We start from the raw sequence: 144,179 nt of genomic DNA on the forward strand, positions 1-144,179 counted from the left end.
CAGTAATATTTCGTCGCAGGCTAGATTGCAAACAATCCTGAACATAGGGATTTATCTTTGTGTTTCCATGTCAGCCTAAGTCGTAGCAACATAAGTTCCGCGACTATCCGCCAAATCCTTCATAGAGACGTGTACCCACCGTTTCAGCTTGTCGATATTACTTTGCAACCCATCCTGGTCGCGCGTGTCATTTACGTTCAGAGACACGCGTGTCACAGCGGTCCGACAAGGAACGCGGCCAGTACCCGGACCAATAAGTGTATCAATACTGAATAAAGTGCAGTGTCCTGTAACTCGTTTACTAATCATTTACAAGGCGTCCTGGGTGGCCTGAACAGCCCAGGTAGGTTCCGAACCACGACGCGCTCCTGCCTGCAGCCACGAGGACGAATCCCCGTTAAAACCCCTGAGATCCTTTCCAACGCTAATATTTAATTAAAAACTTAAACAGGCAGCGGGAGTGACGTCATATGGCGCGCAACTAGTGTGGCTTTTAAAAAACGAACTTCTGAACGTATTTTAAACTGCAAAGTACATCAAAATTAATTTAGCACGAATGAGTTCTAAGGCCGGCAAGTGGCATTCAGTTTTGTGACTTTTATATTATTTCGGGACTATTCAATAAGGAACATTTGTATTTCAAAACATTTTAATTTTATTTTCATAACTCCAACGCAAAACAGTCTCACGCCAAGGCGGCAGCGAAAGCCGGTGCGCCAGGTCACGGGATACGGCGCCGCGAGATAGCGACGGGAGACGGCGCGGCGAGATAGCGATGGGAGACAAGAGGATCGGTTGCACCGCGATGCGATAATGTTGGCACCGCGAGATACGGCCGGGATCGGTTACACAGCGTCTCACCGCGATCGGTTACGACTCGGTACCGAGGGAACGGCGTGCCGCAACCGCGGGACAGCTGCTCGGCGCAGAGTGACGTCACAGAGAGACAGCCGTGCACAGCCGTGCACAGCCGCGCACAGCCGCGCACAGCCGCGCACGACTCACCGGGCTTCCGCAGGACAGGACGCATGTGAGCATGGGACACTGACTCGGGGTTGAGGTGTGGCGGTCCTCCCTACCTGCTCACGCCCTGCCATCGACGTCCTGATCCGTCGTCCGGACAATCTGCCGCGAACGCGTGACAGGTCACACGTCAACATGAACGGGGACGACCCATGGGAGACGTGCATACGGGCGGTAAAGCACACCGCGGAAACAGACGCCGCAGGACGTCCCGGGGACGATAGTGACCGGACTGCAAAACAGGAGCCGCAGAAAACGAACTTGCGAGTAGGCGAGTGCGGGGCCACACAGTGCCGCTGACAGCCTGCCGAGTTAGCCAACTGCTATCAGTGTGGCACGCTACGCCACCGAACCTGTACCGTTGCGTGGGAATTCCTGGTTTTTCATAACGGACTCTTTAGGTGCCAGGCGTGTTAGAGTAAGCCGACCGCGCAGACACACGTAGTGGTCATGGCCGGCCCAGCCCGCGCAGGAGCCGGAATTAGGCTCCCCGAGTTCGCCGGACAGGAACACGAGGACCCACGAACGTTCGGCCGTCACTTCAGCGACCTTTTGGCCCATCACGGCGTTCCACTCAAAGAGTGGACGGAGCGAGTGAGTGACCAGCTCAGAGGAGCCGCCCGTGACTGGTGGGACATGGTCGGGGAAGGCGAAATGGCATTGGACGACTTAACCTCTCGGCTGGAGAGCCGGTTCGACGACGCGCGGGCACGGGCGCAGTGCCAGCGCTCCCTCTGGTGTACCCCGCAAGGTGACGACGAGGACGTCGAGTCATTCATACGAGCCAAAGTCCGACTTCATCGCCGTCTTACCACTGGAAACCTAATCGAGGCTCTTGTACTGGTGGTCGAATTGATGAGGTGGGAGCTGCGCACACATCTGAGGGGCGCCACCGGACATGACCTGGAGGACTTCGTGCAACTGGCCAAGGAAATTGAGCGGGACGTGCAGCCGCTACCGCAGCCGCTCACCACAAGAGCTCAGCAACAGGGGACGACGCGACAACAGCACATAGCACCAGAAGACAGGCGGGTGGTGGTGCCTTATAGAGTTCCGGCACATCGAAGCACTACACTGGAGGGGGAGGTGCGGGGACGCACTCCCTTGACAGCAACAGCATGCCTGTCTGAACGTGTGATTCCACAGAACCGGCACGTAGGACACCGAGCACCACCGCCACCTGTCACATCAGGCGTGTGTGCCATGCACCACGTGTCGCCGCCCCGCCCCGGGTCGCCGCCGCACCACGCTGACTCGTCAGCGCACTCGGCGACTCTGGCACCATCTGCGGGGTGCGAACACGCACCACCGCCACCTGTCACGTCAGGCGGTCGTGCCACGCACCACGGGTTGCCGCCCCGCCCCGGGTCGCCGCCGCACCACGCTGACTCGTCAGCGCACTCGGCGACTCCGGCACCACCTGCGGGGCGCGACCATGCACCACCGCCACCTGTCACATCAGGCGGTGGTGCCACGCACCACGTGTCGCTGCCCCGCCCCGGGTCGCCGCTGCACCACGCTGACTCGTCAGCACACTCGGCGACTTCGGCACCACCTGCGGGGCGCGACCATGCACCACCGCCACCTGTCACCTCAGGTGGTGGCGCCACGCACCATGTGTCGCCGCCCCGCCCCGGGTATCCGCCGCACCACGCTGACACGTCGGCGCACTCGGCGTCCCCGGCAGCGCGGACGGCAGCACCAAACCGGCTGGGACGAGCAGGTGACAACGCGGGGGGCCTGATCCGTGTGCCTGTCCTGGTCAACGGGCGACCTGTCCACGCCCTGGTGGACACCGCGGCGAGCCACTCCTACATCGCCACCCACCTGGTACCTGAGGCGGAGCTGGAGTCGGGGGAGGAGGATTTCCTCCTGGCCACTCATGGGACCCGCGCGCTCACGTCTGGGCGCGCCCAGGTAACAATCACCATAAGAGATATGATCAGTCAGACCACCGCCCTGGTGCTGCGGGAGTTGAGGGACACCTCATCCTGGGGAGACCGTGGCTCGTCCAGGAGGACGCGTCCATCGACGTAAGAGACGGTAAGGTACACGTGGGACGTGCGAGTCGCAGGACGGTGTACAGCATCAGCGGGGCAGGCCACTAGTGATCGCGCCAGCCATCACCGTAGGGGAATTGCGCAATGAGGTACCTGCATAACACGTGGACCGGTTCAACGAGGTTCTAGCACAGCACCCCCAGATGTTCGCGGCCGCGGATATGTTACGCCGCACCACGGTGACGCAGCACACAATCCTACCTGTCCTCATAAACCTGAATTTGTAAAACCTTTTAGTTTCGGACCCAAAGAACGTGAGGTCATACAGGTACAAATAGCAGAAATGTTACGTGATGGGGTAATTGAGCCGAGCGAGTCGCCCTACAACTGTCTAGTGGTGATGGCGAAGAAAAAGGATGGCTCGCTCAGGTTTTGCATCAACTTCAAACCCATCAATTCTGTCACCAGACCAGCACCCCCACCTCTCAATAATATAACGGATGCTCTGGCAGGACTGGGGGACGCCCGCGTCTTCTCATCATTAGACCTTAAGTCAGGATATTGGCAAGTCCCAGTATGCCCGGAGAACAGACCCAAGACAGCCTTCACCGCTCCCGATGGCCGCAGGTTTCAGTTCTGCGCCATGCCGTTCGGGCTGATGGACGCCCCCGCGACCTTCCAGACCATGATGGTCCGCATCCTGGATGGGTTCGTGGGCAAGTTTGCCACGGCTTACCTGGACGACGTGATTGTCTGATCGCAGACGTGGGAGGAGCATGCGCAGCATCTTACCATGGTCCTCGAACGGCTGGCCAGACATAGGCTGACCTGCGCGCCCCACAAATGTCACGTCTGCGCTACGGAACTAGAGTACCTGGGTCACATTGTAAGCGCGGACGGATGCCGACCCCTACCAGCGCAACTTGACCTGATTGAATCTAAGACCGCACCACGTACCCGCAAACAATTACAGCAACTCATAGGCCTACTCAATTGGCTGAGGGGCTTCATCCCCCACTTCGCCACTGTCACGGCGCCGATGACAGCCCTTCTCTCCCCCAAGAACAGGTTCAGGTGGACAGACGAGGCGGACCGCGCGCTGGCTGACGTGAAGCGCTTGTTCCGGGAGTGCCACACCCTCACCCGCCTCCGCCCTGAGGAGCACGTGTTCCTGCAGACGGACGCCAGTCAGGAGGGGGTGGGGGCGGTGCTGTACCAAGTAGGTCCGGAGGGGGAACGGCGCGTAGTGGAATACGTGAGCGCCAAGTTCAGCCCAGCGGCGCGCCGCTATCACGTCAATGAGCAGGAGTGCCTCGCGGTCGTGTGGGCGGTAGGGCGCTACAGACACCACCTGTAGGGTAGGCCATTTACCCTGCGTACTGATAGCTAGTGTCTCAAGTGGCTCGACTCAGTACAGGGCCGGAATTCGAAATTCACGCGATGGGCCCTGACACTCCAAAGCTTTGACTTCCACGTCGAACACGTTCCAGGGCGCGAAAATCAACTGGCTGACGAACTATCACGACACCCCGATCCTAACACCGAGTATCACGACGAGGGCAGCTGGGAGGAGCTGCTACCACATGTAGGACACCCCGCGCACACTCCGGAGACAGGCGAACCCGCAGTTCTGTAGGCCACCGTTTCCAACACAGATCCAGACACGTCTCTCCCAGACACGCTCACGGCCCTACATCGTGTCATGCTGGAAGCGCAGCACGACGACGAGTCATTAAAGGGGTGGGTGGCCAGGTGCGGGGAACAGGTGCAGCCGTACCTCAGATGTGTGGACGGGAAGCTGCTGACACGGGTACCAGGGAACATGGAGGCCTGGAGAACGTACGTACCCGCGGCTGCCCGTTCAGCTGTCCTAAACTTCTACCACGATCACGACCTGGCCGGCCACCCGGGCGCGGAGCAAATGCGAGGGGCGCTAAGTCGGGAATTCCACTGGCCTGGTGTTGCCAGGGACGTCCGCGACTACGTGCGGAGGTGCCAGCTGTGTTAGCAGCGCAAGTCGCGGCGGGCCGACGGGGTAGAGCAGCAGCAGCCTCGCAGACCAAATGAACCCTTTCACACACTAGCCTTAGACATCATGATACCATACCCCCGCACGTCACGCGGGAAAAGATTTTTAGTTGTCATTACCGATCTTTTTACCCGCTGGGTCAAAGCCTTCCCGGTCTCCAACGTCAGGTCAGGCACCATCTTGTCCCTCCTAGAAACGGAAGTTTACCCACGATGCGGCTTCCCGAAGGTACTGCTAACAAACAATGGATGCCAGTTCACTGGGGGGCACTGGCGAGCCGGATGCCGCCGATGGGGGATTTTCCACCATACCACTCCTACATACCACCCTCAGGCGAATCCCATGGAGCGGAGGAACCAGGAGATAAAGGTTCAGCTCCGCCTCCATCTCGGGGAGGACCATTCAAAGTGGGACATACACCTGCCCAAATTATTGTATTGTCTGCGCCGACGCACTAATGTGGTCACGGGCCACTCTCCAGCCGAACTACTCCTGGGGCAGAACCTGGCCCTCCCTGGAAAGTGTCGGGTGGCCGCGGCGGCTACCGAGGACCTATGGGGGGAGGAAATCGCAGCCATGAGGGAGCAGGCATGCGTAAAACTGACACAGTTCCTGGCTCAAAATACACTGCAGTCCACCCACCCTCCGGCACAGCTTGAACCCGGTCAGTGGGTGTATGTGCGGCAACACCATTTGTCTTCTGTAAAGAATAACTTCTGCGCGGGGCTGGCCCCCAAGTGGTCTGAACCCTGCCAAATTCTGTGGCGAACCGGGCTATCTACATACACCGTGCGCACCCCCAGCAGGCGACCAGCCAAGGTGCCCTGAGACGACTTGCATCTCGCAGTAAACGACCCGGCCCCAACAGGGGCGGGACCCCCGAATGATAGGCCACCAGACACACCTTCGAGCCCGACTCCGGGCTCGCCCGAACCGGACGTAGCTAGCCCGCACAGACGCCACGACGGCCACGCAACCTCCACTGCACCTACACAAGTGTCAGATGCGAGGAGTTCCGCACCAGGGACTCCAGCCGAGTCCACAAACATCATGGAGTCTCCAGTTCCCAACTGCCCCCCACCCAACATCCTTCCTCTTGCGGCGGACAATATCTTGCCAATGACCAACCTAGCCCCGACCTGTCTGGATGAGGAGGAGACGACTCACCTTGTCTGGCAACCGGACGATGGGGACGCAACAATGTGGAGGACGAAGTCGACGAGCCCTGGTGGCCGCTGGACGTCAGCTTGAGCGAGTCCACGTTTACCATGTCCATTGAGGAGCCTACGTCAGAGGGGGAGGGGGAAACAGTGCAGAGGCGGTATCCGCAGAGGCGACGGCGGTTGATTACCCGCATGTGCTGCTCACAACCGCAACCGACAGTTGGAGGCTCGACAAGCTCTGGGAACGGGTGCACAGCTGTTAACAGGATCAGGGGAGAGGGGGAGAGCCAGACAATTTTAGATATTAATGTTAGTGAAAACACCATCCCTTCCAGGCGGGCACGACGTCCTCCGGTCCATCTGCAGGATTACGTCACCAGAAACATCCAGAATCAGGGAAATTCAAGCGTCCAGGTGGTGACTAGCGCACACCAGGGAGGGCGACAGGAACAGGCAACACCAATATTACTTCCTATCAGAGTATCACACCATGTTCCACAGGTACCAACACACTTAAGGGACTACTTCCTGGGTCAGATCATGGGGGCGGAATCCCGAGGGATAACAGGGCCGTCTCCAACTCCGGCAAGGGAGGACCCACACCCATTTTTCGACCCGTTAATAGGCTCGCAATCACATACAAATAAAACCCCCAGGGCTCGCGATTCACACCCCCCAGATGGATCATTCCAGAACCACCATTAATTCAATTATAAACAGATTCACTAGGTATGCCATGCCCAGGTTCCCACATTGCCTGACCTCCTGAGTGCATTGAACCGGTGCACCACTTCCATGCGTGTGAGGAGCAGTGTTGTTGAGCATAATGGCCTCGTTTGGGGGGGGGGGGGGGGCATTTGACGCCAACCGCCGGTGCTCCCTCTGGTCCGCAAAGGTCGTTATGCCACAACAACACTTGCTCCTAAGTGCATCGAACACGCCCGAGCGTGATGACGGCGGAGTGTGTGAAAGTGCGCCGCGACGAACACCAAAGCGACGTCAGCGCCTGGCCGAGTGTGGCAATGCGCCTAATTATATTGTATAATTATTTTGTCAAATTAAAACAACTAAATTAATAACAATTTAAAAGAGGATTCATGTAAGGGAAATTATGTCTAATTGTTTTATAAGCATATATTGTGTGACTTGTCTTTAAGTCCAGAACTGGCCGTGTTGGTTTTTCCGCATTCCACGTGGTTAGGCGCGAGGCCGCAGGGCGGTCTCGCGCTCAGTTACTGTCGGGAGCTCGAAGGGGTCGGGCGCTCCGCGAACGTCGGGCCATCAACTTTCGCGCTTCATCTCCATATCAGCAATAGTGTAAGTCTTTTAAAATCCTTTAACTAGCTCGGCGCCGACCCCACCCCAGTCGCACGATATTTCGTGCGACTCGTAACTTATTAATTTTTATCCCAACAGGGAATTTAAACATATTTTACGTAATTCCATGTCCAGTTTAAGGACAGTGTATAGTGTTATGCAGTTTCGGCTTTATAGCCAGCTAATTGTTAATACCTTAGGCTCTTTGTAACGAGTGTTGAATGCTACTGACTAACTTTCACCTTTTAATTTTCACCATCTTAAACATGTAATTTGTAACGTGTGATTTAACTGAATAACTTTCAATTCCAAGAGACTTTTACGTGTACGTCTCCAGCTGGCGTATCTACGTAATTTTAGAGACAGTAATATTTCGTCGCAGGCTAGATTGCAAACAATCCTGAACATAGGGATTTATCTTTGTGTTTCCGTGTCAGCCTAAGTCGTAGCAACATAAGTTCCGCGACTATCCGCCAAATCCTTCATAGAGACGTGTACCCACCGTTTCAGCTTGTCGATATTACTTTGCAACCTATCCTGATCGCGCGTGTCATTTACGTTCAGAGATACGCGTGTCACAGCGGTCCGACAAGGAACGCGGCCAGTACCGGGACCAATAAGTGTATCAATACTGAATAAAGTGCAGTGTTGTGTAACTCGTTTACTAATCATTTACAAGGCGTCCTGGGTGGCCTGAACAGCCCAGGTATGTTCCGAACCACAATGCGCTCCTGCCTGCAGCCACGAGGCCGAATCCCCATTAAAACCCCTGAGATCCTTTTCAACGCTAATATTTAATTAAAAACTTAAACAGGCAGCGAGTGTGGCGTCAATATGTCAGACAGTATACCATGCATGCTGCCATAAACATTTACAATAATAAATAAAATATAATTAAAAAAGTAATTTAATATTATCACTCTACAAAGAAATTTTACTCTATCACACACGACACATAGCGAGAGTGACGTATATATACGGCATGTGAAGACAATGTGGTACAATGTGCCAACCGCAACTTTGAGAGCGTAACCTATATGGCACGTGCAGGCAACGTGCTGCGATGTGCCACCCGCAATGTTGCAAGCGCAACCTTTACAGCACGTGCAGGCAACGTGCTGAAAGGTGCCACCAGCAACGTTGCAAGCGTAACCTATATGGCACGTGCAGGCAATGTGCTGCATTGTGCCACCCGCAACGTTGCAGGCGTAACCTATATGGCACGTGCAGGCAACGTGCTGAAACGTGCCACCCGCAACGTTGCAGGCGTAACCTATATGGCACGTGCAGGCAACGTGCTGACAGGTGCCACCAGCAATGTTGCAAGCATAACTTATATGGCACGTGTAGGCAACGTGCTGAAAGGTGCCACCGGCAACGTTGCAAGCGTAACATACATGGCACGTGCAGGCAACGTGCTGCCATGTTTCAACTGTAACGTTGCCAATAGCACGTTGCCTGCACGTGCAGGCAACGTGCTGTAAATTCTGTGACCAACATAGCACATGGCAACGTTTCAGCAACGTTGCTGGCACCAGCTGTACTGTGTGGATCATTCGCGCGTCTTTTCGTGCGACTCGTTAATTAATCATTTCATCCCAATATGGAGTTTTGCATTTAATACGTAATTTCATGTCCAGAGTTTAAGGACAGCGTAAATGAGTTACGCTGTTTTCCGGCTTTGAAGCCAAGTAATCGTTATCGTCGAAGACTCTTAGCCACGTGTGTCGAGTTCTTACTCGTTAATTTACATATCTAATTTTCATCTTATTTAAATGTGTAACTTCCAACGTATAATCTAACCACGTAATAACTTTTTAATAAGTGACTGTAACTTGTATGTTTTTATCTAACCGGGTCTATGTACTTTTCGGGACTTTAATATTTGCAACCGGCTAGATTGCAAATAACTTTAGAACATTCATTTGTATGTGTCGTTTTACATAATAATGCTAATCTCTGCATAAGCTGTTGCAGCATAGCAACTCCGTGACAATCCGCCGCATCTTTCACGCTGATAACGACCACGGTATAAGTTCGCATATACTGTTTTGCCGTCTATCCTGGTCGCGCGCATCGTCTACGCACAGAGACTCGCGTGCCGCGACGGTCAGACAACAAACGCAGCCAGTACTTGGACCAGTTTGTGTAACGGTTCTTAATAAAGTGCAGTGTCGTGTCAATCAGTTTACCATTTATTTATAAGGCATCCTGGGTGGCCTGAACAGCCTGGGCAGATTCCATACCGCGACACGCTCCTGCCTGCAGCCACGAGGCCGAACCCCCGTTAATGCCCCTGAGATCACTTTTCAAATTAACACTTACCTACGTATAAAACTTAGACAGGCAGCGGGAGTGGCACTTTAGGTGATTACGGGTCAGCTGTAGGGCTGCCACGAAGCCTGAAAGAAACGATTTGGAAATTTACTCTATTGCTGCTACATTCTGGTAGAAGACAAATGTTGAAGTACACTGCGGCACGACACGCAGCTTGCTCTGTCGGGTGATGGTGAACTAACCTAACATGAAGCTGTAGTTTCCATGTGCGACCGCAGGTCCGATTGCCACGGAAACGTTCTGTAAGCAAAGAATTTCCCAAGCCATTTTTTCCATGTTGTTGTGTCTACTTGTTGCTGATTACAAGTAGACACAACAACATGGAAAAAATGGCTTGGGATATTCTTTGCTTACAGAACGTTTCCGTGGCAATCGGACCTGTAGTCGCACATTGAAACTACAGCTTCATGTTAGGTTAGTTCACCATCACCCGACAGAGCAAGCTGCGTGTCGTGCCACAGTGTACTTCAACATTTGTCTTCTACCAGAATGTAGCAGCAATAGAGTAAATTTCCAAATCGTTTCTTTCAGGCTTCGTGGCAGCCCTACAGCTGACCCGTAATCACCTAAAGTGCAAACTTATAATGTGTGCCCTCTCCAGGGACTATACAATGTTCTACACGATTCGGTAACTTAATTAGTCTGGTTTGCATTTCGGGTCTCTCGTTTGAACTTACACTGTACAGGTGTCTTCCGTTTCGCCTGCACCAGGCCTCCATGATAGGGGATAAAGGCATAAACTTGCGTTTGCATTCAAAATGGACTGAGGACGTTCGGAACCCCCATTTTCTGGCCCATGTGGCATTAATACTAATTTAGATCCGCACGACATTATTATAGTCATGTGTTTCAACTTTAAGTTAATTAGGGTGTTTGTTTTGTATGTGGTGTGTTACCAAGGCTGCTGCCATCGCGTTAATAGTATTCGTAGTGTAACATAAATGGACTGGCAAACTGTGTATAGATACATATTTGCATAACGACATAAGGATGTATACACTTCCAAGTCAAGGCAGGATGTTGCAGATGTCTATACTACTAAAATTTGACCAAAGGTCAGAGGCTCCTCAAGAGTCAACATTGCAGTCATTTGCTGCTGGTCTTTTATGTAAGTGTAACTCCAACCATATGCCATGTCAAGCCCCAGAATCAGGCATAAACAAGCTTTGCCCTATGTGGCACCATGTACAGCGACCCCATATCAATAAAAGCTGTCATACCAGAAACAGCTTTATAGTGATTTTGTAAGTAGTGTTGCCATCACCCGCGGTCTTGTGATCGAGACCCGGGGCGGTCCTAGTAGTTTTCAGTGGCTCTTAATGAAATCTCCGGCGGGCGCCATGTTAATTCGAGGATTAACCGAGGTGGGCGTGTTCCACTAGGATCGGCGGCTGTTGATGGTGGGAGGGAGTCCCTGCTATTAATACGCACTGGCCCTAAACAGTGTATAGGACTGTTTCCTACTGGTTCGGGAGGCGTCTACGAAATAAAGAAAACTGTATTTAGTTGTTGGTTTTAATTCCGCATCTCACAGAGTGTGGATGGGCACAAGTTACACAATTACACTTGACAAAATACGCTGGCACTATACACACTCGCACTGAATAATCAATTACGTGTTACGTTGCGGCACTTGCAAATAAGATCCCTACATGGGTGTGAGGGTCGTCGAAGAGTTTGAGTGGATTAACGGCCACTCCCGTGATGAACTGGAACTAGCTTCGTGCCAGGGCTCACCTGTGTGAGTCGCGGGCCCACGAAGGTAATATTAAGAGACAAGTCTTTAAGTTTGTAGTCGGCAGGCATATGCTCGACGAATTATATTAAGTTCTGTTCGCGGGAGTCGGCCCGGACCGTAAAGTGTCTGCGTCGCGAACCGTTGTTGCGCGACGAGCATAAATTAACGCGGCCGGGTTAAGCCCTGCACCGGAAAAGGGCACGGGGGCACGCGGGGAGAGGAAAAAGAGGTTTTAATGAGTTATGATATTTACCAGTATGAAGAAGTCAGGAGCACAAAAGTTGAAGTCTCCCCGCGGGATCACACGTCCGCCCCGGCCCGTGAGTAAAACTCTACTGCCACTTTGTGCTGGCTTGGGAAGGGGGGGGGGGGGGAGCGCCATGACGCACCGACTTTCTAATGTGCCGTTATTCCAAATTTATAATTATAATTAGACATTATTATTTCTAGAACCCTCGTAACTTAATGACATCTGTCTTAATTAGTTGGCGGAAGGCCTATAATAATAATACATAATAAAATTGAGATTAATATTATTTGAAAATAATAAGTCAAGCTGGAGACTGTCTGCCACTTGTTGAATACTCCAGTGGCTATTTGTAAGTAAAAACAGGGAGGTGAATTAGGTTGATTTATGCTGTGGTTAATTATTGGCGGAAGGCCGCAAGGGATGTTCCGGACGTTTATTAATTGCGGTTTCCCACGGGGAAAACAGCTGCACCCCGACGCACTTTCACTCTTAAGGGTTTTTTGTTAAATAAAAATCACTTAATTAGTCACAGTAATTAATGATGTATAAGAACTGTTTGGTGGAGTTGTCATATGGGCGTAATATGTGAAAACACTCACCGACGTCGACGGCTCGCTTGACTCACGTAACCTGGGCTAGGGTTGCGTTCCGTTAACGGGGTTTAATACTGGCGGGTGGAGGCCGGGCTTTATGGCCTTCGGACGGACGACGACAGTGTATAAAACCTTAAATGAGCTTATCCTGTTGCTGCAACAGCTGGAGGGATATCCATCGATTAACCCTGCTCCCTGTCAGTCACGTGATGACATCACACTCTGAGTCAAGTCTCAGCGCTACTTGCGAACTGGTCCGCAGAGCTCATAAGTTAGGCTAGATGGCTCCCTCAGCCACCATCCGAAACTCTAACATCATAGGAGACTTTGTTGGTACGACAACTGTTTTACATAATAACTAGTGTAATGTGATTAGTTTCAGAGTAAGTGTAATTTGTCAGTGACAACTATTCAATTATCGCCAATTCCACGAATGAATTAAATCTATGTTCTCGAACTGCTTAGTCTTATTTCGTAGTTTGCATTATAACTAGTCAGGAATCAGTAACATTTGCTATGTATTGACTGTGCATCACGTTCATAGTTAGATATTTTCCCCCAACACCAAGCAGCTGCCTGAAAGTCTAGTGGACCATACTAGGGCTAACAACCCACGCAACAGCAGTGGTTAGTTTACAAACTAGCCTGGCATCCTTCTGGATAAATTTCAACAGTTTCAACACCTAAAAACGACTAGGCTCAACCCATGTCAGAGCCACAAGACCGCGGGTGATGGCAGTGCTGAGTGTTGATTTTCTATAGTGGTTTCAAAGGTAAAGAGGGCAATGAAGTTGTACATCATGAACATTATTATTTCAAAACTTGACTCTTGTGTAATTAAGGCATTGCTGGAGTCAAAATATTACCCAGCCGGTAAGCATACATGCAGGCTAGAAGCAGTGGGGTCAACAATTTGCCAAGCATTTGTGATGACCTGGCCGAATGTTCCATGCAACCTGAGATCTCTTCAAACTGCTCTAGGTACCAACACCAGAGTTGGTTTCCCAAGTTAAACTAAAAACACATTAACTAGGAAAAAAAAATACATTCTACTTTTAAACAAGGGTCAGTACAGGCACTGTTCGCTACTTTTATTTGAAACGAAAACAAATGTTGATGTTGGTTTCAAAGGTAATAAAGTCGCACATCATTCCTTTGATTTACACAATTGAACGTAAATAATTTTTCCCCACAAAAAAAAAGTTTCTTGTAAAGTTATGTTATTTATTAACCGAGAAAAATGTAATTCTACTAAATATAATTATTTCATAGTAGACCTGTCAACACATAAAGTCAATTCTTATTTATATAAACGTATTCTTCAAGCGTTCATTTTGAAAAGAGTTCTATGCGTTTAACTTTGTTAATTGCGACGGCACCTTTTTTTATATCCTGAAATCTTGTTATCTGTGAAGCTTGTGAAAAATGGCTGCAGCACGGAAGTCAGCTGGCATGCTAGGTAATAAAACTTATAGAGTATCTCATTCATAGTTCCCGACTCTCTTTTAGGTATAGAGTTATTCACCGATGAGTTATAAATACACTGAAGGTCCATTATATTTATTTTGCTTTTGTATTAACCCCCAAATTACGAATGTTAATTTCTCGATCTATTAGGATCGGGGCACAAGTTATATGTACTGTAGGAAACGTTTGAATAGTCGATTATGTTAGGTCAGCTACGTTAATTACATATTAATTATTTATTGAATATGTTTTATTAATGTACCTGTCCTATCCCAACAAACAGTTATTGTCTTGTTAGAATAAGTAACTCGAATGGGAATCTAACCTCAGAAACAGTGGCATAGCCAGGATTTGTGTAGGGGGGGGGGGGGGGGGGGGGTGTTAAGAAGCATGGTCGTCCCCTCTAAAAAATTTGGATTTTAAATTTTAATGTGTAAAATAGTGCTATTTTAGCATTTTTCGGTACCTAACTTTAAATATTGTAATGGTAAAAATATTATTAATTTTTTAATAAAAAAATAGTTTGAGTGATGAAGTAAGAAATTAATTAAAGATATTTTTATCAATCCAAGTGCCTTGTTTACGTCCACTCAAAATCATAAATCATGCTCGAAGCTCGACAATACAAAAAAAAAAAAGGAATAAAAAGGGTTGGGTTTCGGCAGAACTGATCTATTCCTGGAAACAATTAGCTTTAGCTTGAAGAGTTACATGACACCATGTCGTTTCAATACTATACACACACAGCGATCCTTACACTTTTGGGTAAATATGTAGTTGAGCGGTATTTGTGAAAAAAAATGTTAAAAATCTGAAAATACTTATATATGTGCTCTTTAAATTCCCCTTTTCATTAAAGCCGGCGGAGGTAAGAAATTCCAAATACTTTAGGGTAAATATGTAGTTGGGCGGTATTTCCGAAAAAAATGTTAAAAATCCGAAAATACCTTTATTGTGTGCTCTTCAACTTCCTCTTTTCATTAAAAGCGGCGGAGGTAAGAAATTCCAAATACTTTAGGAGATATCGAATTTTAAAATTTCATCATATGTAGTTGAGCGGTATTTGCGAAAAAAAATGTTAAAAATCCGAAAATACCTTTATTATATGCTCTCCAACTTCCTCTTTTCATTAAAAGCGGCGGAGATAAGAAATTCCAAATACTTTAGGAGATATCGAATTTTTAAATTTCATCACAATACCAGTGCATTGATGTGGCGATTATCATTGTTTCTTGTTTACGTACGAGTATCTACTTTTTTTATTGGATAATGATGTCACGTGATAGTTCGTGATAGGCCAGAATTCAAACGAACCAATACGTGATTATTTAGTTTATTTATTGTTTAAAACAGTGTTTAATTACCGCCTCCAACTTAGGTGAGTTTTTAACGTTTCTAATTTTAAAGTCTTATTTGTTATTTTGATATTGTTGCGCAAGTAATAAGTAACAAAAAAAATTTATGTGAGTTGTTACTGTGCATCCTTTGTTACGGGTTTGTTAGGTAAGGTCAGTTACATTATAAATAATTTAAAACTGAAGAATAATTAAAATTAATTCACATTATTTTTAATGTCGGCTTAGTTTGAAAGTATTAATAATGTAACTGACCTGACCTAATCAACCATTTTATTAATTACGCATTGACGATTCACGTATTCACGAACACACGGCAAAATAACAAAAATGGAGTCGCTCGAATGGTTCCACAGGTCTTGTATTGCAAAATTAAAAAATTCGATATCTCCTAAAGTATTTGGAATTTCTTATCTCCGCCGCTTTTAATAAAAAGAGGAAGTTGAAGAGTATATAATAAAGGTATTTTCGGATTTTTAACATTTTTTTTCGCAAATACCGCTCAACTACATATGATGAAATTTAAAAATTCGATATCTCCTAAATTATTTGGAATTTCTTACCGCCGCCACTTTTAAAGAAAAGAGGACGTGGAAGAGCATAAAATAAAGGTATTTTCGGATTTTTAACATTTTTTTTCGCAAATACCGCCCAACTACATATTTACCTACTTTAGGAGATATGGCCGTTCGTGTTTCGCAATACAAGACCTGTGTTTATCATTCGACCGCCGCCATTTTTTTATTTTGCTGTGTGTTCATGAATGCCTAATTAATTAAAATGGTCGATTAGGTCAGGTTAGCTACATTATAACTACTTTCAAACTAAGCGGACATTAAAAATAATGTGAATTAATTTTAATGGTTGTTTAGTTTGAAAGTATTTATAATGTAACTGACCTGACCTAATCGACCATTTTAATTAATTAGGCATTCACGAACACACGTCAAAATAAATAATTTCGACGGTCGAATGATAGCACAGGTCTTGTATTGCAAAATAAGAACGGCAATATCTCCTAAAGTATTTGGAATTTCTTATCTCCGCCGGGTTTAATGAAAAGAGGAAGTTAAAGAGCATAGAATAAAAGTATTTTCTGATTTTTAAAATTTTTTTTCGAAAATACCGCTACACTACATATTTACCAAATTTTTTTTACAGCATATGTATTAAGAATTTTTTGCTCATAGCTAATGAAATGCCTCAGTAGTGATGGACTGGTACAAATATTGAATAATAATTTATTTTTAGAATTTATATAGGCTATATATTTTTTTAATTTTAGAATGTTTACAACTGTACTAATACTGTCATAACAAACTATTTTAAATTCTTGGAAAAATCAACAGTAAAATTAAAAAAAATTATAATTTTTTTAATAATTAATAGTATTAAAAATAAGAAAATTTTTATGTTAACAAGCGACAATGGGCAACACATTTGTTCTCTACTGGGACAGACTACATCACTTCTTCTCTAATTTCTGGGAATAGTTAACTTTACTTCTGCACAAATAACCACAACAGTGTCGAGAGTCTTCATTTTATTTTGCTGATTTGGCTTTCGATGGGTCATTTCAATCCAATAAGAAGTAGCGACATGAAATTTTGGTTTTATGACTAAAGGTGTTACATAACAAACAAAAATATTGTTTCTTTCCAAGAAAAATGTTGATGGGTGTTCACTTAATAGTTTTTCCATCTGCTGTAGATATTTTAATGCTGATGTAATGTGGGAAATGCTTTTGCAACATAAAATAATATTGCTGTAAATTTTTCCAAAAAAAAAAAAAATTCTGCATATAGTAATGTCTTTTGGGAAATAAACAGAACGATTACTAAAGTTTAAGGTCAGTTAGGTTAGGTCAAATAATTTATAATACTTAAAGTCTCAAAATATTTCAATGTCTTAAAAAATGCCTTTTGATCCTCATTTTCACTTTTACACCTTAATAGATGTGAAGTGTATAGAATATTGTTTTATCAGATAGTCATTTTGAGATCACTTTTTATGTTGATTTATTCTAATGCCTTGATAAACTTTTTTTTTATAGCGCCTTTGAAGAAATGGGCGTACAATCTCTCAGGCTTCAATAAATATGGTAAGTTTTGTCTTTAGTAAACTTTTTTTGGCCTAAGCCACATTTTATTTTGCGATTTGAAATAGTAGCTTTGAGCTTTTATATATACAAATTGACTATATTTGAGCATAATTTGAACCTTTTAAAGTGTACAATGGTCTTAAGTTTGGTTGGTAACTTATAAAGAGAACAATTTTTCCAGGTAAACTATATATACATAGTTATTCTGAAAAGGGTATTTTTGAGTAGGCTACTATTAATTGTGCTGTGAAGGGGCATTGCGATATTGCAAAATGTTATCTTATAAACATGTTATTTGTGAGTATTTTATTTAATTAATGGCACATTCAGCATGGAAAATGATTTTAACGTGTCATTTGTGTTGTGGGAACTTGGAAAAAAATTGTTGCGGGTTAGAAAAAAATTATTCATATAATATGAATTAATATAATGTGCTCATTAATCATTATTACATGTTTATTAGCTTATGTGTTTTTAGGTTTGATATTAAGTGTTTTAAATATTTGTATATATTGTTTATTTCATGTAGTTTTTTGTTTTCTTTATTTGATATGTGTTGATGAATATGATATCATCAGAACCATTATATGTAGTGTAGGTCGTCAAAGTGATATCGTTAAACCTATTTAAATATTCTTTTTAGTATTTTGATGGTTGTGAGAGAGGTTATGGGAATTTTATATGGCATATTTTATTTAATATTTCTTAAATGAATGGTGCAATACATATTTTTATTTTTGATGCATTTCAGTGTCTGCAAGAACACTACTAACTAATGATAGTGACCGAAAAAAATAAATTTTTTATGTTTTGTGTATTTTTACTATACATTACATTGTTAAATGTAGGGTTAGTTTTCAGTTAAGGGATGGTTTTGTGCTGATATATTAAAATCCTTGTGAAAATTCTCTTATTTTTTTGAAAGGATGGTATTTGCTTTTTGAAGTTTGCCAAAATAAATACATGAAATATATAAAAGTAGGCAGAACTATTACTGATGATTTAAGACTTTTTAATGGTTAATACTAGTGAGTGGTAAGTAGGCCAATGGTAATTAACATTTGATTCATAAAATTATTTTCTACATAATTATGATCACAATGAATGTGTAATTTAAAGTGCCCTCATTCATTTCTGTTGGCAACATTAAAGTGCATCCCTACTCTTCCCACCAGTTTCCACCCTCACACTTGTTGACAAGGTTAGCTACATTCGCTGACAGCCGTAGATTTGTGGAACATTAGTCCCGGAGTTTAGCAATTACCATTACACTTTACCTTATTAACTCAGGCATGCCTGTTGTAATTATGTATGTGATAATAGATTCCATTTAAGTTGTCGATGTGTTCTAGGACTGCATCGTGATGACGTTTTGTACGAGGACGCTGATGTGACGGAAGCGCTGAGGCGACTGCCGGAACGTCTCATCGACGAGCGGAACTTTCGTATCATGCGAGCCTTGCAGCTCTCGGCCCAGAAAACAATCCTGCCGAAAGACCAGTGGACTAAGTTTGAAGAGGTAATTTACTGCATAGCTAGTACTTAATTTCAGTATAGAATATTAAACAAACTTTACCTGACCTTGGTAGGTTTTAATACAAGACTTGTTAGAATGTTGTAAGCTGGAACTTGTTTATTTTCAAAATTTTGCTTGAATATTAGTTTATTTGTGTGTTGGCCTCACGTTTTGTCAACAGAAAATTCTTTAGCAATGGAGAGACACAACCTAATGCAAGGATGTTGGAAGGAATTGGCCAGGGCCTATGGTAACGAACCAACCCAGCATTAGAATGCAATTATTATGGGAAAGTATGGAAAGCCAAACAAAGTGTGTGTGGTATATTGGTAAGGTTTATATACACTTGCGTGATCTTGTCGTCAAGTTGTTAACTTCAAGTGATCTTGTTAAGTTGTTAACCTAAAGTGCCATATGGAACTGGTGCTAAAATCACACTGAAATAATTGTGAAATGAAAGCGTTATAATTTATATGGTAATTTTTTTAGTTTTGGGCCATTCTGCAATACGCTCTGGTTTTAAATGTTCAATGATTATCTAATCAGGTCCTCCAAATAAGATAGTGCTTTTTTTCAAGTGCATATGTTTTAAATAGGTTGTTTATCACTCTTGCAAAATTTGCAGTTCTTGCAAATCATCTTCTTTTGACTTGCTCCAATGAAAGTCCTATAAAACTCCTGCTTTTTGTTCAAAGTTCCTGTTTTTGCAGTTGATTGTAATAAATAATGTTATTGAGTTTACTTAAGTTAACATGTTGAAGCAAGGACAAAGTAAAGCAAATAAGCTGATTTTTAAAATTAAACTTTGAGATACTGATTTACGTGCTCTGCTGTTAGCAGTTATTTGTGAAACAATGTAACTTAAAATCCCCAATTTTGCATATGTCTGGAGAAATGTATACTTATTTTTACACAATTAGAAAGTACAGCAGTTTGTATAGTATGATTTTGTTTTGGACACTTATGTATATTTTCTATTTTGATTAAAATTAAGGTGAAACTTTTGCTTGTCTTGTGAAATGTATTCTTTAATTAGTAAACATTTTTTGTTTTATAGTTAAATAAATATTAAGTTTTAAGTGTAGGGTGTATTTGGAGGTGACGATACCAATGGGGATTTAAATTTATAGCATAACACCTCTATGTGAGTTTTAAAAGGTAATGTCTCAATGGTATCCTCCTTGTGAATGAAATCTTCAAGTAGTGGAGGTTAGTGGGCAAAGCGCCCAAGGAGTGAAAGCAAGATGTACTGAATGTTTGTTAAGATTAATACAGTAGTAAGTAAATTGTGAGCGATTGTTTGTAAAAGTTATAGATAATTCATTTTCTTATTGTCATTTTTTAATCACCTGCGAATTCGAACTGTCATCCACCCATCCATTCTTTGTACAATAATCAGTAATTGACAAGGCTGTTTTATCGCATAATCGTCTCATGATGTTTTTGGTCCCGCTATTAGATTCCGAGCGCTTCGTGTAGGTAGCTTTTCCGTATAAGCAACGTATTTTAAAGTAGAAATGTAAAATTTATTCGGACATTACCACCACTTACTTATTTAATTAACGGAAATACGAAGTTGTCTGATGTGTAAATTTTCTTTTAAAGACTTTTTAAACGTTATAACCTTTATCTGTTCGTCTGCGTCGCTGCGGTGTATCGCTTATAAAAATGTAGCCAGAACTAGTTGGCATCATTCATGTTTGGTTATGTTGCTGCAGTATAGAGCACACACAAATAATTGAAAATCAATATCTCGCTGATTCATGCAATGCGCGCTGTCGAGTGCTGAGTTAACGACATTTGTAGCCCGCACCCTTTCGTGGTGTGTACTATGACGATAGTTACGTGTTAGTTCATGTAGTTACGTGTTAGTTCATGTCACAGATTCAAGTGGCTTGCGTTCAGGTTACAAATTTTGTTTTTCTATTTAAAGTTAACAAAAGGTTTTTGTGGCATGACTTATTAATATAAATTGTTTGGCGTGCTCTTGTACACTGCACTTTTTTTTTATTAAATAAACTTACTTTCCATGAATGGGTTTTTGTTTTTATGAATTTTACCATACAAAAATTTTTTTTCCCGCATAAATGCTGCACCCCTACTTTTCAAACTTGATTTTAGTATAAAATGTGCAACAATTATGCGATAAAAAAATGGTACAAGAAATAAAACGATATGCGTTAAGTTCTATATTATGGAAATTTATGTGGACCACCTGAATTTTTAAGAGGTAACCTTTTTCAAAAAAAAAGAGTAAACCATTAGGCTTCACGCCTCATTGATATTGTAGTCATTAGACACTAACTACTAAGGTTGATAAGATGAAAAGGGAGCACTGACAATGAATGGGTGGGAGGGAATGGTAGTACTCTGAGAAAACCCACTGGCTCACTGCAACATCAGCCATGTTTCCCAATCTAGAAAAGTCTTGTGTTCCCACCTGCTGGAAATCTAACCTAGATGGTCTTAGTGGGAGGCAAGTGATGTGACCTTTTGACCACCCTGTTACAAGTTATATCATGGAATTAAGAAGCATTTTGCTAAAACTTAATTCAGATCAGAAAAAAAATCTAATCTTTTAATGTTTGATATTCAAGGAATGTCATTTCCGGACAACATTTTGTGTGAAAGTACATGGGTCAGAAAAAATATTTAATTTTTCTCGTGCATCTCTTATTGAATCACTTTTAGACCACAAATGCTAGCTAATTTTATTTTTATTGTTCGGAATGCATCTTAGAGCAATTTATTACAAATTATTTTATTGTAAAAATGTAGCATATAAATTTTACTGCCATTTTGGTTAAGTATTCAAAACAGCTTTTGTAAAAATAAAAACATTAACACTGAAATCTTCTGTTTTAAAAATGAAATTGCACCAAAAATAAAACCATAAAATCTTTTCTGTTATTATATATAGAAAAATGACCTAGTGTTGTAAAAAAAATGGTGCAAGAAAATTTTATTAAAAGATCCTGAAAATGGTCTTGAAATGGGTTCACCAGGTATATGTAATGCAAAAATGTTCCTGCAATTGTTTTTTAATGTCCTGTAAAACTGCTGCTTTTATTTGGCTAAAGTCTGGTAAACTGATCAAATTACTGTATGCGGTATTGCATAGTCAGATAATTTAATAGTATAGCTGGCACAAGTAAATATATTTAACATAAATAATTTCTTAATGCACCATTTAATGTATTCCGTTACATATTTATTTTGCAATATTAGTGGTTTAGTGGTCTGTTAAACACAGACAAAATATATTTTAAAGATTTACTTGTACACACACATCACCTTCCACAAAGACATACTAATTGTAGCGATACACAGGATAGAGAGCGAGAGAGAGAAAAAAAAATGTATTTTGTGTTTTATCAAGTGTAATGTTTTATTTTTTCAGGATTCCAAATACCTTACACCCTACATTGAAGAAGTCAAGCGAGAACGGAAAGAACGAGAAGAGTGGCTCAAGAACCATTGAACATGCCTGTTTGTGAGGCAGTAGTGCAACATTGTGGTTTGTTTTGGTACTACAATCCTGTAGTGGTGATTGCCTGTAAATATTTGAAATATTGTTCATATGTTTTAGTGTGAATCCTGCAGATAAGCTACTAATAAAGTTTCTTCTATGTTAAAATTTTTTTTATGTGATGGGTAGACACATGTACACTTATCACATTTGCGATAACGTAAATGTTAATGCAAATTTAAGTGGTATAAACTTATAATTTTTAGATAATACTAAGAACGTTCTCCCAAAAGCTTAGAATACTGTGAATTTGACATTTAAAAATGAGTTAACATTGATTATATGATTGTTGGGATTCGAGAATTGCAAGGAAACATTGGTAAATTCCCAACTTGATTTTTTAGCTTTCCATTACTTGGGTTTTTAAAAACAGACATAGTGAAAAATTCATCATTTAAAGAGAGTACACACAGAATATTCCTAGTAAGTTTTCAGTAATTTCTTATAGGTTGGGTTCAACTTCAAGTTAGGGGAAAGGTATAAATTAGAAACCAAAAGATGCCATCTTCAATTTACCAAAATTTTGGTAGTATTTTGTTATTGAAATTAGTCCTCTTAAGGCATTCTCTTAAGCTGTGTGTTGTTCTCAACAAAGCTTAATTTTCAGTAATAAAGTATGAAAAAAATATTATGGCCTAAAAACTCTTTCAGTTCCTATCTCCCACTGAAAGAATTCTAACTAGTAGAATGGCTTGATCTTCTGTCATTTGTGTGTCACCATGAATCATGTTAATAGTTCATAATGTGTAAGATAGATTTTTCAGTGTGTGTGGTGAATTTTGAGAAATGTTATAGTTGTTTGTTCCGTTTGTACAAAATATTTTATAGCTTCAAGTTTTTAGATTGTACATCTAGTGAGTTTATTTTACATATTCAAAAATTTTGTTACAAAACAACTTGTACTCAAGCATACTATTCTTTTTATATTAGTGATTCATGAACAAATATTATAATTCAACCATTTCCATATTATAATTTTTTACATCAAGTACTAACTCATTAAGAGACTAAACCATTTTAAACATCTTCAAATTTTATTCTGCTAACATTACGAGACATAAATTATAGGTAAATATAAGTAAAACAAGTTCTTGTTTTCTTGTTTGTACCAATGCTTGCACATGTCAATGAAACTTACACAGTTCAACAAATTTTGATCATGGTTTGAACTGAAATCAGGGAGGCGGAGTTAAATCGCCAGTTTCCAGTGGTATTTCGCCTCTCAGCAACCGCTTCTTCTCTGCGTAAATACGATATGCCACCTGAGAAACAGAAACCACCTTGGTGTTCTGTCCTGATGCCAGGATTCGTACGCCTCCTTAATATACTTAGAGTCCTTAACTTGTCTAATTTTATAAGGCCCCGTAAACATCCTTAAATTTCATGAAGAATCCTTAAAAACTCCTTAATAAAGACTGATTGCAAGTAATGGATAGAGACAAGATTATATGGTGAATTGCGATAACACCGGAAAGCATGTCGAAACACTGCAAATGAAAGTAATACACCACCATATAGCACCAAAATGCAAGCTATATCATGGAAATCAATATCATTTCTCCAAAACTTAATTCAAATCATAACAATAGTAACCTTTTGTTTGAAATTCAAGGAATGTGTTTCTGGACAAATGATTGTACCAAATTGAATTGATCAGAAAAATTTATTAAAATTTTTTTTATTGTGCCTCTCTTATTCAATCACTTTTATACCACAAATGCTCATTATTTTTGTTGTTCTGAATGTATCCAAGACCATTTTATTACAAATTATTTTATTGCAAAAATACAGCATATAAATTTTACAACAATTTTGGTGGAGTAAGTTTTACAAAACAGCTTTAATAGAATAAACACAGTAACACCAAATTATTCTGTTTTAAAAACAAAATTGGGCTAAAAACAAAGCCATAAAATCTTGTCTCTAGTAAAGGATAAATGTGTGCATTTTAATGTTCTTTTTTCTCCAACTTGTCAGCAAACAACGTTTGCACATGCACAGTACAGTTGGCAAATTTCGGGCCACGTGATTAGAAGTTATATGTAAAAAAAAATGTTTTGAATTCATTTTGCCTGTTTGATCTTACCTTTGAATTAAAAATGTGTATCTATATTGCCTTACTTTGAACTTATAACTTAAGTGTAATTAGTGATCAAATAAAATGTTGGGGCTGCAAATTTCAAATATTTTCAGAGATGATTTTGGACCATAGTGACTTATCTGTAAGAATTGAACTAACCAACAAAATGGTTTTTTACTTTTTTGTGCATGGTGTAGTCAACATTGTTATTTTCATTATAGATTTTGTTATTTACAAATAGTTTTCTACCTCTTGATGGTGGTGAAAGCGGTGAAATAAAATGGCCCGTAAAAAGCCTAATTTTTGATTGAATACTTGCTACTTTTAGGATAAATTATTAAATTGGTAACCAACTTCGGTTGAAATACAGCAGTAACATGTTAAAATACTAGTTTAAGACAACTGTTCATGGTGATCAACTGTTTATTTAAGTGGGTGGCACACCTGTCCCTCCATTCATTGATAAAATTATGATTTCATGTTAGTTTCATATAAAATTAATACATATGTACAAAAACTTTATTTGAAAATATTTTTATGTACTTAAGTCTAGAATTTTAAATGAGTTAAATACTACTGTTCATAAATTAGTTCAATTAGTCAATTATGAAGCTATTTTCAGAAGTAAAGATGTTATTTTGAGAAGGCTGGGAAGTTTTATTAGGTAATAAGATTTTAATGGCTCAGTTAATTTTGAGGGAAAAAAGAGCTGCAGTCACAATAATTATGTGCCCCTTCCTTGAGAGGGTCCTAATAATCCATGGACTGTGATGGTCATGTCAGTTTTGAAAATAGGTTACAGTGGGAATTTTAGCTTGGATTGTATAGCTTGCGAAATGAGGCATGTCATTAAGAATTAATGTATTGAGTAACTTAATTGTGAAAATAAATATTTTTAGAAGGAATTTTTTGTTCAAAGAAGCAAATTCATATTAAATATTTGGAACTGAAGATGTCAAACGAGTTATCTTGGCAGTGTAAATATTTTTTCATAAATGTTCACCACCAGCATTCTTTCAGACTTATATGAACAGTTAGATTTTGTATGGTAGCAACATTTAAATTTTTTATCAGTTAACAGTTTTGCCTTGCTTGATGCATGCCGTCACGTTACTAGTCTCGTGACGATGGTATTAGCTGCATGGCGAAAGAATATTGAAAAGCAGGGCTTTGATAAATGTTAATTTAGGTGTGACCCAGCAATTGGTCTTTAATTTGTCTTTAATTGAATAAGGGCCCCTTAAAGTTCTTAAATTCCACTAATAATAATTCAAAAATTCTTTAATAAAGATAGTGTGAAAGTAATAGATAAATGCAGGTTTTTTTTAATGTTCTTTTGTTTCTGACTTGACAGTAACCAATGCTTTGCACGTGCACATAGAATTCACAAATTTTAGGCCACTAGATTAAGCTTTATTTATAAAAAAATCTTTTGAATTCCTTTTTCGTATTTTTATCTTACCTTCAAACTAAAAAGCTGTATTTTACTTTGGACTTAGAGTAAATGTAATTTAAGATTGACACTATTCTTGGGTTAGATGTGTGTTGCACCGATAATTCTGGACAATGGAGATTTAGCTGTAAGAATTGAACTAGTAACAAAAATTTTTTTTCATTCATTTACTGTTTACCATTGTTATTTTGTTGAGGGTTTTAATAATATTACAAATAGTTTTCTACCTCTTGATAGTGGTGAAGGCAATGGAGTAAATGGGTCCTTAAGAACTTATTTAATTTTTGATTGCACAAGAGGGTAAGAACCATGAAAAATGTGCATTGTGTATTTTCACGGAAGCTCTCATGTTCCTTCTGCATTTGTGCTTGTGACCTCTGGTGTGGAAGCTTAAGGATGAGAGAAAGCATTTTTATCAGTTCTTCTCTCCTCTCGACACACCCTTATCCACCCATTCTTTCATCATTCAATGGACCTAGTTATTTAACCACAGAGAATGCACCTAGTAGTACTAAGTTTCATGGGATAGACTTTTTTTTTCAAGTCTGTTTTCTGACATCTTTTTTCTTAAGCTCTTTTATAATTGTATTTATGTTACACTGAATACCAGATTTTGATATTCCACTTTCATTTTAACTCTTGCAAAACTATGAAATAGGCACCACCAACTAGTGTAAATTATAAGAGAAAATATGGTGAATACCTACTGAACATCTACCTATTAAGTACTTAAACAAGCACCCATTTCAATTAAGACTAAAAATAAATATGTGATCACAAAGAAGATGATATCAATTTCATGATAGTGGTAGATAGTCATTGAGTATGAGCACATGAATTTACCTGAATCCTGGTGGCCATTACATCAGCAGTAGCTTCGTCTATACCAAAGAACTTTATTAGGTCGTGCCCTGTGAACAGAAATGTATTTGCTTACAATACAGAACAGCTATGAAATTTCGTTTTTCATAAGGCATTAAATTTAATTGTGTACTTACTGCACTGCATGGAGAAATATTTTCGAGAGAGGTACTCTCTGAAAGCAGTCTGAAACAAAGTTAGTCATTCTTATCAGGACATTAATAATTATAAATAAAAAGGTTCATTTTCATGTATAAAATTTTACTAGGGTGGTAGTCGATTAGGCAGACAATTAGGTAGTTCACGTATAAAACTATTTTAATGATTTTTTTTTATGGAACAGAGTTAAGAGAAAAAACTGTCATTGATCTGTTATCAGGATTAAACTAACAACCTTCTGAGTAGGTCAGTGACATATTATAATCAATAATTCACCAGGAAAAGGGCCTGCGGTACACCGAGTGCAGATGATTAGCGGTGTAGCGGTGGTGTGAACAAACACCACGACACAAAATCACCATGAACTTGATGTATGATGAAGGAAAAACAATGTAAAGATTTGTGAAGAGTCTGTGAACGGATCAGATATTGTGGCTGCCGAGAGAGATAATATTATAAATACAAAAAAAAGATTATCTATATCATATCATATAAATTTGTATATAAATAATGGTACATGTACATTGATTTAAAGTACCATTCCACCTTTCGGGGACTGACAGTGCATCAATACAAAATTCCCCTCAGGTTGTATCCAATGGGAGGGGCAAAAATCCCTCTCCCGAACTTCCAGTAGAAGGCGACCCAAGAAGTCGCCAAGGGATATTTGGACCAAAAGATTGTGGCTTCAAACACCCTTTTCTTGCAAATGAAAAAAAAAAGAAAGAAAAGTGGTCTGTCTGAGAATAGTAAAGCATATGATAGTTAAAAAAAACCATAATTTGTTTCATAAGATTCTAAAATTTATGGCACACATACCATAATTTCCAAAAATATGTACTGAAATCATGGTATTCAGTCAGTGAATTTTTAATACTGACATTTGGGCTTATGGAAGTACGAAAAACATAGATTTTCTCTATACTATGCAAAATCAGGGGCTATAATTCCATGACCATGACCCCTTCCCCTCCCTCACTTTTGAGGGTGATGTATTTTGACGTCAAAAAGTGGAAAGGTGGTGTGAGGAAGGGTGGATGGGTAGATGTGTTGAAAGCCTGGAGATTACCACTGGTACAGCCTTTTTGTTTAGCCAGTCCCTGAAAGTTAGGCTTGTGTCAAAAACGATGAGTAAGATTCTAAAGTGTAATTTTAGTCATACCAAAAGATATGCTGTAAAAAGGAATAGATCAGGGGCAAGTTATACCTAGCTCCACAGTTCAAATAGTGCCGAAACTGCAGCTTATAACTTCTAATGTCAAGCATACCCCTTTGGTTACGCTATCTCCTTGGAGGTGGTCGGGAGGGGGGGGGGAGTGTTTATGTAAACCAAAAGAGTGTGGCTTTAAAAAAAAATGGTTTATCAGGCAATGGAAAAGCATACAATAATAAAAAGAAACTTTAGTATATGTGTGATAAAATTCTAAAATTTATGTTTCACAGAACGTAATATCATAAGAGTTTTACTGAAATTATGGTAGATGGACTTGAAAAAATCTAACATTATTATGTTACACTTGTACTTATGGCCTGGGCTTACGGAAGTAGGAAATAAATAGGTATTCCTTATAGCGCAGCCATTTGGGTTTGCCAGCCCCTGAAAGTGTGACTTTTTGTCTTAAAATTATGTTCTTGATTAATGAATTAATTGGACAAATGATTTAATTAAATCATTACTTCATTCATACATCTACTGTTGTGTTCTGGGTTACCAAGCAGGATTATCTGCATGCTAGACTGCTTGATGGGTTGACGAGACACTGGACTTAATTGATGGAGGTCTGAGATTCAAATACCAGCCTGGTCATTTTGATTTCATTTTTAAAAGTTTTCCCAGTTGCAAGGTTAGTTTATTGTAATGCATACTGGGAGGAAAAAAAAAAAAGTGAGTCTTTCATTATTTGCCAGTGATATGTAAACATCTAACCTAAGTAGTGGTATAGTTTTCTTACCCGTTATGTCAACTATTGAATCATTTGATTTGCAGAGAGAAAAGTTAAACTATTTAATGAAATGGCTCCGATAAAAGCGAAAAATACTTGAAAAAATACTTAACCCTGGCTTTGGAACTGATTTTCGACTCATTTTGTTAAAATTCATGAAACAGTTAATACTATAATGTTTCCCTCTGTATAACCTGTGGTTCGCACCATCACTACAGATGGCAGCACCACGGTTAAACACTTCCGTTCCATGCCTTTTTCCATTCCATATGATTTCCGTTCCATTCACAAAATTACTCCTACCGAATGCCATGTACTGAGAGCTAAGATGTTTACAAATATAAAAGTTCAGTGTTGTGTCTTAATAAATAATACTACGCAACAGTGTTTTTCACTTGGTTGGAGTTTGTTACGTCACCGAACTGTGTTTTGAAAGTACAAAGCTTCAATTCACTTATGAGTAGGAATGATGTCTCTTTGGAACTACAATTCGAGACATATATTTCAGTCGTTACATGACTGTAATCACTCATTACTTGCTGCTTTTTGATCAGGTTGTGTTGAGTGAGTGAAAAATATGAATACAGATGTATAAATATTAAGTTTACCTGAATCCTGGTTGCCATCTGTTCAGCGATAGCTTCATCCATATTAGATTTCCGAGTAACGTATCCTCTGTAAGCAGCCTGAAACAATATACATATAATCACTAGTAGTGTTGAGTTATTAAAAACTTAAAAATTCTCATTCTTATTTATTTAAATACTGGTTAGGATCTAAAAGTATGTAGTGATGAGATATTAGGAAGCCACTTATTTGACAGTGGACCAAAATTACATTTTGTGCTGTCAGTCAGCATTGAATATATCTCTAAATTTGTGAGCTGAGTCAACTATTTGTATTTGAAGTACCTAGTTAGTTTCTTTAGGCTATGAGTAGCATCTGAGAAATAAAAGATTAAACTACAGTTTTGATGAAGAATGAATGCTAATGTTTTGTGTGATGCATAATTGCTTAAAAGTGGTTTGTGATATTTAAAACGAAATGCTCTATCAGGAGTGCATTAATAGTCAGCCATTAATTATTTTATTGAAAATCCTCATTTCTGAGGTCATCCTAACTAGTGTTATATAATATGTTACACAGCACAGCATTTATGAAAAAAAAAAAAAAAAAAAAACAGCGAAGGTAGTATGGCTATAGGAAGCCATGGTAGATATGTCGTTCACCAAGTTTATCTGGATTTGATTCTCAACAGGGTCCAAACTAGATTTTTTTAATGGATGTTGCATTGGTTAGGGGATTTTATCTGGGTACTCCAGTTACTCCTGCACCCATTCTTTTCATAAATACTCTGTTGGCATCTCACACTTTTCATTGTGTCATGACATTAATATCTATCAATGAGACTTAGACTCAGTCCATTTCCATCATTAAGTATGGGCGTGTATTTAGAGAAAAACCCTTATGTTAGGTTTAGTGTTGCTTATTCAAAACAAAATTTTGGTAAAAGAAATATTTTTATATTTAATAAAAATTAAGTACATAAGGTGCATTGCTCAAATTCATCATTAAAATTGATGTAGGTCGAAAATTTAAACACAGATTAACCATGAAATATTTTATGTGTACGTGACTAAAACATTTGGAAGCCTACAACATTAGAAAACACTGTTACCAGTTGAAATTGTAGCAGATTATTCAAACTTGTGTATTGTTTTTCTGCAATAATGACAGATACAGAAAGGAAGAAATTTTTAGAATTGTTAGTCGGGAGTATTTTAAAATCTGAAATAAATTCATACCTGAAATTAAAAACATTACTAACATTTGTACCTTATCAAGGATTAAAACCCAGAACTTCTCATACTGTAAGTTGGAAGACATTTCATCTGTGGCTCAGAATAAAATAACCTGCCTTTCTCAAGAAACTGCTGCATAGGTTCGTTATCAGTGCAGTTATCTTCGCTTCACCCTATCCATGTTATTGGATTCTTATAGCTCAATTATGGAGCAAGGCAAGTTCTGGGTAAAGCCAGATGGAAGTCACTTGGCACTGAAACCATGGAAGGGTGATTCTGTAATGATTTGCCGTTATCTTTTCCAGTGTGAATTTGAAAGGACACTAATACTACTTGTCCTTAACTCAAAAAGGGCATTTTTTTATAAGTGAAAAATTACCCAATACAGCTGAGAATCAAAGCTAGTTCCTTTGGTTTAACCAGTCCAGAAGTCTGACAAATGTTTTTTTTTTTTTTTAAATATTTGCAGCGGTCAGGTCCCGCTACTTTCAAACAGCGCGCCGGGGCGTCAACGGCCTCTCCCACCCTCCTTTTCCCTTCCCCGCTCTTGTGATGTTCCTTGCTTCTAGCCTCCCCTCCCGGGGTTGGCGCATGCGCGGTGGACCGCGCAGAGCCTTTATGAGAGGTTGCTCAGCTCTTTGATGGTCTTATTAAAATTTATTGTTCATTTAGGGCACTTTGTTGATTGGCCGAGGGAGCGATCTCCGGGGAAAAATAATGTAAGTTCAAGTTATAGGCGGTGGCCCTACTCATAATGTAGTTTGCGAACTTTAAATTTATTTTGTTTTTTCTACATTTTCTTTCGGCCGCCACCTCAAAAATTACGTCTGGATGCAATGTTTAGTGCGTAGGATGTAAACGTTTCTTTTTGGAAATTCATTATTTTGGCTATTCTGCCCCGCGTGGTCGACTCGTTTGCAATTGTTCTAGTCTAGGTATTATTCTCTTTTGGAATCAATAAGCCATTGTACGCTTATTATTTACTAGCTGCAGTACCCAGCGTTGCCCGGGTTGAACACAGGGTGAAGGGGAACCGTTTAGAGATCAGATGTAGTTAGTAATTGTCTTCTTAATTTGAATGTCAAGTGTGCAAAATAATTTATATCACTTTCAGATCCCAACAGATGTGGTTCTGCTAGTTTATAGTTATTTACCTGGTCTGTATGTAATATAGACTCTATAAAGCAATAAAGAAAAAAAAAACTGAAAAATAAGGGATTACTAATATTGAAAAGATTCCATTATCTAGCTAATGCTCGGAATGCATTGCAATGCCTCATTCACTTTTGTTTTGTAATATGTTTGAAGTAGTTACACATATACAAATAATCTATCCATGTCTCTAAATATTTATTTATCTCTATCTACATCTATAGTCTTATATATCGATGTATCTCTCTATCTGTATTTTTCTCTTTATATCTACATATATACCTCACACTATCTCTATGTATTCTATATGAGGGTACTGATTGCTTCGTTGTTAATATCACACAGGTGTTTTTTACTTGTATGGGAAAATTAAGAATGATAAGGCATCTAGTGCGTGGCAACTTCTAGCGCCTGCGGCATTGTCAACACACACTTCGTACGTGTACTGCATGTTGTATCTAACCCCCTCCAACGCATTTGATTCTAAATTGAACTTTTAGTAAGGATCCCTAATGTTATTGATAATATAATATAGCCTATAGCCTTCCTCGATAATTGTACTATCCAACACTGAAAGAATTTTTCAAATCGGACCAGTGGTTCCTGAGATTAGCGCGTTCAAACAAACAAACAAACTCTTCAGCTTTATAATATTAGTATAGATTTGTAACCGTTCCTACGTTATCTATTAAGTATGGTATCAATATTCACGTTTACTGTTTATTTTTCAGCATAGTTATGGGCCTAGTCCCATTTAATTGAGCGTGATAGGGCTTGATTTCCTGTCGTACTGCTTGCACTTGAATGTATATTTATGGGGATTACTACATTAGCGTAACGGGATATGTTACCCTTTCACAGTTAGTTTAAATGTTTTATTATTTCCGTGTTGCTGTATTTAAAGGTACTCCTTTGTTTTTGTACGCAAACGTACGGTAATAATTAAGTGAAGCATCTTTGTTAATCTGTAATGTGTAGGAAAGTGTAATTTGTACTTGTTATTAGGGATTTCTGCGCCCCTATTCGGTTGTCCCGCGTGCATACACACGCGTGCAAGTGTTGTAAAGAGTTGTTTTTTCTCTAGGGCTGTTTGCAAGTCTATAAGTATTTGTTATTGAGAAGTGCATTGATTAAATGTATACTTATATCATTTATTTATTTGAATCTCAGGTTTCTTGTGTGTTCACCTTTAAATGGACCTAAAATACACGATCCGTGCTGAATATTTAAATTCAGCCCCTCCCCGTTACCCCTTGATATCTTATCCAGGCAGTTGAAAGCCATGTCCAGGAACCGCTTAGTTAGGGCTTTGTAAAGGCTTTCAACTAATCGTTCCCTCGGCCTATCAACAAAGTGCCCTAAATGAACAACAAAATTTAATAAGACCATCAAAGAGCTGAGCAACCTCTCATAAAGGCTCTGCGCGGTCCACCGCGCATGCGCCAACCCCGGGAGGGGAGGCTAGAAGCAAGGAACATCACAAGAGCGGGGAAGGGAAAAGGAGGGTGGGAGAGGCCGTTGACGCCCCGGCGCGCTGTTTGAAAGTAGCGGGACCTGACCGCTGCATATTTATTCATATAAAATATTAAATGAAGGTAACCATCAAGAGTGCTTGGTTACCGAAACCATTATGGTGTGATCAAATATTTTGACTGATTTTTGGTTGGGTGCTGCTAAGTGAACTATGTAATGTGCAGTGGCAGTTACAGGTATTTTTTTTAAGGGGGGGGGGGGTTAGGAATAAAAAAATAATTGAAATTTGTGTATTCAAAACCTTACATCAACAAGGGGTTGGCATTGTTACATTATCAGTCTCAACTTGAGTCACTTCCTGTAGCTTGTTCCACGCGTAGTGACAGCTCACCCTGCATCACCATAAATTAAAACAACCTCCTTCAATGAAATATCAAAAAGGGTGATTTACCCATCCCTCCTTGCATCTGCCACTGGTGATGTGAACGACATGGATTGCAAACTTTTACCTGAATCCTGGTTGCCATCCTGTGAGCAGTTTCTTCGTCTATGCCAAATAAGTGCCTTAAGTCGTGCTCTGTAAACAAGAAACATGTTTGCTTAGATACAACAGTAGGGATTTCTGTTAAAGTCGAACTTAGTAATTTATTTGTTTACTCACTGATTTGCGTGGCGAAATGTTTCCGGGAAACGTATCCTCTGTAAGCAGACTGTAACAAAATTTTATCAATGTTGGTAATGTTATGAAAGCACAATTAACAACATGCCCTTTTTATTTTCACGCACACAGAATTGCCCATGTCTTAAAGTTTGTGTTAGTGAATGATTACTATACAACTATTGTACAATTAAACCAGGAATTTTCTGAACTAGCTGGAAAAAATTATCCTCTGTCTTCTCAATTATGATCAAATAACAACATGAGAAATTAGTGTTGAGAGGGTGTATTTTTACAATGTGTTTCACTGTATTGCTATGAAATGAACTTAGTTACTCTGGCTTTTTATTGTTTTGATGGGTTGTAACTTGAGACTGAAATGTGAGTTCACTGTCAATTTACCTGAATCTTGGTTGCCATCTGGTCAGCAATATCTTCATCTAAATTTAATGCTTTCAGAAGTTCTTTTCCTGTGAACAGAAAGTAAAATGTTACAGTGTTCTGCCTTGATAATTAATCTAATACAGTTGTATTATTTGATTAGTACTTACTAATTTTATTGGAGATATATCTTCGAGATGCATAACCTCTGTAAGCGGCCTGGAACAAAATTTCATAACTTATGGTGATGTCGATACAAATTGTAGGAATTAAATATCTTAATAATTATTGTGTTTATGCATCATGCTTTATTAATATTAACTTAGTTGAGAATTAAAAGGGAATTTATTAAGGAACAAGGTAATATTTTTGTTTACAATATATTTGGATAAACCCATACTAGCCATGCTTCTCACATTGATAAAATTCTGCCAAAATCTTTCAAACTTGAATTAGGTGTGCTACTATGTGTATGAAACTACAGTATGTCTATTAAAGAATGTCACAGTTATAAATTTAATAGTATCAACTGTAAGTGTTGTGGAGTTTTGGTTCAAGGTCACAAAGAGTTAACTCAGTTTTAGATAAGCGCATGCGCGAGAACTGCTTTGTTGTTTTCTCGCTTGCAGCGCCACCTACGCAAAATGGCGACTCCTGAGCGTAAAGCGTTTTGTGTTTTACAAATTGTTGAGAGTGAATTGGTAATTTCATCCCTCCCCATTGGAATCTCTTTGCACAAGAGTGGTTGACTGTCGAAGACCCTGACTGTTAGATTAGTCACAATGGTTGAGACCACAGAGCTCTTTTCCGCTGGCCTCCACGTTCACATGACAGAACTCTATGCAATTTGTTTTTCCTCTGGGGCTTCATAAAAGATTTGTCTGCGTTCCGCCGCTACCTATTGATTTTCCAGAGTTGAGTTACAGAATTGACGAGGCTATTGCTTCCATTACTTCGGACGTGTGTTAACCAAAGTGTGGGAAGAATTAGACTTTGGGTTGGATGTGTGGCATACAACTAAAAGTACACTTATTGGAAATTTTAAATAAAAAATATGCTAGTTTACCTTCAATTTTATATGTTGTAAATAATCTAAATTAAGTAAATTGAATTGTTTTAATGTACGATTGATACGGTGACATTATTTTATAGACAGCTTGTATTATACACATTGGAGTATTCTAAAATTCTAAAATTTTATAATGTTTGATTTTATTCTGAAGCTAAACCTAATGTTCTGTTGATTCCCTTCTCTCATGCTGCTAGTGGCGGTGCAATGGGATATAATAACCTGTAGAGACAAGAACAAATTGAAGCTTTGATGATTAATTTTAAAGATGTGAGGAACGAGTAAAAACAAGCCCTTTAATGGCTATTTTTTTACCACTCAAATTCCTCCACTGGTTCGCCCTTCCCAAGACTGGAAGCTTGGGCTTGGTCTGCCCTTGCGTACTACGGACTGTGTATATCACGCAGCGGTGGCTCCAGGGCAGGGTTAGTCGGGTAACTTCCCAGGGCCTTGCAACGTGCTTTTCATATTTATAACCGACTCCAAAAAAAGGAAGAGGTTCTCATTGTGTGTGTGTGTGTGTGTGTGTGTGTGTGTGTGTGTGTATATATATATATATATATGTATTGGGAATAAATTCTTTGTTTGTCAACCGATTTTAGAGATTCTTTTTGCGTTGGGTAGGTAGCTCCAAGGTGGTCCAAATTTTAATTTAATTGTTATTGGACCTTGTAGTTCGAAGATACATTAGGGAACTCCTCAAAATCAAATATGAAATGTACAGTGATTGAGGTAATGTTAGGTTTGTGACAATCCCAAAACAAGGTGGGTACCTAACTATGGTCAAGGACGTGCTGGACTGGACTTTGACTACGAAGATTAGCGACAAACAGCACGAATGTGTAGAATTGAGTTATTATGAATATTATGTCAAGATAAATTAGCAAAACCATCCTCAAAATTTACGCTCCAGGTTGGGTTGAAAAAATGTTTTGAAAGAGTAAAATTAAAAAAAAAAAAATTCAGGGGGAGGGCCCCCATGAAATGATGAAAGGCCGGCAAAGTGCATGCGCGCTACAGAGACCAGTTACGCCCTTGCCTGGATGCTGGTGGCCGCCTCCATCGCCTCCTCCAGGCCGAGGCCCATCTTCCTCAGGTGGACGATGAGGAGGGCTCTCTCCTCGATCATCTTGTACGCAGCCAAGGCCTCTGGGGACAAGCCAAGTGGGCGCGGGTGGTCGTGATCACGTGTGCTTGCAAGCATACAGAAGCAAGCCGCAGCTTCTGCTAGAGTGGTTCTGCTGCTGCCGCCTTGGGGATCGTCCATTAATCACGCGAGGCTCGAAAAAGGGGAGGGGGGTTGGGGGTCGGGAAAAATCACGAAATATCACAAGGGGGGAGGGGGGTGTAGAGAGATATCACGTGTATTTATTTTTTCGCCCGATTTCTACTAAAGCGAAAAGCGACGCGTGACCTTGACTCGCCGTAGCCAGGCAACAATATCCCCGCCCGCCGCAACATGAACCACCCAGCTCGGCTTGCCAGTCGCCAGTAAGACTGTGATTTTGGCGCCAAATACATGCGTAAATCACATATAAGCCTTTCCTTTATTATTTTTATGCCAGTGAGAATAAACCTGTAACCTTAATGTGTGTCTGAACATTTTTATCACTGTGCTTAATTTTCCAGAGTTAAATTTGATTATACCTATATTTAAAGATAATATTCTGAAATTTTTAAAAATATTTTGTACCAAAAAAATACACGTGATTTATGGGGGGGGGGGGGAAGTCTAAAACCTCACCACAAATCACTAGGGGGGAGGGGGGGGGGGGTTAAAAGATTGCTAAAACACATCACGTGATTAATGGACGACCCCTTGCCACCGTTTTACTTTCTCAGGCGCCAATTGCAATCCATAATTTAATTTATTTTTATTTCAGGACTTGTGATGCAAGTGAGATCATTACCAAGTAAAAGGCAAACCTAAAATAATAAAAAAAAAATATATTTTTTTTATTAGGCTATATCCATACCAGTATAATCACAACTTCGGACTTTTATATATTTACAAATCGGAAGGTAAAACAAGCATCCTAATGTTACCATTCCGTACTCCTGTTTAGGCATAAAGACATTTGAGCTACCATTCCAAGCTTTATAATTCAGTCTCAAGATTACTATTTTTCGTTGTTGTTGTTTGAATGCGTACCAGGGCTAGAGTAACCAGTCTACAATTATTGCAATTCGTTATTGGCTATTGAAAAACATTGTTTATTTTTCCGTAGAACTCTTACTGTGAAAATTAATGGTGTGGTAGCCTATGGAGCAGTATTGTTGTTACGTTGTGTAATCCGTAATAAAGGGACCCATAAAGGGAGAAATAATTTAGCTCACAGTGGTTTTTATCTTCCTGGGATTGGGAGTTCCGAGGTTTACACTGATCGTCAATACTTTGACAGTTACCTACTTTATTTAGTTCACATCCTGAGAGGTGTATCTTCGTAATTTTGAGCAACAGTGTATAGGATGAATAAGCATTGAGGAGAATAACTGAAAAATAAAGAATTATTAGCCACATTTTTTTTACACTTGTGGATGTTGAAGTGAGGATTTAGGATTGGTGTGGTAGAACACTGTTTCTCACCCCAAAGTTCTCTTACCCTTTTTCGATAGGGATGGCACAGAAGTGACCCTTGAATATCAACAGCTTTGTTATTCAAAATTGTGCAAGACTATACTGGTAGGAGTTGGAAATGGTGCCCTTGCATCTATGAACCAACAAGCTAAGAACAATTAAGTTTGTTTCCATCTTCATTCCTATAGTAAATAAATTGGCCAATATCACTAAAATTATTGTTATTATTCTTGGCCTTCTGTAAAACTGGTACACACATATGATAAATTCATTTTAAATTAAACTTGTGAAAATAATTTTAGCTTTCGGTCTTTTTTTAGACCATTTTTAATACTGGATGCTTTTTATTTCCTGGGCATTAACAAATCAAAAAATGTAGATGGGTTGATTAAGGCTTAATTTTTTGAACAGGTTTACTGCCTGAATAATATTAAATTTGTCCCACCGAAACTATTGGTTAGTGTTTTGATCCGTGTGCAAGTATTTGTTGCAAGCTTGCTTCATATTCTGATATCGCACACTAATGTATATTATGTCAAGATAAATAGGTTTTATCTAAAAATCGGTCGAGCACTAATTTGAAGAAATATATTGCAGTTGACTGATTGTTTAATTTGTTTAAACAATCAAAGAAGTGCTTGTGTTTGCCACAAACTACAGTGCTTTCAGAATTTTGTTTATCACTGCAGAAAATATTTTTACTATGAAAAATACATTGGGAAAATTATGAATGTATAAACATTTGTATTTTTTTTAAATAGCAATGTAAAAATGGGTTTAACCTTTTCAGTCTATTCGTCAACTGAAGTGAACAATTTATACCTCAATGATACATGAATTAACTAAACTTTGAATGTGTGGGTTATGGTGTAGACTAAATTTGGGTGAACATTCTTTAGGGATATAAAAATAAATGTTTATTAAGTTATATTTAATCATATAAAATTAATTACATATTAATATGTATTATAATTAGAGCTTAAGATTATTACTACATAAAATATAAAAAAATAGGCGAGTTAAAATACAAAAAAATTAAAATTTTATCTTAGGACGTGACAAAGTGTGACTGAAAGTGTTATTGTTTATTTAAAACTTCAGATTGTGGGTTTGAACTTATACATTATTTTTATTGCTGGAAGTTTGGATCTAAGTTTGCATTCAAGGTACTCTTGGTGAATAAAATTATAAATTTGGATTTGATAGAGAATGGGATCTAACCCATCACTTTTTTTTACTGAAATATTATTCTACTGTTAATTATGACTAAAATTATCATCACTCTCTAGTGCTCGACTTACCCTTAGCACTCTCTCTGACCTTGAGCTGGGTGCCCAAGTAGTTGGAGATGAAAGAGCACAAGTTCATCGGTTGATGACGCAGGACCTGTTGGGGCAGTCAGTGCATGCCTCAACGTTTGCGACCTGCAGTGCATCCCAGACTTAGTTAATGAAATGACGTATCTTAAGGAGCGTGATGTTTTAGTTGAATAACATACAAATTAAAACTTTTTCCTTGGTCACTTTGGGAGTTATAGTTATTTATAATAATTTCTACATGTTTTGTGTTTAAAACTGCACACTTCTAAGGAAATTCACATTAGCTCACACGTGGAATATGTTTACGTAGTGTCTGCGGCCGAACGCTAACGGTTGGCTCTCTTCCGTGGATATCACATATGAAAATCAGCACAAAATTTGCTTCCAACCAATCTGCAGCTTCTCTTCTCATGTAAAATAACATGTTAAAATCAATTCTTATCGAAAATCTCATTAATGACATCGTTAAAAAATCCATAAAGTTTTACATCTAAAACGTTATATAATAATATATGTAGATAGCTGTACAGTGTGCAGAAGTACTTTGTGCAGAAGATTAAATATTAAGCATCTTATCGTCTAAAATAACAGGGAATCCCATAATAATTGCCAAGAAAGGTTATCTTGAACACTGTGTGATAATAATGTGAGTTTGAAGCCGGGCGTAGCAATGGTGGAGGTAGATGTTCCTACAGCTGCGAATTGACCTTGTACAGGAGGTCATGTTGCGTACCATTAGGCAACCAAATAAGTAATTCTTCCTAGCGCGGTGCAGCACAGTTAGGCAGGGCCTTGTTAATAAGTTACCGAGTCAGATAAGTTCTGCGCCCTTTAATGAGACGATGCAGTAATTTTTTTTTTGCCAGCTAAATAAAGCTTTTTAAAGATTCTTTATGAAATTACAACTAGAAAAATCAATACGTTCTTTAATTTATTCATGCAAAGGGGAATTTTTGATATAGCACAATTTCTCGGACATACGCCATTGCAGCAGCTGTTTTGTCGTAGGGAACCTACTGTGTTCATCGGTGATTTCATCGTTGTGTTGTCCATAAAACCTGTTTAACTTCATCGTTGTGTTCGTATATTTGCTGCGTTGTCCATGTTTTGTTGTCTGCCTGCATTTACTGTTATTGTTAGAACTCTCACGTTGTTGTTAGCCTACTGCGTTTGTCTGTTCGTCTGTGCTGTTATTATTTTTTATGACCATATTCCTTCCACGGAATTCTTGTGCTGTCTGATATAAGTTTGAATGTGTTCGTCTGTGTTGTCGTCGATGTGCTGTCCATAATGCTTGTTTAGGCACATGTTGGGATAATCTTTTTGACATAGCTAATTTAAGCTTGTTCTCAATTTTTTATAGTAGTTACAAGTTGTTAACTTAAAGAGTAACTATGCGTAATATTTTACCCGAAGAGCAAGCAGTCTAGGACGTTATACATATTCGTGCTTAAGTAAGGTGATTGGAGGCGTTTGAGACATAAATTATTGCCCTTGGGTATTACTGCACGAGGAACTTCCAACTCTTTTCCTTCTAGTTTCTCTTATCTTATTGGATGTTAATGTTGCCACCTTTGAAAGATTTTTATTCTAGAATTTTAATTCTTCTATCACCCTTCAAACTCAACATATATCACGACTCTTGATTGCGAGACTTTTTCAGTGGCAAGATACATTCGTATGATTCTTCAAAATTTTACTGTATTCCCTCTTATTCATTGTCGGTTTGTTGGAGATCCACAAACATTTATACGAAGAAGCAGGATTCCTGAAAACGTTTTCAGTAAACTTGTGTCCTGGAAAACTCTAACCGGTAACAATACATTAATTAATTATCATTGTCACGATAATCTGAATTTTTTATTTACTATCTGACAACGTTCCACGGTGCATCATCTAAGTAAATTACAATGTAGTAAACTGCCTTGTCACACAGCAGAAAGAAAAAACTGCATGTAAATCATTATAGAGACCAGAAAGCCCAACACAATCTGCTACCTGAATGAGTGGAAAGTATGTACTTATATTTCCTTGCTACTCTGTATCTTTTAAAATTACGAAGTTGAAAACATATTCCAAACCATGCAAAATATTAAGAAACAATGAATGATTGTTCAGGCATGAATACTTCATGTCTCAGAGTTATATTTCTATGGCGACGGCGGTAGTTTATCGATCGGATAAATCCACCTCTTTTTCCACACCAAGACATATTGGTTTAGATTTGTGGGCGATGTCAAACCGGGAGTCTTTCAGCCGAAATAGGATAACGGACGTTTATTTTTGAGCTTGTGTGTTTTCTCGGAGTGCTCCTGTTTTCCTCGCACCAATGCATTCCGTCGTCGCTGCTCCATTCCACATCGTGACGACGGCGACACGTGATTGTGCTGGCGGCGTTATCGAAACTAAAAAAAATGTTTCGATAACGCCGCCAGCACAATCACGTGACGCCGTCGTCACCATGTGGAATGTTTCGGTAACGCCGCCAGCACAATCGCGTGACGCCGTCGTCACGATGTGGAATGTTTCGGTAACGCCGCCAGCACAATCACGTGACGCCGTCGTACGATGTGGAATGTTTCGGTAACGCCGCCAGCACAATCGCGTGACGCTGTCGACACGATGTGGAATGTTTCGGTAACGCCGCCAGCACAATCGCGTGACACCGTCGTCACGATGTGGAATGTTTCGGTAACGCCGCCAGCACAACCGCGTGACGCTGTCGTCACGATGTGGAATGTTACGGTAACACCGCCAGCACAATCGCGTGACGCCGTCGTCACCATGTGGAATGTTTCGGTAACGTCGCCAGCACAATCGCGTGACGCCGTCGTCACGATGTGGAATGTTTCGGTAGCGCCGCCAGCACAATCGCGTGACGCTGTCGTCACGATGTGGAATGTTACGGTAGCACCGCCAGCACGATCGCGTGACGCCGTCGTCACCATGTGGAATGTTTCGGTAATGCCGCCAGCACAATCGCGTGACGCTGTCGACACGATGTGGAATGTTTCGGTATCGCCGCCAGCACAATCGCGTGACGCCGTCGTCACGATGTGGAATGTTTCGGTAACGCCGCCAGCACAATCGCGTGACGCCGTCGTCACGATGTGGAATGTTTCGGTAACGCCGCCAGCACAATCGCGTGACGCCGTCGTCACGATGTGGAATGTTTCGGTAACGCCGCCAGCACAATCGCGTGACGCCGTCGTCACGATGTGGAATGTTTCGGTATCGCCGCCAGCACAATCGCGTGACGCCGTCGTCACGATGTGGAATGTTTCGGTAACGCCGCCAGCACAATCGCGTGACGCCGTCGTCACGATGTGGAATGTTTCGGTAACGCCGCCAGCACAATCGCGTGACGCCGTCGTCACGATGTGGAATGTTTCGGTAACGCCGCCAGCACAATCGCGTGACGCCGTCGTCACGATGTGGAATGTTTCGGTATCGCCGCCAGCACAATCGCGTGACGCCGTCGTCACGATGTGGAATGTTTCGGTAACGCCGCCAGCACAATCGCGTGACGCCGTCGTCACGATGTGGAATGTTTCGGTAACGCCGCCAGCACAATCGCGTGACGCCGTCGTCACGATGTGGAATGTTTCGGTAACGCCGCCAGCACAATCGCGCGACGCCGTCGTCACGATGTGGAATGTTTCGGTAACGCCGCCAGCACAATCGCGCGACGCCGTCGTCACGATGTGGAACGGAGCAGCGACGACGGAATGCACTGGCGCGAGGAAAACAGGAGCACTCCGAGAAAACCCACAAGCTCAGAGAAACGTCCGTTATCCTACTTCCTGAAAGACTGCCGGTTTGCAGTTCAGTTGTTGTAACTCACTTCTCTGGAGATGTCCGTGACGAGGTCCCGCAGCCCGGGAGGGTACAGGCTGACCTGCTTGGCCCCGTGCAGCTGCAGCATGGGGTTCATGGTCGCCCTGCGGAGCACGGCACGCAGCTCTGGGTCCGCGCGGCGCACACGAACAGCTTCAGACAGGGGGATGTTCGGCTCGAGTGGCGCCGTTGAGGAAAAAAAAAAAGGTACGTTTTTATTAGCTGATATTATTTGCCTTTGAAGTATAATTATTTTTCTCTTAGTATTTTATTGTTAAATTCGCATTAAAAAAAAATTTGGTAAACCAATTTTCAATAATTTTTTTTTTGTTGAGAACCCCCGGAGCACCTGGTTGGATACTATCTGGTTTTTATTTTTTTTGGGAGGGGGTCAGATTGTTAGTTTAAGGTGATTGGGGGGGGGGGGGGGTGATGGGCACCTATGGATTCAGTGTTGTGAGACGTGGTTCTGCAGAACAGAACAGGAGCAAGGAGGAGCGAAGCCGCGCACGGTCGCTCAGGATGTCTGCTCGACGAAGCAGACCCCATCGCAGCCGTGGTGGACCCTGAGGGCGGCACGCCGGTGCCAGACCCGGGGCCGTCGAACCCCGGAGCCCGCCGGGAGGACCACGTGTCGGACGGCCGCCCACGACCTTCCAGTTTTGAAGATGCCCTGGAGCAGCCCCCCTTGGGAAGAGGCCTCTCGCGACTGGCCGCCTGGAGGAGACCCCGTGTAGGGCTGGCAGCCGGGTGGGGAAACGACGAAAGTCGCCCCCTCAATAATACCAGCACCGCCCAAACAACATTGTGGACGGCAATGTCCCAAGTTCCCGCCCCTTGCCTAGTAGTATCTTTCCTACCCGACCAACCCTCCTTTCTTCCCGGACAATCCTCCTTGCTTGCTTAACGCGTGATTTTGAGCCCAGTGTTTTCCCTGAGTCCGTGCAGGTTTTACCTGGCCCCAAATTAACTAATTTTTATTCTTAGAGTTAAGACCGCAAGGGAGTTAATCGTGGTACCAATCGCTGCCATCGCTGGCACATTCAGGGTTGAGAGAAATCAACTGAAAGCGAGAATTTTTTTGTGCCTAGCTAATAACTAGGCAGGGAAGACTAAATGCGTCTCTGGCCGAAGCCTATTTATTTTTAGTTTTAAATCAATACGTTATGCAACTAGATACTACATTTTTTTAAAAGACAAAGGCTCATATTCCTTTTTCTTAATGAAATTTAATAAATGGTTTGCGTTTTTATGTGGCTGTTATAACTATGATTACATATAAAATGGCGTCTGTTGAATGATTACATAGGGCTTGTATTGCAAAATAAGAACGGCGATATCTCCAAAATTAATTGGAATTTTTAATCTCCGCAGGCGGTTTTGAAAAGAGGACGTAAAAGAGTATATAATGAAAGTTATTTCATATTTGTACGATTTTTTTTGGCGCTAATCCGTACAATACAGATTTACCAATATATATTTTCCCGTCCTTCAAACGTTTTCATCCTATATTTTTCGAACCTCAAATTCTCCCGCCACTCAAATACTGGCGCTCTGGGCGAATGTCCTTTTGGCCCGTTTGTATATCGGGGTCTGTATACAGGGACACAGAGATAACTACTTTCTGCACTAGCTTTATTTATTTTTATTTTGTGTTTCCCACAGTGTGGCGTGGTTCTGGTTTATACGAGCCCCCTCCCACTTTTATTTAGTGATCCGTAATCAAAATTAAATTCCAGTCGAAAGCTTTGTTAGGTATCACACAGAATTCACAAAAATTAAATATATTTTTTTCCCCATTAGAAATATCTCAGATAATAATGTGCATCTACTACAGAAACAGACGTTCGACAGTCGATGAAATATATCAATAACAACTATCATTAAGTTATTGTGTGCAATAAATAACTCTGAATCGAAGTGATCAGACAAAATAAACCCTGAAACGGGTGCTCTGAAACATTTAGAGAACCGTATAAATGCCATAACTCTAAATCTGAAACCACGAAATGATTTGAAACGTTATCTAGATAAATTATATACATACCTTAAGAGATTTCAAGTATCGAAATGTAGCCTGAAATTTATATACCCCTGTCGCTATGGTAGATTTAAGGAAAACCTTTTGGTTGTCAACTGGATGTTTTTTTATATAGTTTTCTCATATCTACACGGAATGCAAAACAACCTCTTTGGCGGTATAAACCCACTCATAGAACATAAATATGGAAAACTACCTACATGGAGGTAGGAAGTAAGGGACATATATGACTGTGGTAAGTGATTTGGTGTGTACAATCTTTGTCATGTTAATACTTGAAGTCAAAATGAGAAAAAATCCCCCCCCCCCAATTACTATGTGCATAGCAAAACAAGTTTTGGTTATAATAAAGTTGATCGCTAATTTCTTGCAGATGTGTGGTTATTTACTACATGATGGCATATTTACATTTATTTCCAAAGAGTTACTTTCAAGTGATTAAATAAATTTATACGATTTTAGCCTTTAGAATGAGACGTCTCGTCGGGGTGCAATGAAATAATTCAGAGCCCGAGCGTATGTTCCACAGACACTAGGCACCCCTAAATTATTGAAAATTACGATGGAAGAAAAATGAACTTTAACAACTCTTACTGCCATACATATATACAGATAGCTACATACAGTCTGCGGGATACTGTTAGTTTTGTATTGGGTGTGCACCAAACTATTTCTAAACTATAATTAGGTATGAAAGTTAATAATAAGTTGCAGCGTGAAATAGCAAACAGTTTACAATGAACAGCATGTTAAGTAATCGTATTACTGAGTATTAAACTAGTTACAATTTTACTAAACATGTCTCAAAAAGGTATACAATATAAGAATAAAATAAAATAAATATATGCCGCCTAATGTCCAAAGGCCTATTATTTGAATTAGGAACCGGTCAATATTTAACGCCGCACAAAGAACCATATTGAAAAAAAAGGCAAAAAATATTTAGAAAAAGGTCTCTTCTAGTGATTAAAATTTAAAATAAATCAAAATTTTCACCTACAATGAGAAAGCAGATGCATCGACTTCTCGGAGTAATGCAGCGTTAATGGTGTGTTCAGTAATTTGTTAATATGAAAAGTTTTGTTAACATATCTCATAAAAAGCTTCACCATAAGTTTAATGCAAGGCAAGAACCACGTGAGACCTCACTGCTCGCGGTCCGCCGACCTACACATAGTCTCTTCCACATTAACGTTCACGTAATCAGTGATAAAAATCTTGTTTTCAACAGCTTAAACATGTCTGCTGCTAAACATACGCAGGAATAACATAGATCTTACAGGTCCTGTATAAAGCGAAGTTTGTCAGGCACTACGTACTCCACTAGGTACCAGCTTGCGTGGAGCCTGGTTCGTTAGCACAGCTAAATGCACCAGAGTCTTGGCAGATTAACAAATAAAGACTCAACCATTAAGTTTATTAGTTTAGAAGCAAATTGATGCATAATGTGTAGCGACTATAAGTTCACGCAATTCAGTCCTCCGGAACGATACAGCATGACAGGAAGTCGCAAATAAAAAAAAACTACTATCGTGCTGCTTAAAGTTAATGGTCTGATCGTCACACGGATCCACTAAAAACGGCATCAGATCCAGACCATATTTTTTTAGGTCATCTACCTTACTTGTTTGCTCTGGACTGCCACGTAGTAGGTTTGCCACGTCTCCCCCATGACAAAACTCGTTCAGGCGTAGTAGCTGCTCCAGCCAATGCCGCAGCTAGACCGAGTGTCTCAGGCGGCTACCGCAGTTTCTTCCTCGAAGACTGAAGACCCAGTGACGCGGTCGCGACGTTCGCTTGCTCGCAGATCGGCTCGCAGCGCCGATCACCACGCCTCGCAGCGGCCAGGGAACACAACAACCAGACCGCGTCATAGCTGCGGTAGACACGAGTACCAACCCCTCCTACCTAACGTTACCAAACTAGACGCAGAGTCTAACACTAAGTGCCATAAAAAATTACAAAAGCAAAAAAAAATCTTAATTACAAAATAAACAATAAACAATTTGAGGCGGGACTACACGCCTCAATACGTCTACGATTAGTTTCGCTATCCAGTTTCAGAACATGCACCCTCTACACAGACTAATAAGTACCTCCGTGCTCTATAGAGATTACTAGATATATAGAGACTATTCAATTATGTATGCATATGTGTGTGTGTAAACAGAGGATTCGGAAATTTCGGGGCTTGGTATTAATGTGTTGCGGTGGAATAACAAAACAAGCATTTCCGTTTTTTTCTTAGGAACATATGTCCAAAAAGACAACCCTGTGAAGTTACAGGCGCGAGCGATAGGGTGCAAATTTGAATTTGGTGGGCTTCAGGACTCTCTACTCCAGTGGCTGAGATGACGCGCGATCGCAGCGCTGTCACGTCCAAGCACCCCGCGGGAAACAGGGAACTAACCACCCGGGCGCAGACGTGTAGAGTCGGCCACACTTGCTAACAGCCGGCAGACTGGTGTGAATCGTTGTTCGTGTTAAAATGCACTTTAAGCCGCATGGAGGTCTTCATGTTCGGCGCATTTCTCTTGTGGAAGCGCTCTTGGTAAATGCGCACTGCTTCTGATGCAACTTATTTTTCGCCTGCCCGTACATCATCAACACATTTCGAATATCTCTGCGAATGTGAGAATTTCCGTACTATTGCTTTTTGTCAAATCTGTAATCGCGGCATCGTATTCACTGAAAGCGGTTTTGCAACATTGAAATATTTTCTTTCCCGTATTTACTTCTGTCAAAAATTTCAATCTCAAACTTTTAAATTTTGTTAGCTATTATTATGTGAAGCAGTGGGTGAGGTCAATTCTACTACACTTAGGAATAATTAATGTCATAAGCTTTACACTTGATAGCAGTAGAGTTCGACGAGGCAATACATTTTTTTTTGTTTTTAAGGAAATAAATACGCTTACGAGAATTTTCAAAAATAATATTCAACCAACTTACAGTAAACAAGTATTTTTTTTTAAATAAATGGACAACCATTAAATTTGGTTTGTAATGAATTATTTACGTCTTTTAAGCCACTGGAGTGACGCCTATATGCGCGCGCGAAATTAAAATTTGCGCACTGCTGTTCGTACCTTTAGCGTGGCAGGGTTGCGTTCCCGAGCGTTTGTTCCTTCACAAAAACCGATATTTTTTTTGGCATTACGTACCACCCATTAAATGTGAGTTCAGCATTATCCGAAAATCCTATATAGTTAATATATGTAAGTATAAAAGTATATACATATAAGCCCTATTGGTTTTAGCAGATAAAACCAAGATACAATTCAAACCATCATTAATTTCTGTAATTTTCCAAACCTAATTGAATACCATAGACAAAAAAATCTCTTGCTACCAAATTGTTTAGTACAACTTAATCATAGGAATTAAATAAATTTGAATTATCTATTAATTTACTCACTTGTTTTCAGATAATTTTTCAGCAACAGTTGCCATGCTGCGCCGAAAAAATAAAACTTTGTCCTTGAGATAATTTAAACTGCGGGTGCAAACATTAACTAAAGGCTACAGCCACAATCACTTTAAGCTATTCACAAGCACAACATAGCTTCGTACATAAATGTTGCATTCCTTTGGAAACCAGTTGCCAAGAAATAGTTTGTGCTACTACAAGAAAGATATTGAAACTTTGTACAACACATGGCTGTGATTATTTTTGCACATACGAATTACGTTTTCCTAGTGTTTATTACGATAATTGACGCATATTTTTCTATTTTAATTAATGTTTCATTCAAGTATAATTAAAAAAATGAAAAAAAATAATCGAATAATCAATAATTGGACTTTAGTTTGTTGTATCATGCCTTATTAATGTGCGCATTTAATACTGTAAAGCTATTCAGAGAACGGTTTACAAAAAAACTTTAACTATTGGAGGCACTGGGACAACACAAAGTATAAATGCCTGGGTGAGAATCCGATCCCAGTATTACTGCAAACACTGTTTTGTAATGATACAGTTGTTTTCAAGTAAATGTAAAAAAAATTTCAATATCTGTGATTTTAGATGAATATTTCTCTTCCATTTACAAATAAAATATTATGTATGTATCCGGGTATTTGTAGAATAAATTGAATCGTCAAAGACAGTTTATTACCGCGCAAGGCGCGAACGCAAAACGTCTAGACAATAACATCGCAGGTATATCTAGTTTCTTCCCGAGATATCCAGGAACTTGGGCGGTGTTGTAGTGGCATCACGACAGCGCTTCTGACGCGACGTGACGAACGCGACGCGAATAAAATTGTTTCCTAGCTAATCACGCCCGACACATCTGCGCTGTCAGTGCGACGCAATTCGCACGCGTGATTTTCCCATCGCGTTGCGGGCTTGACGTTTCTGAAATGCGTGTCAGAATTTTTATTTTGGAATGGTGGTTAGAATGGTGCCCAGGTAATGTCAGTATTCTTATGTTTTACTAAAATTATCCCTGAATGCTTTGAAATGTGTTTCCGTACAGTAACGATTCCGAACGAACGTTAAATATGGTTTGAAAATATTTCTCTCGATTAAAAAAACTGTATATAATAGTTGATGTCATTTTGGAGAAATCGGTCAAACCTAAATAAAGTTAGAGTTTGCTTGTCTTTTTGTTCCTAGACACGTAGAAAGCGAAGAGTTCACCGTTGGCTGAATTAAAATAATACACGGGAGCGAGTGTTTTCAGTTTTTTTTAGGAGGAGCACAATTAATAAGAGAATAACGTTTTTATTACAAAATATTTTTATTACATTTTTATGCTACAAACACTAAAGTGATATTTTTTTTTTTTTTGGAAATTGTAGTATTTTGTGTAACTGTACACATATAGAAATTAAAAAGTAAATAGGAATCAAATGTGCTGAGATGTACAAGTATCGAACTAACAAGACTTGCCTAACACAATAATTTGATCTGTCAATGCCAGAATTACATGCAAAAAATACTGTAGAGATTTTTTGAATATAAATTTTCGTATGTACTAAAAAAAAAAAAACCACTTGGAATGATTGTAGACATACAATTTAAATGGATCACATTTTGATAGAAAGACTTGTTGCATCGCGAAGGAAATATATATTTTTTTCCTAAAATAAGTTTTACAAATATATTACGATGGTTTCTCTGATAGCAATAAATTTGTTTCTATTTCTTGTTGAATATTTTAGGGGAAATACAAACAGTTTCTCCCAGTTCTATGTGCACCGTCGACCTTTTAAAGTCATTATGTCATTATTAGCTTTTTAAAGTAACGCATAGTTTCAAAAACTCATTTTATCAATGTGAAATAAAACATTTCGATACAAATTTATTTTTCAATGCATAAATCTTAAGTTAAATTAATGATATTATTATTGCCGGTAAAATTTTCTTTTGAAGTGTTTGATTTATTTGGATATCAATATTTATTTAAGGTTACAATATTTTGGCTTGTTACATACACGTTTATTTATAGTACATACTGACTTCGTCTTTGAGAAAGCTCTTGCAATTAGTTTAAAAGTACAATGCAAGCTTGCTCTTACTGTAAAGTTACATATGAAATAAACATTTTGTTTGGTAGGCCTAGCAATTTATCTTTGCAGGGACTCATATTCAAACAAATTTGTGTTTATAAAGATTTACAAAGCCCTGTAACTTATACTACACTGTTTGATGTATTATATTACAACTTAGATAAGAACATTGTTTTTGAAAGCAAGAAGTGGTTTTGGTACCACAGATTTGCTTAGTTTCGAGCAGCAGTATTTTCCATGACCCAGACACTGCACTTTGATCACACTAGTAAAAAGCTTTCATAAAATAATTTACGTTTAAAAACGTCCTCTCCTTATTATGGATTTTCAATTCCATGTTTGGAAGCTGTAAGTTAGGGTTTTGGGGGATGCAGTCTTGTTTTCAAAAGGCTGAGAATTAAGGAATGCTTGATTGTGATCCGATCTAGTGTTAGTTTTCAAGGACCGCAATTGGGTGGGCAACTACTGACGTTTTCGCCAAGTGGCGTATATACTTGATTACAAAAAAAAAGAAGTCCGGCACCACTCAAAGTTTCATCTAGTTCTGAACGGCTGAGCTGTACCTGCTTGAATTTAGGGTTATTCAGAAATAATGAGGTAGGTACTTTGACATCATTCACAATTCACCTCTCGCCACCCTCAGTCATTTATTCAAACCACTTTCTGTCTGATGCAATCAGACACTAGACGAGAGCACACGTCTACAGAATAATCCATCATCCATCATGAAAAGCAATTTGCAGTTGATGGTCGTATTCCCGAGAATTGTGATATTGAGACTACTTTTGGAGGTTTGGAGAGTAGGGGTTTGAAATAAATAACAAGCTTGGTCCAAGACTATCATGCGCTGAACAGCTTGGAACACTGTTAGAAATTTTTTAAAATTATATTTACGGATTTTTACAACGAAGAATTTACCTAAAATAGCTGGATCTTCGCATAAACTACGCAGGTTCCGTCTTAGAGTCAAGTGTTTCATTGCAAACAAGGTAAACAAAAGCGTGGGAAGAACAACGTAAGGTGTTTGCTGTATATTCAACATTATACTGAATGTTTTGTTAATATAATAAGTTTATAATTGTTGATTCATGTTCCAAAAACGTTAACTCAGTGCCATAAAATTTCGAAGATAAGCAGTAAATTCACTAAGGCACCTTGATCATTTGTAACCAGCGTTCTTCGTAATTATAAGGTGGAGATTTTCAAACAGTGAATCTTTCTTCCGATGGCTCTGAAGAGGAAGACATCTTTCCACACCATGCTTGTTTCAAAGAAGTTGCCAAAAACATCTCGTCTCTCCCCTTCAGCGCGCGAGTAAAAGAATCAACTCAAGAGGAAGATTCCAGGTGTAGCTGTAAAGGTGAAGTATCACGTCACGCGTTTGTGCACAGGGGCTTAAAGGGCGATACTTCAAAGATCACAGTAGACATCAGACCGCTTGGGCACCAACTCAAAGCTTGGTCCCACTCGCCGTGTTGATTATAGCATTTTCTTGTCATTGCAATTATTATACAAGGGCTTTTATTGTTAAATTATTTCTACAAATTATTTCTTATTCTTTTACAAAAGTTTCCTTTTGAAAGAAGTTGCCAGGAAAAGGTTTGTCATACTACAAAAAGTATATTGTAAATTTGTACACTATGGTTATTTGTGCATATATGACATACATTATTCCGAATTAATACTGAATATTTCTTACGAAAATTGACGCATAATTTTATATTGAATTTCATGTTTCATTCAAGCATTATTATTTTTTAAACATGGTAAAGATAATCAAATATTCAACAGTTTGACTTTATCATGTGTAATTCTGGAAAGCTATTCAGGAAAAGGTTTACAAATAACTTTAACTATTGGAGCTATTGGAAAAACCCAGGTAAGAATCCGAACCCAGAATTATTGCAAACACTATTGTGTAATGATGCAGTTGTATGTAAATGTACAAATTTACAAATATATGTAATTTTACTCGAATATTTCTGTTCCATTTACAAACAAAAATTACAGTGTTTAGTTCTCTTGCATTTTATGTTAGGTCTCAATTTTTCTTCAAGAAAATTTTAATACATATTATGTAATAGCGGTAAAAATCATTATAATTATGATTACTTGTGTGAGCTTTTGCATTTATAAAATAAAGTTTATTAAATATATAGTGAGAGAAGTCGTGACCAAACATAAAATGCAAGAGATCTATAGTGATAACTTTACAGGGAAATGCCCTAAAAAGAAAAGAACATAAAATAATCTACGTTCTAGACTGAGCCTCAAATGCTCGTGACTAGGGGCCATGTCGGTTTGTTGGGATCGAACTAACCACCTTCACCTTATGAGCGCGTTGACGCTTAGAGCTATCGGACAACTATCACAAAGGTGTATCAGTACTCACAAGCTCTCTACACATGACTTACTTGCAGATAAATTTATTCAGGGGGTCTGGTTTTTCCAGAGTTGAAGTTGTCCAAACAAGTTGTGCTTTTATCATTCGTGCTTTTTCAGTCAGTGAAGTGATTCATCTCGCGAGGTTAGAGAAACGAATTCATAAATATGAAACGGTTAAGGGGAGTTATGACCCGTCATCTCGGATTTCTCTAAATTTTTTCCATAATTATTATTTTGAACTATTCGTCTCAATTTTGGCCATGTAAATACACAAATAATATCTCCCATACCATCTATACCTTGCTGCAACCACGTATTTACTAACAGGTTCTAGTCTGTGAGCGCTGCGAGGAAATTAATTATTATTTCACGCGGGCGACCGCAACTGTCGTAATAATCACACCAGTTCACAAGTGTTGACTTCAACAAGTAGCCAAAGCCAACACTTATGCCATGCAAAGCGAAAAAAAATTAGCACGGAAGCTTTATAACAAGCGGTATGAAAATACTTGCAATTGCACGAGGGTGAGGCCTAGCTCCCCCATTAAGTACCTAAACTAGTACATTTTAGTTCTGCATTATTTGAAAATTAAAAATGAGACAATATTTAAAGCCTACAAAAGTGTTTTAAAACCACGATGGCGTCTTTTTGTTCCTGTCTCCCTCCCCTTCCTCTGCCATTGAGTTAACACAGTAGAAATATACATAATCATAAAAACATTTTGTTCTGTATACTTTTTATATTTTAATATCAACATTGCTGCGTTTTTCACTTACTAACAGTTTTACTGGTGGTCAGGCAGAAAGTGCAGCATGAAATCAACAAGATTGTAAAATAAGAGGCTATTAAATATATATATCCAGTATATGCTTCTTGCCTTAAATATTCAATAAATTACTTCATTTACCATCGGAATAACATTGCTCTTTTGAGTAGTTAAATACACTATTCAGAAAATAGGCAGGAATTTTAATAAGGTTACTTGGAAAATATTTTGTAAGAAATGTATGTACAAAAAAAAAGTTTTTTTATTTTGAAATTTCTGTTCCATAACTAAAATCAAATACACCTATCTCTGAAACGTGATCTGGATTTGGCAAACATAATTTATCTCTGTTTCTTTGTTTGACATAGAGTTGGGTACATTTATTGGGTTCAATACTTAAAATAAATACACTTTATTTCGTTAACAATATTTATTTAACAACAAATAGGTTTGATTGGAAGCTCTAATGTCTATATACTTACATATTCACAATAGCTTACATAGTCTTTAGTTTTCACCAGTGCTTACATAAATTTGTTACACTTGATACATTTAATTTGTACACATTCATTTTATTTTCTTTCCATTAATGTTAAAGCGAGTACGGTTTATTTACTGTAAGGAAAACAGCATAATCATTATTAGTTTGTTCTTAGGTAAATTAAAAAAAGAATATAAATAGTTTAGAATTGAGTGTTCCTATATAAATTAATTTATGTGATCTCATTATATAATCCATTCAGATTCTCGAATGATTTTATTCCTGCCCGTACGATATACACTGCGTACAGCCACCACTTGTCTTTTGAGTGAGCATTATTTTGTCTTCGTTTGCATCTCATATCGTCAATTGTCTCTGCGCATCGACTGATTTTTTTTTCTCGGGATACTTTAAATGCCACTGAAAACGACAGAGGACTGAGTACCCTAATGCCAAGCGTACCAATAACTGTGTGTATTATTTAGAAACTGTGCTATGATACCAAAGTCCTTCAAGTTACTTAGATGAGTAATTTGAATCACATACGTATCGAGCTAAATTCTAGACTTAAGTCTTGAAAAACCGATCTGAAGACGCCGTTTCTCTTGACAAACTCTTGTTTCCTTTCCACTGTGGCAATGACTTCAGCGAAGCTCGCTAAATGGGGCTTGGTCTCGGCCTTGCAATAAATACTTTCACCTCGCGTAGACAGCGCACCGCTGCTTCTCACCCACCTGCAACAAAATAAAACCAGGCTATTAACTTCTGGTTAAAAATTAGTAAGCAAATATTAAAACAATGTTCACACCATTCACTACAGAATTTGCAGTAACCAACTGCATACCAACAATAAAAGCATTTCGGGTTGGCTGCTTCCCAAAATATTTGGATGACAATTCTGGAACGAGTAGAATTTATTCAAGCATAATTATATAGAAAACCACCAACCCCCCCAAAAAGTGTCTGCTATTAATACAACCACAAATATTTAGTGTTTCTCATGCAGTTAAAATTTAAAACCACCTTAATGAGGAAAGGTTCAACAGTTTGTAAGATGTTGCAGGGGAATAATTAGTAACATATAAAACAATCTGCATATTTATGAGTTTTTTTTAACTGCAACGCATTATCTTTGCACATTATTTCTGTTTATTTTTTTTATGGAACTGGGCTGGACTCAATACAATTGCACACAGTTGCACATATTATACATTAAACACGTGTTTAACGACAACCAGGGTGGACGAAAATCCTCACAGGCACACTGGCCGCTGACTTGTGAGACGTCTCAACTCGGTAGCCTGTGTTTCGATTTTTCACTGACTCAGGAGTCCTTCATGTATACTCCGACCCGATCGTGGAAGTAAAATAAAGGATAACGTATTTAAATTCTATCCTGTCACGAAAATAATCATTGGATTTCACCACATTTTACCTTGTAATCTGGTTTGACAAGTTTACATCGTAAATAGTTCTAGACCTCCAAGCGGGTCAGGGTGTTTGATCAATTAGGTCAATCCACATTCGAAAAAAAATTCCACTAACCAACTTCCTGTTTTTCCTGTTAGATCCGAGTTATATGTAAATAAAGTTATGATATATCATATCGAAAATGTCTCTTTGGCACTTTGGTAGCTCGTCAGAGTAGGTGCTATTTACTTTACGTTCATTTACTTAGCTCTTTTTAGAATTTACATTGTTAAAGCGTTGAAAGTTCACACCATCAATAAAAAAAATGCTTATAATGGATCTGAGGTTAGCGGCTGACTCCTGGTAAAATCAGAGATGAAACATACTTTCCCTTCTGTCATCCATTTGGTTGATTCTTAACTATCGATATTATGAGTGAAATTTAATATATAGTTCGGTCTAAAAAGTGCAAGGTTACGGTGAATTTAGAACTGAGGGTTGGTTGAAAAATGTGTAAAAGAAGTCTTATATTTATTACATTTATTAACTTATTGAAAAAAACTTAAAAATGAGAATTATTCAATGAAACATCATTTAAAATTGAAATATATGCGCCAATTTACGCTATGAAATACTCAGTATTATCTCGAAAAAAGTATTTATTTAGTGAATAAATATCCATAGCCATGTGTTGTACATAGTTACAATATATTTCTTGTAGTATTACGAACTATTTCTTGGCAACTGTTTTCCAAAATGAATCTTTTGTGAAAGTGCGTAAAACAAATTTCTGTTTGTATAGGCCTATTGCCTTTACTCCACGAGGTCATTTACTTCCTTTGATCTGGGTAAGAGGTTATCCACTTGACATTTATGTCTCTCTACAACGCATTCTCTTACTTCTGGGCGGGCTGATGTATTCAGAAAAGCAGTCTCTCGATCTGATAAGCCTTGTCGCACAAAATACGAGCTGTCTTTCGTTTGTTGCTTGGTTCTGATAACTTAGGTGTTTGACACTTATCATTAGCTTCACCTTTTAACGAAGTGGCTTCACCATTTGCTATACGGGTGTCTTGACATCGCGCAAACGTATAGGATTCTGACATAACTATTCTTTTATACTGCAAATGATTTTTCAAGTGTCAATGGACAGACAACGTTATCTGACAATGAAAAATTGATTGTTTTATAAAGTCACCAATCCAGCTTTGGCTGTTATAGTGGATGAAATATCTAACTGCATAAATACGATCGGAGATAGTTCTTCGTTGAGTATTTTACAATGCTAGGAAAATCGTATTCAATTTAAGTATTTTATGGATATTATGGGTTTTTAGGAAATTTATTCGCTCGAGTGAATTTGAAGATAATGCTAATATTTTATTTTAACAATGCAAAACAATCTTTAGAAAACTTAATATGCGCGGTATTAAAATCAAACGAACCAGATATATACCTTTCATGTATATCTTGAGCATTCGATCAGCCAAAGAATATAAAAGTAATATATTTCCTGTTTTAATGCATTCAGATACACGCTTAACTTTCGAAAATCTAAAATTACATTCTTATTTCTATTTTATTGGGGGAATTTGAATACTTCTACAACACGTGTTTTTTTACATTGTGTTTTTTTGTGTGATTTAACGTTGAATAATACGTTCAGAGATGCACCGAACTATGATTATAAAAACACGGTAATTGACGTAATTTTTCTCAAATTACTTCCAGACTGATAGATAAAATATAGCGATGGAAATACTCAGTCGATTTCGGCAATGGGAAAAACCGAACCGATTGGGGTAAAAAATGTAAATGAATTTCGGAAAAGTTAAAAAAATAAATATAACTACCTTAATATAAAAAATAATATCCCATCAGTTTATAGTTATTATACCTCCTAAGAGTAGTACAAAACAATTTTATCTAAAACAGTTTTTAATACGATCAACAATTTCTGCAAGCATTGGGAAAATTATGGGTTGAAGGACAAAAAAAATAATGCATTGCTTACTTCCTTCGTAAGCGCATTATTAAATACGTTTAAAGTTATTTTAAAAATTATAAATTATCTAAAACGTATGCCTGATGTACTTTTTTATCACAAAAAATTGTTATACTTATTAAATAAGGTTTATTCGTTCCGAGCGAAGGACAGTCAATCGACTTTAGTGAACATCAACTCCTTTCTAGTCATGTTCACGCCAGTTGGGAAGACAAACAAATTTTACATGTTTCCCAGTGGTTTGGGACGAATATAACTCTTGGGAACTTTACTGTGCGGACAGCACAGCCCATAAATCATGAGCTATGTCAGAGATGGAGCATGAGCCGTTCCTAATCGAGAATCCTTCTAGATTAGAAGACATCATTTCCAAGTTGCGGTGAATTCCGTAGTTTTCCGTAACGGGATCATCTTCGGGCAATGGAACGAGAATCAATCTGCACTGAAGCGTGTGTAAGCCTTCCGAGTGGTATCAGCTCCGATGACCTCCTTTTAGACTTCCTGGGCGTCCGTGACGTATCTAGAACGCACTGCAAGGCAACCAGTTACACTGTTAAGAATTACAGCGAATCCATGGACTTTTCAAAGCAGAATGCACCTCTATAATAAATGAGGATTCTTACTATATCTGCAGAGCCAGACATCCAAATTATGCTTTCCGTTGTTATCATCGTTAACAGGACGAAACAGTAGTTTTATTTTTTTTTTCTGCAGACTTAAATTTTTTTGACTGTTTTCTTAATAATTCAAGACGACCCTTGTCTGTTCCAGGTCATTATTTCAAAAAGTCAAACTTGCTAACTTTTAGAGTGGCTGAAATTCCACAAAATGAAAAAAAGTATATATTGCTTACTTTATGCATAATTAGCTGCTAAAGTTGCATTTTTTGACGTTTTTGTGAGATATGATTAAGGAAGATGAAAAGTAATATAAAACTGGAACTTTTTGTGTTTTAAGTTAATGTTACAGGCTACTATGTGATATGGTTTCATTTATTAAAAAAAAATTAACTAGTCTTTTAAAATACTCAAAATTTTTCTGATTTTAAAAGGCTTTATTAAATTAAATACATTTTTCTAAACTAAATTTAAACTATACCATGCAGTAGCCACTAGCATCGCATTTGAACCCAAAAATGTTGTTATTTATTCCATTTGGTTCTCCTTATACATACTGCAAAAAAAAAAAATGTTCAAAATTCAACTTTGTCAGCTAATCATTCAAAAGTCTACAAGTATAACCTTGTTAAACATAAATATAAAATAATGACCTGGAACAGGACATAGTACCCCTGTAAGTTCATTTGGTACCAGTAAATTTATGAAGAATCAACGTAGATCCACAGATAATGTATAACCAGTGCTCTTCAATCTGAAATTTTCAACAGCGTATATTCAGGACCTTCTTTTAGTCGGAAGGGTGATCCCTGATGAAGGCGGACATTCTTTTTATTTTTCTTGTTGTCATTCGGGCGGGAGGTCTTTTAAGACGGACAGGAGTCGGAGGGACGCGCGAAGGTTTTTGTGCTTAGGTGACTTCGGAGGCGCGGCCTTCGCGAGTGGTCAGACCACTCTTATAATGTCCGGCTCATATAACGTCCGGCTCTTCTAACGTCCAGATCATCTAACGTCCGGCTGTTCTAACGTCCGGCTCTTCTAACGTCCAGCTCATCTAACGTCCGGCTGTTCTAACGTCCGGCTCTTCTAGCGTCCGGCTCTTCTAACGTCCGGCTCTTCTAACGTCCAGCTCATCTAACGTCCGGCTCTTCTAACGTCCGGCTCTTCTAACGTCCGGCTCTTCTAACGTCCAGCTCATCTAACGTCCGGCTGTTCTAACGTCCGGCTCATCTAATGTCCGGCTCTTCTAACGTCCAGCTCATCTAACGTCCGGCTGTTCTAACGTCCAGCTCATCTAACGTCCGGCTGTTCTAACGTCCAGCTCTTCTAACGTCCAGCTCATCTAACGTCCGGCTGTTCTAACGTCCGGCTCTTCTAACGTCCGGCTCTTCTAACGTCCGGCTCTTCTAACGTCCGGCTCTTCTAACGTCCAGCTCATCTAACGCCCGGCTCTTCTAACGTCCAGCTCATCTAACGTCCGGCTGTTCTAACGTCCGGCTCTTCTAACGTCCAGCTCATCTAAAGTCCGGCTGTTCTAACGTCCGGCTCTTCTAACGTCCGGCTCTTCTAACGTCCAGCTCATCTAACGCCCGGCTCTTCTAACGTCCAGCTCATCTAACGTCCGGCTGTTCTAACGTCCAGCTCATCTAACGTCCGGCTGTTCTAACGTCCAGCTCTTCTAACGTCCAGCTCATCTAACGTCCGGCTGTTCTAACGTCCGGCTCTTCTAACGTCCGGCTCTTCTAACGTCCAGCTCATCTAACGCCCGGCTCTTCTAACGTCCAGCTCATCTAACGTCCGGCTGTTCTAACGTCCGGCTGTTCTAACATCCCGTTCTTCTAACTGTTCGACAGGGGTGGCTCCAGGGCAGGGCAGGCTCAGACTTGTTGCTCAATCAGGCAACACCGTCGCAGGTTGAGCTGCAACTGTGGTGTCGTCACGGCCAGTGCCGGCCTCGAGGTCCGACCGCCAGAGCCGGGCATCGAACCACGGACCCGCGGAGAGTCCCAGGCCTCGGACTGCCGGCCACCGCCTCTAGTTGTGGAAATATATACTAGGTTTTAATATTATAATATATTAGGTTTTAATGGTGATGTAAATGACGGATGTTTGGTGACTGCGGTGTGTGTGCGTGTGTGTGTGTGTGTGTGTGTGTGAGTTGGGTAATTTGGCGGGGGTTCCGCGTCAACCTCTGTTGCTTTCATTTTCCTTGTTTGTCAAGTTTTCTGTGGAAAAATAACGGCATTCAATGTGAAAAAAAGAAAAATTGTATTGTAACTAGCATGTAATTTTAAGTGCTGGACAATACCATTCAATTTCAATTGAGTTTTCGTGATTTCGTACTAGAAAAATATCTTCCAAAAATTTTTTTGTGCCTCATGTAACGACGCGATTTCAACAGAGCTTGATCGTTATCATTAAAAAAAATATATATAACGCGAGTATAATTTAACAGGAAAGAATATTTAAAATTCTTAAGCCATATTAGCAAAACCATAGTCGAATTTTAGTATATCACTTTTGGCTTTCTTTTGTTTTACCGTGCTTAATATGCGCAGCTAATACTGGAAAGCTATTCAAACAACTGTTTGCAAATAGGCGTATTCAAAAACTTAAATTAAGTAGGTACTAAATCTACGATAGTGTTGGAAATGTCAAATTAAAAGATACATTTTCATACTGACATCGCCGAAAATTCCGGTAATGATAGTACTGACCTTAAATCGATTAGTTTGTGAAGACTAAGAATTTAGATGACACTAGTTTTGGATATTTGCTTACTTATTTAGAAATATTCACATTATTTGAATACAAATATAATATATTTTATTGGAACTTGCAGTACTCCTGAGTACAGAATTCTTGGTAACAGCTTACCCCAGGGTTAAGCAGGAGCATAAATCAGAGTTTAGCAGGAGCATAAATAATGTTTTATTTCATGCAATGAAATCCTCAGGAACTTAATTAAATCATCGGGATTATTAAACATGAACTTCTTTGAGTACACAACCACTGAAAGTTTTTTTATATTCGAGCACATCGCAGTGACATCGCTATTTAATTATTTGTAATTTTAATTGTATCAAAAGTTGGAATACAGTGTTTTAAATATTTTGGTTGTGCAATATTTCTACGTGCAATAGTATAAAACATGTATTATATTTTAACTGTTAACAGTATCAAAAGTTCATTTAATGGTGGTGTATGTTTATTTCCGTCCAAAAAAATATTTTGTACAAAGTAAATTATCCTTCAACAAGAAATTTCACTTTTTTATAATTATGTTTTAAATTATTATGTCCATACCTTTCCTTCAGTTGAACAACTGAAGTAGATATAATAATTTCGCTATGAAATTAAATACGCCATACATACTACACTTGATATTTTGAGATTATTACGAAAAAAATTGTAAATTTATTTTAAATACTTTTTTTTTTTTTTTTGCAAACGTACGGGTTTCAAATACCAAATAAAATTATTTATTTCTTCCTTTTTAAATGGTTGTTGCAATAGGGGAGATTGATTATATATATAGTTTAGGATATACACCATTGCTGATTACAATGTAAGAGTCGACAGTGGTTTTATCTGGTGCTACGCGGCGCTGTTATGTAACTTGAGAAAAAAACAAACAATTAATTCACTTGAATCTGGCGATGGACGTCCCAAGAAGCTGTTCAAATATTGTAGCAGTAAGAGTAAAACGAGGAAGTTCGACAATTACTGCAGTCCCAGAACTCCCGAAGAAATTTCGTTTGCTAATGAAGTAAGTTTACGAGCTGCTGGATGAAATGATGCAAAAGATATCTTCAAAGAAATATGTACACCATCACCTCAAAGAGAGACCAAAATAAAAAAAGGCAAGAATCTTTGCTAAATAACCTAATTCGCATACTAATGAAGTGGGAATGTTTATTTTTCTCGACGCTCAACTAACCACCTACCGATACAAGTTATGAAGCTTCAAGCCAGAGAGAGAGAGAGAGATAGATAGAGAGAGAGAGAGAGAGAGAGAGAAATTGTAATATCTATGCACCGTATAACACGATACAGGAGGAAAAACAACTGCTTTAACAACACGAAAAAAACAAACTATTTTGGTTACTGAAGTGATTACATAAGTAAATACAGAAGCCTTTTAACCACATAGAAAGCATTTTACTTTTACAAGACAAAATTGTTAGCCGAAGGATGTATGAATATATTATCAATAACTTTTCATTAATATGCACGTGGGCTTGTGATGGCAGTTCAAGGCACATTTCGTTTAAACATAAGTTTGAAAAAAAAAAAGGCAGAAGAGGTTTCCCAAAATGAATACATTTTCTTTCCGTCATTTGTTCCTCTCCAGCTTCACACAAATTAAGCTCAAAGGCGAATTATATGGCAGAATACAAGACCGTTTGTAATACAGCAGTCTCCGTAAGTGAATGTTTACTTCAGATAATACTTGTACCTCGATTATATAATTTGCGGCCGGTGTATGGTTACCAATCACACTACTAAAGATTACGTGGTTTGGCTTATATGAAACACGTCGCTGAACATGTATGTGTGCTGAAAGAGTCGCAAATGTTTGTGTGCTGTGTTCTTGAAAAACAACGGTGGTTAGGGTTGTGTGGTAACGTGAAATATTCTTATAAACTACGATGTGATTGCTAATAATTTATCGCAATACTAAATATTGCCTTTCGCAACATTGTTGAGAATGGCTGACACAGCAGTCCTGAATCTAGGAGGTTAAATTTTTAACACGTGGGAAATCCTTGAAACGCCCGAGAATCGGACAAAACAGTCGCGACTTTTCGGGAACTGGCATATGTTCCCGTCATCAGGCACAAACTAGTTTGGAATTCGTGTACTGTCCCACATTTAAGTTTGAGTGTGTTCGTCTGTGTTGTTCTTCGTTTTTTGTCCCCAATAACTGTTTAGGCTCATCGTCGGGTCTATCTGTTTGACATATGCTGATCTAGGCTGGTTTTCTGTGGGTCTATGTTCTCAATTTTATTGCTTATTTTGCGTTTATGAATTTTTTTCCAATGACAAACAGTGCAAAACTGCCAAGACGTTTGTCCAAGAAATTGTTTTAAATAAAAATTATCCACTGCATTAATTGTTTAAAGAATAGTTTTGCATATTTTACGTTACATTTTGTTTGGTGATGAATTTATACAGTACAAATTCACACCAATTCCTTACTTGGGACTCGAACCTAGAAACCCTCGCACCGCAACCCAGAATGCGTCCGACTGCGCTGCGGATCTCTAGGTTATCCGACACAACAGATCGGTCTACCCAACACATATGGTGACAGAAATTGGTTTGTTCGAAGGCTTCGTCCCTGTACAAATGTAATCACCTGTCAATACATTATTCATACCTTCCGCACGACAGCGCGGTGGATTCGAACGATTTCGAACTGGCGCGGAAACGTGGGCGGTAAAATCGATGATTGATAAGAATGTGGTCGTGTTAAAGGCAAAAAAAAAAAAAAAAATTGAAGGTAGCGTGTTTTTATTTTCATATGAAAAATATGACGGGTAATTTAAAACGCTAGGACTATCTAACCTATAATAACGACTGGTTCACACGCAGGAAGGTACCTTTTTCATGCATTAAAATGAACTCCATGAGGCTCTGATAGTCTCGTGTACGGATTGTTTTACCCATGTAAATACTTGCACTCATCAGAGTAAAGTATTTTGCAAAAATTGCAACACCACGAAACAAATTAATTGCGTGTTTTCACTATTTCCGGTTTTTATAGGAAATTATCTAGGTCTCACACCCGATGTTGGTTGTTTATTATTTTTGTCATTACTATTATTAAGGACTATTTATTTGAATTCCTAATGATAGCTCTCTTGCATTTTATATTTCGTTACGAATGTTAATAAAAAATACTAACGATTTTTTTTATTGTTAAGTGTAACTCAAGTGATTATGATTGTGAATACTGGCGCGAATTTACTGCCGTTAGACGCAAATAGTAGGCTGAAGTATGGGCAGTATACACATTACAAGCAGCCTTTACAATGATCACTTATGTCGGTTAAAACCAACTCGTTCGCGCCGGCTTCCCTAAAGAATCCTACAGATTTGCATCCCTAGTTACAACCACAGTAAAAAAATAAATTATTACTTTATGTATCTGCATATTCGAATGTACATATTTACATGTGCATATGTATGTACATATGAGTACCTATACGCATATGTGCATATTCGTATGTATGATCGTATTGGTAGTATGCTTAAATGAGGATGTATTCGCATATGCGTTTGTTTTCGCAACTTAATGTGTATTCGCATGTGCGGATGCATGTGCATGTTCGTATGTATGCGCTTATGCGTATGTATGCGGATGTGTGGATAATTTTTTATTATCTCATGCGAGAAAAAAAAACGGAGTGAATAAATCTGTAAACGATGTCACTAAATCTGCAAATATATATATAGTGTGCTCCGAAACTTTTCGGTTTATAAATCGGTGATGGTAAATACAGTGGCGTAGCCAGGATTTGTGTATGGGGGGTGTTAAGAAGCATGTCCCCCCCCCCCCCCGTATTAAAGCGGTGGGTCCGGGGGTCCTCCCCCGGGAGAAATAGGATTTTAAGGTGTAAAATAGAGCTATTTTAGCAGTTTTCGGTACTTAAATTTAAATATTGTACTGGTAAATTTTTTTATTAATTTTAATATGAAATTTGTTTGAATGATGAATAAGAAATTTATTAAAGATTCAGTGCTAAGGGGGGGGGGGGTGTTGTACCCCTAACCCCCCCCTTGGCTACGCCACTGGGTAAATATGTCAGGTTGGGAGATGGGATCGAACCAGTGACCCCCAAACCACGAACTTTGATGAATCAGCGAGAGCCAAGCCTCAGAGGATATCTCTTACTTACTAGGAACCAATACCATTCGTCGAATCCTTACGATAGTTCAAGGTTTCTTACGTGTAATATCTAAGCTATCGGTATTGGCATTTTGTAGGAGTAATTTCGTGAATGGAACGGAAATGTGTAACTACGGTGCTGCAATCTGTGAAGAATGGCGCGAACCTAAGTTCACAAAGCCAAAAAGAAACTTTAGAGTATTAACTGTTTAGTGAATATTAACAAGATGAAAGTATTTTAATAAAAATCCTTGTCGAAAATCAGGTCCAAATGGTTTAAGTATTTTTTGACGTGACAATGTCTAATAAATCGATGAACGCCGGCTGCACGCACGAAAAAGTGTCCCGTTACGCACATAGTTCTGTTATGCTGTGTCCCGTTACGCTCATTGTTCCGTTACGCTGTATCCCGTTACGCTCATTGTTCCGTTACGCTGTGTTCCGTTACGCTGTCGGCGAGTGCAGTAAGAATAGGTTATGTTATAATTGACTAAACAATTATGGTGATTCATATAATTGGTGATAGATATTTTATTACAGTTTATTTATATGAAAACTTGTTCATAATTATATTTAAAATTTATAGCTACACGCCAGTTTTTAAAATTAATTACAAGTCATCTACACGTGAACTGTTTCGTCGACTGTTTATAAAGTGAAGTGAAAAGTTAATGTGGTTTTCATTGCTTATTACAACAACAATTTCGGCAATAAAGGTTAATTAGTCTTGCATTTTAAAAATCTGATTACTAGTATAATTTCAAGTATTCATTCTTTTATAATTAAAATAAAAATGATTCAATTTTATTCATAAAAGTATGCAATCATTTCATCAATGTTTTGTTATGACGTTGTCACGTTAAACTATCGTCCATAAACCGACTTTACAGACAACCAATTTTTTCAAGTATTTTCCATTTTTTTTCTTCGTTTTATTGGCTAAAATCCACTATACGGTTAATACTACAAAGTTTCCCTTTGTCTTTGTGAACTTTGGTCCGCGCCATCCGCCACAGATGGCAGCGCCGTGTTCCCACCAAGCGCCGGGGCGGGTGACCCACCTGGCGGTGCTACAGCTGGTAGGGGTTGCCGCCGGCAAGCAGCTCCGGGTACGGCAGCAGGCTCAGGTTGATGTCGCTCGCCGCCGCCACGACGTCCTTCCTGGTCTTGGGCGCCGGCAGGCTGACGGGCTTGAGGATCAGCAGCCCGGCCGACGCTCCTTCCGGCACTGCGCGCAAGACACACGCACGTGCACTCTGACAGCTCTCTGATCCGGCGCCAGTCCTCCAGGGCGCTTCGACACTGGTCGAGATAATTAGTGGGCCAGGCAAAAATAGATACCAGACCCTTTACAGAGACTAGTTACAGTGCGATAGGTGACAGATACAGAAGGATATGCTCGTTTTTGACCAGAGACAAGCCTACACTTGCTCTTGTTTTGCCAAGTATTGTCATAGTTTTGCTCAAGTTTTGCCCAATTTTGCCAAATTTTTCCCATTTACTCCCATGTTTACCCATGCTTTGCTCGCGTTTTGCCCAGGTTTTTTTTAAAGATTAGTTCAAGTTTTTTTTTTCAATTTTCACCCAAGTTCTGGGCAAGCTTAGCCAAGTATTGTCCAATATAACACAGATTTGCCTAATATTTGCCAACATTTCCTCCAAGTTTTGCCTATTTTTTTTTTTTCCTTTTTGCCAAAGTTTTGCCCAAGTTTTGGTCAGTTTGCCCCAATTTTGCCCACGATTTGCCTATGTGTATCGCGCAAGTTTTACCAGATATTATCCCGGGTTTTGCACAAGCTTTGCCCAGGTTTTACTCAAGATCTGCTCAGGTCTAACCCAACTTTTGTTCAAGTTCTGCCCAAATTTGCCCCAAATTCTGCCCAAGTTTTGCCCACATTTTGTTAGGTTTTTCCCAACATTTGTCTGAAACAATTTTTATTTAGATGACCATTGCTGCAAGGGGTTAAAAAAACAGGGGTAGAATTAAAATGATAATTCCCATACAATGCACACTATTACGTCCGTTCTTTTTTATTTTATAACCCAAAATTATTATCTACATACTTCGCCCCAATTTTCTTTTTATATTACCAAGGTGGAAAAAATAAGGAATCAAGGACAAAAATTCATAAATCCCTTATTAGACACATTATTAAATCCGTTCGAATTTTTTGTAACCTTATAAATATTATCTTAAACTTATGTCTGAAATAATGTTTTAAGGGTTGAAGAATAAAATATTCATATATTCCTTAACAGTAAGCACACTGTAAAATCCTTTGAAATTGTTTGTAAATCTTATAATTTTTATCTAAAACTTTTATCTGAAACGATTTTTGATAAGTAAAACCATTCCTGATGGAAAAAAGGGTTAATAAAAACAGGGGTAGAAATAAAAAAATATCATAATTTCCATGCATTGTACGCTATTAAATACGTTATTATTTATTTTTAAACCTTAAAATATTATCTACAACTTTCGTCCGAAATAATTTTTATTTGACCAACCATTACTGTAAGGGGTGGAAAACCACAGGGGTTGAAAGCAAAAAAATAAAATAAATAGAGACTACCTTATGGTTAGTTGCACCATCAGAGTTCAGGCGTAAACTCGAGTCTTAAGCTTGTTTGATCATTGTTCGACCACATTTTCTGATGAATCGTCGTGTTGTGAGCGCTTAATGAAGATAATCGGGAACCTCGATGTGAACCGACTCTCAGGGTCGGTTCACAGCCATGATCTCGGACCGACACTGCGCGAGCAGACATGGCCGGCATTTTCACGGACATCATTGTAGGTTGAATTTGATCACACGTTAATATCAGAACATACCTATTTTAAATATTAGAAATGCCGGACATCATAGTTTAATGTTTTAATATCTTATTTCCTCATGACAACTTTCCGTGTTATTATTATTATTATTAGTCAAAACCTATTTATATTTCCGAATGCTTCGTTTTTGTATTGACTTTTAAATAATAGATGCTAGCACGTGTTTTCAGTCGTTTTAATTAAATTTAAAAAAAAAAAGTGAGGTGCTTGGACTGTTGAATACAATCGATTGTAGCGACTGCGTATCGTTCCAGCCAGCCCCCACCAGTAGAGACGCGCCCATCGTTTCTTCGGCACTGCTGCTACTACCTGTCGTCGCAGATTGGAAAACGTGCGAAGTTCATGTCCACGCGAAAAAAAAAAAAAAAAGATCTTGCAGGAACGAGAGGAGGGGTCGATAGATCGTTCTGCGACCGAGATGATCGGAGGGCGACAGGGACGTCGGAACGTTTTCATGAGTGGGGGGGGGGGGGGGGGCGAAAAGATGTATCACACTTACCTCAGTCCTAGAGCGGGGGGTCCGGGGGCCATGGAATTTTAGATGCAAAATTGTGCTATTTAATGAGTCACCGAACCAAAATATTAAATATACCATTCCAAGAATTTGATGACGTAGTATGTATTAAATACTACTCTGACAGTAGGTGTAGTACAAATTTACATAAAATACCATCTAGGAATTTGCAATAATTTTTACAGTATATTGAAAAATCATCAATTTCATTTTCTAATCTTTGTGATCACCAGTGCAACGATTGTAACTACTGGTTGAAAAAAATACTACTAGGACCAAACATTTATTCTTGGAAAAGGAGGGGGGGGGGGAATGCTACTCTCGCCCCCCCCCATGCATAACAGCACGGGGGCGACTCGCCCCTGCTGCACCCCCCTGGAGGGCGGCTACTCACGCGGCTTGAAGGGCGGGCTGCCGGCGGCGGTGTGGGCGACGCGCGCCAGGTCGGCGCCGGGGAAGAGATGCGCCGGCGACGAGAAGGAGCCGCCGAAGCCCGACGCGCCGTGGGCGGAGTGGTGCGCCCCCGCGGGGGGCGGAGGCCCCGAGTAGCTCAGGTGCGAGCCGCCCGCGCCGCTCGACGAGTACCCTGGCCCCAACACACACACACACCAACTCACACACCTTTCCCGACGTGACAACGTCTAACAAATCGATGAACGCCGGCTGCACGCACGAAAAAGTGTCCCGTAACGCAAATTGTCCCGTTACACACATTGTCCCGTTACGCTGTGTCCCGTTACGCTCATTGTACGCTTGCGCCGCATCTATCTCTCCCTTCCACTCGATTGGAACAACCATCGATTCTGACTTTTTTTCGAGGCACATTAAACTTGAAACACTTTCCCATTCGTTTCCTACTTTTCCTATCATCGTCGTCCTATCCTTAACAGAATAACACAGATTGGAAGAAGTTAAAATAGCAAACATGTACAAACGTTATAGTTAAAATAATCTGTTCGTTAAAGTAAAACATATTTGAATTAATGAGTGCAAATGAAAGTAAATTTATCAATTGAATTGTAGATTTTTCATTTCACTCCTTCTTTGTATCCATACAAAATAGTGATAATTCCATAAAAATGATTCAATTTTATTCATAGAAGTATGCAATCATTTCATCAATGTTTTGTTATGACGTTGTCACGTTAAACTATCGTCCGTAAACCGACTTTACAGACAACCAATTTTTTTTTAATTGTTAACGGAACAGAAATATCCACCTAAATACGCAGGACATTCACATGAAAAACAACTGTAGTGCTCGCAGTAATACTGGGTTCAGATTCTCAACCGGGTGTTCATGCGTTGCGATGCCCCAATCATGGCCCCCACATTCGATTACGGGCCCTGGACGCAATATCGTTGAGGGGTGGGGGGTGGGGAAGGATCGCAATTTTTACAGTCACGAGCTGATTTATAATTGCATGGTTATTTCTTGCCTACACTATTTTTAGAATTTTATTTAACCTGAAAATACAGGCTATAATTATGGTTACTGTTTTATAAGTTCAAACTAAACTTTATTTATAAAATTATTTTACTTTAAAATAAACACAGTGAGTATGTATATATTTATTTAACACACTGAGATAAAAATATACAGGCCCGGGCCCTGGACCTAGGGGACCACCCAGCCCCAACCCTTGTGGGGGCCATGGTCCCAGTATCCACCGTTCCATGAATAGTTTTCCAGTATTAGCTGCGCACATTTATAAGTATTATATAACAAAATGATAAAAAAAACAATATTATGCTCGAAAGAAACATCAATTAAACTACGAAATGATTTGCCAATAATTAGGGCCAGGCATTTTTCGCGAATAAATATTAACGCCAATTAGACTGCACCAAGGTATACCCGCGCCAGTGGTTTCTCCCTTGTGATTTGGTGGCCGTCTTGCGGGAGAAGTCATTTCCTTTATTTGACCGAGCCACTCAGGACGCGCTTGCTTCCGCACTGACCTACTGCGATTGGTTGTTGTAACAATGGACATGCGCCTGAAAGAAATTCGCCCAATCACGAAACACGGACGATGCTACAGTGTTTTAACTTATGACTAGGGACCGGAAATATTCGCGGATTCAATGACCTCTAGGATATCCTCCATTATCCTCTGAATTTCTCAAGTAAACACGCGTGTTCATTGGGTACTAAATTGTGAGGCGTCTCCATTGGGTAGCTTGCGATTCGACGCTTCTTTGGTCGATAGTCTCTCATTGGCCCAGAAAGCTCCAGTTAAACTGCGAGCCAATAGCAGAACCAGAATTGTACACATGTTTGAATTTCAGCCTATTACGAAATGAATCCGCGAATATTTCTGGTCTCTACTTATAACTAGAGACCTGCAAAATTCGCGGATTCATTTCGTGACATGCTACAATTCAAATAATTATACCTTAGCGCTGCTTCTACCACCGGTTCACTGTTAATCTGGAGTTATTAGGGCCAATTAGAGACCCTCGCTCAAAGAAGTGTCGAATCACAGGTCACCCAGTCGAGACGACTCACAAGTCAGCAGCCAATGAACAGGTGGCATTTGCCCGAGTGTGTAGAGTGTAATGGAGTCTATCCTAGAGGTCACTGAATCCGAGAATTTTGCAGGTCTCTACTTATAACTAATCTCGGAATCTTTTCGCTAAATACGCATGGCCCTACCAATAATAAATCTTTTTTTTTTCTCCCGAAAGCACAGAAAGCTGCGATGTTGATGCAAGCTCACGTTCGAAGGTACCGGACACAGAGTGTAGGGAAGGGGAAGGGGGTGAAGGGCGCTCACCCGAGGACGCGTGCCCCGAGGCCGGGTACCCGGAGGGCGCGCCGTACCCCGACGACGACGGGTGGTGGTGGTGGTGCGAGCTCTCGAAGGCGTTCGCCGCCACGCTCTTGCCGAAGTCCTTGATGGCCTCGCCCTTGGCCGCGAGCAGGCGGCCCTTGGTCTCCAGGATCTGGCCCTTGGTCTTGACGATGTGGCCTTTCAGCGCGAGCAGGCCGCCCTTCAGGGCCTTCACGATCTGGAACACGGACCGCAGCAGCTCCTTCTTGAAGGTCCACAGGTCGAACTCCTTCCCGTGCGGGTGGTGCTCCTGCAACAGAACAGGCGCGACTCTCAGCTTTACGTCGAGGAAACAACTCCCCCACCACCGAACACTAGTCACACCTGCTCCTCGCGCAAACCTAACACAAGATTTTACGGTTCTATATTTTGACCAATTTCAAACTATATCATTATTTAAAATACTTAAGTAGAAAGAAAAAAAATGAATATTAGACACACCTGCGTATCGTAAACTTAACATAAAATTGTACGGTTTTATATTTTATCCAATTTCAAATTATTTCATTATTTAAAATGTTTAAGTTGAAAGACAAATAATGAATATTAGAAACACATCTTTCTCTCATAAACGTAACTGTTTTATATTTTGAAAAATTTCATACAATTTCATGGACTTACGCCATCGCATGTTTACAATGGGGTCATATAAAAAAAATTAAGAGATTGAAATCAATCTTACCTTTTAGATGTGAAAATTAAGTTTTCATAGTTTTTTTATAAATGTTGTACGTATGTCAATAATAAAGTGCATACACAAATACAATTGATAAAATTGTGGCATGCGTCTTATTTTTATGCATCAATACAAGAAACCACCTTATTTTTACTTTTAAACCTACATAACTTGATTAGAGGTAAGGAACAAAACATATTTTAATGATTGCAAGATTTTTATGTCTATCTGCTGCTGACGTAGTTTCAAATTTAAAAAAATTACCCTTTGTCAATGTATTATCACATTGCTATAAATATTAATAAATTATGTGTTCAATATTGGAAGCCTAATTTACTTATTAATTTCTTTGTGATATTTCTCTGCAGGCCTGTAGCCACATATTTACTTAACTGTTACTGAACATTTTGACTTGAACTTTTTTTTTTGCATTATACATAGAAAAAGCTCATTTACTAGGAATTAAAAGAAATTGTTTACCTAAGATTTATTCTAATTTTAGGAATATAACATAAGCTAAAGTATACAGAATTCAGTAATGCATTTTAAAAGACGGAATTAGCTACTTTAGGTAAATTTCGTTAATTTTCTTAGTATATATTGCATTTCGGTATTATTCGATATTTAACACATAACCTTGCCTCCACCTGTAGACCTTACGCGTCAGTTACTCAGTAAAATATTTTTAGGCTGTCACTTAACCCAATCGTGTATCATCTTTGTCGCATCCTGTACGTTGATATATTTGGTGAATTTAAATATGCTTTGCATAAATATATATTTTTTTAATTTTACGGAAAAAATAATTTTAACAATTTTAATAATTTTAATAATTTAACAGCTGATTTGGACATTCCTGATTGCATTTTGAATGTCAATTTTGTATTCGAGTGCAGAAGAGGAGACGCAGTTTGTATCTATCCTTACTCCGTAGTAATTCGCGGTCAAATCGGACTCTTTGTTCGAAGTCAACATTCTTGTAGACGCCCTGATAAAAGAGGTTTGATGGTTATCACTGTAATGTTTGTTCATAAAATATACGTGAAAAATAAAACGTATATCGGTGGGCAACTACATCACAGAGCCATAATTTTGGGAGAGCTGTAAGAAAATTTAAGTTTGGTTGTTACGAACTTTGCTGATGTACATGTGAGCGTCTGTGTGTCGTGTTGTCACATATATGGTCAACGTATGCATATTTTTAATCATGTGTTTGTTTTAACAGTGTGTTATTGTGTTTGATTAATTTGTGATATTCTGTTAAATGACCCATAAATAGAGACTGGAAAAATTCGCGCTTTCGATGACCTCTAGGATAGACTCCACAACCCCCTACATACTCAGCCAAATGCCACCTGCCCATTGGCTACTGACTCGTGATACCTGTCAACTGGGACGCTTGCGATTCGATACTTTTTTGGTTGAAGGTTTTTCATTGGCTGAAAGTCCTTCAGATAAACTGTGAGCCAATCACAGAAGCAATATAAACATACAGTTGTTTGGATTCTAGCGTATCGTGAAATGAACCCGCGAATTTTTCCGGTCTCTACCCATAAAACCTTTAAATTTATACAAGATGAATCTGAACTATACCAACAAACTTCGATGGCAGGTTCAGCCCAATAAAATAAGTTGAAAACACACAATACGACTTATGGTATAAAGTGCTCCTCAAAGGCTGGTATATGTCTTTGAATTTGGAGCTGAAAAACATTTGTATTGTGAATAATAGGGAAAATATTTAAGATAGAACACAGCGCGTATGAATAATCTTTAACTGAACGAAGTTCTACCACCACTGAGAATTTGGTTGCTGAAGCAAGATTATTTCATTAAAAAAATTGGGAGTAGCAAATTAATTTTCCACGTATTATTTATTGACGTGTTACCACCCTCAATTATTTCATGAAATTTTTTTGCTACAACGACCAAATTTGCTGTGGTTGCAGAACTTCGTTATGTTAAAAATAATTCAAGCGTTTAGTGATCTATCTGAAACAATTTTTATATTATTTACAATAAAATGGTTATTCATCTTCATCTTGGGAAGTACTTTAGACCATAATTCTATTTTGTTTTCTACTTAGTTTGTCGTAATGACTCTGCGGCCGACGTTTGTTGGTCGAATTCAGACTTATATATATATATATATATATATATATATATATATATATATATATATATACACACACACACACACACAAGCACACACACACACACACATAATATGCTGAGGTGACAACAAAACAGTCTTGTGGTGCACTCGAAGTGGCTTATAGACTGAAAGCAAAATTTTGCTTTCATTGTTAAATGATTTTGTTATGACCGCAAAACAACTTTGCCGTTACCACAAAATATTGTTAGAGCCACGATTATTTTGTAGATGACGGGATAGCAAAGTAGAATTGAAGCACATATAAATCTGCTTCACTTTGACTGGACTGCGGTGTTCTTGACACGTCCTTGATTACACTGAGCCAGTAATGAACAAGGAGAAGAATTGGTTGCCCAATCACGTGCAACCCGCCAAATGACGTCACCTAGGTTATCTCCCAACCATCAGTCTATAGGCAAGTTGAGTCTAGCCCGGAGTGAAATTGTCGGGCCTATAATGGTATAATGCCGGATACTTCAGCTAGCTTGTAAATTGCTACTTCTTAACCCCGCATTTTTACTTTCCACCGAGAATATTCATATGACAGTGTTTAAGACTCGTGGACCAAGTAACGATGTGTGGCACGATGCAATTCAGTAAGTCACTGTAAGAAGTTAAAGTAAATATACGGACGATTAATGGGCATCCAATACACGAAGTGTTATTCGTAATTCCGATTAACTTGATCATCCTAGAAAATACGCTGAATCCCATGTTCCGAGTTATGTATTAGTAGAAAGTGTTTGCTGTTAAGTTAAAAGGTTTTTGGAGATTTGATGATACTCTGAGATGATCATTATGAGATCACATTTTTAAAAAATTACACATAGTGCCCTTAAAGTACCCTTAAATTTAAAATATGTTCCAATCAGTGTTTTTCGTATATTTGAAGTGAAAAATTTTAACAACGTATTTACTAAGTACTCATGCTTTAATTTTTACTCACGATGCGTATTCTTTGTGCTTCATAAACTTCATGAAATGACAAAATGTTTTAATTCATTCATTATGAAAATTGTGACGTACTACGAGATTTAATAGTAATAAAACACACTTTTTACAAATTTCATAAAACATTTTGTCAGTGGTGAGAAAAATAAATAATACTAGTTGTCTCTACGACTTCGTGTGGGCAGAATAATTGACACGGGTTATCCAGATAGAAAATCTGGACGAATATTTTTTACTAACAATACACTAAATTAAAAGTTACATTAAAGCTCTTTGCAAAATACTTTTTTACATAATTTATGAAGACCGGAAAAGATTCACACATTCATCTTGCGATACGCCTTTATTTCAACTGGAGTTTCTTTGGAATCGGAGCCGATGAGAAACAGTTAACTTAATAAGTATAAAAAAAAACACAGGCCTATCATCAATTAAGACGATTTATCAGTCAGTACCCACTGTGGAGAAGATATTTTCCCGATTACGTAGAGTAATATAGAGTTGTTTGGCTGTTTGTTGACACCTCATTAAGGGACACTTAGGCCTAAAAAAAATCCTTGGAAAGTGCATCTTAAAGGATGTCAGCCATTTTTGTTGACGTGCTGAATAATTGAAAAGGATCCTTACAGATTCGCCGATGCAGCCTTTCGTGAAAGGAGGAGATGTTCGTGTCTTTTCACGCATCACAGAGGCCTTCAAAGGTTTGTAGCACTATGGTTTGGTAAAATTTAACGTTGACCTTTTTCTTAGCCATCTAACTACTGTCTACACTCTTCCATGATTACTGGCAAATTAGTAATTTCAACATGTAAAAAATTGCAAATTTACCGGAAAAATACAGTGAAAAATTTCTAAACGCAAGTAAATAAATGATGAAAAGTACTTTGTTGTTACACCAAGTTGTTAGCGTCGATAAAACTCGGATATCATTTCATGGTTGGTTTCTCTCTGAATACAGCTTTGAAATTAAAACATTCTTTAGTTAATACCACATTGGTGATGAAAACATTCTTACTATTCGGAAACAGCATATACTTAATGGGCAACTGTATGGTACCAAGAACATACTTGTATATAATTTATAGTAGAAGGGTTTTTAGTGCCGAAATATGGTTCCTAAATATATACGTTTTCACACTCAATAAGCCTTCCCCAATTTAACTCCCAGCACAAAAGTCTCAGAGGTTTATAAGTCCTTGGAAAAAGAATAACTAAGCGTCTCTAGATAATTATAATTGGAGACCGATATAATTCGCGGATTAATTTTGCGATAGCACATATTTATACTACTTTAATAAATTTGTGCTTACAGTTTACGTGGAAGATTGTGAACTAATGAGAAAATCTCAACCAAAGAAGTATCAAATCACAGGCTGCTAAACATGATACGTCCCAAAAGTCATCAGCCAATGGACAGGTAACTATTTCCGTTATGTACATCGATTGTAGAGTCCATTCTGAAGGTATTTGAACTCACGAATTTCTTCATAGTCTCTAATTGCAACGTTTTAAGTTTGCGTTGTAAACAATTGTGACCGCGTTTCTCATGTTTGTGGCCGGCACTGTAGCCACCGAATGAAATGATTCTCGCACGTTGCTGTAACTATCAGTATCATGGTGCATGAAGCCCGCTTTTCAGCGTTCGCAACTTGGAGAATTACTAACCACTGTGTACCGAAACGGGTTTGAAACAAAACAATAATACGTTACAAGGTTGTTGAGTGGTCATATATGAATGGCTGATGCGATTTTACAAGTCCTACATAACCTATACTTTATCATGCGTTCTACAGAGTCACTTTAATTCAGGAGAAACGACAAGATTATAAGCGCCCTTGCTTCTTATGAGCGCCACAATATGAAACAAGTTTCTGAAATACATCACATCAAATCACTTAAAAACAGGTGGAGGGTATCTACACTTCAATTTGCTTGAGAACATGCACGGAAAATGCCGATGTGCTATCTTAAAAAAAATATCTTTTCCAGTTCCTTGCGTACTGGAACACGTTGTGGACAGAAAAGATTTATTAATAAGCGTTAAGATTCAAACACGATAATCCTCTTTGCACTTGTGTTGACGTCACATTGACGTCATGCAGGACACAACCTGATCACTACACTTAACATGTATTGCGACGAAGTAATAATTCAAGGAAAAACTGGAACTACTTTCTCTTCTATTATTTATCGTCTTCCCCGCCGATGTTCACAATATTCAATTAACTTGGGCGTGGACTACATGCACGATTGCTGTAAATTAAAATTTAATTTTATGATTTCCCCCCCTCCTCAAAAAAACTTTGTTTGTAATATTTGGATAAGAAATAAAATCAGGTTCTTTGAATTAATCTGGTCATTCGAAATAGGAGCAGCGGTTGACTGCCCATTCATTTTGACCTATGTTATCAATGAATTAATGAATATTTTAATTTCTCCCCAACATAAATGTTTTGTAATGTTCTCTTCGTGGATTTTATTTATTTTTCATTCATTAAGAGGTACATTTGTGTTCACAAGAAACGAGAATGCAGGAAAGTTAATATGTACAGTTTTCGAACAGTTAGGCCTACATATTAAATATTTTACCTTTAGAAAATTAGATACCTTAACCAAATATAGTTTTAGAAATGTTTTGTCTGTCTGAGAAAAATGTAATTCAAAAACTGCTAATGCTATTGACTAGAAATCCAAAAACAAGTTTTAGATATAAACTCCAGGATCCATAGATATGATGATAATTATGTACCAAAATCTTACAGCAAGTAGCATTATGTTTTTACATTTTTATCTTAAAGTTGTAAAACATATTGATTTGTAAATTAAAAAAAAAACTCATGAAATACCTAAAAAAGGCGATTGCTTCATAAGTTTGAGAAATAAATCTCATGCAATTGCTTGTGTCATTGTAAATTTTTTTTATTGTCGTCAAATTGGGAGTAAGTAAGTTGAATGATAATATATACATTGCATGTTTTCAGTTAGTGATTTATTTAAATGATTTGAACTTGCTCCTAAACCTAAGAACAAAAATGTGTTTTACAGAGAGCTTTAATGTAACTTTTAATTTAGTGTACTGTTAATAAAAAATATTCGTCCAGATTTTCTATATGGATAACCCGTGTCAATTATTCTGTTCACACGAAGTCGTAGAGACAACTAGTGTTATTTATTTTTCTCACCACTGACAAAATGTTTTATGAAATTTGTAAAAAGCGTGTCTTATTACTATTAAATCTCGTAGTACGTCACAATTTTCATAATGAATGAATTAAAACATTTTGTCATTTCATGAAGTTTAAGAAGCACAAAGAATACGCATCGTGTGTAAAAATTAAAGCATGAGTACTTAGTAAATACGTTGTTAAAATTTTTCACTTCAAATATACGAAAAATACTGATTGGAAAATATTTTAAATTTAAGGGTACTTTAAGGGCACTATGTGTAATTTTTTAAAAATGTGATCTCATAATGGTCATATCAGAGTATCAACAAATCTTCAAAAACCTTTTAACTTAACAGCAAACACTTTCTACTAATACATAACTCGGAACATGGGATTCAGCGTATTTTCTAGGATGATCAAGTTATTCGGAATTACGAATAACACTTCGTGTATTGGATGCCCATTAATCGTCCGTATATTTACTTTAACTTCTTACAGTGACTTACTTAATTGCATCGTGCTACACATCGTTACTTGGTCCACGAGTCTTAAACACTGTCATATGAATATTCTCGGCGGTAAGTAAAAATACGGGGTTAAGAAGTAGCAATTTACAACAAGCTAGCTGAAGTATTCGGCATTGCCCGCGCTGAATCACCCTTGATAGCTGATTTTCGGGAAAACACATTCTCAGTCGATGGCTATGTAATATAAGGGCATCCGCGCCAAGTTTCAAGTCTGTTGGACACATACTTGAAGAACGGGAAAGTTTCAATTAAATTTCAATGGAGAAGAAGAATGCATAATCAATGCAATGGTCTTTGCCATAGGGATGAAGGATTGCATCACGTTGCCATGGGGATTTTCGACCAAAACAGGTATTTTGATCTTTAAAGCCCCCGAACACCACCCCTCCCGGTCTTAGGAGACGAATTTTCAAAAACAATGAAACACGTCTTATTTTATTTTTATTGACGAGTATATTTACATAATTTCATCACCGTAACTTAAAACGAATCTTCATACAATCGTACCAACTCTTTTCACTCATTGAGGGAAGAAATTTCAAAAAATCCTTTCTTAGAGCACTCCTAGGGTACTCAAGGAATATTTCCTCCAAATTAAAAATCTCTAGGCCCACCAGTTTAAGCTGTGCGTCAGTTAAAGCTGTCCGTCAGTCAGTAATTTAATCTGTCACAGTACTGTTTTATTGATATAGACAGCACTAATAACAAATAGCACTAGCGTTTTAAGTAATTTATCTCCTGTAAAAGTAGCATTCAGGGAGTTCAGAGGTCTTCTAATTAGACAGACAATATATATTATTTATAGTGTAAGTTAAGCCACTTTAAAAGTCCACGAGTTAAACAGTGGTTTATGTAAATTTAACATAATGATCTGGAAGTAAACGCACACCTTTATATACTTTATATACTGCAAATGTGTACTTATTTCAATAGTATTCTAACAACTTATTTTTTTTTATAATTTTTGGCACCTCTGACTAACTGGGGCTTTGATAGAAAGTTCACTCATTCACTGGACGGGCCTGCTTACTTATAACCGGTCAAAAATGAACTTGTTCTTTAACTGGAGTGGAGACAGATTTACCAGCCAAAAATAAAGAAACTCTCTAAAGTATTTTTTTATACCATGGTTTTGCGTGTGAATGAAAGAAAGCTAAATTTCATATTCTTTCTGAAAGATTCTTACAACAAGTCTCTATGAATCGTAAATGAATGTTTGACTGACGCCATTATATTTTTTTTGTCGTCACAGAAAAACCTTAAGGTTCAACGAGCCAAATGGTTGATGGTCATTCAGGAAAACTAATAGTAGGTGAAGTGAGCCTGAATACGAGGGAAGTGCCAGTTACCGAAACGTCAGCTCTTTTCTCGCCAAAGAAAACCTGGGCTCGTCATAGCTGTCTTTGTTGAGTCGTCAGTATACTCCTAGCGCACGCCTGTATGCTTTCATCATTCGGCCGAGTACAGCTTTGTCTATTCTGACATAGTTGTTCATGTTTTTTTTAAATATTTTTTTTTAGCATTATTGGCCTCATTTGTGTTGTATTTTTATTGTCTTATCTGTCATGTTTCTTGACGTATTATATTCAGTGTTGTTAAGTAACGAATTACAAGTAATCGGATTACTTGTAACGATTACTTTTCAAGTAATTTATACTTGTAACGAATTACATTTAAAAAATGTAATTCGTACTTGTAATCGGAATACATAACATTAATTGTAATCGATACATTAAGGTAATCGATACTTTATATTTATTTGCCGTTACTTTTATTCTCGGAACGTATAATGAATACAATTAAGAACAAGATTATCATACACTTTTGTATTAGTAAAGTTTATAATTTTACACTTGTAGTGCTACGATCGTATGCACAACATCTATTATCAAAAATGAAGATCCGTAGTGACTTGCAGTGTCTCCAACATTACCCTATCCTAAAATCTGCATTTTTTAAATTTAACACATCGCTACCGTCAAGTGCTCCCGTTGAGCGTCTTTTTAGTGTTGGTAAAGATGTTTTTGCCATCAAGAGAGGGAATCTATATGATGAGAACTTTAAAATGCAATTGTTTTGTAAGGTCAATTCCAAAATTTAAAGAATGTTACTTTTATTACAGGTAGCTACTTGTATGAAGTCTTTTGATGTTATTCAAGCAAGTTTGTCCTCAAATATTATTCATTTAATTAGAGATAATAAATTTAATCATTACATGAAACCATTTTTTTAACAAAACATATATGTATGTATGTTTATTAATGTAACAAAGTGTAAAAAAATTGTATCGTAGGTCAGTTTTAAAATGGTAGCGGAAAGTAATTGTAATTGTAATTGTAATTTTACTGATTACTTCTATATAAAGTAATTTTTACTTGTAATTAGTTACATTATCACCACAGTAATTGTAATTGAGCCCAATTACTTTTTCCGAGTACTTTTAACAACACTGATTATATTCCAGGAACTATCTATTCGTGTTGCTGGACAGCCATTTTCTGTCGGTACTCTACGGATGCTTCAACTTTAAGGTCGTTGAGATCTAGATTTTTCGGTAACGAGGAGAGCAATCCACCTGCGTCAGTCCTCTGCATTCAGCCGCAAGTTAATGTTTCAAGTCTATTCAATTAAGTGGCGCAGAGCGCGACCGCGTGTGCTGACGCACGTCGTACGTACGTAATACCGAGCAACATACGTAAGGAGAATCGAGTGCAGGACCTGTTTGACTGGGGACTGAAGACGGCGTGTCAATTAAACAAACTTAGCACCGACGCAAATCCCTTGACAGCTGGCTTGTAAGTTGCTAACCGCATAAACGTCGCAGCTCGGTATTTCTGGTACGGTAAAAAATAACAAACAACTAAATACGTAGTAAGGAAAGAGATCTAACCACTATCGAAAACCTTTTAACGGGCTATATATGTTGATGAACCACCCAAGACCAATCCAGTAACACGAAATAAAAACTGTACAGGCATAATTTGTACATTTATTAACTCGTACGAAACATATCGTGCAGTGATTTTGACTCACAAATGGGAAACCAAAATCACCAGATGAAGCTAGAGCATTAAAAAAAAAAAAAATTGATGAAATACATTCCACAAACTAAACATCGAGTGCGGTGACGTAAAATCGATTCTTAAGTGTCAGACATGTCTTCAGGCCGTTATTATAATGGGACGCGACGCCCGAAACAGTCGCGCTTGCCCACCTGTTGACAGGCGGGTCTTTATTCGATTCTTCGCGGCGCAGGGAATGTTTTTATGACACCTTCCATCTTTTCCGGGTTGGTTACAACCAACGAGCATTACTCCTACGGAAAGAGTGGTAACTTCCATGTTAAATGCGTGTCACAATAAGCAGACTGCTATGGAGCGACCGCAGCGATACCATGTGTGTCGTGGCAAAACCTGAACTAACGAGCGTGCGGCGCATGCTCATTAGGAGCCCTTTTTTTTAGCTGCCACGTGCTTGCTTTTCCCGCCATACAGAAAATTAACGATTTGTTTGTAAACAAAGATGCAGAGAAGCAAAACATTCTTCACAAAGGATGTTACTTTACATTATTTTCTAAACTAAATTGGTCAATTACTTTGATATTGCCTTATAAAACACTTGTAATGAATTTTCTCGGCAAATCATTATGTACTAAATTGAAACAGGCGTAACTCGGACCTATTGCATCTCTGCATGTTTATTTCTAAAAGTTACACTCGTTAAATACTTAACCTTCTTTAAGCTTTAAATTGCAAAGAAAGGCTAATATTCTTGTTAAGGTGCCTGATATTATCTGGTTTGTACCATATGAAATCCCGACATCTGTCATGTTAACCATAATAAATATATTGCCAGAATGGAATCACTTTCGTGAGCATTTTGTTTGGTTTAAGTTACCATGCGCATGTATAAAACGTACCTATATTTTAAAACCATACAGGCCTCTAACCCAGGTGTGAATACATTTAATTACACTTTTTAACACATAGATCAGGAATGTTCTGTTATGAAATGAATCTAGTTATCATGTTCGTTACTAAAGTTTTTTTTTCTCCTGTAGGCCTGACTAAATCCTACTTTGTTACCATTAAAACCAATTTTACCACAACTGGTTTTACAGTTTCAACCCCCCCCCCCTTCAGTGGTTTTATACACAGTTAAACATTAATAACATATTACCTCAAAATGCTGAATTACATGGTACACAAATAGGCCAAAATTGCATTTTGTAATAGATTCTCACTTATAGAATGGGCCTTAAATGTTGGCCAGCGCATACAGCTGGCTTCGCAAGGAGGTGGGAGGGAGAGTTTCACCACAAACTATGTGGCATTCCTACAGACCATGACATCTTTCTGCACACTGCAAGCCCGACCAAACCCCTGCTTGGCAGGTCCTCACAAGGCAGCAGTAGCTAGGTAGGTAAACTATCTTTCAGGCGGAGCAGCAGTATAGCCAAACAGACTATACATTAACATATTGAGAAGCGAGAACATGTTTATACTTTACTAACTACTCAGTGAAATTGCGCTGTTGCACTGTATTGCCAGTCGCCACTTCTCAGAATATTTTTTTGCAGAATAAGAAGCATCTTGAAGGTTGGGATATAATGTAGGCTAACATTGACCCATAATCAACACTGTTAATATTTGTTGAACTATTCAGGTTTTTAATCAGAATATATAAAACTAAAGCAGAATAATTAAATATAGCAGTTTTTGCCTAAGTCATGAGCATACATTTATCCAGACGGATCAATAATGCTGTGTACTCTGTTTTGCAAAAATCTGGCTTCTGGGAGCCCTAGTAGATCAAGCTGTCAAAACAACTGTCCAAAAGTTGGCAAAAACAGTTAACCATGATCACTCTGATATTTGATATGAAACCTATTTCAATGAATGAATTAATGAATGTCTTATTTATGTGCAATACTTTCTGAAAAAAGGAAAGAGGAAATTGAATTTGCTGTAAATAAAAAAAATGTACCTTCAGACATGTTATACCAATATATTTAAATTTCATTCAAGATAACAAATTAAAAGGTTCACTGTTCACAAGACACAAAACCTAAACCCATGTTTACTGGTGCCAATAAAATTTGTAAATATAGTTGTCTTGTTTTCCTATATTTACAAAATTAATGTTAAAATTATATTTCAACAATCAAAAACAACACTGTTACAACAAATTCATGCTGTATAATAGTGTAAATATGTACCAAGGTAATTTTTCCAGTTGTTAGGGTTTCACCCACTCACTTTTGTGGTGCTGTAGTGCCATAACTGTCACAGGGTATACTGAAAGCTCCAAAGTCAGGGTATGACCTACTTGGGCCAGATTATTTTGAAATGCAGAATATATTTCATGCAAAGGTAACCTGAATAGGCTATTTATATGTATTACTAGTTTACTTGAGTCAAACAACATAATTTACTCTACTAATTAGTTTATTACATCCGCCAGATCATTTAAGAGTACAATTTTCTACAAATATATTGGACAAGTGAATTTTATACATTAAATATCATGATGAGCAAAAAATCAACCAATATATGAAGAAATGTTTACACTCTTCAGCGGCGAGAAGAAGAAAAGTTATTATTTTATTTATTTATTTTTTAAAATGTCCCAGTCGACTACAAAAATATACAATTATATTGTACATGTAGTATAGGACTCGTCAAGAATATTAAACATTATGAATACACATTTAAGTACAATCATATACACATAAACGTAAATAATTAAATAGTAAAAAACAAATAATGTACATTATATAATAATAATAATACATTTTTAGCATAGTTTTGCTTCCATAATATAATTAATAGAATAAAATCTGAATTCCAACAGCAAATCTTTCAGTATTTTTTTTTTTTAAATACACAAAGTTGGTTTTCTGATTAAAAATGTGGTGGACGTTTATTATAAAAACATATAGCAGAGTATCTCGGACTATTTGCAAAACATTTTGTACGATGTTGTAATATATGAAAATTAATTTTTGATCTAGTCGAATAATTATGTAAATTGAAATTCTGCAGTTCATTCAATTGTGAATGAGCAAATATATGTAATTCATAAATGTATAACGATGGTAATGTTAAGACACCTAAGCTTTTGAAAAGTTGTCTGCATGAGGTACGATTATTTACATGCATTATTATACGTACAAATATTTTCTGTATTTGAACAATTTTAGATCAGTCCGTGGAATTACCCAAAAATATTATTCCATATCGTGAGGTTCAACATAACCAAAGTAAATAATTTTTAAAGCATTTAGATTAGTCCATTTTGAAAATGTTCTCATAGCAAATAATATTGAGCTCATTTTTGTAGTTAAATGAGCAATATGAGATTTCCAATTAGGGTTCTTCTCAATATATTTACCTAGTATTTTGGTTGAATTTGATTGAGATATATTATAACCATTAATCGATACAGTTGGGTCTTGCAAATTGTATAAGTTATTAAGTTTAAAATGCAGCCACATTGTTTTTGTGTTATTAAGAATTAATTCATTAGCCTTAAACCAATCTATGATGTCCCTACTTAAAATTTTAATATTTGCAATTAAACTTAAAGGGTTATCTCCATGTATAGATATATTAGTGTCGTCAGCATATAATACAACATTTTTAGGCAAATCGTTAACGTATATAAGAAAAAGCAAAGGTCCTAGTACAGAACCCTGAGGAACAGCAACAGATATGTTTTGCCTATCTGAATGAACATTATATTTTATGTTGGTTAAGGGATCTATATGTTGTACTACGACTACTTGTAAATGCTGAGTCAAGTGAGATGTTAACCAATTAAGCACTGTATCTCTTACACCATATGTGCTTAACTTTTTAATTAATATTTTATGGTTAACACTATCACAAGCCTTACTTAGGTCACAAAATAGCCCAACAGGATGATTCCTTCTGTGTAGGTCCATAGTTATAATGCTGATAAATTCATAAAGTGCAGTTATCGTCGATTTACAACGCCTGAATCCATGTTGACTGCCCACTAAAATTTTATTTTTCTCAAAAAATGACATTAATCTATTAAACATTAATAATTCTAATATTTTTGAGAATGAGGACAGAAGAGATATTGGACTGTAATTCTGACAGGCGTCACAAAGACCTTTTTATGCAAGGGAATAACTTTTGAACACTTCCATAAGGTAGGAAAATAACCTTGCATAAAAGATTCATTATAAAGATATAACAATGGGTCAACTATATAATCAATACCAGTCTTTAATAATAAAATCAGGTACAGCATCTAAACCTGATGAACGTTTACCTTTTTATTTATGAACTACTGACAATAACTCAATTTTAGTTACAGGAAATATGAAAATAGAAGACGATGTATAGGTTGTGCCAGAAATGGAGGCTGTATTGTACACATTATTATTAATAATCTGATGAACACGGAGTTGGTTATGCACTATTTTATAAAAATATTCACTAGACTCATTAGAAACAAATCTTTGCTCTTCTGGTTTTGAACGACAGTATCTTACTGCACATTTTCGCTCATAGGCATATCGTCCAGACATTTTTATCTTTTCACGTTTTCTTGCAAACCAAATATTTTAAAATGATTTCTAATTTACCAGATGCAAGTTGTTGTTTACCACTAAACACAACATGGCGCCAGCAAGTCAACCCTTGCGAGTCAAATAAATATCCTACTTATTTTAGCGGAGTATTTTCAAAGCAAATTATTTTTATTATAATACTGAATAATTTTAAAAATTGATGTAGAAACTTCGTTACAATTACAAGTAGCTATGCTATACTTGTTAAAGTCTTTAGTGTGACTGTGTGATATTGCATTTAGCGCGGTCACCTGTATCATGGCGAATGACGAACTAACAAAAAAAAGGGTCCATCATAAAAAAAAAGCCTGTGCAACGATTTCCTATTCCAGTTTCCTCCCCATGGTTACAACTAGGGGCAGGGATTTTTCGCGAATAAATCTGAACGCCTATTAGACTACCAACAAGTGATACTCACACCAGCGGTTTCTTCCTTTTGATAGGGGGACGTCTGCGAGAGAAGTCGTGGCCTTATTTGACCGAGCCACTCAGGACGTGTTTGCTTCCGCACTGACTCATTGTGATTGTTGTTGTAACAATCGATATTGACCCGAAAGAAACTCACCCAATCACGAGATGCAGACGATGCTACAGTGTTTTAACTTTCAGCTAGTCTCGGAATCTTTTCGCGAAATATGCATGCCCCTAGTTATAACAAGCCAAGTGTTTAGTTTCAGGTCTTCCTTACCCTGAAATATGCGAGCTAACGGCAGGTTATAGGACTATTGAATCCAGCTCTCGTTAAGATCGAAGATGTCAATGGTTTAAGTCCCGTTCCAGGTCATTGTTTTATATTTATGCTCCACACGGTTAAATTTGCCAACTTTTTGTGTGGCTGAACTTCCGCAAAATTAAAAAAAAATATACATGGCATACTTCTTGAAAAATTAGCTAGCAAAGTTGCATATTTAATGTTATTTTACAGTATGGTTAAGGTGAAAGAAATTGAATATAAAACCGACACTTTTTAGGTTTAAATTGAATTTTAATGCCCGCTATGTGCTATGTTTAAATATAATTCAGAATTTTTTTTTCACCTTTTAAAATCATCAGAATTTTTATGATTTTAAAAGGGTAAATTAAATTAAATTTTTTTCTAAAATAAATTTAAACCATACCACGATTAGCCACCAGCATAGTCTTTCAACCCAAGCTTTTCATTTCGTTCTCCTTAAAAATAATGAAAACAAAAAATTAAAAATTCAACTTTTCCAGATAATTATGTAAAACGTATACACAATATATATTTTATATTTTGTTGAAGTTCGGCCACTCAAATAGTCTACAAGTTTAACCGTGTTAAACGTAGAAATAAAATAAATACTTGAAACGGGACACATTTACACCCGTAAGGTGAAAGATAGGAACTAAGAGACTCCATAACCTTCAAAATTGGTTTACGTTAAAGCATATTATATAATTTAATGGAATACTTGAAGTAAATAGTGCCTGCGTTCTATAAATAGTTTATCGTGTGAAGCAATTAGGCTTTAGTATTTAATTTACTATTTCGGCGAAAAGTACAACAGTAATAATACTGTCAATAGATACCAATATACACTATTTAATAGTCATTTTTCTATGTTCCAATATGCGTTCTCTCCATTATCGAATGCATATTTTCAATATTAAAATTTTTCAAAACTAATTTAAAATTTTTAATACTACAACTTTTTTATAAAAAAATTATGCGTAGAGATTGGAAAAATGCGCCGATTCATTTATTGATATGATAAAATTGAATTAATAATACCTCTGTGCTGCTTCTGCCACTGGTTAACTGTTAATCTGGAAAACTGTGGGCCAAAAAGAGACTCTCAGCCATATAAGTATCGAATCACAGGCTACCCAGTCAAAACGACTCACAAATAATCAGCCAATGAACAGGCGGCATTTGACCGAAAGCGCAGAGGATCGTGGAGTCCATTCTGGAGGTCACTGAACCCGCGAAATTTCCCGTTCTCTAATTATGCGGCTTAAAAAAAAATTAAAAATAATATGGCGTCATTCATTTCCTTTCTACCCTTCTTAATAAACCCTTCGGAATAAATAAAGGAATTCAAATAGCTTTAAGGTGAGTGTTTCATAATAACCCTTGGAATGAGTTTTACTTTAATTAATTAATAACAGTTTTTTATATTTAGAGACAGGTGCATACGTACATTCCAAAATTGTAATTAAGAGTAATTATGGAAATATTCAGACTTTATAAAACTTAACGTTATTATTTGGCAACAGCATAGGTTATAAATATTTGTGAAATAAAATGAACCTTGCCTTGGGATCACGAGTTATTTGACACGTCCTGTAGGACAAGAAGGACTAGATAGTGAATTTACCTGGAGTCAGGATATAATTCAAAACCTGTATTGTTAATTGGCAATACGTTATCCACTTACTGCTCTCATAATTGTAGACCGGAAATATTTGCGGATTTATTTCGTGATATGCTGTAATTAAAAGAAATATACCTTTGTGCTGCTTCTGCTCTTGGTTCTCTGTTAAACTCGAGGACTTTAGGCCAATTAGAGACTCTCAATAATTTGAATTTTAGCTTATCGCTAAATGAATGTGCGAATTTTTCCGGTCTGTATATATTTACTAACGTTACGAATTACATTGCAGTGAAAATTGCTGTGCAGATTTGAAGAATAATTATTACTGATTTTTAAACAATTACATATTTTAAAATATAATTTAATTATTAATCCAAACTGATAAATAAAATAAAATAAGGGAAAATCTCGGCCGAGTTAGTCAATAGGAAAACTCAATCAATTAAAGGGGTAGATATGCGGAAAGTTATTTTTTGAAAAACAGAAAAATCGTTATAACTCCCATAATATAACAAATATCACTTCAGCTTGAACGTGTTATAACTCGTAGGTGTAATACTAACGATTTTTGTCCAAAAATATTTTTGATACGACCAAACATTACTGCAAAGGATGTAAAAAACAAGAGCTGGAGGAAAAAAAATCATAACTCCCTTAGTAGACATACAATCGGATCCGTTCAGATTGTTTGTAAATCTTATAATTTTTATCTAAAAATTTTGTCAGAAACTATTTTTGATCATACAAACCATTCCTGGAAGGTGTTGAAAAACCAAGGGTAAAATTAAAATAAAACCATATTTTCCGTACCTTGTACACTATTTAATCCGTTATTATTTGCTGTGAAACCTAAAATATTATTTACAACTTTCGTTCGAAATAAATTTTTACGGCCAACCATTACTGCAATGGATGCAAATAACAAGGATTGAAAGACAAAAGAAGTCATGATTTGTTTAGTAGATATACTATCAAATCTTTTATAACTAAATGTAAAAATTATAAAATTATCTTAAACTTTTGGCTGAAACATTTTTTGATGAAACGAACCACTACCGTAAAATAGGGGTTGAATTAAAAAATCAATACTTAAAAACTATGGAATTTGTTCGACTATATTTTAAACTACATGTTTATTTAATCCTTGGTCCAAAGCAAATTTTTGAACGACTATTATGAGTGAAAGAGATGGAAAATAGTGATTGAAGGTCAACAAAATCATATGAAATTAATTCTAAGCTATTCAATGCTGAGATAAAAACATTAAAAAAAAGTTTCGCTGTATGGAATATGAGAAAAGGTTTTATCGATAATTTTGGAATATTGTAAAACATATGGAATGTAATTTACGTTAAGTTCTCAATTGTTCCAGACGTTCATAGAAGTTTCCATAACGTTTCCAGAATAAATAGGTACTACGCCTGTAGGTTGAACCAAAAATGATTTGTTTTTACTGTTTGGTTGTCATTGGCGGCAAAGCAGAGTTAACATATTATGATAACTGTTCACTTACTATGCTTGCAAAAATCAAATTAGTAAAATTTACAAAATAATGGAATTGTCATCAACTAATAAAATATGCGTGACTAGAGAATCGCGTTTTTTTATGTCATTTATGTATGAAACATATCCTGAAATATTGCTCAAACTAATTAACACATTGAAAAAAAAATCAGAAGGTTTTGAATATATATATATATTCCACATTCTGACACACAATCTCAAAAGTTGTTAGTTCCCAGTCATTTACCCACGTAGCTAGTAATCGAGAAAGAGTCTTAATTTGCTCAGAAAATTATTGATGTAATAAGTTTTAAGGAGTGACTTACTGAACAAATTGAGTGAAAAGTTGACGTAATAGGTGTTCGGTTATAAACAAGGGCATGCGCTGTGTTTTTTTTAATAAAATCGGAACGAAACTATTTAATCAGGATAAAAGGTTGTCTACGTCTGCGTGTGATTAATTATGTGCTTACCAATTGAAAGTAAACAATTTTGTTGTGTTTGTTAAATCCACAGCTGCAAGTAAGGAGATGTGATCCCTGCTAGTAGATATATATGATGAAAATAACGATATATGTTAGATATTTTATAAACTAGTTTCTTAGAGAACAAACATAAGAATAATTAGTAATGCACATGTTTCGACTGGACTTACAAGAACACAAAGTGCCACCGACTTACTTGGCTTGAGATTTAAGATTACGGTGCAAAGAACCTCGAGTTAAATTATCAAGCGGAACACAGGTGAATGTACTGTTTTATTTTGTGGGTAACGATTTTCGCATGAACTAATTTTTGTTCCCAACCAGAGTACTCATATACTTGGAAAGGGTTGAATGATCAATAATAAAATATTTATCGTACCTGAATCAATTTACGCTACTTGAAATGCCTTTTGATATCATCTGTACGTATATTATGCATTAATTTTAATAAATTATGAAACGGAAATCTGTATCAGCTATGAAAAGTTTAACATTTCCTAATCAGAATTTGGTTTTAAAATATGTTTTGTTCCAAAAAATCAAAATTAGCTTTTTTTATTTACTGACTAGAAGCATAGGTAATAGTAGTAATATTCGATGCTAAAACAGAGCAATGAAACGAATAGTTTCTTGATAATCCGAGCTTTTAAAAAGGCTATTTATTGTTGAATGTTTTTTCTTGAGTAAACACACGAACAAGGTGTTAACCACTGAAGCATTGTGTTTCTCTGATGATCGCCTAAGTAAGGAATATTCTAATTCTAGATCGAAGAAAAGTATATAAATACTAAACTGGCAAACTTTCCTGTAGAAAATAGTTTATGTTAATTATTCTTTTAAAAAAAACGTTGGAAGTCTTGTGTGATTCTGGACCTGGGGCCCAAGTCATTTTGAAAATTTTAAATATACGGGAGAGAAGTTTTATCAAAATATTGAAATCTCATAACATTATTTAATAATGAATTCAAAATAATCAATATTGCTTTACCTTCGATATTAAGGTAATTATAAAATATGTTACATAAAAACCGTATGCCACACGAATATTTTACTTCAGTTAAGCTTCAGTTCTTAAAGCCGTTGAATATTTAATAAAACCACTCATAAACAAATAAACATCTAGTTATATTATAAACCAATTGTTTTAAATATTGGAGGAAAAACATGATGCATTCACCAAACCAATGAAAACAGTTTTAGAGATGCAGTGTGACTGAAAAATTGACAAAAAATTTATTATTGATTATGTATATTTGAAAAATTAATGTAAATGTTTTGACAAATCATTAATTTTATTGAAAAATATATAAGCTGCAAAGTATTTTGTAGAGCTTCAGTTAATTAAATTAATTTTTTTAACACAGCATTAAAGGTATCTGTTTTAAATAAAAGAAACATTTAAACTGCTTCTAAGAAACTAAGCAAATAGAGTGGGTATAAAAAAGAAGACAAGACAAAGAGTTTTTTTGACCAGTTAACTACAAAAACACTTTCACCCTCCCTACAAATCATCTTAATATATGTTCATAAAAATCCCATATTCATGACCTAATAGGTTGTTATAAATTCTAATAAAGCTACGTTCTGGATAAAAAAAAGAGCAATTATTGTTTCTCACGATATAATCTGCTTCTAATTAGTAAAAGTGTGGAGTTTTCTAGCCTGTAATGACTGCCTTGTTTACAATTAAACCCACGATATGGTATAAAATCATGTCTACCCCTCCTTCCAATTATTTTTATTAGCTGACACTTCCTGTTTTACGCGCTAATTGGCCGTTGTTGCTCATAATTAGTAGCTTGAAATAAAAACACATACCCTCGCATATATTTGGTCTTGTGTGAGGAGCAAGACAATTTCGTAGAACACACAGAAGGTAATTTTTTTTTCCTGAAACCATTATTAATTAGAATTTTTCCAGACTACCACAAAAATTACGTAATTAAGGCCCATTTGATCTTCTTCCAAGCTCCAAAATGGTTCCTATGAACGGATGAGTTTTTGATTGACACCTAATATTACGCATTTTTTGTTAGTGCACTGGATTTTTTTTATAAATGGAGCAGAAATATTGATGTAAAATCACAAGATATTTGTAAATTTGTACATTTACATAAAAACAACTGTATCACTACAAAAAAGTATTCGTATTAATACGTGGTTCAGATTCTTACCCGGGAATTTATACTCTGTATTCGATTTCTTTACGGTTAAAAATTTATGCTTCAATGAAACATCAACTAACATGTGTAAAATTATGCGCCAATTTTCGTAAGAAATGCTCAGCATTATCTCGAAAAACGTATTTGATATATGCAAAAATAACCATAGCCAAGTGTCGTACAAAGTTGCAATATATTTCTTGTAGTATTACAATCTATTACTTGGCAACTGGTTTGCAAAGGAATCTTTTGGGAAAGTACATAATTTGTTTTCTCTGTGCGAGGCTGGAACCCACAAACCTCTGCGGAATTGATTCGATGTCACGACTTCACTGGCTTGCTGCCACATTTAACCTTCTCACCGGGTGGCACATGGCTCAGCTAGAGGTTTACCTAAGGTGTTTTTCATTGGTTTAGGGTCCTTTAAGGCGTGTCAAAAATCCGTGATCCAATAACCACAGATGTTCAGGTATGCACATATTTGCATGCTAGACTGGCGCCAAATAATAGCACGAATTTTGCGAGGATCTTGTTAATAGAGATCAGAAAAATCCGTGGATTCAATGGCCTCTAGGTTAGCATTCACTTTCCTCTGCTTTTCTCAAGCAAATCCAGACGTTCATTGGCTGCTGACTTGTGAGGCGTCACTACTTGGTAGCCTATGATTCGACGCTTCTTTGGTTAATCGTCTCTCATGGGCTCAGAGACCTCCAGTAAAACTGCAACCCAAAAGCAGAACAAGCAGAATGGTACAGAATTTCAACCTGTTGTGAAATGAATCCCGAGATTTCTTCCGGTCCCTATTTGTTAATTATAGTAAAGTTAAAAAGTCAATGGCTGGATTTTACGTCACTTGACTGTGCGAGTCTAAAAATATACGAGTATCCATATTGGAAAAATTCATGAATTCATCTAGTGATAGGGCCAATGAGAATCTCTCAACCGTGAAGTGTCGAATCACAGGCTACCTAGTTGAGACGTCACACGATTCGGCAACCAATGAACACTTGACATTTTCCAGAATATGTAGACTACTGTAGAGTCTATCCTAGAGGTCTTTGAAACCGCGAATATTTCCAGTTCCTTTTAATGTAATAAATTGAATCACCAAATCAATTGTTTGCTTAAATGAATTCAGTGTCACGATTGAGTATCACTATAGGCCCATAACGTTTTTATTTTGTAAGTCAATAGGTATAAATGCGAAAAAAAATTGTTTTCGAGAGACACTATTAATTTCACAGAGAAATAAGAAAACCTCTGATACTTTTAGTACAGCTTTAGGAGATAGATTTATATAATTATTATACACCTAAAAATGCGATTTTTTTTAAATCCTGGCTCCAGGTTAAACTCCACAAAAGTTACTATAGTCAAGTAGTTTTCATTGGCTTCTGCCGACTTAATATTCTCCCCTGGTCACATTTTGCAACTTTAAATCCTTAGATGAACCTATGTAATAATATTACAGATCTTTAGGTATTATGAATGTATAAATAAGGGGAAAAACGTGTTTTAGCCTGAAGCCCGTTTTAAACAAATCAAAAGCTGCATTTTTAAAATAGTTTTTCGTAGTGTTTCTATAGGGCCTAAGATTAACCCACGTACCAAATTCCAGCTCTGTAGGTGATTTGTAGAGACCTGTAAAATTCACGATTTCAAATCCCTAAAGGATAAACTCCATGATCCTCTACGCACTCGTGCAAATTACATCTGCTGATTGGTTACCGACTCGTAATACCTGTTGACTGGAATGATCGTGATTCGCTAATTCTTCTGTTAAAGATTTTTCATTGGCCCAGAGTCCTTCAGATAAACTATGGCCCAATCACTGAAGCAAAATAATGTCAAAAATATTTAGACTTTATCCTATCGCGAAATGAATCCGCGAATTTTATAGGTCTCTAGGTATGGGTAAATACCCCAAAAAAAATCGGATTTGTTTCGCGTTATTCAAGAATCCAAACATACATACCTTCATATTGCTTCTTTGATTGGCTGACACGTTTAGCTGAAGGATTCTGAGCCAATGAAACAAAAAAAATCTTAATCAAGTCTCGAATCGGAGGCATTCCAGTTGAAAGGTCTCACAAGTCAGTGGCCAATGAACATGTGGCATTTTCCCGAGTCTGTAGAGGGTCGTGGAGTCTATAAGACTAGAGGACATGTAACCGCAAATGGGATTATTTCATGCAAAAGAGGATTACTAACTTGAAAGAGGCTACAAAACTTCGCTGACATTTATACGGTTAAATCTTCTAGAATAACCAGTTCCTGGTGTGTGAATTTCTCATTATAACTTTCCTATAGTAAAATTAAGCGTCATAATTGCACTCGACAAGATTTATATTAGTGATGGCCCGATATTCGATATTCGATATCGGATATCGGTAATATCGACACATATTTCAATATCGGACATCGGTAAATATTTGCGATACTTTGATAACCGATGTTTGCTCTCGCCAATAATACTTCTCACATAACCTTAACCGTAATTCCAAGCTTATTTTCCGCGGGCGTAATTTATCTTTCTTTACGTCACCATATTACCTAGTACTTCCAAGCATATTTTCCACTGAAACAATTTCAAGCCTATTTATTCTTTCTGATACCTACTGCAATGCATCCCGACGCGACGGTACAATTCTTCCATGTGTACACATATCCCAGTCATTAGTGCATATTTATTCGTTTCAGATATTCGCAAAATGTTTTCGCTTGGTGAATTTTCGAAGTTCACTAAGTGTACATAAATTTAAAAAAACATAAACGAAAATAATTACGATATTTAATTTAATAAGTGGTGTATCCGTAAGTAAACATGAAGAAGAATAAAGTTGCTGCTTGATATAACAGGCATTTTTTTTCCGTGTCGTTTCATGGTCGCCAACTGCTGTTCTATACAAAGACGTTACGTAAGTTTTACAAAAGCTAAAATATGAAACGTGTTTAAGTAGGGCAAGTTGCAGCAAAGGTATTATGTTGGCTATATTGAGTGCTTTGCCAACAACATAAATAAAGATGTGTGGTTTTATAAACTCTGCAGTATGTTTCAAAGTTGTATTGAAATTACTTTTCACGTATTTTTAACGTGTTTTCGCACCAATAAATGGAGTGATACGCTTGAACAATGGTCACAAAATTTGCTACTTGAAGACCTTCCTTTCTAGCGTGTCGTTTTCCGTGATGAAATTTTACAAAGGGTACAAAAGTTTGATGTTTTTCGGACGGTATTTTTCGTAGATTACAGATGAGAGACTGGACTAAGTACATGCAGTGACTCGTGATTCATACATTATAAGCAAATATACTAGAGACTTATACCGGACAGCTACAAGATTTCTCAACATTTCTCCACAAAAATCTGAAATTTGTTTTCTTGTAGTTACAATATGTTTTTTTGCATACTGTAGGTAATACCTATACCAGAATATTGCTTTATCTGGCCTTGAAAAACAATTTAATTTTTTAAGACCTTGAATTTAGAGAGCTTATTTGTAGGCCATTATGATTACTTCATTATTAGCTTTCATTTAATGTGAATTTACAATATTTTACAATTAATAAAAATAATATACATTCACATAATATTTAATATTTAACATTTTTCATTATTGTCTCTAACAGTACTCCAGAACCACAATTTTATAGAATCAGTGTTATAAATGAGATAGGCCTATTATCGGAATATCGGGTATCGGGTATCGGATCGGTAAATTTGGAAATATCGGAATCGGTATCGGTATCGGGTTTTTGGATATCGGGCCATCACTAATTTATATCATAGCACTAAGACCGTGTAAAAACTGCAGTTTTGTTGCATGGTATGTGGGGTTAGACATTATTACCAATATATGAATACTAAATTCCTTCATTGCAGAGCCATGAAAACAGTGATTAGAACTTAATGACCACAGGAAGTTTCACACAGTCTTTGAGAATATATACTTACCATTACATATAAATATATACTTACCTTTACATATAAATAAATAAACCACGTTGTATTACACGAGTAATTTTGAGGGCTTTTCCGTTATTTATTTTTTAAACGAGGAATTGTTTTCATAATTACTTAAGGTCATTAAGCCAGTATTTACTATTGGCATTATAAAACTGCTGCCAATGTGTGCCAAAGGTAGAGAACGGAACATTTCTAGGATTCATTTGACGATAGGCTAGTATTAAAAAAAAGCTTCATTATGCTTCAGTAATTGTTCCACAGTATACCTGAAGGACTCCAAGCCAATGATAAACCCTCAACAAAAGAAGTATCGAATCACTAGCCTCCCAGTTAATAGGTCTCACGAGACAGTAGCCAATGAGCAGGTGTAATTTTTCCGAGTACATAGAGGATTGTGAAGTCTATCCTAGAGGTAATTTAAACCGCGAATTTTTCCCGCTCCTACCAGTATGAGATGTAGTCCAAGAATTAAGATATAATTCTTTCATTTAAAATATTTTTATGGACATACGCAAGCAATAGATTATGTCCATAAAAGTGTTTTTAAATGAATGTTCCCAATACAAGAATAATTCAAAGTACGAAGATAATTCTTTCTTTCAACAAGTAATCCACAAGTAGATATTTAGTCCAAGAAATAAGAGAGAATTATTTGATTTAAAGTGTTATAAAATCAATATTTCCCAATGCAATATTCAAAGACGGCAGAGAATTATTTATGTCAAAAAAGGCTGGTATTCCAAATAAATGTTCTCAAGCCTTTAGAGGATAAAACTGAACGTCTTATATCTGCATACATTACATCTAAAAGCTTTATTTCATTTGTTTATTTTCTATTTTTTCTTGCGAGGCTATATTTATTCACCTCGGCAGCTGAATTATGGACCTAATTTTCTATGTCGTTGCGAAGCCACTTTACGATGTAATTGAAAATATCGAAAGCGAGGATTATACAGTAACTATGGAAAGTATGATGCACAACATGTTTATGGCTAGAGAATTAAAAAATTCGCGTATTCAATGACCTCCAGGATAGACTCCACGATGCTCTGCAGATTCGGGTAAACGTCGCCCGTTCATTGGCTGCTGACTTGTGAGGCGTCTCAACTGGGTTCAGGGTCTATAATTGGACTCCAATGTCCTCCAAATTAACAGTGACCAATAGCAGAAGCAACACAAAGGTACAAATGTTTGAAATTAAGCATATCACGAAATTAATCCGCGAATTTATTCGGCCTATCTTTTATGAATACGGTGATCACCGGTTGAAATGCATTTTCAAAGCCGAGACGAATGAATTATTCATATGATATTTTCCTTTCAACGTACTTATGGAAAACGCAGTAGTAACAGTCGAACTTGTTATTCTCTTTTCTAAGTTTGTTGGCATCTTAGACTGTGTTTGGGAAATGGAGCGAAGGTCAAATATGACGAATGTTGAAAAAAGCTTACCAAGAACGACATCGGCGAATAATGGAAGTGTGTTATTCCTCACACGCCTTCAGACCACCCAACCTCAACTTCTCTTCAGAAATACACGTTTGCTGAAGTTCTTGCGCTAACACGAGCTGGCAGGTTTCACGCGAGTGAAACAGGTTTTTTTTTTCTTTTTTCTTTTTTTTTTTTTCGCACACGTAATCCCGCTTAACTGATGTTTCAAATACCCACGCGAGGCAAGAGTTTTACAACGTGGCTGCTGTGTTAAATGAGACATATTATTATCTAGGAGAAGGATTAAAAAGCAAAAAAAAAAAGTTTTCAAAGACGCCAGATTAAAGATCCTGCTTCTGCAAATAACCAGTACTACTAGTTAACACAGGTAGCAAAATTTAGTTACCCAGGCGTCGCGTCGCTGAGATAAATGTTCTGAAATGATGGTAACACACATGCAAAATCAAAAGAATCGTCCCGCATATCCCGAGAATACATATACTGACTTGCAAGTGGATGCATGATTTATCTGCTGACAAACTTCCCCCTCTCTTTGGACCACAAATGATTCTGTGAGATGTTTTCTCTAAGTTGTCTGTCATCGGCTTCTAATTTTTTGTGTCTTGTAACTTGTCACAAATTTGGCAGTTTTAATGGTCTGCATATCCTCCGCCACTGTTATTCTGTCAACAGTGTTTGTGAACAACTTCACGTGATGTTCACTGTCCAGGAGACAGTTGGGAAATGAGTACCACTTTTGAGAATTGTAAAATTTTAGACAAGTTCGGAGCGCCGGGATCGAGAGAGTTCGACCGAGTGGCGCTAGACTGTGTGTGTGGACAGACGCGAGGTATTGTCGAGCTAGGCTCGACAGTATAAACATTTTTAAGTGCCAGTGATTGGTGATTGGGCATTTTTAAGTAAGCTTATTTATTAGTGATGTAAATAATTTTGATCTATAAAACTGTAATTGGAAAAGTTATTTGGGCTATGCCTTACGAACCCAGTTCTCCCCAACATTATAATTCGTAACAGTACATACGGGTAAAATTAATCAGTTAATTGGCTACTAACTTGAGAGGCGTCGTCACTGAGTTGGCTGAGATTCGATACTTATTTGGTTGAGGGTTTCTCATTGGCCCAGAGTCCTGCGGATAAACTGTTAGACAGTAAAAAAAAGCAGCACAGATGCCTATGTATATATATATATATATATATATAAATTTTAGCCTATTGTGGAATGAATCCGCGAATTTTTCCGGTCTCTATACAAGACACAGACTATAGTCCTTCAGGGCGTGTCAAATAACTCGCGATACAGCCACAAGCGTTCTTTAAATGTACACACCTTTACAATCTGTAGACAGTCTCACTTTGCATGTCTGTAGTTATGAATAGTGTCACGATTACATCGCGGATTTATTTCATGTAATGGTTGAATCAAATTGCCTTCATACGAACAGTCATTTTTAGAGTCCTCATTTGTCGATCAGGTTGTCACATCCTTTAATGGATTACATAACTGGAAAAATTCGCGGTTTCGATGACCTTCAGGATATACTACAAAGTCCTCTGTTTTTATTCGAGCCAATAATGCCAGTTCATTGGCTGCTGACTTGTGAATCGTCTCAGCTGGTTCGCCTGTGATACGATACTTCTTTGGTTGAGGGAATCTCATCGGTCCACAGTCGTACCGATGAACAGTGAGTCAATAGGTAAAGAAGGTTGAAAGGTATATGTATTTGAATTTTAGCTTATCGCGAAATGAATCTGCGAATTTTTACGGTCTCTAGTGATTGGGCAACCACTTCGTCTCCTTGTTTATAATTGGCTCATGGACGTCAAGGACGTATCAAGAGCTCTGTAGTCCAATCACTAGAGACAGAAAAAAATTCGCGGATTCATTTCGCGATAGGCTAGAATTCAAATAGTTATACCTCAGTGCTGCCTCTGCTATTGGCTCACAACTCACCTGGATGACTCTGGGCCAATGAGAAAAACTCAACTAAAGCAGCATCAAATCACAGACTGCTACGTTGGGACGTCTCAAAAGACAGAAGCCAATGAGTGGGTGACATTTGAATGAGTGTACGTAGAACTATGGAGTTCATGCTCTAGGTCATTGAACCCGCGAATTTTTCAGGTCTCTACCAATCACTAACGTGAATATGAATCCGCGGAATTATTGTGGTATTGGTTACACTGTAATTTTTTGTTGTAAATGAATCAGAAATATTCATGTAAAATTACAGATATTTTTAGATTTGAACATGACATGAAAGCGACTGTATCATTAAAAAAATAGTGTTTGCAGTAATAATGGGTTCGGATTATCACTTGGGAATTAATTCTTTGCGTTGTCCTAGTACCTCCAATAGTTAAAGTTACTGGTAAACCGTTCCCTGAATAGCTTTCTGCTATTAACTGCACACATTAATTGGCAATATGAACAAAATAAAGTAAAATCGTTAAATATTCGATTAAAAAAAATCTAGTCTTCAATTATACTTGAATGAAAAATTAATTAAATTATACAATGAATGATGCGCCAATGAAATATCTTTCTAATAGTATTACAAACTATTTCTCGGCAACTGGTTTCTAAAGAAATTTTCTGTAAAAGCACAGATTTTTTTTCTGTGTATGAATCATGCCGGATGCTGACTGAGAAATATCAACGGGCCTGTCCCCAAGTCACGTGATCGCTACAAAAACGAGTGGCCAGCCAACGGAACACGACTTTCTGAAATTCCGTATTATTATGGCCTGATTCCTGCTAGCGTTGAACGCGAGTAAAAAAAAAACCTTGTTTGCCGTTTTGGGGCACTCAAATTCTCTCCCCCGAGATAAATCTATCTTCGCAAGAACATTTTTTTACTTAATGAGACACGTAATTTTATTTTGAGTTACATTAACATTGTGAATTTCTGCTACCAAATTATTAGGTAGTAAAAATATTTTTATCAGGTGGTATTAAAACAAAAATAATCCATTACTCAGTAAAATAATACGCTTTGAGACAGCTAAAAAGCACTAACATGAAGGATGAACTTCCTTCTCCTTGGTGGCTCCATTTTGTAGTTATAATTTCCTTATCTTCATTAGTAAACTCGATGTCGAGGAGACACTAAACGCTAATGCATTCATTTATCCTCCGGAAAAAAATGGGTAAATAATTATAAATTTTAAAGTATATGGTATCTATTATACAGTATGAATTATTGTTTATATAATATATAGGCCTAAATATTATATATTATACACAATATATTAAATATTTAAAAATTAAATAATTAGTAAATAATCGTTGATGCGACCTTAAAACTTCTTTCCCAAACACAGTAATCAATAATTGGTGGAGACCTTTAAGCTACGTTATCTGTTGGCTCACTGTTCATCTAGACGACTCTGGGCCAATGAGAAACCATCAACAAAAGAAGTATCGAATCACAGGCAAACCAAGTTGAGACGACTCACATGTCAGTTGCCAATGAACTGGAGCGTATTGGCCCGATTAGACTGAAGAATGAGTAGGGGCATGCAGATTTCGCGAAAAGATTTTGAGACTAGATGAAAGTTAAAACACTATACCACCGTCCGTGTTTCGTGATTGGGTGAGTCTCTCCCAGGTAAATATCTATTGTAACAACACCAATCACAGTGAGTCAATGAAGAAGTAAACGCGTCCTGATTGGCTCGGTCAAATGAGTCAATGACTTCTCTCGCAGACTGCCGCCAATCACAAGGAAGAAACCACAGGTGCGGGTATACCTAATTGCAGTCTAATAAGTGTTCAAATCTTTTCGCGAAAAATGCCTTCCCCTAAGAATGAGTAATCTATTCCGAAGGTGATCGAAACTGCGTATTTTTCAAGTATTTGGTAGGTAATTGGATTATTTTTCATTCGGGAACATTCCAAAGTGGCACCACGTCAAGGTCGTATAAAGTGAGTACCGATTAGTAGAGACTGGAAAAATTCGCGATTTCGATGACTTCTAGGATTGACTCCACAACCCTCTACATACTCAGGCAAATGCCACTTGCTCATTGGCTATTGACTCGTGACACTTGTCAACTGGTACGCTTGCGATTCGATACTTTTTTGGTTGAAGGTTTCCCAATGGCTAAAAGTCCTTCAGATAAACTGTAAACCAATCACAGAAGCAATATAAATGTACAGTTGTTTGGATTATAGCATATCGTGAAATGAATCAGCGAATTTTTCCGGTCTCTACCGATTAGCATAGTTATCTACTGTTTTAGGTATATACATGGTTCTTAATCGACTGCTTGAAATGACCTTCATTCAGTAAAACTAAAGAGACTAAAAACAGAACTTACAAAGACTTCCCTACATTAATTTTTTTTCTCCATTCTACAACGGACGCCAACCTCACTGGAAATCTAAATTGAAAAGACAACTTGTTATTTCTTTGGACATGTTTTGGAAAGAGCCCCACTAAATATATAAAAAAGAAACATTAAACTCTAAATGCAAAGCCGGCTTGTCAAGCTGTCAAAATAATCGTTTGGAAAGGGACAACTTGTCAGAGGTAATAAATGCAAGAACCAGCTATCAAAACTTTCTCACAAGGATAATTTGTATAATCGCACATAGATAAATAGTAACTTTAAACAAAGAATATTTTTTTTTACCTTTTTTATCTGGGTTTCAAAATTAATTTGACATTTGGCTAAATTTAAATTTTAAAAATGATAAATAATAAAACAAATATATTTCAGAATATATATATATATATGTGTGTGTAGGTGTGTGTGTGTGTCATTTGTTAAACTAATGTTATTATTTAACCACGCAGTTTAGTTGTAACTAAAAAAAATGTTTTTCTGTTGTCTTAAGAATACATGCAGATATTTCTCTGCTAAACGGGAATGACTAGAGGTTTAATACGGGTGTCCGGTTTTTACCATACATAACAGAAAAAAAATCAGTGGTTGAAAAACGTCTTAACGCGAAACGTTTTCACGAAATACAAATGTATCTACTAATGAGCTACTTGATAATCATTACTTGTTTTTTGTTAACAAAGTAAAATATTTGTGGGGTAAATTCTGACGTAAGCCACAAAGTAATTTTTATTTTTCCATTGAAAGTGAAGCAGTTATTTCGCGATAGCCTAGAATCAAAATACGCTTACCTTCATGCTGCTTCAGTGATTGGACCACATTTTATCTGGAGGAATCTGAGCCAATGAAGAACCCTTAACAAAAATCTCTAGAATGCTTGCTGGCAGGTCTTACGAGTTTGTAGCCAATGAACAGGTGGTATCTGTGCGAGTATGTAGAGGATTGTGAAGTCTATCCTAGAGGTAATCGAAATATCGAAATATCGAATTTTTCGAACTTGTCAACGAAAAATTTAACTCAAACGAAGAGATCGTCGTAATTTCAAATAACTGAATTTTCGTAAAAGTTACGCCGTATTCCGACTTCCGATCTTTTTTTTTTCGTTCTAAATAAAGGTAAACACACACATGAGCAAAGTAAGAGTATTCTTACTGTGGACTTAACCAGTTTACAGAAGGTTTTGATGATATACCAAGGACATGCCTTTGCATTCACGTTCAAAGTAAGTAAAATCAGTGTCTGTAAATTTACGAAGAAAGCCGCAAAATTACGAAGATCCTTGGATAATTGCAAACAGCGATCTTCATAAATAAAAGGTTAAAATTTTTAACACAGTTATGGGAAATAATGGGCTTTCAGAAGTACAGACTCGTTTTCTCATTGGCCAGTCAACTGTGGGGGAGCTCTTTTCAGCAATAATGGGTAGACATACCTGCACTATTTGTGTTGTTATATTTGGCCACAGTATGGTTTGCGAAGAAGAACTTCATCACTAGATCACGATTCAGTTTAGCACCCCTGAACCCCTGAAGGACATAAAGCTAGTGACTATGGGCATGCATTTTTCGCGAAACAATCTGAGTGCTCGGTCAACTGCAATGAACCAAGCCCGCGCCAACAGTTTCTGCCTTGTGATTGGCGGCAGTCTTCGGACCGGGCCAAACAGGAGGAGTTTGCTTCAGCGCCTAAATTCCGTGATTCGTGTGTCAGCAGTAGACATGTACCCGAGAGAAACTCAACCAATCACACGAAACACAGACGGTGCTACAGTTTTTTTTAACACACAGCTAGACTCTAAATCTTTTCGCGAACGGCCAAGTAACGCCAGCTCGTTGGCTGCTGACTTGTGAGTCGTCTCAAATGGTTTTCCTGCTATTAACGAGTGGATTTCTCATTGGCTAAGAGTCTTCCGGATAAACAGTGAAAAAAGAGCAAAAACAACTTCAATATATAATAATTTTTTAGCTAATCGCAAAATTAATCAGCGAATTTTCCCGGTATCTACTACTTCATCATGCTAACTTTTGAGGAGTCAAACTTGGAGACAAAAAATAACGCGAATATTTCGTATCTCTGGTAATAAATTAAAATAAATTCTTTAAAAATTTAACGTTGTACTGTCAAAGCCCAACAAAATGTTAATTTTTTTCCGCGACACATGGGTAGGCCAACACCACCACGACGAAGACGACGGCGACGGCTCTTCAAGGCCGGAGCATTCAGATGGCGAGAAAACACACTTTAGATTTTTTTTGTAACAGAAATATTCATGTAGTATTACAGATATTTGTAAATTTATACATTTAAATGAAAACAACTGAATCACTACAAAATAGTGTTCGCAGTAACAGTACTGGGCTCGGATATGCTTTGTTTTGTCCCGGTACCTCCAATAAGTAGTTAAAGTTATTTGTAAACAGTTCCCTTAATAGCCTTCCAGTATTAAACTAACTGCGCACATTTACAAGCACAATAAAACAGAATAAAGTCAAATTATTGAATTTTGAGATTTTCTATGGTTTGAAGAAAAAAAATTATGCTTGATGAAACGTCAATTGAATTTTAAAATTATGAGCCAATTTTCGAAAGAAATACTAAGCGTTATCTCGATAAACGAAAATCATATATGCACAATTAACTACATATATTTTTTTCTGTACACGATTACAATATCTTTCTTGTAGCATTGGAATCTACTGGTTTCCAAAAGAATGTTTGGTAAGAGTACATAATTGAGGCGGTCAGAAGCAAAAGGGGTGTAAGTGAATCTAGGATAGTTTCGAGGCTTTCAGGATTTTTTTCAAAAAAAAATAAACATTTTGTTTTTTAGTTTAAAAAACTTGCTACATGGCAACAGAAATCTTAGAGTAAACAATATATTCCCTTCAACCATCCAACTTCCATTTGCCTACCAAACAGTTTCATTTTAACATTCAATTAAACATAAATCTATTACTTTGTCTCGTACACCCCTTCGATTCTGAATGGCTCAATTGTAATGCTCTGTGCGTGGACGCAGCACTCACGACTGGCGGGCCGTAGCCGTCGTCGGGGTCGGAGGAGTGTGAGCTGCTGCCGCTGCTGCTGCTGCTGAGACCGGCGGAGGCCGAGGCCAGCGAGCTGACGAGCCCCAGCCGCTTGTCGGCGTGTCGCGGCGCCGCTTCCTCCCGGTCGGCCATCTTGCCCGTGGCCGCGCCGCCGCAGCCGGCCGCCAGGAGCGCCAGCAGGCAAACTGTCCTCGCCACCTGTTGACGACAGCGAGAAACACCAGCGTTCCTATCACTTTCAGAAAACGTCGTTTAGAAAAAAAATGAACATTGTGAGTAGTATAATCGTGTAGGTCCGAGGACAATCCAAAATTATCACCGCCATCTTAAGTTCGTGATTTTATGGTCGCCACGTTGGATGTCGTCGTTCATCATCCAGTAATGGTGGCTGTGAAGACACGAAGCCAAGATGGAGACTACACCTCTTACGCTTTTCCCCGAACACTGTACTCGAACCCGCACAATTATACTACTAATGTACCACAAAATTACAAGCAGGGAATCTCACCATAGGTTAGCTATATTTTCGTCAAGTATCGTTCGCGCTTTCTGAGGCACAAAACTGGCAGTACAATCTTTGTGCCAACCGACCTTACAAATTAGTTACAATTTCTGGTGTTTCGGTACGTTTGAAAGTGTATTATTTCATCAAATAAATTATAAATGTGCTTTTAAATTTTACACTTTAGTTATTGATATTGAATACTCGTCTACATTATTAACATCATTTATTTAATGTGAATATTAATGATATAAATTGCGTTCATAAACTTTTACAAGCGTATTTTCCAGTGTATTTATATAAGTAAGCTTAGGTTATAGTTCGCAATTATGAAAAAAAAGTGTGAATTTTTACGATGCGCGCGCACCATTCAACAAAATTTTCACACGATGAAATACAAACCATATTTGCAAAAAAAATTGCTACATACAAATAAAATTATATATGTGCTTACAAATTTTATACTTCAGTGATTGATATTGAATACTGGTCCATATAAACTACATTTTGGATTTAGTTTATATTATACAACTAAAATACATCAATATCAGGCATAAAATATTTTCTTTACATTTTGTCTAATTTCTAATGGTGGGAAGTATACTTCCCATGGCCCGCAGCAGTAACAAAAAATATGTAACATCACTTCTTTGTCTTTCACTAGTCCTTCAAACTTACATCCTCCATGAAAAGCTATTTTCTTCCATAGTTACACAATGACCCCCTGAGATGTCAAACACATTTTATTTTCCATGAAACTTCCTGAAACATGGTTCAATACACAATGGAACATTGCATGTTTTGCAGATATACCTTGTTCTCTTGTCATGCACTTTCGTTGAGCAGAGACGGCACCTTCTGTATGTTTTTTCCAAAATAGGCATGTGGTCACCTACTTTGGTCAACCTCACCTCTTTTGGAACCATCTTTTTGTTGCTCAGGAAGCTGACAGGTCTTCCTTTTCGTTTTCTGTTTGAGAAATTAGCTATCAACTGTCTTGCTAGTCGTAGCCGAAAACTAAGCTGGTCATGAGATGCCCATTCTCTTCTGCTGATCTTCCACAAGATGAATGCATTTACGATTGCTAAGTCAATGAGGTAATACATGATTCTGTGCCACCATTTTCGGGAACGTCGACCTATTGCATAACGTTCCCGCAGTTGATCGAAGTGATCAACGCCTCCCATGATCTCATTGTATGTAGCAATACCAGTTGGGCAGCTCACATGACAACTTGTCCCATCCTTGTTCTTCCTTGAGACTGTCGTGGTGCACATAGGGTTGTTTGAGGTTGTGAGAATGGTTACTGGTTTCCTGTCCATCCATTTGATGGCTGCAACACCTTCTTTGCACTGGAACTGAAACTCTCCTCTCTTCAGTGGCACTTTCTCTTTCAACATTGCAGGAAGTCCTTTTCGGTTTGTTCTTACAGTGCCAATGGCATAAATGTTATCCTTCCGAAGTGCTTTCATCAGATTTACAGTGGTGAAGAAGTTGTCAAATGCCACGACACATCCTTTTCCTTTTAGATCTCTCGTTAGGCTGAGTACTACCCTTTCACCAAGTGTATCAGCCATCCTTCCATTTGTAGACTTGCCAGTGTATATTTCAAATTTCAATACATACCCATTTCTAGAATCGGCTAGACACCACACCTTGTAGCCCCTCTTCACAGATTTCATGGGCATGTATTGTTTGAGTGATGAGCACCCCTTGAAAGGTATCATACTCTCATCAACAGCCAACACACTAGATGCAGTGTATGCCTCAGCAATAGTATTATTGAGGTTTGTGATAAGAGGCCTAACTTTGTGAAGTTTATCATTATTTGGATGATCCCTTGGAAGGATGGTCTGATTATCATTGATGTGAATTGTTTCAGTTATCTTCTTGAAACGTTTACATGTCATTACTTGCGATATCGTAGGTTGGCCGAGTGCAGGATCAGAACTCCAATACTGATCAACTTGTGGCAGTATTATCAAACCCATCAGAATGTTCATTCCAATCCACGCTTGGACTTCTTCTACATATGTTTTGTCCCAGTTGCTTGTTGTTTCACTAATATCACTGCCGCTCCTCCGTTTCATTTTCACTTGTGTTGCATACAAATTGGTTTGTTCAACAATGTCTTCTGTGATTTTCTTACTGAATATTTGCATGAAAAAGTCTTTCTCTGTACTTGTTCGAGTTAGTATAGGAGTGACTTCTCCATCAACATCCATATTGACAGCTAGCGAATCAAACTGACTAGCATCCTGAGACCAGTCCTCATCCATCTGCTCAACTTCAGTGTCACTGCTATCCCTATCATCATTTCTAGATTCCACATTTTCCCTACATGAATTACTGGGTGCCCTACTGGTGTTACATTGTGTAATAGATCTGCCAAGCCTATCACTCACTTGATCTACAATGTGCACACTACTTGGTTCTGTACTGGTGCCTGGCTGCAGATCAGACGTCCAAAAACTACTCTCCTGATTCTCGATCAAACAAAATTCTTCTTCTGCTCCTTCGTCCGGATCTCTGTCGGAATCATCAGTGTCACTTGGAAGTGCAAAATATAACTCAAGGGCTTCCTCGGTGGAAATTCTCTGATATTTTCTGGGCATTTTTGCTGCAGGAAGACAAAAATGTGAAATTACTGTCTTTTGTAGTTCACTGAAATATTGCTGGACATTTTTTTCTGTAACCAAAACCTAGAGCGTGAGGTTAGGAAAACAAAATTATTCCAATTACATGATCAAATACACTCAAAGCATTACTTCACTTACCAGAACAAAATTACATTCATATTTAGTGCTTCTGAAATTCACTTGAATCCAACAATACTTTTATGATCACACAATGTCGTAAAAAGTGTCAATATGGACTCAATGAAACTTTCTGTTACTATTTTCTTCATTCATTGTCAAAAATTGTAAAATTGGGGGCTAAAAGTTGCAAACTATTTTTCTTAGCGCAACTTCACTTTTTTGCTGGACATTTTTCTGCAAGTAAAAAAAATGTGAGGTTAGGAAAAAATTATTACTCCAATTACATGATAAAATAAACTCAAAGCATTATTTCACTTACTATAACATGTAACATTCATTTTTGGTGCTTCTGAATTTCACTCAAATCATAACTTACTTTTACGATCACACAATGTCAATAAAGTAGTAAAATTGTATTTAGTGCAGCTTTTGGCGCCTTCTCCTTCGTTCCCAGTGCCTGTCATTTGTTTTCAAGAGTTACCAACTGTTTATTTATAGTTTACTGAAGTAACCGACAGATGGCAGACTAAGTCTGAGGTGGTAAAATAATTTACCGCGGCCCTTAAACAAAACTAACTCTGTGGGAAGTATACTTCCCACTACCCGGGAAAGGGTTATAAACTCTTTGATGTAGGCCTATATTTTAAAATGTATTTACATAAGTGAGGTTATGTTTTCGTATGTATAATTTATTTGCATTATAAATGATAAATAATTATATTAGTATTTAGTAATAATTACAATTAATAGATTGAATAACCATTCTGCATATTTATTGAATTTCAATATTAAATAAAATTGAAATCGATTATTTTACTAAATTAAATAAATAAGTTTATACGTGTGATCATATTAATATTGAATACTGAGTATTTATAAACAATCATTTGATTGAATCAATATTTTACCAAATGTATTTTTAATATCACTCTAGTCATTTTATTATTTTGTTTGAATTAATTATTAGCATTAAAAATTTATAGTAAGGTTTTTACTACGCCAAGTAAGCATTACTACTATTTTTTCAAGTTTTAAATGATACTTTACCTAATTTTATGCAAATAATAATTTATTTTAATTATCAGAGCAGAGTTTGGTCGTTTGGTCATCAAATAAATAATTTTAAAAGACTTTTCCACCCCCCCCCCCCCCCAATTTTTTTTCTAACTTCACTCTCTCTAAATAGAAGTAACCCATAGAAAAAAAACTCACTTTATTAACGTAAATAACTTTCGTTCAGGGTTAAAATAATGCCTAAATATTGTTATTTGACAAGGAAATAATAAAATCAGTTTATAAACCTTTTTATCTATCACTATACGTGCATTGAATCTGTCGCTTGAATTCATCCATATCATCGTCCGAGAACTTTGCCTAAGTGCATTGCTAAAGGATATTCAGCAGAAGTGATAATAAATACGCGGACTTATGTATCTCGTTTCGGTCGCGAGACGGAAAGACAGTAGTTAGCGTAAGGACGAGATGAAAGAGGGAGAAAATAAACCAAGAAGGTAAAACGAAGAGAATGAAATGGACGCCACTGAGTGATTAAGATTATCCCATGAGAAACAGGCCGTACAGAGTCGTTTGCCGAAGCTAAGTATGGTGTTAAGTACTTTATACTGGAAAAAAATTTTCCGTTTAATTGTTTTTGAACGAGATAAGGCTTTATTTAATTTTTTCTGAGGAGAAATCTGCAGTAAATAACGTTTATCAAGCGTTTCTCAAAGGTATCATTAGTCCAACTTTCAGATACGATGCGTTCGAATCCACTTTATCTGAAGAATTCAAAATTACCATCCAAGAATTTTTTTATTCACATTTTCACATTAAACACATTATTATTTTTTACCCATTAATTGTTCAGCTTATTGCCATCTTACATTGAATCATGTTACACTAGAAATTAAAATGAAATTTCGTAAAACATATAATACACCACATTAATACGATATGGTGTTAAAAAAATACTATCAATGAACTTTGATATGATGCAAAAGTATATGGTTTACTTAATATGCCTGCTAAGATTACTAATAATTTTAATACTACATATAATATCAGATTTTCATTTAAAATAACTAAAACTATCACTAATGAATCATATGTGTTTCTGACCATTGTTAAAGTAGAATACTCGGCATGTATGTACATATGTTTTTACATATTCTTATTTTTTTAAGGTCAACAGTTCGAATTCTAAGTTACAATAACAGCGTCATGAAAAAAAAAATCCTTTTAAACTGCTGACAGCCTTTTACATGTTAGACTGTAAGTTCCATTACATTTTTGACAGAACGTATGATATATTATATATTGTTTATAGGACTATGTCTGAGACCTTATTTTTACGGTAAATTTGCCATAAATTAGCATAGGTTAACTTTCATTACATGTTTAGGAACTAGTGTTTACTAAAGTAATTTGCAGGAAATTCATCAAAATATCATAATTTGAAATATATTTCTAACAATCAAACAATGCCTTACATATATTTATTTTGGAAAAAATATATTTATAAGAAGATAGCATAATTTTGATAGCAAATTTCTCATTCACACTGAATAAAACCATTTTGATATAACCAATATATATTTTTACAATATAAAATATATATTTTGAGATGACAGTAAGATTAAGCTGTCCCCTTAACTAGCCATTTCTTGAACCTTAAAAAATTATAATTTTTTGTGTTTGAAAAATAGCGTAGTTTAAATTGTTAAAAACAAAACTGATGGGGTCATAAAACTGTTTCAGTACAATGTAAACATATGTTAATAACTTGCTAGATACCTGTAAAATTTATATTATTTGGAAACGAGCTAGCACGCGTGCATATCCAAACGGAATTTCTATTGATTCATGGGTATTTTGACACTCATGAAGGACAAGAAGCCAGTAAGAAAAAAAAAAAATTCTGTTCCAAACCTATGTAATCAGAAGAAAAAGTAATAATCATGGAGAAAGGAAGTGATGGAGTTGGTGTGTGTAACGTTTGCCATGTTAATACTAGAGATCTAAATGAGAACCACTTCTACCCCTATATATATAGCTATAATCATGGAGAAAGAAAGTGATTGAGTTGGTGTGTGTTACGTTTGCCATGTTAATACTAGAGATCTAAATGATAACCACTTCTACCCCTATATATAGAGCTATAATCATAGAACAAGGAGGGATATATATGTGTTTATAATTAAATTCACGCTATTTCCAGATGTGTTGTCGCGATGTTGGTTTTAAAATACTCACTACGCAACGGTATTCTTACGATTATTCCTAGCGAGTTAATTTCAAGCTACCAAACAAACTTCTAGCACACGAATCTTTATTCAACCACGGTTTGTTTTGCTAACTAATTGCTAACCAGTTGATTTACAACTTCAAGAACAGACATCCACTCCACAAACCGTCATTGGTGAAATGCGGCAGCAGTAAACTAGCAAAAGACATCCTAGTGTTTATGTAAACGTGTGGGAAGTAAAGGCTAGTACTAAAAAAAAAAAAAAACCACGAATTTTGTTTAAAAATAATTCAGTGGAAAAAAAAATGTGTGTGGTTGTCATGGACAAAATAAGGCAGGACGTCGCGGTATAAACGACAATTTATACGCGGATCAGGGATCGCTGACATTAATGCGGTCGAAGAGCGCGCACGCACCCGGCGCTGCCAACATAAAACCGTCAAAACAACAGCGACCGCGCGCGAAGAACGGGGACGTTAATTGTCTCTGAGCTCGTCTGCTCTGACAGACACGTGACGTCACTCGCACGACGCTGGCGGCAACTCGTTGCTTCCCTGTGGCTTCCCTGCAGAGGAACAGGACCGTTTAAGGCCTCTCGCATGCGATCATTCCGAACTGACACTTCAGGTTCATCAGTCGGAACTGATGTACTGACGTTGGTTTCCCATCACATCAAGAGCACTCAGGCCTAACTGCCCGTGTGTCGGAACAGCGTCTCGCCAGTCCAAACTGCCAGTCCAAAAAATCAGTCCATCAGCTGAGTGCCGTGGCTGACATATTTATTTATACTGTTTGGTTTGCTTTTTGTTTTTTTCAAGCTGAAAGTGCAACTGCAATTGCAACATCCATAGTTTATTCCACATTCTACGATGAAACGATTACATCCAACAGAAACAGCAACTCTACAAGACTGATCGTGTGTGGGGTTGGCTTCAGTTCAGTCCAAAATTTTTAAACTGGGAGCTGGACTGATCGTGTTTGCGGGTCTTTAAGAGATTTTCACTAAAATAAACCCCATGTAATTGAGGAAAAAGTGATTGGAATTTTTGTATTATAGTTTTGGCTGGTCCAATCCCCAATAAGTAATAATACACCGTGTCATTTTTTTTATACAAGTGCGTATGATGCAGCTAAAAAAATAAGAGGGGGGTCATTTTCTGGATTTAACCTCTTTCCATAGTAAATTACAATAATAAACAATAACACATGGAAGAACATCATTTATTAAAAAAAGATATTTTGAACAATAGTTTGTGAGGATTAGTTACATACTTTATCTAACTTTAGCAACTTGTTCATTGTTTAACTTTTTCACTCCGTAAAAAGGGGAAGGGGAATGCTACCCTCCATGACCCCCTGGATATGCTCTTTTTTTCCATAAAATTTTAAGTATTTAATATATATTTTTTATAAATGTTTGTACAATTTTTATATTTTTGAAAACGTTTACCGAACGAGGTGGTGAAATAGATTCAATATTGGACATGAATTCGGAAATAACAGGATTTTTTTAATCTCGTGTACAACCTTTCTGGTTTCCGATTCCCATTTTTCAGCAAGTAATTGCAGGCAAGTGATAGGATGTTTCCTTGTTATGAGCCATGGGCGATATTTTTTCTACCATTCATCTTTAATTATTTTCACGTCTTTGTTTAGTTGTATATCGATTTAGTGAAAAAATTTTTTTTTCACACTTATATTATATCTCAGGACCATGTATTAACAATCATCACTGTGCACTGTGTCGTTGGTCATTTCGCTGCGATACGTTCTCGAACGACGCTTTGCCTGGCTCGTGTTTTCATCGGGTGTGTCAACTGAGGCGACAAATCCTCTGACATATCGCATAAGCGGTTTTGTATAATACCGGTTGAAAGAAATACCGCAACGAATAGGCGTTGACGTCTGCGCGGCCTAGTTTCAAAATCCAGTTAACCACGACAGCTTTTCAGTGAAACGCAAGACGTGAAACTGGTACCACGGATTTTTTTTTAATGTGAAAACATCTTAGCTCTCTGTATATGGCATTTGGTAGGGATTGTTTTTTCGTGTAAATGGAACGAAGTCGATGAACGGAGATTTGTGACACAAAGATGGCGGACCCACGTGTATCAACATAAACCCGTATATAGCCACTTTCGTAACCATTACGGTACATACAAAACGTATAATTGGCATTTATGAATAATATAGTTGGGAAATTAAAATAGCCATCGTGAAAAGTAATCTCAAGTTTAAAAATACATAAGAAAACTGGCATTATAATGATTATAATACATATTCTGCTTTCTATAATTTCAAATGGGCTTAATAGCACAGCAGTAAAGCATGCGCTTAAGTTCAAGGAGCGTGTTTAGAATCTCGTCTCTGGGAAGGATTTCTTAAAACCATTTTAATGACATAATAATGTCAAATTATATAGTATTAATGTTGAATCAGCTCAATAAAGTTAAGGGTCGTTTGCAGTAATTATTTACAGACAGATTTCAGTCGTTTAGGCAAAAACAAATATATTCATAAACACAGTGTTATAATACGTGTTAAAAAATATTTCAGGTTTATAATTTAGTAATGACTTAGAAGAGAATGTTTTAACGTTTGCGGAAACTTTATAGTATCAACTGTTTAGTGAATTTCAACAAGATGTATAGTATTATAATAAAATTCTTTTTAAAGTCAAGTTAAGAGCCGGGGTTTAAAGTTGTTTCAAGTCTTTTGAGCTTTTATTGGAGCCGTATATTAAAGTCTATAATTTCTGGTTGTTTCGTGCTGCTATCTGCACGTGATGGTGGCAAGAAAATTTTAAGATTCAGGCAGCTATAGCAGCGAGTGCAGAAAGTACGTGTGAGATTCGCGTCCAGACATTTTATTATTATTTGAAAAGCGAATATTTTATCAGTATATTTATGACGACGTACATTTTTTTTAAAGATTCTAAGTTAAATTTCGTATTCGAGTTTTGTATTATAAGTTTATTTGCAACATGAACAACATGACAACATATGTATTTGCTCGTTACCGAGTTTAGATGTTTACACATCACTGGCGAGTACTAAAAGACTCGCTCACAATTTATTTACATTCACATCTCGCTTTGTCTCTGCTAAATTTTTGGTTTGAACAGTTATGCATTTGTTATGAGGTGCACTTGTGCAAAATAATATTTTATACATAAAACACCTAAAACAATACCACCACAACTCAAAAGTTGCCAGGTTTGAGTTAGACCCCTTTTTAATGTCGCAAAGTTGTCTGTTACCATGGGGGAACCCTTTTCAGCTGAATTTAACAAATTTGACACGTGTCACTTTTGCATTATTTTTTGTAGGGTGCTGCAAACTTCCTGTATTTTGGTTCTATTGCACAGCCTGTCAGCAATAGTACGGCGCTGTCCCATTAATGTAAGACAGCCACATTTTGAGAAGTAGCACTTTTGCTTCCTATAATATGATTCACAACTGGTTCGCAAATACAAACATGGTAGTTTTTATAGATTACAAATGTTTCACACAACAGGCTACATCTACAGATGTGGCACTATTTGAATATGTATTTTACTTATCTAATATTGTGCCACATTTTTATTTGTGGCCGTGTTTCACTACGAAGATGATGTTACGGCATGCAACATTTCATTATTTTTTTTTTTTTGCAATTTGATTTTTATGTCTTTAACTAACTGACACAGCTTTGAAATACAGTTCTCAATAACTACCTGTAAATAATATCGTCTGAAATTATACGTGATAAAATAATATATAGCCTACTTCGCGAAATCTTAAAAATTATCAATTAAAATCTTGGCTTACAACTGGAAATTAAAAATTTTGTATGTCATTATCAGCAATATGTTGTTTTAAATGTACGACATATATAGATATATGTTTATATGCCTATCTTTTTAAAGTCCAATCATCATAAGAGGTCACAAGGGAGGGAGGTCATAAGACGACAAATAAATTAAAACGGTAAGCGCTACCTATATCAGCTGTGAAAATCAGAAAATGAATTTGTTCTGCGCGATAATGACGTAATTGACATATCAGCAACAAATTTGAATTTAGTTGTGGCTTTTAATTTAGTCGTTATAAAAATATAAGTGAATATTATGAGACAGAGCTTACAACGAAACATCTTACGCGAGAAGTTAATAAAGAATGTACGTTACACAAATATAATTACATAAAAAAAACTAAATTAAAAACCGAACATGAAGCTATTACTGAGAGTGCTAAGTTTGAATAAGTGGCAACGTGTTTTCTTTTTTGTTGTTTTATTAGCTACGCTTGAGCCGTTGGTATCTTTCTACTTTCCGTCCCACTCGCCAGCTGTTCGTCCGTGCAACAGCCAAGAAACGCTGATCCTTTCTCGTCAGTCGATATGACAAATAAATAATTTCACAGCTATTCGTCAGTCGTCCACCGTTTTTTATTCTGAAGTGTCAGTGCTGGAGCTAACTGTTCGAGAGCTTCCTTAACAATAGGATTTTGGCGTTTTGGTCTTATGCAAACTAGTAAAAAAATATGTGCATGGTGTCCACGTGCGACAGAAGTGAAACTTCTTGCTTATCACATTATTATGTATAGGAAAAATAATTTTCATTGGAATGGAAGGTGATAAAATGAAAAAGACAGATCTTAAGTACACTTTGTTTATTAACAGGGGGACGCACCACAACGCCGAACGTACAATAACGCCGAATGCAAAATTGACTACAACACCGACAGCTAGAAAACTGCTGTGTACCACAACGCCGAAATACATTAACGCCGAAAAATGTCAATGCAGGACTGCCACAAAGGTTAGGTTAGGTAAGGCAAGGTAAGGTTAGGTTAGGTTAGATTAGGCTAGGTTAGGCTAGCCTAGGTTAGGTTAGGTTGAGGTATTTCGGCGTTAAGATACAAGTAGTAACCTATGTAATAGCCGGAGCTGGCACAGGGTTCAGGGTGTGGTGTCTGTGGTGTTGACCGCCATCTTGAATAGTGACGTCACGGCGGCCATCTTGGATGAGCGTAACGGGACACATCGCAACGGGACAAGTAGGACATTGACCTTTGACCCTCAAAATTCGCCAAAATTGGGCAAAAATTGCCCAAAAATTCCTCAAAAATCGCCAAATTTTCCATTTCTAAGGAAAATAAAAATTCCGCCAAAAATTCTCAAAAAATTCCACAATCCAAAAATTAGGATTTCGAAAATCCGCAAAAGTCGTTTTGCCCTAGAAAGAATACCCAAATTCCTAAAAACGGCTTAAGCATCCATGTCTAAAGCCTCCGGTAAGCCATTTCTATAAATAAGGATACCATGACCGCCATCTTGGATTATGTCGTCACCGTTGCAATTTCCGTTACGGCCGCCATCTTTAAAATCTTTATTTATTATCCGGTTTTAATGAAAAAATTTCAAAATTTATAAAAAAATTCAATTAATAAAATTTTAATAAAATTTATATAAAAACATACATTTACGACATGGAGCTTGGAGTCCTCAGTTCGAACCCGACGAGTACAAAAAAAATAAAAATGGCGACCGATCCTTCCCCCGTAGTGGGTGCAGGCAGACTGGCCCCCACCACTTTGTTAATAGCATATATACCATCCGACAGTATGACGTCACGTCCGCCATCTTGAAAATCCGTAATTTAAATGCTAGAAATGCGGGAAAAATTTCAAAATTCATTAAATAAATTGGCAATAAATTTACTGATTGATTCGATCGATTCCCGTCCTTGGTTAGATCCCTAGACGATGCAAAACATTTAATTTTATGACAAAAATAATAAATTTAATAAATAATGATCAAAGTCCTAAAAGAAGCATAATTTCCAAATCAACCATCATCCTATAAGCCATCAACACCACCATCTTGGAAAATTCGTAATTATATTGCTAGAGATTCAGGAAAAAGTTCAGAAATCATTAAATAAATTTCCAATCAATATACTGATTAATTAGCTCGACTAAGGTCCTTGGTACGATCCTGGACGATGCTAAAAATAAATTTAATTTAAATACCAGAATAGTGTCAGGTTCGAGGAATTAAACACCACAAGTTCTTTTACAAAGATAATATTTATTACATAATTTCTATTCTACTACAAGATCACTTACGAAAGCTAGCAAATTTATAATCAATCATTTAGTTCCGCATCGGTGTGAAATGACTAATTCTTAGCTCCAATCGGTTTATACTAAACAGAGTCCAACCAGAACCTTTACTGACATAGTTCTCCTCTTCTTGACAGATTTTCTGGATACCGTTTTTAACAGTTTGCGTCACATCGTCAGAACTGTAAATTACTGCAGCCGATGTCTTGAATGCACATTTCTTCACTTTGTCATCTAACGTATATGGCTTTCCATATAGACAGTCCAACCACAAGTTATATTTCAAAGGTCCGTTTGTTGCTACATCATCAGTAAGCTGATTGATTATGTCCTGTCTGATATCATCAAGAAAAGTACAAATGTTTTTCGACTCACCGAACATATTTAGATAATAGTAGTCTTTCAATGTTCCACGAAATGCAGACTGCGCCAAGTAGAAGCCATTATCATTCACTTGTAATGCGCCGATCACAGTCTTAGGTTTAGTTCCATGCCCAGATGCCATAGCAATCGGTTGATGCACATCTGTTTTTTTTGCTTGTACGCTCACGAGTCACCAATCTAAACCGAGGAGTCGAACTTTCTACAGGTAGTTCAGCAGTAGGCGCACAGACTTCAAGTTTACATTTTATTTGCATAATGTCGCAAACTGTCAATTCGAGTAAACCATTTAAGGCACTCATCACAGCGAAACTTCATGCGAGAAGGATTTTTCTTGCACTTACTCCTCTCATGTCTTCGTGCATCATGGGAAAATGCGAACGACGTATCACAGTAGCTGCAAGGATACCGTGGTGATGAAGTCGAGCCTTTCAGACCTGATCCAGATACTGGCGTTGCAACAGTAGTACCATTTCCAGGCATACTCTTATGAACGATGACGTCAGCGACGACGATGGTGGAACATATCCCGTTAGCAACGTCGACGTCAACACTGGAGGAGACTTCAACAGTCGAGATACCACCAGCAGAAGAGACTTTAATGCCGGTAGTGCTGGCTGTGCAGGAAAACTCTCCGAACGCTGTTTCACCCTCGATGGAGACTTCAATGGATGGCGAATCGACAACAATTAACAAACATCGATGTCGTTACTGCGACAAGATTTTCTCAAACAGCAGCAGCAATGCTCGTCGACACGAGAAGAGAGAATGTGCCAAGAACCTATATCGTAAAATGTTTGGTTGTGAGAAGTGTCATAAGCAGTTTTCCAGAAAAGATAATATGAAAACGCACTTGAAGACATGTAAAGGCGCTGCTGTGCGGCAGAAAGTAAAGGTTTCTATACAACAACTATGTATTGATGTTCATAAGAGTATGCCTGGAAATGGTACTACTGTTGCAACGCCAGTATCTGGTTCAGGTCTGAAAGGCTCGACTTCATCACCACGGTATCCTTGCAGCTACTGTGATACGTCGTTCGCATTTTCCCATGATGCACGAAGACATGAGAGGAGTAAGTGCAAGAAAAATCCTTCTCGCATGAAGTTTCGCTGTGATGAGTGCCTTAAATGGTTTACTCGAATTGACAGTTTGCGACATCATGCAAATAAAATGTAAACTTGAAGTCTGTGCGCCTACTGCTGAACTACCTGTAGAAAGTTCGACTCCTCGGTTTAGATTGGTGACTCGTGAGCGTACAACCAAAAAAACAGATGTGCAGCAACCGATTGCTATGACATCTGGGCATGGAACTAAACCTAAGACTGTGATCGGCGCATTACAAGTGAATGATAATGGCTTCTACTTGGCGCAGTCTGCATTTCGTGGAACATTGAAAGACTACTATTATCTAAATATGTTCGGTGAGTCGAAAAACATTTGTACTTTTCTTGATGATATCAGACAGGACATAATCAATCAGCTTACTGATGATGTAGCAACAAACGGACCTTTGAAATATAACTTGTGGTTGGACTGTCTATATGGAAAGCCATATACGTTAGATGACAAAGTGAAGAAATGTGCATTCAAGACATCGGCTGCAGTAATTTACAGTTCTGACGATGTGACGCAAACTGTTAAAAACGGTATCCAGAAAATCTGTCAAGAAGAGGAGAACTATGTCAGTAAAGGTTCTGGTTGGACTCTGTTTAGTATAAACCGATTGGAGCTAAGAATTAGTCATTTCACACCGATGCGGAACTAAATGATTGATTATAAATTTGCTAGCTTTCGTAAGTGATCTTGTAGTAGAATAGAAATTATGTAATAAATATTATCTTTGTAAAAGAACTTGTGGTGTTTAATTCCTCGAACCTGACACTATTCTGGTATTTAAATTAAATTTATTTTTAGCATCGTCCAGGATCGTACCAAGGACCTTAGTCGAGCTAATTAATCAGTATATTGATTGGAAATTTATTTAATGATTTCTGAACTTTTTCCTGAATCTCTAGCAATATAATTACGAATTTTCCAAGATGGTGGTGTTGATGGCTTATAGGATGATGGTTGATTTGGAAATTATGCTTCTTTTAGGACTTTGATCATTATTTATTAAATTTATTATTTTTGTCATAAAATTAAATGTTTTGCATCGTCTAGGGATCTAACCAAGGACGGGAATCGATCGAATCAATCAGTAAATTTATTGCCAATTTATTTAATGAATTTTGAAATTTTTCCCGCATTTCTAGCATTTAAATTACGGATTTTCAAGATGGCGGACGTGACGTCATACTGTCGGATGGTATATATGCTATTAACAAAGTGGTGGGGGCCAGTCTGCCTGCACCCTTACGGGGGAAGGATCGGTCGCCATTTTTATTTTTTTGTACTCGTCGGGTTCGAACTGAGGACTCCAAGCTCCATGTCGTAAATGTATGTTTTTATATAAATTTTATTAAAATTTTATTAATTGAATTTTTTTATAAATTTTGAAATTTTTTCATTAAAACCGGATAATAAATAAAGATTTTAAAGATGGCGGCCGTAACGGAAATTGCAACGGTGACGACATAATCCAAGATGGCGGTCATGGTATCCTTATTCCTAGAAATGGCTTACCGGAGGCTTTAGACATGGATGCTTAAGCCGTTTTTAGGAATTTGGGTATTCTTTCTAGGGCAAAACGACTTTTGCGGATTTTCGAAATCCTAATTTTTGGATTGTGGAATTTTTTGAGAATTTTTGGCGGAATTTTTATTTTCCTTAGAAATGGAAAATTTGGCGATTTTTGAGGAATTTTTGGGCAATTTTTGCCCAATTTTGGCGAATTTTGAGGGTCAAAGGTCAATGTTCTACTTGTCCCGTTGCGATGTGTCCCGTTACGCTCATCCAAGATGGCCGCCGTGACGTCACTATTCAAGATGGCGGTCAACACCACAGACACCACACCCTGAACCCTGTGCCAGCTCCGGCTATTACATACTACTGATACATTTAAGAAACACACACATTCATTCAGTTGTTTTTCATTTTGCTCCTGTGCCCCCCCCCCCTCCTCACAGCAAAAGTTTTCGGCGTTACTGTATTTCGGCGTTGTGGTACACAGCAGTTTTCTAGCTGTTGGCGTTGCGGTCAATTTGGCATTCAGCTTTATGGTATTCGGCGTTATTGTACGTTCGGCGTTGTGGTATTTCGGCGTTGTGGTAACGACCCATTAACAGGCATTAACTATTTTTGAAAGTAGCAAAAATTTACTCCACGTTAAAGAATACAAGTTTGTAAGTGTAAAGTATGCTGTGCAAGTATGAAAGTGTGCAAAATGCCAATGTGCATGCATACAAGTGTGCAAAAGTGCATGTGTTCAAGTATGCGAGTGTGCAAGCTTGCAAGTATGCAGCGTCATTTTTACCTCTCCCCTGTCTTTTCCTCCTCCGGTTCCCCCACCACGTACATAAATTCCCCTCATGCTATCGGAATTTTCGTAATTCTCGAAATTTTTCAGCCCCCTTAGCAGAGCAGTTCTTAAAAAATAACACTTATCGGTACACCTGTGCTTGTCACCAAAAAAATTACAATAATCGCTTTAGTTTCGCCTACGCATAGTATAGAATAAACGATGTCACGATCGCCGAACGTGATTTGGCGATTTCGATCCACGCCTTTCCTCGTAAGTGTTTTGGTAAACTTAAACGTAACAGAACCGTTTCAAAATATGCGTGCTGCAAAATGCAGTGTACAAGAATTCACCATGGAAATTTAGAGCTCTTGTTTACCATCGTAAATTCACCGGACGTGTAGTAAACACCTCTGGGTTACATCCTGCAGCGGCTAATGACTGGGTCCGCTTTTTGGAAACAGTCGTTTAGATGCAATGAATACGTATAAGGCAGCGGCAAGTCCGGCAGTTCGTTGGTGGCTTCAGTAAAATGAATACTCGTCGGACAGGAAATATAATAAAGCTCCTGCGAAAGCCTGTAAAAGCCGGTACTCATAAACACAAAAAACAAGGGTTCAGGTGTTGAGTATGCTACATCTTTACCTTAATAGTATTCCTAGTGAATGATGGTACATGACCAGTCCCTCGGGTTTAGGGAACGAATTTTGGTGTCCTATCCGTTGCCGATTTGTTACCCAAAGTCCGCGCATGCGCAAAGCTCAGTTTTTCGTTGATATCGTCCAGAGAGTGGACCCGCGTCTGGCGCCATTAACTCGTATACAGTCATCTGTGATCATCAGGGGACGTAACAAGCGTGTTCGTGTGCGAAATAAAACTTTATGATAGCGAAACGATCCTGGAATACATTTTGCATACTTAGTGGTCATACCAAGAATAAATAGCAACTTAAAAATTAATTGAGAAGATTAGAAAGGCAGTTTTTTTTTGTGTGTGATTGTGCTGCTATCTCAAGTATTTTTTCCGTAACAATTGTTTCGATGGTTGCGAAACGTCCGCTTGAATGCGTTGAAACCAATTTACAGCCTCGCGCAGGGTAGGGTTTATTTAAATGATAGCCGATTTGTTTCCTTGCTGGGATTTGGTTTGGACACGTTCTGGAAATACGACAACGCGAGTTAGGTTACGGTTGTATCCCACAAAGGCAGTGCTTATTCGCTTACTTACCCGAACGTCTTGGAATACCGCCCTTGTTATCTGCCATCTTGAATTTAAAATAAAAAAACGAACTTTAACCGTTAATACAGACTTTGTATTACATTTTGTGCTATTTTTCGGGCATCAGTAATTTTTCTCACAATATTTCCGCAAGTCACTCTCGGAGCAGTGTGCAACGGTTTTACAAGAAAAGTAACACGGTGTACGTATGCACGATGGATGAGAGATTAAAACGCTAGATTAACAACCAAGAGGTGCGTGAGTTCAATACTCCACTGATTTCCTCAACAATGGAAGGTTATAAAATTAAAAAAAAAGATAGATTTTAAGTACACTTTGTTTATTAACAGGTATAAGTTACAAAGCTTAACTATTTTTAGAAGTAGTAAAAATTTACTCCACGTTAAAATACTCGTAAAATTAACTGGTAGGCGTGTTGAATCCACATATATGTAGGTATGTATAAACTGTTAAAATGTTCACCAAAGTTTACGGGTTGTTCTTTTCCCTTGCCTTACGTGCTTCTTCTCCGAAATTCTAAAGGGCATGAATTCTTTGTGAAGTAATTTTAACTGGCTGACAAGCTAAATTCCCGCCCCATAACATAGATCCCCCGAAAACATGTTTTGACTGTGGGGGGGGGGGGGGGGGGGGGGGCACAGTGTCCTTATTGGCTTACCAGAAAAGTTATGTGTTGAGAGAGGGAGAGCTGCCACGGTCTTTATTGGCTCAGTAGAATAGTAGAAGTGTCTCCGACACACTAGCGAACCGTTCAAAAGTATAACAGTTGATACTGGCCTCACACATGTTTTGCATATGTAAATTTATCTATCACGGAATAAAAATACGCAAACAGCTCTGACGTATTTACCAAACCATAGAAATGTAGCGAATCTATTTCGGCTTGTTATTTAATGCTTAATATCTTTCTACAAGCTTTCATTTTTTTTAATGACTTCCCAGATTTATTTCACTATCTTTGTTGTAAGGATGAGCGAATATGAATTCATAGAAGCAAAACGAGACGAAGTTTACTAGGGAAAAAAGGGGGGAAAAAGAAGGTAAACCAAAAATTAAATTCTTTGACGTGTTTTACCAAGGAAAAAAAACTCACTTTATCATCACCTAGAGCGTACGTGTCGGCAAGACAATTATTAAGTAAAACAACTCTTATGACGTCGGAACTAACCTCGAGCATACATTATATTATATACCCTGACGTACGTACTTGTTGCGTGGATCTCGTTTTCGGAATGGTTCCGTTAATAGTCTACGTATATCTCAAGTGTGATATTTTTACTGCAGGACTAACTGCCAGGTCTCGTAGGCATGACTCGTTTAGCCACCCGTGCTGACGTCTGAGTCTGCGTCATCACTCGGCGGGGGATAAACTTTTATAGTCATTCATTTACCACCGCGTGTATATTTAAGGATTGGATAATGAGATGCTTATGCTGATTGCAGTCGTACATAATATTAATTATAGGTAAATGGCCTACGTTGACATTTTGCTTTTTATGACAGGGTTTTACGACGTCATACAATCGAGAGGAAATTTAAATACGTCCCCTCCCCCCCGCGATGTTAATTTTGTTGTGTTGGAATTTGTGGGAAATTATTGTTTTGTTTTAGAAGTTGTTTGTCAATAGTAAAGACATGAAACATTAACGTTATATTGTTTTAATTTTATTCAATTGTGTATACATTTATCAAGCGCCGACTAACAGACGTAGTCAAAATAGGCTGGCGACATACAAATATAAAACAAATACAAAGAACATAAATATGGAAAAAAAGGAAAAAAAAAGTAGAATACAAATCAAATGTTAAATGTAGACGTGGATTTCCAAGCAAACATACATCACACATTGAAAATACTACTACTAAAAAAATTAACACAAATGAATTCACTATTAAATTCACATTCACGACACAAGTATTCATAAAATAGCATCTATTGAAATTAATTATTTAAATTAATACAAGTAAATTAGGTACATTTTTTTACTTGCTTCTCTATTATTAAGTCATTAATACTAATTTTATGAGGATCCATGAAGGGATCGAACGATTTACTACAATTATTAGTATTAGTCACACAACTCATTATCTCATGGCAGTATAGATTTAAAAGGTTTTGTACACTGACATGACCATTACCATTCAATCATAAGTAATTCGACACGCCTTGAAGGACTAGAGGGGCAAGGACGAACACCTCATACACTGGTATAAATTACAGTAATTTTTACGGTATTTTTAACGAAGAAAATCCAGCTCTAATAATCGAAGAGTTCTTCGTAATTTCTGAAATTTGGACCATCATTGAAACACGCCGTATTTCGAATTCCGAGTTTTGTTTTGAGGGTAAAAACACAAGAGGAAGAAATATAAGAAGTGTTTTTTACAATAATAATATGAAGTTTTTGAAGTTCTCATGATAAACAAAGATTATTGGTGTATACGTGAACTTAGTACCTGCAAATTAACGAAGATTACGGCAAATTTATGAAGATCCCAGGTTAATTTCTAACCCAAGTTCTTCGAATAGTTAAAGAGAAAAATTTTAACAGTGTAAACAGGAACCGAGCCTTAGTTACACTCTTTTTATTTGACCTTGCACTTTTCAAGGATACCCAAGAGTCCTTTAAGACTCAATTTCTACAACGATGTTTAATATTTTGCTCATTACAGAATTTGTATTAGAAACAGTTTCCTATGCTACTTAGCTGTGGAAATTCAGAAAATGCACTTCCATTGATTGACTGTATTTCATGCAAATAGAAAGTCAGAAATTTTAATCATGAATATTTAGAGGGGTATATTTTTCGCGAATAATTAGACTGCAGCAAGGTGTGTACGCACCAGCAGTGACATATTTAAAGACCAGATAATTTCGCGGATTCATTTCGCGTTAGGCTAAAATTCTAATTAATTTATTTTAAGCTGATTTTGGCTATTGGCTCACTGTTAATCCGGAAAATGAGAAACCCTCACTCAAAGAAGTATCAAATCACAGGCAAACCAATTAAGACGACTCACAAGTCAACAGCCAATGAACTGGCGTTATCGGCCCAAGTAAACAGAGGACTTTGTAGTCAATCCTGAAGGTCATAGAAATGGTACTTTTTTTGTTCCTGTCCCTAGTCATATTTGTTGACACCGTAAAAATTCGCAGATTCATTGCGAGATATGCTAAGATAAAAAAAAATATATATTCTTGCTACTTCGCTATTGGTTCAGTGTTAATCTGGAAGACACTGGGCCAGTTAGAGAACCTCAACCATAGAAGTATCGAATCACGAGTTACCCAGCTGAGATGTCTCGATAGCCATTATCCCAGTGAACACGTGTGGTTTGCCCAAGTATGCAGAGGATCGTCCATCCTGGAGGTGATTGAATAAGGAAATTTTTTACATTCTACATATTTGCAATTAGCGAAAGAATGCTAGAGAAGCCATTGGCTCATTTGGCCGGGCCATTCAGGACGCGTTCGATTCCACATAGAAAGGCTGTGATTTGGTGTGTCTACAGCAAACGCAGATCTGAAAGAAACTCAACCAATCACGAAACCAGAAATTGTAGCAGTGTTTTAACACGCAGCTAGTCTCAAAATACGTTCGCAAAAAATACGAAGCCCATATGAATATTAATCCATTTTACTGTCAATTATCTTATTTGAGAGATAATCCTGTAAATTAATCACAGTGATCATGTTCCGTCTCAAAATTTCCCAAATAATTGTTTATTTAATATTACTCAATAGCGTTAACAAGTCACGCAAAGGTCCTTTAATAATTATGATCGCTTACGAGATATTTCACAGATTTTAAACGACGTTTAGTAAACATCGAGTAAATAACATTTGTGCCCCCGGCAACAAATCCGAGAGAGCCATTTGGATTAGTTTGCAGGAAAATTTCCTTATGAGTTTCCTCATGACGTAATCAACTCGGAGTCTGAGACCAAGCTTTAAGGAAGTATTGGAATGTAGGAGTGGTAAATATTACGTCTCCCACTCACAAATTTGTATTTTGATGCCCGTCCGACGTCGTCGGTTTTACGAGCAGGCTCCGTACTTCGGAGCGTCATCAGTTTCTTGCTTTGGACCAATCCTTTAAAAAATGTCCCGTGTATAGGACTCTTTTATTACTGAGCACTCTAGAAACAAGCTTCCAACTCGCTCTGCCGGCAGTAAACGCCACTCGCTAATATAAGTGCACGGCTATCAAAAGACACGTAGGCGCAAAAAAAAAAAAAAAACTTGTCAATTGACAACTTTTAGTTTCCGAGAATCAAGCAGACTTTAAGTGCTACGTTTAAAAATGCGTGGTACTTACACAGAAAAAGATAATTCTGTACTTTTATAAAAGATTACTTTGGAAACTAGTTGACAATAAATAAATTGTAACACGAAAGATATTGTAACTTTGTACAACACATTGCTATGATTATTTTTTGCATATATGAAATACGTTTTTCGAGATAATATTGAGTATTTTTTTACGAAAATTAACGCACAATTTTATATTTTAATTGGTGTTTTATTCAAGCTTAAATAGGTAAGTAAATATTTAAAAATTTATCTTTATTTAGTTTTATTATGATAATTAATGCACGCAGTTGATACTGGAAAACTATTCAGGGAACGGTTTACAAATAACTTTAACCTTTGGATGTACTGGGACCACACAAAAGCATAAATGCCTGGGTAAGAATTCGAAAACAGTATTACTGCGAACCCTATTTTGTATTTATACAGTTCTTTTCAAGAAAAATAAATAATTTTAACATTAATATTTTTGTTCTATTTACAAAAAAAAATAGTGTACTTCAAAAGATGATAGGTAGGGGCATGCATATTTCACGAAAAGATTCCGAGACTAGTTATAAGTTAAAACACTGTAGCATCGTCTGTGTTTCGTGATTGGATGAGTTTCTTTCTGGCACATGTTTACTGTCAGTACAACCAATCACAGTAATTCAGAGCGGAAGCAAACTCGTCCTAAGTGGCTCGGTCCAACAAGGCAACGACATCTCTCGCAGACGGCCGCCAATCACAAGGAAGAAACCGCTGGTGCGCGTATACCTTGTTGCAGTCTAATAGGCGTTCGGATTTATTCGCGAAAAATGCCTGCCCCTAATGATGGGACGCAACTGGACAAGCATAAGGTACCACGCAATGTAGGCTACGTCAGGAACTCAAGTGATGAACAGCTAGAGGGCACGTACCAGCAAACGACGTGGACGTGCAACTCACAGCAACCGTCGCAAACCGTGCAGTGGTTCCCCAGCGAGATGCGAGCGGACACGAGCCAAGAGGGCGGACGGCGACGCAAGGGAGGCGCAGAGATTGTGCCGAGGACGTTTCCCCTGCAGGACGCGAGCCAGACGAGAGAATATTTCCAGCGACCACACCGACATCTCTGTGCGGATTGACGGCGGTGCCCCTGTCGTTCCGTTTCTTTCTGTCTTGTTTTCTCGTTACCACACAACAAAAAATTCACTGCCCTCACTAGCGCTTCGCCGGTTTGAGTTCCAAACACACACACATACATACATACATACATACATTTATACATGATGGTGATTTTGACGGGCATGTATTTTTCGCGAAATAATCTGATCACTTGTTAGTAGGGACACCTGTATTTCGCGATTTCATTTCATGTCAAGGTAGTTCACAAAACACTGTAGCTTTTTCTAAGAGTCACGGATGGCTAATTGTGAGGGTGCAGCAGTACGGTGACCACATTCTCATCGGCCCCGTCAAGAGCTGGACGACACCTCTCCCCGACCTCAGTCAATGACCACATGGGAAAAGCTACAGTATTTTGTGAAATACCTTGACACGAAATGTATTCGCGAAATACAGGAGTCCCTACTTGTTAGACTGCAATGAGGTATGCCAGCGCTAGCGATTGATTCCTTGTGATCGGCGGCCGTCTGCAGGGCCACTCAGGACGCGTGTGCTTCCGCACTGGATGACTATGGTTGGTGTGCTGATAGTAGACGTTCACCTGACATAATCCTAGCCAACCACCAGGCATAAACAATGCTACAAAACTTTTAACTCAGAGCTGATCTGGAAATATTTTCACGAAGAGTACATGGCCGTAGTGATTTGTGCTTGTAAAGCTGTATTCTACCATGCCTTAGCCTTTGTAGCCCGAATCTTGAAAATTTCGATTTTCCATCTTCAGGGATGATATCAGAATTTACGTTGCTCGGTTTGAAAGATGAAAACGTGAGTTCAGTACACTTGCGTGATATTTCACAGCTCAAAAATGATGTTAAGCAAATATCAGGTTAGAAAATTTGTTATCGGTATAAATTTACGGGATTAATCCTTTATGTAAAACTCATGCCAGGAAAATAAAACGAATAACTCGGCGTGTGGGACATAAGTACTGAGATGTTCAATAACAGCAATCGCGTCATTAGGAAGTTTACGTCAATAACATTTCAACCTATTTCATGTAGTAAGTCGCTTGATTTCCGTTAAAATCCAGCTGCGTTTTTTAATTATTTCATTAGATGTCAAAGTCACATCTTAAAATATTACGGGAGCCAATACGTTAGGAGAACAAAACGGAATACAAAAACGAAACTTTTCAAATAAATATTCAATGCTGATGATAACTTTATTATATAGTGAAGTTTTTCTCATTCAAAAATATATTTAATATTTTAACTAAACCTATTAAAATATTTGAATTTTTTGCAGTCCTAAAAAATGTTCTAAATTTTTGAATAATATTTTCGAGTTGCCAATGACATTGAATATTTACCTAAAAATGTTGTCTATTTTAAAATATATTTCTTTTTGGGTTAGTGTCCAAAATATTAAAAATGTAACTTTGACAGCTATCTTTATATTGGAACGAAATATAGCAAATTTTTAACTGTTTTTATAATTGAAATCTCAACAGGATACAAAATGCTTCAAGTAAGAATCAAATTATTGTTTGAAATTTGCTTAACAGGCTTAAAGTAACGGAATCTCTAATACAACAGTTTGCTCCACTAAAGCTTCTATGTGGAGCTGTTGAATAATCGGTTGCTAATTATTAATTTGGTGTTTTATTACTGACAATAAAGTTAGTTCATTCATTAAGTACAGGTAGTTAAACTGAACTTTATTTACTACTGGGATTATAAAGTAATAAAGTGACGATTTTTATAACGTCAACATACTCATTGACTTCTTGCAACCGTAAACAATGTTTTACGTGATTTTTTAATTGAATACTTACGCCATTTCGTTGAATGGAAACTACGTTAAAACATTTAAATAGCCTAAATAGAAAATAAATGTATGGGGAATGAGTATTCGAAAGTTGTTCTCGTAATAAAACCAATTAAGAATATTTTGCTGCAGATGCGCTTAAGCTAATTTTTAGCACATTTAAGTTTTTAAAACGAGTTTATATTCACCGAAGTCATTAAAATCAATGATATATCAATAAATGTGAAACACTTAAATTCAAGCTTTTAATACTAAAATATTTTACAAATAAAGTATACAAATTTTAAATTAATACATTGTGAAACAAAACACAAAATTTGAGAACTTTTCAAAAGTGAAAATAACATTTTCCATTAATGTTACTGCAAATGAATAATCTTATATATAAAATTATATATATATTATAAATATATAAAAAATCTCGTGTCACAGTGTTAGTTACCATACTCCTCCGAAACGGCTTGACCGATTTTTATGAAATTTTGTATGCATATTCAGTAGGTCTGAGAATCGGCTACTATCTATTTTTCATACCCCTAAGTGATAAGGGTTGTCCACCCCTAACATTTTTTTATTTTTTTTGGACAAATTTTTTTAAATTTATTTTTTATAATGTGGCATTAAAAATACATACAACACTAAATTTTCACCCTTATATCACCAACCCCTAATTATTTTTAATAGAATTTTATATTTTTCAACCCCGGTCGATAGCTGATCAATTACACTTGATCAACCTTCCCCGCCAGGGGTCTGCCCGTGTCACTTCTCACCCCGTAAACAGCACGGAGTAGGGATGAGACCGAAGCCGGTCTCCTGTTTCTCTCACACAATAAGCATTCTCTCACTCCCTCAACAATTTTCGGCCATTATTATTGTTTATGCATCAAGCGTAGTAGTAACGTTTACAATTATAATTTTACTATCTCAGTGTAACTCTCATATTAACTATATTCTCAAGTAAATTTATTATTAATTTGCTGGACTATAATTATTTATTCCTATTTTATTAATAATTAATAAAATTATTAATTTTGAGTGTAGTTCGCACCACTAGTTAATTAAGTGATTTACATAACTTCAAAAGTACTCAACACGTGTCACGAGCTCCCGCCAACAACGGCTTTTGTGTTGTAAGTATAAATTATTCTTATACATTTATTTATTATAAAATCAATAATTTTTTTTATTTATATCGAAAATACATTGTTGGAAATAGTCAAAAATAAATACGGTGAAAGTTTGATTTTTATTATAATTGGGTAATTTTTTTTAAAATTCATTTATAAGAGCTGTAACTTCCACAGATTTTTTCCCCTCACCATTTATAACAATATATTTTCGATATAATTAAGTAAAATAACATTTTTCCCTTTCTTAAAACAGACTAATATTTACATGTATATGTATATGAATGTGTGTACAATCAAAGATTAAATATTTATATCGAAAATGTTGTTGGAAATGTTCAAAAATAAATTTGGTTAAAGTTAGATTTTTATTACATTTGGGAAAATTTTTTATTCATTCATTTATAAGAGCTGTAATTTCCACATATTTTTTTTCACCATTTTTAACAATATATTTTCGATATAATTAAGAAAAATAACATTTTTCCCTTTCGTACAACAGTCTAATATTTACATGTATATGTATATGTATGTGTGTACAATCAAAGATTAAATACATTATAACTATAATGTTTTTCATCATTAAGTAATTCAATTAGTTTTATTTATGTGTGTTTTGTACAGTGAACAATGCAAACAAAACGAAAAGGGGCTAATCTGAGCCGTAATACAAGTAGATCTACAAGCATGCGAAATAGAAGAGATCAAAGAACCGAAGAAGTAATTTTTATATTCCCTCATCGTTCACAGAGCTCCATGCCTCTTTCACCACATCCTCATATACCACATCATTACACACAATAAGTTAGTTATTTTTTTCTACACTAGAAATTCCCTAGAAATAATTTATACTTATAGCAAAACAACGTTTGCCGGGTCAGCTATTCTATATGTAAAAGAAATGAGAGCTATTTATATTATTCAGAAAGCGGGTTTTAAGCAGACGTAATCTTAAAAATAATTTTCTTAAACGTTTTTCCAAAGAAATAAAACATTTTTACTGCCTCCAAACTATTATATAAGCTGTCTGAGTTCTTAACGGACAAACTCTAATAATAAATTGTTCAGATCAAAAGCAACAAAAATTCACATTGTAAAAAATTTAAAAATATTAACTCGTTTAGGAAATATTTGTAATTTTTTTTGTTTTTCCAACTTTTCACTACCTTATTGTATGAAAACGCAAAATATTACCGATATACTGAGTTTGAATTAACTTCGGTCGCACCATTCAAAAGAGCGTGAGATTTCTGGTCAGACAATCTTGTTTTCAATTTAAAAATAATTTAAATTCTGAAAAGTTTTGTTCATTTACTGAATATTTAAAAAATAAATTATTGTATTATTTAATCCCGAGTTATTCATTCACTTACATTACTTTCCTAAAAAATGTTTTATATTCTACAATGTTATTTCATTTGGTAATACCAAAGTAAAATCCGTCAGTAAATATTAAACGTTTATGAAAGTGTCAAATTTAGAAATTTTCAAGTGTTTGAATTTTGAAGATTTTAAACAAGATTGTATGACAGGAAATCTAAAGCTTTTTGAAATGACGGAATCAGATTTGTTGTGGTTTAATCATATCTGTAATAATTAATGTATTTGAAGTTAAGTCAGTAACAATTTTGATAAGAAAAACCAAATATCTCTTGAACGAAAACCTTCTCAAAAGGTTTTACAATATTGTTTTTTTGTTCCCTATGAACTGTATAATTGGTTCCCAGAGTTTGTCTACTAAGCACTGAAACACACTTTATAATAAACAGTAGTTTCACCACTGTGATTTAAAATAGGTACTGTGAACTGGCGTTATGAGGGGGGGGGGGATGTGGATTTGGAACTGTGTAAGATCATTAGTTCTTCAAGTGAAGCTTTTGAAATGGCTTTGGTCTGAGTAACAAAAAGGGTTAGCCATAGCATTACATCACAGTCATGTTGATTTCCAAAAAATCGATAAATAATATAAAAATGCCTTTATTGGTTCTACACGCGCAAGTGTCTTGATTGAGCCGCACAGACTAATGTTCCAAGGAAGGAAAGTCGAGGTACTCTTGTAACAAAACTTGCTGAGCCTGCGACTTCGTTCTCGTTGATAGAACTATATTCTCATCGGTTATTTCGACAGAAAAAAAAAACTAAATTGTTTTAGACCAACATTTAAAAAACTTACAATGACTCAAACAATAAGGTTTTATCTGTTAACTTACAACACAATCGTATTTATTTATATGTATTGTTACTATTTATAAAGTGGGGAGAACTGGGTTCCTATGGGATAGGCCAATTAAGTTTTTATTACGGTTTTATTAATTACTAATATTTACATAAATTATAATTGTACTTGAAAATGTCCCATTACAAATTACTGGCACTTAAAAAAATGTTTATTCTCAAGTCACTAAGTGTCTGTCAATCTCCATAGTTCGCTCTCTTCACTGGGCCGCACTCCTCGCGAAACTCTGTCGCCAAAAACCTGTCGCCGAACTCACCGCGGAACTCCATCGCGGGACTCTGTCACCAAGAACTCAAAAAACTCTCGCCCAACTCTCGCCGCACCCGTGGTACTCACGGCACTCACCGTCGCCCCAAAATACTGTCGCGGAGGCCGGCGTCGCTGCTTAAGTAGTCTGTGGCGCCCTTCTAGAACCTTCGGGTCATCCTGGGCCGTCCCGACGCCCGAACAGTCGAGAAATTAAAAAAAAAATTAAAAAAATAATATTTATAGTTATTATTTTAGTTTTATCTTAAGCACTGCGCGTCCATCCCTGAGTTGGGTGTTTGCACATTTCGTAACGAAATGCCTAGTTTGTAAGTCATTTATCTTTTTCTGTCTTAGTTTATTAGTTTTTTAGGTGCTGACTGGCGGCGGAGTGAGTGGTCAGTGCAACCACTCACCACCAGGGGCGCTTGCGTCCCTGGTCAAATATTCCAGATACAAATAAAATTCAAAGCGGACCACGAGTCCAAGTGCCCAACCCCCGCATAGTAGACTCTTTCTACTCTGTCCAACACTTCATCCAGACCATCCTCTGTCTCCTGTAAATTACTACACGTAATGCATGCCAATTTGCATCCCGCATGAATGTGCCCAGGGTTTTCCCTGTGTCTATGCATGTTTTACCTGGGCCCAACCTATGTCTAGTTATAGTCTAGATTTAAGAGTGAGGGGAGTTAGTCATGGCGCCAATCGTTGCCATGGCTGGCCAATCCCCTCCTAGCACATGATGCATGCGACCCTCTCCCTGCATGGCTAATCCCAGCATGACTAGGCGTATAGGCTTCGGCCTGAGACGCACCTAGGTCCCTCCAAAATACACTTAGTTTTAGTTAGGTTAGAAAATAAAAGGGTGGCGTTACTTGCTCATGCGGTGGCCCGCGGAATTCCCAAGGCCGCTCAGCGGTAGATACCGCGCCGAGGCATGAAGTGTCGTGGGGAGCGGAGGGGGGAGAAGGGTAGCGACAACCCTTGTAATCCGGCCAGGCGCGCGTGGCATGCCTTCGTAACAGTATGAAAATGATTTTACAATCGAAATACAAGTGTAACTAACAAATTATGATCACTAAAAATCAAAACAGAGCACAGTCTTTCTCTATCTCCGCCAATTTAAAACATGCGAAGCATTATTTCTGTTGCTACAGAGGTGAAATATTTTTATTCGAAGAGTGTTTTTGTGTAAATTTAAATATGAAAGAAAGTATTTCAAAATAAGGCTTTTACTAACACAGTCACAGTATATTCATGAAAAATAAGACATTTATTTATAACTAGACGTTATAATGCTTCACGGAAATACATTTCTGGTAAATAGGCCTATTATAATTATTATATTATTAAAAAAAAACACTCTACAATAAATATCTTAGGATTGCTAAGCTATATGAAACCAGTGTGGGTTACAAATCAATAGAATTAGCTGATTTTAAAATTTAAATTATTTCGTACAGACGGAAATAAGGATCTTTAATTTTAGATTTAGTTAAGATATCTCATTTACCAACAGGAAAATATTGAATTCTCAATAATTAAAAAACAACAGACAGAAAGTTCGATTTTTATTTATTTGTCGAGATTTTATGTGCAGCACGTTTTAACTTATTCTTAGGCTCGTATGAAGAGAGCCGAGATGACCATTTTATTAACTTATAACATGCCAACGAGCTAATTCTCCTTGCATTCGTGCCAGCCTTTAGCATAGCAATAGATACAAGATTCCTCAGGTAAAACCTAAATGAAAAAAAAGGGGCTACCTTTCTTCAACTAAATTGCGGCATCTTTCATATGCAACTATCTCGAAATACCTACTGAAGGCTTAACGCAGTTTCTGCAACCCCCCCCCCCCCCCCCCCACTTTTTACCCTCGCATAATCCTACGTGGCGCAATAGAATGCCTGTTTTTGAGTGAGATGATGTAGAAATAGGTATAAAAATGGAAGAATATATATATTATACATGCTAAAATAAGGCAGAGCAGTACTACATCATGCCATAATTCACCGTGTCCGGTAAAGCTTCATCTTCAAGAAGTCACAAACAAATCATTCTTCACCTTCGCAGAGGCATTTTATTCCTGCACTAAAACTGGTAACTGGCTCCTTACGGGTTAGATACATTAAAAATAGATATTATCATGAGGTATTACTCATCCGTTATAAAAAAATAAACAAATACTCAGGGAATATAAATTAAATTTCAATCATAAAGATAAAGCACAGCGACACGGTTCGCAAAAGCGATGTGCATAAGTTTTTTTTTTAAATTTAAATTCAACATTCCATTCGCATTATTGTAAAGTTTAGATTTGAAAACCACTTTAAGGTAATCTGTAGGGGCATGTATTTTTCGCGGAAAGATATCGAGACTAGCTGAGTGTTTAAACACCGTGTTTCGTGATTGGTCGAGATTCTTTCAGGTAAATTGTATACTTACACATTGATAAAAGGCATGCGATGTTGCAGTGTAATAGGTGTTCAGAATTTGTGGCGAAAATTTCTGCTCCTAATAATCTTTTAAGTTTTACTCAGGATAAGCTAACAGAAAGCAGCCTGTGTGGTAATTTTTGACTGGTTTTAGTTTCAAATATTACTATAACTTAAGGAACCACATATTAAAAAAAATAAAACAAATATTAAATCTAAGGACAGGAAAAATTCGAGATTTCGATGACCTCTAGGATAGACATCACAATCCTCTACATACTCGCACAGATACCACCTGCTCATTGGCTATAAACTCGCGAGACCTGCCAACAAGAATTCTAGTGATCACTTCTTTTGTTAAGGGTTCTTCATTGGCTCAGATTCCTCCAGATAAAATGTGGCCCAATCACTGAAGCAGCATGAAGGAAAACGTATTTTGATTCTAGCCTATCGCGAAACGAATACGCGAATTTTTCTGGTCTATACCTTCGTCCATTTGGAATAATACAACTTTATAACAGTTATGCAATATTTGAAATTGTTACAGTAATTTCGAGTTTTGTTATTATAAACAAATATAAAAGCAAGAAAAAGCAAATTGACCTCGTCTCCATATAATAGTAGTATAGACAAATTCCAAGGTAAAATAAGATATACTTTTTATGGTAATTAAAAATTTACAAAATAAATAATAATTTAAAACTTAAACGTGGTTTCACATAGGATATATTTTATTTTACTTTTTACTTTTCATAGATATGTATGAATAAATAATATTTAATTTGACTACAGAAGATGTCCAGCTGTCAAAAAAAAATGTTAATTTTTAATAAATTTAACATCAAACCAAAGATAATACTAAAAATTTTATGAATTTTATTATTATATTTATGGAAATATTTATTTCATATTATTATTTAGAGAATGATATTTCTTTAAGGTTACAATAATTTAGCTTGCGAAACAAACTTCTTAATAACAAAAGACGTTAACTTCATCATTAATAAAGCTGTTTGAATATTTGGATAACAATGCAAGTTTTCTTTGGCCGTAAATATACATTTCAAAAGTAATTATTATTTTTTATTTTCCACATAACCAAGCAGTCGCAACAAACCATTTAATGTGGCAAAGATAGCGGTTTTATAGACTGCAGCACCGACACATATACCAAAAGAGACTGAGGGCTGGTTAACACCTGTCAAATATAAATTGTCTCAAAATTTTCACTCCTCAAATGTAAGTAGTACCAGTGCAAATAAATTGTTTTGAAAGGTAAACACAAACATTAATGTAACATTTAGGTTATTTGTAAATTTGCACGAAAACTGTATGAGTACAAAATAGTGTTTGCAGTAATACTGAATTCGGATTCTTACACAGAAATTTATTTTTTTCAGTCCTAGTACTTCCAATAGTTAAAGTTATTTATAAACCGTTCCCTGAATAGCTTTCCCGTATTAACTGCGCAAATTAATTAGCATAATAAAACAAAATATAATCAAATTATTGAATATTCGATTATCTTTCCCATGGTTAAAAAAGTTATGCTTGAATGAAACATCGATTAAAATATAAAATTCTTCGCCAATTTCCGAAATAAATACCTACTCAGTATTATCTTGAAAAATGTATTTCGTATGTGCAAAAATAACTATAAATATACAGATTTTTTTTTCTGTGTGGTGTCCATTTCCCGAATGTCACTTGCAACGGAACACACGTTGTTTGCTTGCAAACACTGACAACCATATGAAGATGTTTAGAAACACTTTTGACGGAAAAACGGTGGCTGAAGTATACATAAACTATTGGTACTAGTTTTGAGAATTTTTAAAATTGAGACCAATTACTTTGCACCAAGGCCATCGAGAGTAACCAAAGGACCTAGGGCAATTGTTTTTGTCGGGACCCCCCTATATTATTTAATGTATAGCTTTTTAAATTTAACAATTTGAAAAGTTAAAACAATATTAGTACTGTAAACGTTACCGTGGCTATAGCTATAAATGCGATCTGCTTGCATGGCATACCTGTAGTAAAGTTTTCAATATCGGTACCTGGGAATAATAAGACACTATGCCATAAAAACTTATTTTCCGAGAGCGGTTTAAAGAAATTTAAAGAGTGCATCACTTGTTTACTCAAATATTTTCTACCCAAAATAAGTGCATTTTCTAAATATAGGAGATAGTTGTATGTCACTAGAAATAACGTCAAACCGTGGTCAAGTTTATGGTTAAATGTTGATTTTGCCCAAAAGTGGACATAGTGTCTTATGCCTCCATGTTAAAAAATATATTAATTCGGTCAGCAAGATGCTTGTAATTGTAGTCGTAATAGCAAGGTGCATTAGGACCGGTATGCCAAGCCACAAAAATAAGGGTTTAGGTGTTGAATATGCTAGTGCACTATAGGACACAGTCAGTTTCTTATTTATAGGAAACGGATTTTGATGTACTATCCGTTGCCGTTCTGTTGCCTAAAACCCGCAGAGCTAATTTTTTCGTTGATTTCGTCCAGAGAGCGGACCCACTTCTGGCGCCATCAACCTGTATATATTCACTTTTGTGATCATCGGCGGACGTACCAAGCGTGTTGGTGTGCCAAATAAAACTTTATGATAGCGAAACCATCATGGTATTGCACACTGCACACTTCAATGGTCATAACAATAAATAATCACAACTTAAAAAGTACTTGAGAATTAGAATAACAACATTAAATTCGCGCGACGCTGCTGCTATCTCTAGGATATTTTACAGTAACAATTGCGAAACGTCCGCTAGAATGCGTTGGAACCAGTTTCTAGCCTAGCCCAGAGACAGAAAGCTACCGATTTCGATTTCCGGGTTGGCATATTCGTAATCTACTGAAAAAAACTGAATAAAATGACACCTCACTCGTCTTTACCGCACGATTGAAGGCATTTTCGTTAAAATCGGGGTCTAGCTGATAGACTAATAGTGGCGTGTCTCGCGCACGAGCCATTTCATCCGGGAGAAAACGGAGCAGTCGTTCCCTGTATTCAGGAGGGAGAGAAAGAGAGAGAAATGAGTAGGTGTTTGTAAAGGTGGGGAGGAGGGGGGGAGGTAGGGTTGGAAGGTCCGAGAGACTTTCTACGACCTTGAACTCGAGAGTTTGACGTCACGTCGTTTCTCGCGGTGGAACCGGTAGCCGCAACTCGTTAGTCCAGACGCCGCGCCTCCGGCCCTGAGTCATCGGCACACTCCTGCAGAGACCTCGCTGTGATGTGTAGTCAGCGCGGATTCCAAAGTTCTGCGTACTTAATAAATGACCCTCGTTGTCATTTGATCGCGAGCTATTTCACACGCCCTGAAGAAATAATAAAAAAAAACTTTAACAAAAACAAGCCGATTAATTCTACAGCAGCCAATGTACATTCGACTTGGTTATGCAAATTTTACCGTGGAAATAACGCGTATTTTCCTGGTGAACCAACCACCCTATCGGTAAGTTTATTCACGTTGTTATAAAGCGCATAAAGAGAGAGCAGAGAATGATATATGTAGGCGTGAAAACTACGTTACCTTGTTAGATCCGCACGCAAAACGCCTAACTCTTCAGCATCTTGGACTTAAATAAGAGGCAATTTTCTTGTGGCAGAGTTGTGAATATTTACTACGATAGTCATACCTATTCGATTATTTATTGTTTTGGGAAGAGAGGAAGAGAAAACAAAACATAATTTACTCCCATTATTCGTTGACAGTATGTGCATAGGTTGTTTAAACTCTGTTTAAGGGTTGTGGCAAGAAATGAAAAAAAAAAAAAAATTGAGCGAGTTTTTTAGTGCTCGCAAGAGACTTGTAAACATGTAACCTCGGAAACGAGAAAATTGATGTGTTTTCATGATGTTCATTTTACAAAGAAATTTATAAGAAGAAACTCAGACAAGAGATTTAACGCAGAATACTTAAAAACAATACTGAGCGTAATAAATATACAAAATGTCCTCATTTTTTTTGTGGGAAAAATGGTAAAATTCCCCCCCCCCCCTTTTTTTAAAACCCGTTTAAAAAGTTGGTAATAATTTAACTGAATCGAACCAAAACCAACCCAACTAAGGTTAGGTTGGGCTAAATTGATTTATTTAATACAATATTATTCAAAGTTGGTGCATTTTATGCGCTTCGTGTGGTTTCGGAACAGTTGTGATGGTTTTATTTCATAAACTTTACCGTAAACAATTTTCATGTCCACTTTTGAATCACACTATCTTTTCAATAATTTACTCTTGATCGTTCATGATGACCACCTGCAGAATATTACAAATTGAACATAAAATATTTTAAACCAAGTTGGCGTCTTTCGGTTTCTTTCTTAAAAACGATGTTTGTATCGTTTCGAATGTCACGCGTTTGGCAACATTGATCATTGCTTCTCTCGTGAAGTTCGTAGTAAAACATAATAAAAAAATAAGGTATAGATGTTTACGTTAGTCAAATCTAAAAAAAAAAAATTGATTATATTAATATAAGTTTGAGCACAATGAATACGTTATTTAATCACATATTAATTTTAACAGCGTTTGGGAACGAGTGTAGACTTTACGTTTCACAGATAAGTCTTGCATGTGTTTTTGTGATATCTTTGTGCTTTGTCTGTCCAATACATGTGCAATGTTGCGGTTTGTAACGTGACGAAGATGGTGATGGCTCATGTTTTATTAATATAAAAAAATAGTTTGCCGGAGATTTTTACTGTTAAAAAATCGGTTTATCCCGAAGTTCGGGAATTGTGTCTTTTCTAACTCTTATCCCGAATTTCGGTAACGCGTCCACACACACACACACACACCTACACACACATACACGTACGGACGTATGTATGTATATATATACATATACACACATGAAAGAATGACGCGGTTCCGCCATATTTTCGAGGTTTCTGAGACTTCTGCGCAGGCGCACCGTTTTTACGTATTTCCGTTCCATTCACGAAATTACTCCTACCAAATGCCATATACAGAGACCTAAGATGTTTACACATAAAAAAAGGGTTCTTGTAAGCGCGTTAGAAGTTATACTTACTTGGCATAATAGAACACCAACTTTAATTTTGCATGCAACTAATTAATAGAAATAAATTAATAAAAGTGCTGGAAAAATATTATTAATACGGTTGGCCAAGCTTTAATTCAATAAAATATTTGTTTTAAATAAAAACAGTATTAAATATTAATATGAAAACGTGTATAAAATTAATTATTTAATTTAGTAAAATAATCGAGATAAATATTAGACAATTTTTAAAGTTAAAAATATGCTGAATGTTTATTCTTATAAATTAATTTTAATGACTTATAAAATAATAAAGTAATGATTTATAATTTATAATGCAAATAAATTATACACACGGAAACATAACCCTACAAACAACAAAATTACACTAGAAAAGTTTATTAACATGATTTCTATTACTAATGTTCACAGTAAATAAACGTTTTTAGTTATATGAGTATTTAATAAAAAAATAACTAAAGTATTAGATTTAAAAGCAAGTATCTCATTTTTGTTTGTATGTAGCCTTTTTTTCATCGTGTGAAACTGTCCTTACATTGTGCACGCGCATCGTAAAAATTCTCTCTCATCCATTTGTTTAAATGACGTGCGTAAAGGAGTATGACTTACAAACAAAACATTATTTGATTTTTGCCATAATGTTTCGTAGTTAAGCTCGCTGTCAGCTGGAAGTCGCACAATTCAGACCGTACGTGAATGAAGCGAATTATGTTTTTTTTATCGAAAAATACTCCGCTTAACGCTAACGAAACAAGTTTCTCGTGTGTGGATCTGAGTGAATTTGCATTCGTTCGCTCAGACTTCCTGTCTCCAGGTTTTAGCGGATACGAAGTGACTCTATAAATTTCCAGGAGAATTGCTAATCGCTTTCCTTCCTGTAATTGCTCTAAATGGTTGTCTCACCCGTGTGAATAAAGTGGCTTTTACAACATCCACATAAAGCAGGGCGTCCATAGAGAATGTACCAGTTTCAGTTGTAAATAAGTTTAATTTGCACTATTTACAACAAATCATACATAAAATTGAAGATAAACTAACATTTTTTTATACAAATGTTCAACATGTGCATTTTTAGTTATATGGCACACATCCAACCCAAAGTCCAATTCTTCCCAGACCTTAGTGAACACGTCTGGAGTAATGGAAGCAATAGTCTCTTAAATTCTGCGTCTCAACTCTGGCAAATCATTAGGTAGTGGCGCGGCAGAACGTAGACACAATCTTTTTTTATAAAGCTCCAAATGAAAAAAAAATCGCATTAAGTCAGGTGAACGTGGATGACAGCGAAAAAGAGCTCTGTCGTCACGAAAATTACGACCAATCCAACTGTCAGGGACTTGGACGTTCAACCACTCTCGTACAAAGAGATCCCAATGGGGAGGGGCTCCATCCTTTTGCCAAATAAAGTTTACAGGTTCACCCTCTACTGATTAGAGAAAGAGCCATTCTTTCAACATAGGTGGTGCTGCAAAGCGAGGAAACAACAAAACAGTACTCGCTCATGAAGAGTTTGAGTCAGTCTTTCATTGTGACCTTGAACCAACATTCTAACAATTGCAATTGATACTATTAAATTTTATAACTGGGACATTCTTTTATGGACAGACTGTATAATCTCAGTGAACATTAGCGGCCAGTCGCTGAGGGGTAGTGAGGGTTTGGTGGCACGCTACTCTCCCCTCCACGGTGATGTATGGGTTCAATCCTCAGAGGAGTCACTCATCGTGAGGGTATTAGGAGGGGAACGTAGCCTAACGGATATTGCCGGTAGCTAGTGGAATTTTAGGGTACCACTGGTCTACCCTCTTCTAAATCAAGGTATTTTTTTTTATTTATTTCAATAAGTGCAATTTAAGTCACTTAAACTTAAATTAATAAAATTCTGTTGAATTAATAATTCATAGTCAATACAGAATCAGTGGCTTGGACAGTAAATTAAATTGAAAATCAGCAAAAGTCATAACATAAAGTAAAGTAAGATTCCAAAAATCCTGGTGGAGCAATTCCAAATGTTTTAATTTCGAATTACGTATTCAGGAACGTGAACGACTGCGGCAATAAAAAAAATCCCTTACTCTGTGAATGACGCGTTGATGCTTTACCTTTAGGTTTGATACCTAGGTCATTGTTACAATATTAGATCATTTAGGGTCTGTTCACGATCCAAAACCCTAAATCACATCTAGGGACATGCGTTTTTATAAATAAAAACTTTTATTACTGGTTGTCAAGGTTTTTGTTTTACCCTGAAAATGTCAGCGTATTTAATAATTCAAGGTTTTGCTAACTGAACGTCTGATTTTTCCCACCAGTTCCTTGTAAACATGACTCTGAAATGCACAAAGTTAAAGGGCCCA

General features: G+C 37.3%; 3 protein-coding genes across 3 annotated transcripts; 1 reads left to right on the forward strand and 2 right to left on the reverse strand.

Annotated features, from left to right (window-relative positions):
• The first annotated feature begins 13,829 nt into the window (after positions 1-13,829).
• On the forward strand, positions 13,830-24,602 carry LOC134528131 (cytochrome b-c1 complex subunit 7-like). The gene is made up of 4 exons (XM_063361447.1): positions 13,830-13,909; positions 17,326-17,373; positions 18,726-18,892; positions 22,290-24,602. The coding sequence occupies exons 1-4, from the start codon at positions 13,876-13,878 to the stop codon at positions 22,368-22,370; spliced, it is 330 nt and encodes a 109-aa protein (XP_063217517.1). The 5' UTR covers positions 13,830-13,875; the 3' UTR covers positions 22,371-24,602.
• Positions 23,434-43,364, reverse strand: LOC134528130 (uncharacterized). The gene is made up of 11 exons (XM_063361446.1): positions 43,191-43,364; positions 39,329-39,413; positions 36,489-36,598; positions 34,551-34,599; positions 34,402-34,469; positions 34,003-34,051; positions 33,851-33,918; positions 29,523-29,600; positions 26,950-26,998; positions 26,795-26,862; positions 23,434-23,680 (listed from the first exon to the last, which is right to left on the reverse strand). The coding sequence occupies exons 1-11, from the start codon at positions 43,278-43,280 to the stop codon at positions 23,594-23,596; spliced, it is 801 nt and encodes a 266-aa protein (XP_063217516.1). The 5' UTR covers positions 43,281-43,364; the 3' UTR covers positions 23,434-23,593.
• A 10,940-nt stretch (positions 43,365-54,304) lies between these two features.
• Positions 54,305-108,980, reverse strand: LOC134528246 (uncharacterized). Its single transcript, XM_063361694.1, has 6 exons — positions 108,771-108,980; positions 105,843-106,061; positions 71,429-71,735; positions 69,046-69,237; positions 66,363-66,529; positions 54,305-55,108 (listed from the first exon to the last, which is right to left on the reverse strand). The coding sequence occupies exons 1-5, from the start codon at positions 108,978-108,980 to the stop codon at positions 66,372-66,374; spliced, it is 1,086 nt and encodes a 361-aa protein (XP_063217764.1). The 3' UTR covers positions 54,305-55,108; positions 66,363-66,371.
• Between the last annotated feature and the right edge of the window lie 35,199 nt (positions 108,981-144,179).

The sequence above is a fragment of the Bacillus rossius genome, chromosome 1, assembly GCF_032445375.1.
Source record: "Bacillus rossius redtenbacheri isolate Brsri chromosome 1, Brsri_v3, whole genome shotgun sequence".
NCBI lineage: Eukaryota > Metazoa > Arthropoda > Insecta > Phasmatodea > Bacillidae > Bacillus > Bacillus rossius.

Excerpts from the sequence above, each read along its gene's own strand:
- LOC134528130 (XM_063361446.1), bottom strand. The coding sequence starts at position 43,280 with ATGAACCCCATGCTGCAGCTGCACGGGGCCAAGCAGGTCAGCCTGTAC. Across the intron at positions 34,600-36,488 it reads AGGCGGCCACCAGCATCCAG|GCCGCTTACAGAGGTTATGC; the intron begins GCAAGGGCGTAA and ends ATTTTGTTCCAG. Across the intron at positions 34,052-34,401 it reads AGATGGCAACCAAGATTCAG|TCTGCTTACAGAGGATACGT; the intron begins GTAAATTGACAG and ends ATTTTGTTACAG.
- LOC134528246 (XM_063361694.1), bottom strand. The coding sequence starts at position 108,980 with ATGCCCAGAAAATATCAGAGAATTTCCACCGAGGAAGCCCTTGAGTTA. Across the intron at positions 106,062-108,770 it reads GTGTGCACATTGTAGATCAA|GTGGCGAGGACAGTTTGCCT; the intron begins GTGAGTGATAGG and ends TGTCGTCAACAG. Across the intron at positions 66,530-69,045 it reads CAGCCCGCCCTTCAAGCCGC|TGCCGGAAGGAGCGTCGGCC; the intron begins GTGAGTAGCCGC and ends TCTTGCGCGCAG.
- LOC134528131 (XM_063361447.1), top strand. The coding sequence starts at position 13,876 with ATGGCTGCAGCACGGAAGTCAGCTGGCATGCTAG. Across the intron at positions 13,910-17,325 it reads GAAGTCAGCTGGCATGCTAG|CGCCTTTGAAGAAATGGGCG; the intron begins GTAATAAAACTT and ends TTTTTTTTATAG. Across the intron at positions 17,374-18,725 it reads CTCAGGCTTCAATAAATATG|GACTGCATCGTGATGACGTT; the intron begins GTAAGTTTTGTC and ends GATGTGTTCTAG.